This window comes from Anopheles merus, chromosome 3R (genome assembly GCF_017562075.2).
Source record: "Anopheles merus strain MAF chromosome 3R, AmerM5.1, whole genome shotgun sequence".
Classification (NCBI taxonomy): Eukaryota; Metazoa; Arthropoda; class Insecta; order Diptera; family Culicidae; genus Anopheles; species Anopheles merus.
Genome location: NC_054084.1, coordinates 46480024 through 46619959, shown reverse-complemented (window position 1 = coordinate 46619959; position 139936 = coordinate 46480024). Strand labels below are relative to the sequence as shown.

The following is a 139936-nucleotide window of genomic DNA, read 5'->3' as shown; positions in this document are numbered from 1 at the left end:
GATACATAGCTCAAAAGTTTTGGCTGTGGCGCATGTTTGGGTTATCCCACGATAATTAGAAACAATGCTACGGCATCCCTTTTTGTGTACCGGAAAAAGCCAACAGGATTTCCAAAGAGCAGGAAAACCCCCAAGAGAAAGTGAAAGGTTGAAAATTTTAGCAAGGTGTGGAGCAAGCACGTCCTTACAGTTTATTAAAACAGAGGCCGGAATGCCATCTGGACCAGGAGTAAAAGAACGTTTCAACCCAAATAACACCTGTACAACTGTTTCAGAGCTAACCGAAATATCGGAGAGATTAATTAAGTTCTCTGGCGTGTAGAGTAGCCCACCCTCAATAAGGTTAGGGTCACTAACCGGTGGCTCAAACATTTGGGAAAAATGTGCAGAGAATAGCTCACAGATCTCAACAGGCGTAGAGGCAGTTCGAGAATCAAGTACCATTTCATTAGGTAACGTATTGCACCCTCTTCGTATCCTAACAAATTGCCAGAAGGATGCTGGATCAGAACGGAAACGCGATTGCAGTCTACTCGAATAGGCTTCAAAACGAGCCCTGTTGTATAGTCGATGCGCAGAGGCAGCGTACTTAAATAAACGAAAGGTGAATGCAGATCGGTTCAGACGATACCTGCTAAGATATTTCATTCTATCCTTTTTCAGGTTGCGTAGAGTACGATTGGACCAGGGAGGATAAGGAAGGGATCGAAAAATAGGTGTACATGAAAGGAGTGCAGAGGTTAACAAAGCATTAAACGATTGGACAGCCTCGTCGACCGATGTACATTGATAAAAAAGACCAGTCGGAACGAGATAGAATTGAATTAAGTTCACGATAGTCTGTGAGCCGAAAATTATAACGAACACTCAATGAATTAGGAGCAGAAGGTAATACATTCTTAACCCTACTAGCCCTAAATAAAGAAGACGGTAACGCAATTTCTAGAGCAAGATGATGGGCATCCTGGGGCAGGAGCAGTGACGAAACAGGATACACAGAACAACAAGCAGCTGCAGCAGAGTTGGAGAACACCAGGTCCAAATAATGATTTAAATGGTTATGCACCCCGTTCAGCTGATAGAGTTCATGCAAGTTTAACATATCCAAAAAGCAGGAACTGGATGTATTCGAAGAAATATGTGGCATATAATGTCTTATAGCTGAAGATGAATCTGGCCTTACTGCGGTAGAAAGCGACCACTCTAACGCAGGTTGATTGAAGTCGCCCAGAAGGATAAGATGATCATTCGGTTTCATTTGCATGTAAGCATCACTGATGAAAGCAGAAAGGGATTCCAAATAGTTGCGGTCGCTGCTCAAATACGGTGGCACATAAACAATCCCCACATAAAGACGAAACTTAGAAAAAGAAACACGTATACATAAAGCTTCAAGCGTGGGTTGATTAATGTTAAGTGCCACAGAAGGATATCGAACGGAACATGCGAGTAGCACACCACCCCACGCGAACGTTCATTGTTTTAACCTGCTTCGATCGCAGCGGTATATGTTGTAGGCATCACTATCAAGGACCATGTTGGATGGAATCGATTCATTTAACCAGGTTTCAGTAAGGGCAAGCATTTCAAACCCTGATTCATTCGCAGAAAGGCGCAATTCATTGTATTTGGTGCGAAGGCCTCGAACATTTTGGTAATATATCACGAATGGGTCTATTAATTGTGAGCTATCTGTTTGGCAAACGGGCTGATCTGTGGTGAGCGGATCTTGTTGCTGAGATTGGATTGTGATTGAAGCTCCACCCCCGGTGATAACTGAGGCGGTGTGGGAGGAAACTCTAGTTGAATAGCCTCTAGGATCTCGGTCATCTGGGATGGTGATAGAATCCCGCGCTGTGGGGGTGGCGATCGATGTTCCAAAAAATGATCCGGATGAGCGGTAGTTTTTGGCACAGCTGAAGAGCAATTATCACTATTTGTACGATGCGAAATAAGCTCAGAAGGGTCAAATCGAGCCCTTTCATGTACACGTTGCTTTGGTAGGCCACGAGCAACAAACTCCCGAACAGTAAGTGAAACTGGCCAAATAGTAAACTGCAGCGCAAGCTCCTTAAGAGATTTAGGAACACTCACTTTGAACGATATGAAGGACATCGAGTCCAGGTTCACACCCTTTTTCGTGAGACGGTAAACATTAATATCGTCCGTTGGTAGCACAGCTTTAAGCCACACACGCATATCATCAGCGGAGACATGCGATTTGATGTTCGTGAAGTATAACCATACTTTCTCGACTATGCCCGTGTTGGTGGTGTTTTGGTTCAAAACAGGATCAGAAGATGCTTGTGTATTTGTTCGGTAGTTTCCAGCACTAACATCACTAGTCGGCTTAGTACGATGATTGTAGTGGTTACAGTTGTCAGAATCTTCCACAGTGTTGGTATCGTTCGCAGCTTGGATATCAACAGTGAGCTCCGTTGCGCTCGCTTATCAACGAGAGCGAGGATCTCAGGAAGCAAATCGCTCTTGATAGCCGATCTAAGAGAAGAGAGAGATGAGTCAAGTGTGGTGAGAATATCTGCTTTCCAGATGATACTAGCATATTCAAGAATAGGCCTTACCAAAGCACAATAAAGGATTCTTAGGATGCTTTGATCTCTAAAAATAGAGGTAAAACGTAAGATAAACCCAAGGGTTCGATTTGCCTTTAGTAGCACCTCATCAAGCTGCAGTTTAAAGTTAAGACGACAGTCAAGTATAATACCAAGGTCACGGATGGACATAACACGAGAGAGGGAAGCGCTAGAGAGAGTATAGTTAAATAAAATAGGAGAAAGAGAGTGAGAGAAAGAAATAACAGAACATTTTTCGGGACACAGGCGAAGTAAATTGGATGAACACCAATGAACAAATGCATTGAGGTAATGCTGAAGTCTCAGACAATCAGAAGAAGAAGACACAGGTAAAAAGATTTTGATATCATCCGCATAAAGGAGATGACCATCAGGAGGTAAAACATTACAAACATCATTGATGAACAAAGAAAACAGAAGTAGACTTAGCACACAACCCTGAGGGACACCTGACGTACAAAAAAACTCCTCAGATAAGTACGACTCGGTTTTAACCCTGCATGATCGATTACTTAAATATGAGGACAGCTAGCTAATAATGCCATCACCAAAACCAAGTTTAGACAATTTAGCTAATAATAAAGAGTGAGGTAAACTATCAAAAGCAGCATGAAAGTCGGTGTATATTGCATCAAGTTGGGTACCGGCCTCAAAAGATCTAAAAATATTGGAAACAAAAGACATGAGATTAGTTGAAGTAGACCTACCAGGCATAAACCCATGCTGTTTAGGGCTAATAGCTGTACTACAACTATGAAGTATGGTTGGAAGGATACATAGCTCAAAAGTTTTGGCTGTGGCGCATGTTTGGGTTATCCCACGATAATTAGAAACAATGCTACGGCATCCCTTTTTGTGTACCGGAAAAAGCCAACAGGATTTCCAAAGAGCAGGAAAACCCCCAAGAGAAAGTGAAAGGTTGAAAAATTTAGCAAGGTGTGGAGCAAGCACGTCCTTACAGTTTATTAAAACAGAGGCAGGAATGCCATCTGGACCAGGAGTAAAAGAACGTTTCAACCCAAATAACACCTGTACAACTGTTTCAGAGCTAACCGAAATATCGGAGAGATTAATTAAGTTCTCTGGCGTGTAGAGTAGCCCACCCTCAATAAGGTTAGGGTCACTAACCGGTGGCTCAAACATTTGGGAAAAATGTGCAGAGAATAGCTCACAGATCTCAACAGGCGTAGAGGCAGTTCGAGAATCAAGTACCATTTCATTAGGTAACGTATTGCACCCTCTTCGTATCCTAACAAATTGCCAGAAGGATGCTGGATCAGAACGGAAACGCGATTGCAGTCTACTCGAATAGGCTTCAAAACGAGCCCTGTTGTATAGTCGATGCGCAGAGGCAGCGTACTTAAATAAACGAAAGGTGAATGCAGATCGGTTCAGACGATACCTGCTAAGATATTTCATTCTATCCTTTTTCAGGTTGCGTAGAGTACGATTGGACCAGGGAGGATAAGGAAGGGATCGAAAAATAGGTGTACATGAAAGGAGTGCAGAGGTTAACAAAGCATTAAACGATTGGACAGCCTCGTCGACCGATGTACATTGATAAAAAAGACCAGTCGGAACGAGATAGAATTGAATTAAGTTCACGATAGTCTGTGAGCCGAAAATTATAACGAACACTCAATGAATTAGGAGCAGAAGGTAATACATTCTTAACCCTACTAGCCCTAAATAAAGAAGACGGTAACGCAATTTCTAGAGCAAGATGATGGGCATCCTGGGGCAGGAGCAGTGACGAAACAGGATACACAGAACAACAAGCAGCTGCAGCAGAGTTGGAGAACACCAGGTCCAAATAATGATTTAAATGGTTATGCACCCCGTTCAGCTGATAGAGTTCATGGAAGTTTAACATATCCAAAAAGCAGGAACTGGATGTATTCGAAGAAATATGTGGCATATAATGTCTTATAGCTGAAGATGAATCTGGCCTTACTGCGGTAGAAAGCGACCACTCTAACGCAGGTTGATTGAAGTCGCCCAGAAGGATAAGATGATCATTCGGTTTCATTTGCATGTAAGCATCACTGATGAAAGCAGAAAGGGATTCCAAATAGTTGCGGTCGCTGCTCAAATACGGTGGCACATAAACAATCCCCACATAAAGACGAAACTTAGAAAAAGAAACACGTATACATAAAGCTTCAAGCGTGGGTTGATTAATGTTAAGTGCCACAGAAGGATATCGAACGGAACATGCGAGTAGCACACCACCCCACGCGAACGTTCATTGTTTTAACCTGCTTCGATCGCAGCGGTATATGTTGTAGGCATCACTATCAAGGACCATGTTGGATGGAATCGATTCATTTAACCAGGTTTCAGTAAGGGCAAGCATTTCAAACCCTGATTCATTCGCAGAAAGGCGCAATTCATTGTATTTGGTGCGAAGGCCTCGAACATTTTGGTAATATATCACGAATGGGTCTATTAATTGTGAGCTATCTGTTTGGCAAACGGGCTGATCTGTGGTGAGCGGATCTTGTTGCTGAGATTGGATTGTGATTGAAGCTCCACCCCCGGTGATAACTGAGGCGGTGTGGGAGGAAACTCTAGTTGAATAGCCTCTAGGATCTCGGTCATCTGGGATGGTGATAGAATCCCGCGCTGTGGGGGTGGCGATCGATGTTCCAAAAAATGATCCGGATGAGCGGTAGTTTTTGGCACAGCTGAAGAGCAATTATCACTATTTGTACGATGCGAAATAAGCTCAGAAGGGTCAAATCGAGCCCTTTCATGTACACGTTGCTTTGGTAGGCCACGAGCAACAAACTCCCGAACAGTAAGTGAAACTGGCCAAATAGTAAACTGCAGCGCAAGCTCCTTAAGAGATTTAGGAACACTCACTTTGAACGATATGAAGGACATCGAGTCCAGGTTCACACCCTTTTTCGTGAGACGGTAAACATTAATATCGTCCGTTGGTAGCACAGCTTTAAGCCACACACGCATATCATCAGCGGAGACATGCGATTTGATGTTCGTGAAGTATAACCATACTTTCTCGACTATGCCCGTGTTGGTGGTGTTTTGGTTCAAAACAGGATCAGAAGATGCTTGTGTATTTGTTCGGTAGTTTCCAGCACTAACATCACTAGTCGGCTTAGTACGATGATTGTAGTGGTTACAGTTGTCAGAATCTTCCACAGTGTTGGTATCGTTCGCAGCTTGGATATCAACAGTGAGCTCCGTTGCGCTCGCTTATCAACGAGAGCGAGGATCTCAGGAAGCAAATCGCTCTTGATAGCCGATCTAAGAGAAGAGAGAGATGAGTCAATTGTGGTGAGAATATCTGCTTTCACCAATTCGAGTAGGGCTGCTATCTCACTTGTGAGAAGTGAATAACATAACACCTGACAGCTGCCAAACGCTTCAGAAAACGCTTCTTTGCTGTGTATCGTCCGGACTAATATCGCCCACTGTGCACTCAACCCGAACCCCAAACGCAGCGGTATATACGCATTATACCTTGACCGCTGGAGCACCCGGTGTGCTAGATGAACTGTCATAGAATAAAGCTGTCTTCTTGGCGCGACATTGAACTGAACACACGTAAGCCACTGACTTCTGTGTATAATTAATTGTGTGCTCTTCCGAATTGTGCTAAATATTATTAAAACGGCCAATTAACCTTCCGCCACCCGTAAAACGCTTGGTCATTACATCTCAGAAGTGGGATAACCAACAAAAAAAAAGTCGCCTACAAACCGCCTGCAAGCCGCTTAACCAGCCGGTATACGTGTGTCTGTGTACGTGTGTGCGTGTGACATAACGCCATTTCACAAAATGGTAGGTAAAGACGAACTTCGCCGGGCGCTCATCGAAGCCGGCGTCGACGTACCGCATACTGCCACCCTCGCACAACTTCAGCAACTTTACGCCTCTCTCGAGCTGGTCGCTCGTTCCCCTCGTGCAGCGCAGCCCACCACCTCGGCCATGGCATCAGCTTCCGCTTATGCAAACCATCCCGAGGCCGCCATTTTGTACCACCCTCATGAAAATGGCGGTGACGCCGTTAATGATGCCGCTTCGACGAACAACACCACCGACGCCAATGCTAATCTGCCCTCCGCCCAAGGTGTAGCTGCCGCCCTTCCCCGCGGTTCCGACGATATGGAGGCTCACATCGAAGCGCTGCGAATGCAGCTACAGTTAGCCGAATTGCGTCAGAAAGTCCATCAACTCGAGGCGCAGCAACCGACCGCCATTTGTGTAAAGGATTTCGAATCCTTCATCGAGCCGCTTGATGCTGAGAAAAATTCCGATGTCATCCGCTGGTTCCGCGATTTGGAACGCCTTTTCTCACTCCACCGAGTATGCGATGCGGACAAATTTTTGTTTACTCTTCGGCTCCTCACAGGCACGGCAGATAACGTCGCCAAAGAATTTGACATCACCACTTACGACGTACTGAAAATGGAGCTGATCGACAACCTTCATTTCGTCGCTACTCCTGAATCTGTGTACCGCCAACTCCGCAATCGTCGGCTGCAGCCCCAAGAATCTGCCCTCCGCTACCTGTTTGATATGCAGCGCATAGCTGGCCAAGCCGACATCCCTGATTCGGAACTGATCCCGATCGTCATCGATGGCTTGGGAAGCCCGTCAATTACTTCAAGCCTGCATTTCATGCCCCTCACGATGGAAGATTTCCGGAAGAAGCTGAAGCTTTTCGAGTCTTGCCGTCATCTTCGAGCCATCAAGCCCCCTTCCGTCGATGTTCGGGCCCCGATGAACAACCGTATGGAACGGCCCCAACCGTCGCAGGAACCTGTCCGCTGCTTCAACTGCTCCCGATTTGGACACCTTCAGAGTGCCTGCTCCAAGCCGAAGCGCCCACCCGGCGGATGTTTCCGCTGTTTCCAGACTGGGCACGTCTACCGCAATTGCCCTGAACGTCGGGCCAACGCCACTGTTGAGGGCGGTATTAGCTCGGAAGATACTCTCGGCACAAACCAAGAGGTGAGTTTGACATTTTTACACCCTTCTACTAAGCGTACCACCCTCAATCGCGTTCGTTCCCTTCTCGATACGGGGAGTCCTGTGAGCTTCATCAGTGACACAGTAGTACCAGCTAGGCTGCTAGGACCTCTTTCAACAACTGAATACTGCACTATGGTTAAGGGACCACTTTATTTACGAGGACCAATTAATTGCACAATCCAGTTTAGGGATCATTCTGTTGGACATTCTTTTATTATATTACCTGGAATTGCGTGGCCTGTCATTATTGGTCGCGATTTACTTAATTCTCTTAACATTTCTCTTACTTATTCATCTTTTTCAAAATCATGTATTACTAAAACCCCGTTGACGGAACTTGAAGAAGTTGATACAACTCTTCCAGAAAAATTAGAAGATGCTATTAGGAGTATTTGCTCGCTCGATGTAATCGAAGCCGGAAATGAACTGGATTTAGGAGATACTCTATCCTTAGAGCAGCGTTCAATTGTTATTTCTATTATTGAGAATTCATACCTCAAATAAATTTCAAACACTAAACCACTCGTACATCCAATGAAAATCAATCTTACCCATGATACACCGATATTCACTAAGCCGCGTAGACTTTCTTATGGCGAAAGACAACAGGTGAAACAGATCGTTGATAAACTCTTAGCGGAAAACATCATCCGCTCTAGCAATTCTCCTTATGCTTCCGCATTAGTTCTCGTTAGGAAAAAGAGCGGCGAAGTCCGTATGTGTGTGGAATACCGGCCCCTTAACAAAATTACCGTTCGGGATAATTACCCCCTACCCCTTATCGAGACTTGTTTGGAGCATCTGTGTGGGAAAAGATTCTTTAGTTTGCTAGACTTAAAAAGCGGTTTCCACCAAGTCCCAATGAGTGATGAATCCATCCCTTACACTTCTTTTGTAACCCCAGACGGTCAGTTTGAATATTTGAAAATGCCCTTCGGTCTCCGCAACGCCCCTTCCGAATTCCAACGTTTTATCAACTCTATTTTAAGAGAATTTATTGATGATGGCAGAGTAGTCGTTTATCTTGATGACATCATCATCGCTTCCACCGATCTCAACTCACATCTTACCACTCTTCGATCTGTCTTAGAAAAGATTAAACAGAACAATTTGGAACTCCGTCTTGATAAATGCAAATTTGCTCACGAGGAAATAGAATGCTTGGGCTACAAAGCTAATTTCAATGGAATTCAACCTAGTGATCGGCATATTCAAGCACTTACTAATTACCCTATGCCCACTAACCTGAAGCAGCTTAGGCGTTGCCTTGGGTTGTTTTCATATTTCCGACGCTTTGTTCCCTCCTTCTCTTGCATAGCCAAACCTATGACAAAGCTACTTCAGAAGGATGAAGCATTTAATTTCGATTCAACTTGCGTACATGCTTTTGAAACCCTACGTGACAAACTTGTTCATTCCCCTGTTCTTTCCATCTTCGACCCAAAGCGGGAAACTGAATTACACTGTGACGCGAGTTCTTTTGGTTTTGGTGCCATACTCCTTCAAAAACAAGACGACAATAAATTACACCCTGTCGCTTACTTTTCCAAAACCACTTCAAAAGATGAGTTCAAGTTACACAGCTATGAACTTGAAACTCTTTCCATCATTTACGCTCTTAAGCGCTTCCACACATATGTTCATGGGCTCCCCATTAAAATAGTTACCGATTGCAACTCCCTAGTTGAAACCCTTAAGAACCGTAATGCTTCCGCTAAGATTGCCAGGTGGTCCTTGTTTCTGGAAAATTATGATTACACCATCTGTCATCGCTCAGGCACCTCTATGCCCCATGTCGATGCCCTGAGTCGCACCGAAGCTGTAGGTGCCATTGGTGAGATTGACCTTGACTTCCAGCTTCAAGTAGCTCAGACACGTGACCCATCTATCGAAGCTCTTAAACATCGGTTAGAATCAGAAGAAGTTGACGGATTCTTACTTCAAGATGGGCTTGTCTATCGCGACATACCTGATGGTCAACCTCAATTGTATGTCCCTTCGGAAATGGTCGACAACGTAATTAGACACACTCACGAGCGAATTGGCCACCTAGGCATTAACAAAACCTTTAGCAAAATTAGTCAGCATTATTGGTTCCCCCATATGAAGCCCACCATCGACAAATTCATTAAGAACTGTCTCAAGTGTATTGTTTATTCTGCACCTCATCATACTAATGCCCGAAATATGTACAGCATCCCTAAAGAACCTTTGCCCTTCGATACAATCCATATCGATCATTTAGGTCCACTGCCTAGTTCCCCTTTACGCAAGAAGTACATACTTGTTGTTATCGATGCTTTCACTAAATTAACCAAACTTTACCCAACCTCTTCCACTAATGCAAAAGAAGTGTGTTCTGCCCTCTCTCAATACATGTCTTACTATAGCTGCCCTAAGCGGATTGTTAGCGATCGTGCTACTTGTTTCACCTCCACCTTGTTTGAGGACTTTTTGGAATCGCATAACCCCGCTGCGCAAAGCGACGGAAGAAATCATGCCGTTCGGAGAATTTTATCATGCCATCTCTTTCCCTCCAACGGCAAATTTGTCAAGCAGCTCGTCGAGCTGCCCGTCCCTGGCTCCGCCTCATACCCCTCGCCTGAGCACGCTGCCGAAGGTTTGGATGTGTTGGTGCGTCAGACGGCCAATCGCTGTCAGCCGTCGTCCGTGCTTTTTCCCTCCATAGCGCCATCTCTTTCTCGCGTGTGGTCAATGCTCGCGAGCTGTTGTGGCGCCTAAAAATGCCGTTAACAAACATTGCGGCGATGAAGTTACATTTTCACAAATCAAACCAAAAAATCGCAATGAGTTCAAACACTGCAATATTAAAATGACTAAGGAATCGCTAGCACGATAGAGGGTTTGCTGTGCAACGCGCAGAACCCTAATTCGCATTAACACATTCAGCCCGGCGCTGATTTTCATGAGCTTACCGTTCCCCCGGCATCTAGAACGCAAGCTGATTGTGAAACCGGTATACTGGAAAGTTCACTGGCAGTCCCTGGAGCCTGCCATCGAACTTAACGAGTTAAGCATTAAGCATAACTTTGTTACACTAAGCTTTTTTGCTTTCGTATGGTGGAGATTACACAGATATGCTGAGCCGTCTGCGCAAGGGTGTGAGTGTGCGTGTGTGTGCCAAAACTGTCGCCAAATGTGTTTTCTTCCGGAATGTTATGATCGATCGAAGGAAGGTGTTCATGACAGTGTCGGAGTGGGGGGAATCGGGGGTGCCCTAGGCGGAAAGACGAGTTGAGGCCCCTGTAAATGGTAGCTGATGACCGGGAGGAGGGGGTACTGGCATACGGCTGTTATGAGATTGAACATTATACTTAAATTGCCGGCGGGGGGGGGGATTGGCGATGGAACCCCTACGATCATCGGTCACATGTCCTAAAATTGTTGCCGGTGGGGGGGGGGGAGTGCAGAAGGTTCTCCAGCGACGGGGCCCCAACGACCATCTTTCCGGCGGCCCTTGTCGCTAATACTCTGTCCACTTGTAGACATACGGCATACTACAGACTAGCGATATTCGGCGACCGCCTAGTCCGTCTACCGTTAGATCCGCCGCTGGTTCATGACGGTGTTTTTTTGTTGTGGAGGTGCATCCTTCCTCCTGCCTGCAGCGTATGCATCGGGAAGCAGACAATGTGGCAGTATGCAAGTTACCCGCTGGATAGGAGCGGTCCCGCGGCACCGCCGTCATTCCTCACATCTGCATGCCCGTCGTAGGTTCTAACCGCGTATGAACCGTCCGCCGTAGCAAGGGCTGAATATCCGGCTACGTGCTACTCAAGACTTGAAAAGGCCGGCATGATCGCGTTTGCTATTACGCCAATAATAATAATAAGAAGAAGAAGAAGAACTTAGCATAGCAGTCCACACTCGGGGAAGTTTTTTGTTTTGACTTTGGTGCTGCCGGGTCTACCGCTCTGGCGCGACAAATGCACGGAATTCACTCGACTAAAACATGAACCTACCGATCCGAACCCATTCCAAGGCAATGCCGGTCAATCGGCGTCATGATAACTTCTCCAAACCAACAAGCCGCCAGATTCTGGACGGGCAGGTGCAGCACCATATGCGCGAAAGAAATTTGCTACATATCACATGCACGTTTGCTTCGATCGTGTGCCTTTTTAACACCCCCAACAGCAGAACCGATCGCAAAGATTGTGGTGCCAATCCGATAGTTGTGTTGTCTCTCAGGTAGCGAAATCAAAAATGCATGGACTTTGTAGCCGCAGCGGATGAAATGTACGCCTCAGAATCAAATAGTTTTGGGGTTTCCACACGCACGCACACACACACAAACACACACACACGCACGCGAGCACGAACGCACGCACACACACACGCACACATGCACGTACGCGTGTACGCGGGCAGGCTCCCGCGAAAGCGCAAACGCAAGCACGCACCCACGAAAGCGCGAACGCAAGCACGCACCCCCCCCCCCCCACCAGACCACCCCTCCCCCCCCCCACGACGCATGATTGATTACGGCTACCGTATCGGTAGAACGGCTGGTTCAGCTTTCTTGTATCGCATCCTCATCCAAAGCGCCGGGCGGGGTGGGGGATCGCGGCATGATAGAGTGAACGGTCACTTTCCCCGCGCTGTGTGTGTGTGTGTGTGTCGCGACCCAAAAACTGGAGACAGATTTCGGCAAATTAAAAAAAAAATTATAACCACTATCCACTGTGCTACATGATGCATAGAAGGTCGTTGAAGCATCAAACATGTTCAAATTAAAAAATATTAGATTAGTGTTAGACGTTCTCCTACGCTTGTTTTAAATAGCCTTCTTCACCCTCAATTGGCAGGGGCATCGAATGGTCTCATCAGCAACGGCACGAAATAAAATAAACCATCAATACACCGATAACACTTTAAATCCCAATCCAGCTTCTCCCACAGCGTCTCAAGGTCACACACAATTTAATAAATGCCCGATGCGCAAATTCGAGCAGTTTCCAGCGCAGGAAATGTACCAAAATCTGCGCTGGCCAGCGCAGATTTGGCCTGGTCTCCCGCGCTGGACTTCAGCGATTCCTGCGCTGGGTCGAGCAAGTTTAGCGCCATCTGTTGGCGAAATGGACGAACTATTTATGGCGGCGGAGCAAAAAAAACGGTAAAAAAAATTAAAAATATTGGCGCCCATTTTTTCGTCCGCTTCTTCTCCCTCCCTCACCCTGCCTTGCCTTACTTGCGCTTCTGCCCGTGCCTTCCGCCGCCAGCTGATTGGGTGTTGGTGGTGTATGCGTTGATTCATATATGTGCATTGCGGTTGTGTATTGTTGTTATTGGTGGGTGTTAGCATTTATTAATTTGTGTGTGGCCTTGAGACGCTGTGGGAGAAGCTGGATTGGGATTTAAAGTGTTATCGGTGTATTGATGGTTTATTTTATTTCGTGCCGTTGCTGATGAGACCATTCGATGCCCCTGCCAATTGAGGGTGAAGAAGGCTATTTAAAACAAGCGTAGGAGAACGTCTAACACTAATCTAATATTTTTTAATTTGAACATGTTTGATGCTTCAACGACCTTCTATGCATCATGTAGCACAGTGGATAGTGGTTATAATTTTTTTTTTTAATTTGCCGAAATCTGTCTCCAGTTTTTTGGGTCGCGACACACACACACACACACAGCGGGGAAAGTGACCGTTCACTCTATCATGCCGCGATCCCCACCCCGCCCGGCGCTTTGGATGAGGATGCGATACAAGAAAGCTGAACCAGCCGTTCTACCGATACGGTAGCCGTAATCGATCATGCGTCGTGGGGGGGGGAGGGGTGGTCTGGTGGGGGGGGGGGGGGGTGCGTGCTTGCGTTCGCGCTTTCGTGGGTGCGTGCATGCGTTTGCGCTTTCGCGGGAGCCTGCCCGCGTACACGCGTACGTGCATGTGTGCGTGTGTGTGTGCGTGCGTTCGTGCTCGCGTGCGTGTGTGTGTGTTTGTGTGTGTGTGTGCGTGCGTGTGGAAACCCCAAAACTATTTGATTCTGAGGCGTACATTTTCATCCGCTGCGGCTACAAAGTCCATGCATTTTCGATTTCGCTACCTGAGAGACAACACAACTATCGGATTGGCACCACAATCTTTGCGATCGGTTCTGCTGTTGGGGGTGTTAAAAAGGCACACGATCGAAGCAAACGTGCATGTGATATGTAGCAAATTTCTTTCGCGCATATGGTGCTGCACCTGCCCGTCCAGAATCTGGCGGCTTGTTGGTTTGGAGAAGTTATCATGACGCCGATTGACCGGCATTGCCTTGGAATGGGTTCGGATCGGTAGGTTCATGTTTTAGTCGAGTGAATTCCGTGCATTTGTCGCGCCAGAGCGGTAGACCCGGCAGCACCAAAGTCAAAACAAAAAACTTCCCCGAGTGTGGACTGCTATGCTAAGTTCTTCTTCTTATTATTATTATTATTATTGGCGTAATAGCAAACGCGATCATGCCGGCCTTTTCAAGTCTTGAGTAGCACGTAGCCGGATATTCAGCCCTTGCTACGGCGGACGGTTCATACGCGGTTAGAACCTACGACGGGCATGCAGATGTGAGGAATGACGGCGGTGCCGCGGGACCGCTCCTATCCAGCGGGTAACTTGCATACTGCCACATTGTCTGCTTCCCGATGCATACGCTGCAGGCAGGAGGAAGGATGCACCTCCACAACAAAAAAACACCGTCATGAACCAGCGGCGGATCTAACGGTAGACGGACTAGGCGGTCGCCGAATATCGCTAGTCTGTAGTATGCCGTATGTCTACAAGTGGACAGAGTATTAGCGACAAGGGCCGCCGGAAAGATGGTCGTTGGGGCCCCGTCGCTGGAGAACCTTCTGCACCCCCCCCCCCCCCCCCCCCCCCCCCACCGGCAACAATTTTAGGACATGTGACCGATGATCGTAGGGGTTCCATCGCCAATCCCCCCCCCCCCCCCGCCGGCAATTTAAGTATAATGTTCAATCTCATAACAGCCGTATGCCAGTACCCCCTCCTCCCGGTCATCAGCTACCATTTACAGGGGCCTCAACTCGTCTTTCCGCCTAGGGCACCCCCGATTCCCCCCACTCCGACACTGTCATGAACACCTTCCTTCGATCGATCATAACATTCCGGAAGAAAACACATTTGGCGACAGTTTTGGCACACACACGCACACTCACACCCTTGCGCAGACGGCTCAGCATATCTGTGTAATCTCCACCATACGAAAGCAAAAAAGCTTAGTGTAACAAAGTTATGCTTAATGCTTAACTCGTTAAGTTCGATGGCAGGCTCCAGGGACTGCCAGTGAACTTTCCAGTATACCGGTTTCACAATCAGCTTGCGTTCTAGATGCCGGGGGAACGGTAAGCTCATGAAAATCAGCGCCGGGCTGAATGTGTTAATGCGAATTAGGGTTCTGCGCGTTGCACAGCAAACCCTCTATCGTGCTAGCGATTCCTTAGACATTTTAATATTGCAGTGTTTGAAATCATTGCGATTTTTTGGTTTGATTTGTGAAAATGTAACTTCATCGCCGCAATGTTTGTTAACGGCATTTTTAGGCGCCACAACAGCTCGCGAGCATTGACCACACGCGAGAAAGAGATGGCGCTATGGAGGGAAAAAGCACGGGCGACGGCTGACAGCGATTGGCCGTCTGACGCACCAACACATCCAAACCTTCGGCAGCGTGCTCAGGCGAGGGGTATGAGGCGGAGCCAGGGACGGGCAGCTCGACGAGCTACTTGACAAATTTGCCGTTGGAGAGAAAAGGAAGGCATGATAAAGTTCTCAGAACGCCCTAACGCCTTCCGTCGCTTTGCGCAGCGGGTATGTTGCGCTCCGTGTTATGCTGTGTGGAGTCCTGCCGGTAGGTTGGTAGCATTTCAACGAGAAATGAGCGGCCTACTAAGGATATTCAAATCATGGTACCGGCAATAAAGCGTTTTCTAAAGCGTTTGGCAGGTGTCAGTTGTTATGTTGCCCCAAATGATAATCCAGCCTACTCTCACTATGGCGAGCTTAATGACAGCTGCTTCAACCCATACTGAGAGGCTATCATCGTTTCCTCCTGCGTACTGAGCAAGCTTGTTTTTTCCCCTCGGTGAGGCGAGATGATTTTGTTTGTATGGTGAGCAAATCTATCGCCGATGATTGCTCTAATGAGATGATCAAGCAACAGCCGCTCACATGATGAAATCATGACGAGGTCGGATTTTGGAGTGAGTAAAAACATTTTCTCCTCATCGAGCCGCCATTGTGTTGTGGTTTGAGGAGAACATTGGATCATCAACGAATTGTTTACATTTGTAAAACGTGCATTCAGTGTCCGCGGGCTACATTTATCGATTCTTTTGTGGAAATAGCATATCAAATATCCCGAATCCGTTAAATTATAGTGAAATACTGCACATGACACACGATGCGTTGAAGGAAACGTAAAACCATGTGTGGGAAGATGATGAATAACTGCCCGGGCCAATCATTCAAGTACTGCCGCTAGGTAAGTGTGAAATATCAAACGAAGTGTTGTTGACTACAATTGAATAACTGTTATAACACAGAGGACAATAAATGTTCCATTATCGGCAGGTTGAAGTGATAAACAACAAATGAAGCAGCGCTAGAAGATGAAGATGATGATACCCAGTTATGCTAAGGCCAATATCCGCTTGAAGACTCCCATAGTGAAAAGGAAGTGCATACGGATCTTGAATACGTAGATAGACTGCGAATCGAATCGAAGTCGAGCCAAATGCTCACATCATGGTAGCAGATATGAACTGTAATTTAGCAATGCTCGACCTCGCGTGTCCATTGATGATAGAACTTAACTATATTGAAGAAAACAATTCAGGATTACATGTTGGACCATCATCGCTGTTTCTGAGGCACAAATATGTATCAAACGTGAGTATCTCTTATTACACAGTATTACTCAATGATATAGTATTAGGAAACTATAAATACATATTGGTTGGTGTATGTGCACTTGTTATTTATTTGTAGGTCTTGGATGTATGAATACGTGCATCGTGCTATCAGGTCAATGCTCCGCAGAAAAGACTGACTATTCGGCTACGTGATACGGAACAAGTCTCGAAATCTGTGCTGTTCGGCATGTCCGGCTGCGTATTTGACGTTACGCCAAATAGAAGACTCGAGATTAGAACTGGGGACATTACAACGGACGAAGATTTTAGAAAACAATCAGTTGAATGCTACTGGCCGATGTTAATTCATCTAACACATATGACCCTCCTGATACTATTACAAAATTATAGGAAATATGCTATAAGGCTTATATTAATAAAGCATCTGTTATTACATAATATTAAATAACTGTTCTTAATTTTATTTAAAAGTTTAGCACATTCTTTTATCTCTTCGTTCACGGTACTTTGTACTTTCAAAATGCACGAATAATTGTGGAAAATTCCTATAAATCACAGGAAGGAAACTAACATTAAGTGCCTGTTCGCGTTGAAAAATCTACGCGAATAATAATAAAAAAATCTATTTTTAGTTCAGTTTGTTTGGTGGAAGGATATAGTACACTCGTTTTCCACTGCACTGCAAGCCACATTAAATTTGGAGAATTTTTATGTTCTGCATTCGAAAAGTTCCTCTTATTATAATACATTGGTCCTTTCTTCTGCAGCTTACAAATAAAAAAAACAATGTTGTTTCCATAATCTAAAAACTAAAAAAACTACGACTTGCACCCCGTTCGTTCTTTATCATCCATTGATGTTTCTCAAACTCCATGCAATCATCCAAGGTAACACGATATCATCGTCAATAATTTCACTGGTGCGTTGATCTATTTCTTCTATACGTTTGGATGTGTCTACTTCTTCTTCTTCTTCTTTGGCTCAACAACCGATGCCGGTCAAGGCCTGCCAACACACTTGTGGGGTTGGCTCTCAGTGACTTATTGATTTCCCCCCATAGCAGGATAGTCAGTCCTACATATGGCGGCACGGTCTATTTGGGGCTTGAACCCATGACGGGCATGTTGTTAAGTCGTACGAGTTGACGACTGTACCATGAGACCGGCTAACTAGTGCCTTTTAAACGACCTAAATTTCGAAGCCTTCAATGGTTTACAAGTTTAATTGAGCTGTTCTGACTTGATGTACTGCGGATCAAATCCAACCACGGCAGTACAACAAGTCAACAGATGAACTGAATAGAAAGGAAGAGTCAGAGTGTACTAGGGATGTAAAGGTGGAAAAAAGTGAAAGAGGGGAATACCTTTTTTTTTTCGCCATGACTACCATGACGATGATTGCACTGATTTTCCCCTTACTTTTTTCTCACAGCACGCTGCTCATAGTGAGATCGCTTTCGTCTGAAAAGCGGAACGAAAAGCGACATGCATCATATGTCAACTCGATTTTCCGTGCTGAAATTGTCATCCGGAGCGCTCCGTGTTATGCTGTGTGGAGTCCTGCGGTCATGAGTTCAAGAAGGCGGCCTACGTATTCATGAATGGTTCGTCACCTCGTAGCAAGGTCTGACTATCCGGCTGCGTGGTAATACATTTACCCCCCACAACCGGGCGCTTAGATTGCGTGCTGCTTATTCCACCCTTGATAAAGGGTAAAATACGTGCAAAACATCTGTATTTTCTCATTATAAAACTTTTAGCGTCCAGTATTATTAAAAAAAAACCTTCCTTAACACTTAGTACAATAATCCAAATTACGAAGCGGTACAACATATACATGCTACACATAGAGCGCATGCTTCCGACAGCCCCTGTCAAGTGTAGTTTGAATCTCTTCAACAAAATGCCTACAACAAAAATCGTGCCAACAATTTATCAATTATTCCACAAAGATTGCAAAATATTCCTCGAGAGAAACACATAACGGCGCTTGTTCTAAAAACATATTTCCTCGCCACTGCTTGACTGGATGACAGTCGGTGTAACACTGTTCAAAGACTGTCAAAAGGGCGATGCTTTGTCTGCAATGCTCGTGGAAAAGTACGAACCGTGTACCAACCTGTTCGAACATCACTTCAAGTTGCAAAAAACGAATATGGCTGCCGTGAGGAAAATTTTTGCTGTCGATTTTGTCAATATTAAACGAGTTTCTCAAATCGCACAACAGGAACGACTGTTTTAAATAAGTACTATTCGACCGCATTGTGTTATCGTTCGTTTCATTCCCCTTCCGGTTTGTACGAGTGCGTGTGACGGCCAATCGTGATGGGATATTATTAGGCAATTGACTATCGCGGTGACGAACACCACGAACGACGTGCGACATTGGTCGAATAAGACGAAAAACAAACTGGGCAGGATAAATCTTCCATTCTTACCAGGGTCAGTAGTTTAAAAGCGAGACTCCAAAAGATCTATTCAAGTGGAACAAATTCGGCCCGTGTTTGGTGTGGAAAACCAGAAATGGCGTGGTTTGTTTCGTTCGCCGTTGCACTGCCAATGACCTAGAGTATTTGCATTTGATGATTAAATGCCATCAGCTGCCGAGGCGCCTCTCTGTTCCTCGCCCCTTCCCACTTTAAGCGCTCTATCGTTCATCGAGATAGGTCCGTCGGCAGAGAGTGCGGAGGCTTTGAAGTGCATCCAGCATATGGCTGGAGAGAAGAAAGTTTGGCATGATTTTTGTTCCACTGCTTTTCTCCCCAAAAGGGTAGTTTGAGGTGGTTTTCGAATTGCATGGTGAGCTCGTTCGTAATTGTCGACGCATAGACTGGGTCTATGCGTATGTGTGACTGTGTCTGTGTGTGTAGTATAGTAGGGTGCGTGCGTCGTGCAATAGTGTGTGTGTGTAGGATGAATGAAAAACGTCAGTGCATTTGACAGAAGAAGCTGACGAGAAAGGTAGAGAAATCGGGAAAGGAAAAGCAAGGCAAAGAATGCACGCAGCAGTAGGAAAGGATTATTGATCTTCGCCCTGTTTCTACTTCTGTTTTAATAAGTGTTGTTGTTGTTGTTGTTGTTGCTTAGTTTTCCATCGTCTAGTGCCAGCAGAGGAGCAATCGGGTCTGTATGCAAAGACGAAGCAAGCTGGTGTGTGATATCCAGGTTGGCAAAACATTGTGAAAGTGGATACTGTGTACGTTGCAATTGCTTGCAAGGGTAGAATGCAACCAAAGTGTATTAGCTCCGAATTAGCAGGAGCGGTCACCACCACCACCACGTTGCTTTTTCCCCACAAATCGTGTTGCCGATGTCCCGATCCTGTGTTATAAACCCGTTCCCGTTTTGTAGGTGTCGCCTATTTCAACAACAACAACAACAACAGAAGTACCAACAACAAAATTTTGGTTGATAAATGTCTGAACAAATGGTGATTCGGTGGTAGTCAGGACGAGTCGTAGGTTTTCCCTTTGTCATATGTGTTAGGGCGTGTTTTAGATACAAATTACTAAACGCAGGCCAATCCTTCATTCCAGCCTCAGTCGAAATCGGATAGCCGTGGTCCAAAGTGTCCCAAACAGGAAACCAGCACTGCAATGGAATAATCGATCCCTGGGTGACGACACACACACGGAACAGATTCTCCAACTGTCACAAGAAAAAAGTGTTTACGAGATTGCTGTGTAGCGAAGAGAAGCAGAACCGCCGCGTAATACACACGCACATAACATACCGTCGGAGCCACTGGTACTGCAACCCCCTTGTCCATAGTGTGGCTACTGTCAAAACACCTCCCGATCGACAAAACACGTTTTTGCTCGGGGGTCGTGACACGAAGAATCGGACACAGTTTGCTGCGTATTAGTATTTGTGCGTGTGTGTATCAGTAGTGCTTTAGACGGACAGCGCGTGTGTGTGTGTGGGTGTTTTTTCTGCATCAAATATTGTAAAACTTCTTCGTGCGTGTTGCATTGCGTGCAACTGAACGCGATCGTAATTGTGGGCGCCGCAGATTATAATTGGTGAAACAAACATTTCCAGTCCGGCTTCCCATTCCCGCACCGCAAGGGTTCCGAAGCGACGGATAGGCGAGCAGATGAGCAGGAGTGGCAGTATGGCCGAAAAGACGGTCTCCAACAGTCTACCGCCGTCGTCGGCCCAATCAAAGGTCACGGTCGGGGGCAGCAGTAGTGTCGCTGCCGGCGTTACGGGAGGAATACACCATCATCACCATCATCACCATCATCATCACCACAATCACCATAAATCGATGGATATGGGCGGCACGGGCAAGATGGGAGTTGGAAGTAAACATCACACTAATGTAATTCAGCGGACTACGAGTGAAAGTTTACGATTGGGCGGAGGTGGCGCTGGGAGCGGCTCCCCAATGAACAACAGCGTTAGCGGCAGTGGCGGAGGAACATCGATGACTAGTACTGGCGGTGGCGGGGGAAACGGGAATATCGGAAGTAATGAAAACTCCAGCAGCAGTATGCTAAATTCGTCCTCATCGGCGAACAGTATTTCACGCAAGAGTACCAGCTCGTCGGCAAGCATGGGCGGCGGCGTTGGCAGTGCCGGTGGCGGTAGTGGTGGCGTTGGCGGTGGCGCTGGCGGTGGCACTGGCGGTGGCGCTGGTGGTAGTGCTGGCGGTGGCGCTGGCGGTGGCGCTGGCGGTGGCGCTGGAGGTGGCGCTGGCGGTGGCGGTGGAGCTGTGATCGGTATTGGCGGTCCTGCTGGAACCGGTGCCAAGACCTCTTCGTTTACGATCACTTCGGTGATCGTTGGTCCAGGAAGGCACAGCGCAGACAATGGCGATGATTCGGCGGACGATCTGGACGAGTCACACACGGACGACAATAGCCGGATAACGGATTTCGAAAACGAAACGCCTAGTTTCTCGGAGGATACATTTAGCAAAGAGGATGTGTTTTTCGGTACGAGCGCGATTGGAAGTGTGCCGGTCATTCCGACGAGCTCGCAGTACGGGTTGGCGATCGTGGCACCCAATGATAGAACGAACGGTGGCGAAGTGCTCACGGATGCAATGAACGTCACTGTCACGGACAGTGGCATTAACATAATGGGACACGGCAAGAGTGAGGTAAACGAAGGGAAGGAGGTGCATCATCGAAACGAGCGGTTTAAGGTGGTCAAAATAGAAAGTACCGAACCGTTCAAGCGTGGCCGTTGGGTGTGTATGGATTATCTCGATCACACCACGTTGCAGCAGCCGAAAGAAATCTCTGGTGGTGGGGAGAGTAGCGAAGTCAGCAGCACCCCTAATGCCACCGTTACCACGCAGGACAGTGGCGTCGGTAAGAACGACAAAGCTAGCTACGCACCTTCGGAAGGGAAGACCGTCGGAGAATTTCCCGGAATGGACTACTACCAGAATGCGGTCAGTTCGTCATCGATTGTGTTGGGTGGGCCGATGACGGCGGCGACGTCCATCGCGTCGAATAGGAGTAACATGATGCTCGGGATGTTAAACAACGAATCTCCCGGACAGAGTCTAAATCTTTCGCTCGTTGGTGGAATTTCAGGTGGAGGAGTGGCTCCCGGAACCGTGGGCAATGCGACTAGTCACATTCAGTCCGGCACTACTGGCCTGGTCAAGGGCCCTATGGTTGGGACTGGAATGCCGCACAGTTTACCTCAGTCACAGCTCCAGAATGCTCTGGCGGGCCAGCCACCGATGCAACAGCACATAACGTACACGCAAGGACATCCAGGACAATACTATCCCCATACGATGACGAATTTGGCCGAACTGAACCAGCAGTCTGTATCGAATCTACAGGCACAACACCACCACCTCCTCCACCACCACCACCAACACGGTGCTACCCTTCCAAGCAACATGCAAATACACATGCAATTACATCATCCCCATCAGCAGCAGCCCGGCCACCCACTCCTCTCTTCCAGCAACATGCTTCCACCACTGGTCGTGCCCATCCCAACATCACAGGAGATGAACATTATGATGAACAATCCGTCGATCCAATCGAGCTTCCCATCGCCCCACCAACAGTTTAAGCCCCAGAAGCCACAGCAGACTGCCTCCCAGACCAACTCGCCCATTGTCGTCCCAACGTCCCTGATCGACAACACGGTCGTCGCAGGCATGCCTGGCGAAAATGTGCCTCTGAACGGTGTCAGCGCGGGAGCAAAAATATTATCCCCATCTGCCGGGGCCGGAGGCGTCGTATCAAATGTTTCTACTGGGGGCGTTAGTGCTCACGATACAGCTGGTTCTGTATCGATCGGCACGGATTCACTGATGAATTCTGCACCATCGGCCACCTCCTCGCCGGTGACGTCGTCTGTTCAGTTAATTCCACAATCCACTACGGTCCCGACCCAACCAGCTCCTGGTGCTTCGATCGGTTCGTACGGTGATGCTACGACCATTGCTGCTGCCGCCGCAGCACAGGTGAAGCAGAACACGCACGTCCCAACTTCCGTCATTAACAGCGTCATCGGTGGCAACGCTGTTGCGAATGGGGCAAACTGCGTCGTTGCTGTCGGATCCCCGTCATCTAGTGGTGCGATCAATGCAGCGAATTCGATCTCTGTTGGGACGATCCCCGGTACCTCGGCCGCAGACCAGCAATCATCAGAAGCGAAGCAGCTGTCCACTGTGTCCGGTGCCACGACTGCAGCTGCCACCGGTGATGGTGAGGAAACGGATAAAGCGAACGCCGAAGAAGGTGAAAGGTAAGTGATCTTCGAATTGATTGGGTTAAAAAAGGGAACAATGTGATTGTCTTTTTCGATTGCTTATGTTTCTGCTTTGATTGCTTGTTTTTTTTTTTAATTATTTAGTAGTAGTAGTAATATTCAATCAGTTCATATCATTTCAAATATTGTGTTAGTCGAGATTCAATCTCTTATCATATTATCTTATTATCTTAACTATTTTATCATAACGTTCAAAATGATTAAGTTTGCAAGCGCAACGCTTACATACAACGTGTTAGTTATTTAGATGTCCATTTTGATGTACGAATTGACTAAAGGCTTGTGTTTTTGTTTAGCCTTTCCATTATTGAAATTGTTTTCGTTTGTAAAGCTTCATATTTAATGTGTATTGTCGATATATGAATTGAATTAATTGTAATGTGATGTGGACAAATAATATCTCATTAAAATGTATTTTAATTTGTTGAACGTTGTCATTACATTTCGATTTCTTCATGTTCGATGTAATATATAGAAATATTTGGCACTTTGCCAAAGTGAACTTATAAATATTATCAGGAGATATTATGCTTATTTCTATGAAAAAAGCTTAAATTTTACTTGTTTTATATAATTTATAACACTACACTACTAACAATTGTATCATTAATCATATCGTATTAATCAAATATTATAATAGACGTTAATGGGAAGATTCCCGTATTTACAGTAACATAGACACAATGCTGGCTGATGTGTTATCTTTTGTAAATATTTTAAATTTTAAATTTCTTATTTGAAGGGTTTGTTTTATTATCACTACTCTCTAACATAATACTGACATTTGGATCGTGAAGAATCTGTAATACAAGAAATGGAATGGATTAAGGTGTATTTGATATCGAACGTAATCCTTACCACAAACCATTGCATCTTTCACAAGGACGTTATGCTCTGTTTGTACAAAGTTAAATTTTCCAATGATTAATCTGTTTTTAATGCTCGGGAAGGCAATTTGTTCGTCATCACCTTGAATTAACTCCTCATATGGAAGATAATTCTAACACATTAACTATTTTTCTTCTTATTGATGTGTCTTGTTTGTTTCCGAATTGAACTATCATACGAAATAATGAAACTGTTTCTGGCCAGGCTTGCGGACGGTACTAAATTTTTGCGAGCGTCCTTTTGCCAATTCCTAATATTTATTACACTTGAGGCTGCAAAATTCAACGGGTACTTGTATGTGGGAAAGCAAACCTCAGCAGCGAAGGCCATGGACGCTGTGACCGGATGTGGTGTACGAAAAAGTCAAGGTAATCACAAAACCAAAGCCGAACGGATGTTTCGGACCTCCCAATGCTCATTTGGTAGTAGTGTGTCTATGGTAGTGTTGTAATATCCTGTCGCTTGGACCTAAAATATGCCTCTTCGAGCACGACAGTACACCGGATGGCACATGCTAACGCTGGAAAACGGGTCCATTGCGCGGCACTATCACATTCCTATTATAGTAATATGAGCACACCTTTGTCAAGCAGCACGGAATATCGACTGACGTTAGACCGCCGACGAAAGATGAACATTCCTTTTTCGCAAGGTACTTTTCCGCTTGGGAAATGGAATCCAGCGCTAAAGCGTTTGGCACTTAGTTCGTTAGTCCCATGGTTTTGTTTAGTTTTATTTGTTTTGGTGTGTATTTTCATCATTTAGGGCCGGAGTGCAGGGACTTGTTGAATCGATATTTACAGGGTTTTTTTTCTCTTGATATACGGCGGTGTGCGTGTTGTTTCGTTGATGATGCTCAATTATACCGTGCATTAAAGCGGGATCATAAACTGTATTGACATATTTGCCACATTATAAACTGAATGCAATTTGATTTGCTGGTCCCACATTTTTAAAATGTACATAACGTGTTCAATCAATTGCATTGAAAGTCAACTTGATCAGATATATTTGTTAACAAATACAAGATAAGGGCGTTCTAGTCGTCTTTGCGCATGATGAGACTACAAAGAAAATCGATTGGGCAATTTTCTTCAACCATCAACATAAAAAGCTTTTTTAGCATCTTACCGTGTTTAAAGTTTCGCCGGCTTCTAACACGAGCCGCTCCAACTTACTACGTACATGAAACTCATCCAACAAAGAACATAAGTGTGTGATGTACAGTACTGCGTTCCGTTCTACTTCCTCAAGCATGACGAATGACGATCACTGCGGATCGCGTTAGAGTATCCTTTCCCACCGGAAATACTCAACTACCACCGGGCTCTGTGCTGCATGCTTTGAAAGACGGAGGCAGAGCTCTAGCTGTTCAGTTTAGTGTTGCTTTGCGGTGTACCCAGCCCATTCCCAGCCTGGGAGCAAAGTATCGATATCAAACACAACGCGAAACACATCTGTAAATTGGGTGCGACGAACAGCTTGCATCACAGAAGGATCGATCAGGTCGAACTGTATTTGTTGATGTGTTGAAGCCTGTGAACGAAACGAATCATTTGTTGTTAATAATCATTGAGGCGTTCTGTTGTGCGTTTTGTTTAAAAGTGGGAAAAACGTATAACCGCGGTAGAAAAAATTAGAAAAAATTCACGGATATTTTTCCTGATTCCAAAGCATTTGCCTTCCGCCATCCGATGATACGCTCGTTCGCAAGCTAAGCCCAAGAGCTTCTTCTGCAAGCATATTGATAGATAGCGGAAAGGAGGTGCGTAAGATCAGTTGTGTGTGTGTGGGCTGCTGTATATCTTTTGTTTAATCGTGCCTCGATCATTGTGAGTAAACAAACAAAACCTCGTGCACTTCTTCGACCTTGGCCTTGCGAACATACACACCGTAGGCAAACGCCGTGACGCGTACGCAGCAGTCGTCGGGTCAATCTGAGTGTGCAGTCCAAAGCTCCCAGACTCCGTTAACCGTCTCGGAAGCAAGATCAGTTTACATGATTCGGTCGTGCCGTGCACATATGGGAGAGGAGCCATACATATATAAATAAACGTGTCCATGTTCCTTGCTGTGCCAGTGATAGCGCTATGATGCACGAATAAGTGCCGTTGTGATCAGTGGAATAAAATTTAACAAAAAAGCAAGCAATCATGTTTGGAAGCAATCTTACCGTTGGTACGACGTACTACCGCAGCTCTAACTTTTACATTCTACGAAGAAACTCGATGATTCCGCGATGGTGAGTAATGACGGTTTAGTGAGTGGCGTGCTGCAGACGCAAACAGCGTGGAAGCAAAATATATTCTCAAAATATTCTTTGGACGATTTTCTAAATACATTTACCAAATCGGAATTATTAACAGTGAATTAGCCACAGTGCCAATAGACGCCAATATCGTACCAAATTGGACGATTTTGGATTGCGTTCTACTTGAGCTGATTTTAAAACGTTGTTATAATTAGATTCATTTTGCTGGTCCGCCGCCGGACACAATCGCAGATGATTAACGAAGCGAACATATTGCTCAATACAGTAGCATGTGTGTAATATGAAAAAAGACCTTCTTTGGAAACGTAAACGCAATTCCCATAATATACGTTCGTCTTGTAGATGTTCCAAATAGCAGAATGGCGTTTCAGACAGAATAGACTGCTGTTTATTTGTCGAAGAAAATGCAACCAGGAAAACAACACGCGAACGAACCGCTGGGGGAAACTAAAGCAATTCCTGTTTACTTTATCGCTCCTCCGTTGGTATTGTTTGGGACTGCATCGCTTTCCAAGTAGTGGTATTTGGGGTAACACAATTGTAGAAACATTCCAAAAATATCTGGCGGTCACAATTTTTAAACGTGTTCCGTACGGGTTTGTCGAGCAGGGGTAACAATTAACACGAAAACGTCACATGATTGCATTGAAACGGGGAATGATAATTCGGATTGAATGATTTGAAGTCAAGGGGTTAATCTGCAGCGACATCTATCGGGCGATAGTGCAAACAAGTGAGATAGTGTTGAATGAGATTCACTATTTTGCGGTTAGACGTATTTTTTCAAGCTAGAAATCCAGGTACGTCAATATAACCAATGCCCGGTTTTAAAGGACAATACTTTTGGAGCATCCAGGAATAGTAAGGAATGCATATACTTAAGGGACTGGGGGTGGTTATTCTATAGACAATGCAGTATGGGTTCGATTACATAATTCAAAAATAAACCCCCCACCCCTCCCGTTGCAACGATTGTGACAATCCGATTTCGACCCGGCACTATTAAGTATCGGAAACTAATGCAGGCCAGCATGTCGTGTATATCAATATGTCAAAAGAAGTATACTACGCAGAATGCGACTCACCTATTAGTTTATAACCGAAAACGTGTTTTGTTTTGGTTCGACTTAAAGATTCCAATACTGCATTATTCACAATACACCATGAATAATCGTCTTCCAGAATCGCCGAGTCTTAATGGTCGGCGCGTCGAGCACAATCTATCTTATCACATTGTAGCTTCCTCTGTTCCACCTTAATCTACCAATAAGACTGTCATCTTTTCGTTTTACGCTGGCATCGCTAACTTGGCATAGGCACACACTGGCATGGCACACCATCACAAATTTACAACAGGGTGATCGTGAATGCTACTGCAACATAGAGAGGTATGCACTATTGCTTCTCCTATTGCTAACTTGCCACCCAGCAGTAATTTCATGTCCCAGTGTGTGTGTGTGTGTGTGTGTGTGTGTGTGTGTGTGTGTGTGTGTGTGTGTGTGTGTGTGTGTGTGTGTGTGTGTGTGTGTGTGCGGATGTGGGAATGTGTGATGAAATACGTGTGAAGTAGTGTGGTATATCGCCTGCACTTATGGCAGGTTCTCCCAGGGGCGGCATCAGCTCATTAATACCCTTAGGTGAATTGAATCATCAACGGGCAAGCTAGTGCAGCATTTCACGCGTGCCGCGTACACAGGGTGGTGGGAAGGATATGCTAATCTGTAGCAAGTCGGCCGCCTCCATACCTTATATTTCAGTACAATCCATCACTAAACGTACTTGGAATGGGATGCATTTTAGAATATATTTTTTTCAATTGTTTCTATTTTGTTAGCTGAAGTTTAAAGTTTGAAAATCCGGTCTACAAAATAATTTGTTTTGTTTTTTTTTAAGGATGCCATCAGCATGTTTTCCCTGTATATTGCAGAACCCAAGTGACGTTTCATTGAATCCTAATCCAAGTACAAAACTACTGTACTGCTTTGAAATATTTTGATACGATTCAATATACTGTAGTTTCTTTTAGGAATCAGGAACACATAATCCAAACACACCCATACAGCATTTTGTTTGCGATTGCTGAAGTTCTCAAGTTTTCTACACACATGCTTATCACCCTGTAACCGACAAGTACTGTTGTTAGTATGTGAATGGAATGTTTTTGCCGCTCGGGCAGGGCGGTCGACGGTCAGCTTTGTTTATATTTCTGCTCCATCTCCGTAGTAATAGTGGTGGCATAGGCGAGATAGTACACATTATGATCTCTATGTGATCGACGATGACGCGGCCCGTGTGTCCGTGTAGGGTGGAAGAAGGCGTCAAGAGCAAAGCGCAACAAATCGTAAATGCACCAGCGTACCGCTTCATTCAGACAATTTCCCTGTGCCGATGTTGTCGTGTTCTGGCCCTTGGTGTAACGTAAATCGCGCGCGCACTCGCTGTCCGACCATCGTTGGTGCAGTTTTTGGGTGTATAACACAGCGTATTTTCATTGTGACGCATGTCAGTGGAACTAAGTTAGCTCAACGGTGGTGTAAAGTGGACCCTTTCGCTTGCGTGTTACAGTGATCGTTGTTGTTTATTGATTATTGTGAATAAAAAGGCCTTTTAATCCATCCATCGCAGACAGCAGCGGCATTGTTTGGTTTTTATGCCCAGCATCCATCCATCGTGGGCAGTGTGCTGTATCGTTTAATTGCAACGCAAATAGCATTGATGAAGTTCACGGACACTCCTGCACATGGTAAAGATCAGTTAGTCTTTGTATATCTGCACGGTTGATACTGCAGCTAGAATCGAGTGAATAATACGCATCTCGCTGTGCATGATAACACGTGCGTAGGTGATAACCGTGTGTAGGCAGCCATAATTTATGACAAGTGCATTGCTGGGCAAGTGGCCTGCGAGAAGACTTAGCCAACTCACGGTAAAAAATTGAGTGCCCGCAGCTCCTCCAATCACCACCAACTGCAAGCGAAGTACCGGTACAAACAGTACTCGATGTTACTTGGTCTTAGATACGACGAGAAACGCTTATTGTTATCGTGGTTGTGTGCGTATAGTCTGGAAAGCGTAAGCATGTCTACTCCACCGGTCCGTAGAATAACCATCGGTGGCGTTCCATCGAAAATCGTCAGCATCCCAAGGCGCATCTCATTAAGGTAAATAGCAATAAACAATCACCGCATGTACTGGTGACCGCTCTAGAAAGGATCAAAACGTCTTTTTTGAAAGATAGAATGCTCTGCAGATTTTTAGCGAATTAAACGTACTCAATCGTATCTACGCTTATGGACTTATGCAGCAATGCAGACATACTGAATAGAAAAACACGTCTAAAATGCCCTGAATGTGAGATTTGCAAGGTGAAACTGCTACGAAAACAGGATTTCTGACTTGAGTGACTCATGGGAAGGGGAATTTCGATCGTTCAGTATGAATCCTCAAGTTTATTTATTTTCGTCGAAGTGCATGATGTAGAAATTTGCAACCCACATTCCTGCAGCAGCGGTTTGGTGGAAGATTAATCATTGTTCTGTTTTGGATGCTTTTTTATGACGAGGTCTAATGATCATTGGGGTTTTTTTTCTACGGTACTCTCCTCTGCATTGGCACTGGGGGATGTGTGAAATCTTTAAACTTTCGTTGATAAAGTTCCCACCAGCGTTGGTGCCGTGTGGTACAGCGTTATCTATGGTTCTTACGAAAGATATTCTTCATGTGTGTCAGAATAAGCAGTTTAGTGTTCGGCACTACAACTTTCAGAAGAACCTCATGCCTCAAAACGTTCAATTTAATTCAATCATCTTTCACTGTGTCCACTGGCCCGGTGTACAGCGTGATGATGAGGCCTCATTGTCCATCGTCTAATTTGCCCGTAGGTAGGACGGCGACAGAGAACGAGCGGCACGATTTTTACCCTGTTCTCGGGCAAACGAGACATGCAGGAGGAAGAAAGGCAACCACCGTACATGTTGACGCGGTGCCCGACCTAACTGCCAGAAGATGATAACAAGTCGGCTAAAAATAGTGTATAATCCGTTGATGTGTTGGTCCACCACTTATTGCACTAACGAGCTAAAAGCAGTGTGTTTCCTCTCGATCTCTCGAACACTGGCTCGCGAACGGACAAACGGTTGGTGGGCATCTTCGCGCTCTTCTTCGCGCTCTTTGAACCGAATATAAATCCTCAATCACGTTTCCCTCCCATCTCATTCCACCCGATCTACCGGTATGAAGGCATTTCGTTGTTGACAAGCGCGGCACTGCTCCTCCAGGGAACGGTTCTCTCGATTTTTCGCTCTTGCCTGCCTGCTTAGTGATAGATCGTGCCCCTTGAGACGAGAGGAAGAGAGAGAAATAGAGAGAGAGAAAGAGAGAGAGAGAGAGAGAGAGAGAGAGAGAGAGAGAGAGGGAGAGAGAGAGGGAGGGAGGGATACAGCCATGACCAGCGAGAAAGAAGGAAATATCTTGAGGAACGTAGCGTTGGCGGTTTACTGTTTGTTACAAAAGCGATCGAATGATCATCGGCTGGCAATGATGTGCCGTTCGTCAACGTCGTCATCAGTGAGACTCTCAGTGCAAAGAGAGTTCCTCATTTAGCCCTAAGAACGGCGTTGGTCATCGTCATGTGGTTCGAAGGAAGTGGAAAGGCGCGGAGAAGGGTTGAAGATCGTCTAGGATCGCTAGCTTTTGGCGGGTTGATATGTGTGGCGGATGCATGACGACGGTACGAAACTGGTATTTGTGCACTTGTCGATACGACATGCGAAACGACACGACGACGCAAGCATTTACAGCAGTCGCGCACCAATCAGACGTTGGGTAAAGAGGCACCCAACAGTGTGTCGTTGGTGCCGTTTGCATGCACGCGAGATATTCCTCACAACAGGTTGCCGTTATTGTTGTGCACAGAAAAGGAATGGCACTTGAGAAAGGCGCAACAAATCAGTAAAACAGAACAACAAATTAAAGCAAACTCGCGAGTTTTTGTACGCGCGACACTACGGGGTGTGACTAAAGAGGTGCTGCCGATGCCGCCCGGCCGATACGTCCGACCGCTCGCGTCCATATGTTGTTCGTTTGATGATCTATCCGTCCGCCACGCAAAAACTGCTGGACAGAAGTTGCAAGTGCACGTGCTTGAAAACATCAGCGTTAGTGTGCGACGGCTCCACACCCACCTAAGCCAACGCACACTCACACACAGAAAGTGGTGACACCTTTACCAGTACCCGTCCCATCCCTCCGTCCTATTCGATATAGTGAATCCTTGTTTGGCGCTATCGCCCCATCGCTCTCCCCCCAAAGCTTCCTTTACTCTCTGCCCTCAAAAATTTTGCTTTACGTAACGTCGTCCGTTTGCAACGACGCATTTTGCGGTGTAGAACAGTATCTTGCTGTGTGTAAATATCTGCCTTGTGATTGTGTTCTATCGATTTGGCATCATTTTGTTGCCGCTTTCATGGTGTCGTATATTTCACCAAAATGGCACACGTATGGAGCAAGTCTAGCAGAAGAAATCAACTCAACACGTGTGCAGATGAGCAGACGACAACGCTCAGCCTTGGGTAGGTGTGACTCTGAAAACACTGCATGATCTCGCTGTTGCATGTACCATGTTTGAATTTGATTTGTTCTTCCTCTTTGTAAATCTCGCTCACCCAATATAAGTCCGCTCAACTCACGAACGAGCAGTAACTGTGTCATTTCACATCATACAGAAAACAAATCGCATAGCTGAACGGTGTCAAGCTGAATTTTGTTGCCCATTTTCCGTTGCTTAGAGTTTTGGCAAACAAGCCAGACAGCTGGCACAGTGTTTCACCGTGCTATGGTGCTAAAATTGGCTACGGAATCTCGCAAGTGTATAACAGCAGTAGCATAGACAAACTGTCTTGCGACCCATGTTCGACGAATGTGTATAACAGATGTGATAGCGCCAAAAGATGGCGCTAACTGCGCTCGAGAGACAGAAATGGTTCGCTCTTTGCGTTCGGCGTTGGATTAAATGTTTGCCAAACTAATAATGGTGTAATGTTTTGTGCAAACGTCGACGATGTTAACTTTAATTATTTAAGCATATTCTACTCTAATTTCGCTTATATTCGAACCGAGAAAATAACCTATAAAGTGTACTTTTCCATATAAATTACCACAACAAATTCATCAACTATCGACGTCAAGATGACTCGATTACATGATAAGAATATACCTTGCTTTTTATTCGTGCGCACAGGTATCCGTCGCAACCACACATGCCACCACCCTGTTAGCATCATAATAATGACATAACCGTATCTCGCATGAGATCACCTGGATTCAATTTGGTCATTTTCTACGCTTTTGACAAACAAGCCGAAAAGGGGATATGACCGCAGCCCAAAATTGTGGTATTATGCTAACAACATGAGAGTTTGTTTACTGTCTTCATGGAATATCGAACCGAACAACAAACGCGTCATGAAATCAACAAATGCGTAAACATTCTTATATAGAGTCTAGCCTTCATGATACAGATGTCCTTACAGGAAATTTTAATTTTATTTCTCGCCCCATATCAGTTATTCAACGAATTTGTGCTTTAATTAATTTATATGCATTTATCAAAAAGATCACCAATCAGCCAAGTATAACAGTAGCTATCCAACCAATATTAAACCCTTAAATGCACCAATACCCGTTGTGCATCGTTAAATCTAATGTTTGCAATGAATCACTGAATTCATGAGATTGCAAAAACCATATTGTCATACACGTGCATGTAACATGTGTTGCTGGATGTGCTATTAGCAAAACAAGCACCTACTAACCATCGACCCCACTACTATTGCTGCTGTTTATCCGCGGCAGTAGTAAAGCTCATGAACTGTTGCCGATCGTGACTGATTTGTACGAAGTGATAAGCTAGCGTGCAAACTTGTGGTTCGGGGTTTAGAATTGCTCTGTTATACAAGAGAGTTTGGCTCTGCTAGCAGCAGATAGGTTTCTAGTCACGTAGCTCATTAAACGTCTATAGAAAGTGACTGGTGTATTTGTTCACGGGACGCAAGCTCACTATTACACTAAACAAATCCTCCACTAGCATCGGTGTAAACCTGCAGTCAGTCAACATTGTTTCTAATCGCTTACGGCTTCCGAATGACAACGTTGTTATGTGTTTGTATGTTTTTTATGGAATGCTTTCTTCATCGCACATTTGAAAGAATTATTGAATGCTGTTCGCTTCTTTGATTTATGCTGAATGGGTTATATATTGCTGCTTTGTTGTAGATGCATTCCTGAATGGAGCATGGTTTGCGGTATCTAGTTAGACATATTGTGCTTTGCTGACTGCTTCATGGCGCATATCATCGTTGCATTCATACACATATACTCGTGCTCGGTGTTTGGTTGCATTCTTGTGCTTGTTCCTGCTTTAATAATGGGGCGTACCAGATGTTGTATGTCCGTTGCTGCAGATTTGTAACTCGCCGCTCTTTGACTTCACGATTCGCGCGCTCCGCACACCATTCACAGCGTTCACTTACCGTTTGTTTTGTCGTCCAACTCGTACGACTGTGCTGACACCATCATCAAACTGCATGTACGTCCATGCGGCTCGAGGAAACAAATCATCGCAAAATCGCCTACCTTCCCACTTTTGATAGTTGCGATGCGTTTTTGGCGATGTTGTTTTGAATGTTTCTTGAATGATTATTTCGTTGTCTATAGCAGCAGCGGACTGCAGGCGCAACAGCAGTCGTACCAACTGCAGCCTATGCCATCTGCGCAGCAACTGCAGCAGCCGCAGCAGCAGCAGCAGCAGCAGCTACAGCAGCAGCAACAGTTCATTGTTAATCCTTTTCCCGATGCAAACTTATGGAATGAAAGCTTCCAGTATGCTTCACCAGACAGGGGTATCATGTTGCCCAAATTATACCCACAAATCGCTCAGCAGCCGCATCAGATGCAGCAGCAGCAACCGTTCCAACCGTATCATGCCCCGCTGTATCACGATAATGCAGAGAAGCTGTCGAAAGCGTACTCGCTGCCACCGTCCAAGGGTGCCGCGGCGAAGGAATCGCTTCGAAAGGATCTTGCTCAAAGTCGCCTAGAACAGCAGCAACAGCAGCATGCACGAAAATTTCAACCTGTTGCACGCGCTTTTAATGTCCCGAGCAGCACGGCAGGAACCACTAACAACGCTCCGAGTATGACGAACATAGCAAATCAAGGAAATGGAAGTAATATCTACACCGACATTGCACTGGGGAAAACAATTCAAACACTCATGAAACCTACGCCAATACTGGCGACGGCAGTGGCTAATCGCTTGACCGGCGGTTCGTTGACCCGTTCGATCGGTGCCCTTGGGCCATGCCGAGAGCTGCCAGAAGGAGGCACTGCTGGAGCACAGGAAGCGGCTGGCTACTGTCGAGCCGCCAGCAATCTGCTGGGAAATTTCACCGGCAGCAACAGCGTGAGCGCGTGCACGGTAACGCATCCGCATCGGTGTGTGCAAGACTTGATCAAGGAGGAACTCGGTGCCAATCGTCTGAGTAAAGCGGGTAGCATGATAAATATGAGCACCGATTCGGAACTGTTTGCTGCTAGCGGTTCGCTGTCACATCCTGCATCGGGACGCTCGAGTCCGGCATTCATGCATGGATCAACGCCGGTCGGTAGTCCGCCACGATTTGTAAATACCCTAGGTCCTGCGTACGGTGCCGGTGGAGGAAGTGCCCGTGTTAGCAGAGCTGCCTCACCCTCTGTTCTTCATGCAAGCCCTGGCGGAGAACACGCAAGGTTTGAACATTTTTCGAGTGTCTCTCTAAATTTATCTCTAAAACCAACAGACATAATTCAATCCGGCCTTGCCATTGTCCTAACGATTCATTCGTTCCCGGCGAATCTTTCAATCGATTTGGTTTGGAAAGATTGTGCCACAAATATCCCCTTATCGAAACGTGCCGGCTAATATGTCCTCTGCTTTGTTTTTCGACAGATTTCGAAAACTTATTGTGATATCGTTTAATCTCACGTGAAATCGCGTGTGCACCCAGAAAACGTTCTTCTATTGTAACACCAACTGTCCGCTTACCGACATTATAGTTAACCGTTGTACCCCATCGTATTGGAGCTACTAATTTGTGTTTCTATTATTTGTTTTTCCTTCGCAAACTACTAACACCTTGCAAACACGCCATTATATATACAAGTTATATTTTGCACACACGGATGCACATAGTGATGCCAGAACCATGTTACGAGCGTACAAGTCTTACCTTGAATCTAATTGTACCCTTCTTAAATAGTTTTTTTTCTGTAGCTAATTTGATCGTTATGGCTGTTATTGTTGTTGAATATCATTTCAGTTATTATGTTTTTATTTTCTCGTTTTGTTTCGAATGCAACGCAAAAGTTTATTTCTTTCCTAAAAGAAAGATGACGTTGCTCTCTAAGATGAAATGGGAAAGTGGGCCTCAACATGATAAAACATCTTCAATTCCTCGAAACAATTGTTAATTTTATTTCCTTTTCTCTCGTTGCAGGTCAGTATCGGTTTTATTGTTGTAATGTCTTAAAAATACGTAACGCCATGTGTATTAATACGTAGGTATTAAGGTAACAACAGGTATGCTCAAATGTAGTTACACTGTCATACATTAAAATAATCCGCCACCGTAAGTGTAAGTATATTACAACACATCCTAAGCGCCAAACAGCTGGCTCCTGCGAAAGAGTTACAAGATGTTGTGCTGCTCTATTTTCGAGAATGTTCAGCTCAATACTTTTCTCTCTTCTATAACCTTCTTATTTTGACGTTGACATGCGAACACTTTCGTACTCAACTTTAAACATACCATCCACAAATCGCCATGCTAATATAATTAGTACTAATCAAATTATCAGCTACCGAACTTGACTGATTGAAGTGTGAATGCGGTGTGTCGGAATCGGTTTAGAGAAACCTACCGCAACAGCAGACAGTTTGTCGCCAATGTTTGGTTTACTGACCTTACGGTTTTGCGCACTTTTTAGCACATATCACGATCAATTTTGAAGGGCCATAATGGTCGGATGATCAAAGTCAATCACGTTTTAATTAACATCTCTGTTAGCAAAGATGTTGTCTTCACACACGCGTGTGAGGTTTGCTTCACATTTGTTTGACAAAACCAAGCTGTACGCGGAAAGCCATTTAGGTTCACCATATGTATATATTATTTGAATATCATTTACTTTTTATATATAACGATTATATCGCGCTTCATTTGCGAGATGACCATTCAACGCCATGTGTCATTTAATATTTTGAACACAATATTGTTACTATAAGAAAACGATAAAGTCTTCATAAAAAAGCTTACAGATTCGCTTGAACACATGAAACTTTGTTCAACATGCATTCTCAAAATGCAACAACATGTGTTTGCAAAAAAAAAGAAAGAAAAAAACAACATTTTCAGCCGTTGCATGTCTAATACAATAATAACTGATCTACAAAAAACGCAATTCAGTTCACGACTGCCGATATCAGATCACAAACCGATATTGAAAGGTCATATCGTACCAGGTGATGATGTGTATTGATTTCATACCACTGCAACTCCAAATGTTGCATAACATCCTGCCAAGAAGCCTGTGGGGATGTCTCTCGATCTAGCCACAATGAGTCGTAAGCATATCTAAATGACAACCGTATATACACCATCATCATCTGCTGGGGTATGGCCGGGTAACGCGGTTGAATAGGAAAAATGCACACGTTTTGTGCCAGCGAGGTTGCTTTCTCGGCTAGCAGAACTAATCGCGCCTCTGCTGCAGCACGTCCAGCAGCTGGTGCGAATGACGCAAACGCAAAATGCTCAACTGCACAAATGAGACGAAAGCGATTGCACAGCATGCGATTATAAGTGGTACTGGTGCTGCAGGTGAAATAGCAATAGGTACTTTTTTTACCTAACGTAAGCACTCGATGATGGAACCGGCGTTTAGCAACAAATTAGTCGAAACCACTCGTCGTTGTACATACATATACCGTCCGTACGTCCGTAGTGGAACCCCAGTAGAAATGGACTTTGGGGGGAGGGGAATCAGGGAAACCAGATTGCAATCAGGCTGAAAGTGAATACAGGCCAATCTGAACAAGTGCACAAGAAAAAATAACAAAAACAAGGTTCGCAAATAATGTCGGTCGCAGTGATTGCATTGAATAAAAAATCAATCAATTACGCTTATCAAACCGGGTTGACAGTTGACGGCAACCACAATAACCTGATTGGTGTTGGTTTGTGATTTTTAAGGAATGTTTTTGTTCTACGTACGTGTTGTGTATGGGGATGAGTGGGATTTGCGTTTGCCTCTTTATCAAAGCGGGGCGTGATGTCAGTAATTAATTTAATGCTAAACCCGCACCTGACTACTGTATCAGCATAGGTACATACAAAAATCTCAACAAACTCCCTCAAGGTAGAACAAGGTTTCCTAATTTGCAACTCGCGCTACTAAACCTCACTGATTGTGTGCCGTTTGCATAAATGCTCTAGCTGCACAAAGGCGAGGCATTTTCCCAACATTGACACATGTTGAAGCATACGTATGTTTCATGCAGTCTGTTAGTGCTGCTGCTAACGAAACGGTCGAGTAAATGAAAATTAGTCTTGACCAAACGTAGCACCTCTCGCTAATGTTACTGCGAGTGTGGTACGTTTCGTATGCGGCTACCTCCACAGGTCGTACCATGGCTGCTTGCTTTCATGAGTTGCAAAAAACAAACTCCTCACAAAAGAAGTTTTAAATGAGCCAAAAAAGTAGAACGACACAGTGAAGGCGACGGAGCGCGCTAATGCTGCAAAATTTGACAAACGGCCTTCGTAATTATTGGAACCATTTGGTATGTCGAAATCTGCCGCTGGCAACGCCGAGTGATGATTTTGAACCCCAAAACCTTCACCATGTTTCGTGCAGAAATCGCAAAATCCAAATTACAAAAAAAAAAACACCCATGGCTGTCCTTTGGTTTCTTTTAGATCTTTGTGTGTGTTAGCTCGTGTGGAGGCCAGCACAGACCGCCATAGGGCAGACGTATGACGTGAAGATTTGCGAAGGTCGCGTTAGGAAACGATTGATAATTTGCTATTAATATCATTTATCTAATCTACTCTCCCCTCATAGATAGCAGTTGTTGTTTACATGGTCAAATTGCTCTCATGGGCAATATTTCATAGTAGTAGCGCCACTTAAGCACTGGCAATCTTCAAAAAGCTGACAAAATCCCTACCCCGAACTGATCCGGGAACTCACACGCGATTTCGTGCTCTCTTTCTAGCCCTAGGTCATGGGTTTCGGTTCTAATGTGCGAAACTTGTATGGTGGTGAGTGCCTCCAGAATGCGTTGGTGCGCAGGCCCAGATGGCAGCAGCAAATCAATAGTGATACAACGGCCAACGACAAGTCACTACTTCTTGTTTTTGGTATTTTGTGTGTAAATGCGTCACAAACCGATGCTAGCAGTTTTTTGTTTGTGGTCTTCCCTCGCTCGCTCGCTAGTGCTTAATGTTTTGGGCGCAAAAACAGTTTTTAAATAAGAAAAAGGAGCCAAAACACAAATCTGTGAAGGAGAGGACGAAGGAAAATTGTGATCGCCTACATGGTGGTATTGTGTGGTGGAATAAAATTTGCTGTACCAAGGCCGCTAAACGAGTGCCTACAAACATCCTACTTTGCCCGCCAATTTCGCCCTATTGCTGGACAATTTTTCATATCAGCAACAAAAGACAAAAACACAATATGTAACTAAAGCCAGCAGCAAACCGCCACCATTAAAATACGGTTCCACTTTATTGGTTGTGAAATTGTTTTCTTCTACCTCTCCGCATAGTGGCGAAAGTTGACGCATGAAAAACAGGTTCATTGACTTTTCGGAAAAAGGACACAAACTAACCCCGAGCGTTCTAATGAAATCCAACTAACCTATCATGGGTCTGGTCGGTAGAAGAATGTGCACGTAGAATGAATTATTGAGTGCGATCGTTCACTAGGGCATCGAACGTTAGCTACCTTTCAACGACTTTGTTCGGCACCAGTGATAATCGGTCGAGATGTAAATATTGCAAAGAAAACACTGAAAACGGTGCTCGGTTGTGCCATAGAATTTTTAGTTATCTCGAAAAGTACAACAGAACCTACATCAACTATTTGCATCCTCTCCAACACTGCCATTGTGTAACCAGTGCCATAATTTTGTATGCCTGCATTTCTACAGTAAATGCATTCTATTTAGGGTAGGTTTCATGCCGTAGTAATCATTGCAAAGAGTATTTTGCAAATATATGTCTCGTCTATTACTGAAATAATTGTTATTAACATTAAATAACATTGCGTATATGTTTAAAGCTCACAAATAATATATCTTTTTTTTAATACACTGTTATCTGCCACATTAGATAAGTCTCTGTTCAGCTGCTTCTTCCATTTTTTTGTACTTTACATTATTGTAATTTGTATCGTGATATCGTGCGAAATTATTTAATCTTTTTTGTTATTGGGTTTCAAATTTTATTTTGTATTATTAAGTAAACATTATTTGTTGCGAGCCTAGCGTTCAAACTCAACTGAAACAATGCAATAACTGCAAAAGCTGTTTAAACATATACTAATTCTACAGTATTACTGTTATGTTACGCCTGTACTGAGTAAACATGTTTTATCTTTTCGTGCATGTGAATACACGTAATTTAGACAATATTTAAAATAGTGATGTTCATAATTACAGACTAAAATGTCTAACGTTAGTTTTCTTGAACAAAACGCAAAAAAGTTTGATTTAAATTTCCCATTGGCTAGTACTTTAGCGTTTGTCGATTCCAACGAACGGTAGAAAGAGGAAAGCTTTCGATTAAAAATGTGTGAAAATGGTACACTGGCCTGCTGCCTAGAGTACGTACCTTATACGGCACGGATGGCGCAACTAACCCGATCGGCGCAGTCGATCGGCTGTTGCTAACACACTTACGCCACCACCGCCACAAGCAGGGTGCGTAAGTATTTGTGTGAGCATACGCACTTTTTTCCCTTCCTTTGCGGGTTTGATCGACGAGATGAAATTTAATGTGTTCACATCCGTCCTGTAGCCGCCGTGAAAGACCGGCGGGAGGAAGCACGGGGACATTGAGAAGAAGTGTGGCAAGAAGTATCGGATTTAGGTCAGCAGCAACAGCAGACGTGTACACCGTGTTTGGCTGTCTCTCCACTTCGCAACGGAATCCACCACGCTCAGCACAATTTGGCGTAGACGTTCCTTGTTGCCTTTGCCGTTTTTGCTATCGTCTTAATTTTCATACATCTTCTCTTTCCCAAGCTCGAAGATGAAACCGGCATGGTAAACGAGCACTGCGCTAGTGTATGTGCTCGAGAGCGCGCGGTGTTGAAGGGTTTAAACTTTTACTTCTTACTTCGCTTGGTTGGCCTTTAACCGTCGAGCTAATGCCATCTCGGACGGCGTTCATGGTGCAGCACAATTTAACCGGCTTAAGATCGCACATTAGTATTCGTTCGTGCATCGATGAGAAGCCGTCTCACTGACTCTCTTTCTCTCTTTTTCTCTTAACCGCTCTTTTTCTTTTGCAAGACTGCTCACACTTTATCCTTGTGGGCACGTCCCATTGCTGTAGTTTGCCTCGTCATCAGCTTACGCATATCCCCCCCGGTCGACATCTGAGTTATTCAGCATGTTTGCATGATCTTGAATGAGATCAAGTTTGGTTAGCATTGTACCGTCGTCCTTGAGAACTAAAATAAAACGCCATGCTCATTTCGCAGGGATACTGTTTTGTGCAAAACGTTCCGTTTCAAGTTAGTTCTGTTAGTTAGTTAGATCTGTAAACTCATTACACTTTTTAGGAGATATCCATCGCATTAAATTGCATAGTGTAACTATTTACATTTCATTCGTAATATTGCCAAGGAAAAGTTTCAAAACGTGTTCTATTTTGATTACGCATTTACCTAAATTTCAATCGGAATCAGATTAGACACAGGATTATCTTATGCTACAGGATTATGCTGCGTTATGGTGTGCTAACTCCAATCCTCATATGTATTGCAACTTGGTCGAGATAACACAATCATGGCATACGTTTACATTTTCTCACAATACCACTGTAGGAAATTGTGTTTGTTTATGTTTTTCTGAAGCTATGTTTGTGTTTTGAGATATCCTCGGATGCCATAACGCACACCACAAGACGCAGCATTCTCTTTCTCTTGGAGTTCGTTGATTCAACATTCTTTTTTGGTGAGAATTTATAGCGTGTGCTATGAGTGTGGATAACAAATCAAAGAGAATCTCTTGAATTGTGCTGAATTTGGCAAAACGTATGCAAGGAACCAATACGTACAAACTACTTTTACTTTTACATGATACACGTCGCATAAATTATTCATTACAAAGCAGCTGCATGCCATTCATAGAATTGAGATTCAATGCAAGTTCTCTTTTGCTATTGAAATAGAACAATGCATGAAAGGAATGAGCAGTTTTGGTTAAGTAGCTATTAGCTTTTGCTATTTAGCGTGCAATTAATTGATTATGTCCTATGATTTTTTTGGTTGTTCGTTTGTCATACTTTGGTTTATGGACAGATAACTATGATTTTTTTATCGATACATATGGACTGAACCATACCTTACGGGGATTAAAAGGCTCGAACCTATCTCAACATTGCCAATTCATGGGATTGCAGGCTTGCCTGCCATAGTTCCATTTTGGCTGCATTATGCTCTTTTTCCGTATTCTCATGCTCTTATGCTGCCTTACTCGCATAAGCATACAACTACTACTTACACACATATACACACGGTTCGCACTCTCGTTTCTCAATGTCTCTCGCAGTTTTTGGCGGGGTTGATTCTCTTTAGAGGACAACCTCTCGCTCGAACCGATCGGGAAAATGGTCGAACAATATTAAATCCCCAGTTGGAAGACCACTTCGTTTCTACAAAACATACGATACATGCGTTCGTGCTCGCGAGAGATGTCCGCAAATTGGAAGAAATGCAGAAATGAACATAGCTCTCCGGTGTTGTTTGTGCACGAGAGCGCGTATCAATGAGGTGAGAAATACTGCGAGCCCTCGAACTAGCTCCACCACTGTGATCGAGCTCCCCGAGGGTTGCGTTCGCCATGGCGGTGGCATGAATGTCGTGTGTGCCGTAATGCTCTGAGAGCTAACAGAGTTTGCGTTAGTGTGTGTGTGTGTCTGTATGGGGCGATGTTTGGCTCAAAATAACTGCATCGTGTGCCGTACATTCTCGTAGTAAAGTGCGGACTTTTGAAAACACACCATGTCGTCAAGGCATCGGGGAGCGGTTCCAACTGCGTAGTGTAAAAACCAGTTCAATATCACCAAGCGCGCTGTTTCGTGGCCACACCGTCGCTCGTAAAAGTGCGTTCCGTGTGCGACTCGTGAGAAACGTTGAAAAATAGCATAGCCCATAGGCGCCCAAACTACGCCCCAAATATAATCAACTCTCAACCCTCGAAACCGACGCAACCGACGCATATCGACGCATACCTCCGCAGCTGTTTCGTGATCGAAAATTGTACAAACACACCAGAACGGCAACGGGGCATCGAAACGAACACAAAAAAAGTCGCACAAGTCGTGCACAGTTTTAAAAATGTGATCTACACTCTCATCCGTACAGCCGTCACGTTCGGTGTTCGGTTTGTCGCGTTGCTGCTTCTCTTCGGCTGTCTTCGGCGGGAAGATTCGCTGCAGTTTCCTAGCGTTGAGTCGTTCACGCGATGCGAACGTAAAAAAAAATAAAAGGACCAACTTGGCCGTTGCTCTCGGTCCACAATGGCCGCGGTTTGATGTTGTGGCTCTCGAACCATCGAACTGAGCAACTGTGCACCTGTTTTGCACTGGATAAAACTGTTTGCAAGTGTTCAAAAGTTGCTGTGATCTGATCAATCGCAATTCAGCCAAAGTGAAGCGAAAAACAATCCCCTTTTCTGTAGGTGCATGGTTGCTTTCCGCTCGCCAAAGTAGTTCGCTTATCAGAACGACGGCGTTTCCATGTCGGCAAGTTGTGTGCCGTGCCCAGGACAACGACCAGAAAACTCAACCACTACAGTGTCTCACCCGCACCAGTGTGTTTAGTGTGTGTGTGTGTTTTTTTTATAATACTGCTAACGTTTTCTTTGCCCATTCATGGGGGCCACAAACACCTTAACAGCAGCAACACGTGAAGACAAAAATTACAAAGTACAAAAGAAAGTACACTCTGACGAGTGTCTGGCTGGCGCGGTGTCCGTTCCAGGCATGTTAGTAGCGAAAATTTAAACGAAACCAAATACCCTTCAACGACATGGTGGTGTGTGCGATCGGGAATTATTCATCCTGTTCGAGTTTGCCCCCTTTTCTTACTGTTAAAGCCAACTGCCAACCGTTGTTCGCCAAACTGCCCTACCCAGCGGGGCCAAGCAATCGGCCATTTTGGTTTCGTCTGTATTATTGATTGTGCTCGTCGGTTGTGAAGCTGTCGCCGCGCATGGTGGTGGTGTGTGTTTATTTAGCCCGTATACGCGCTCGGCCGTTGTGGTGCATGAATACATATGTGCAGGTGTCTCTTTGGCCGCTGCATCAGCAGGAACCCTGCAATAGCAGTTGCAGCATAGCATGCGAAATGTAAAGTGCATGTTGATAATCTACCACCCTCTAGCAGCGCGGCTGTCCGGTTGCTGAAAAGTTCGGTGAAACAGTGGAGAACACAAAAAAAAAAAATCTGCCTCAAGTTTAGGCAGCGCGTGGCAACGCTCAGGGTGTTTCAATTGTCGCGTTTGTGACGGTGGAATGTGTCGTGCGAGAAATAATTAGAAAAATGTGATTGCCACGAAGGCCGCTACTAGTGATATTTTGTGACGACCATCAGGCGATTTTACGGGGTTTTATGCTTTGAAAACTATTGACGTGAACAGACGGGGGTCGCGCAGTAGCAGCATAGTGCCGCATCGCGGAGGTTGGTGTTGTTTTTCCGTTTTTTTAATGTTTTCTTCCGGAATCGAGCGCGCGTGTTTGTAGTGTGTGTTGTGTTGCAAGTGCAGTCAACTTCGGTCTACTCGACAGTTTTCGTTTGCTAAGAATGATTCGTTGAATCGATTTTTCACCCTATTACAGTGTTATTCTTTCACACTCGTTTGTTCGCTTGCCAGACATTTTGCTATTTGTTTTATTAAAACACCTCGCGCAGTATTCTGTTACCAATTTGTTGGATAGAGGCGATCTAGCAAAATCGCTTCAGCATCATATTCTTTGGCAAACAACATCATACAAAAGCAACCAAAATGAAGAGCGATATTATGGCCATGCACCAGTATTCCGTGTCCGGGAAAAAGGACATCCTGCGGGAGGTCGTAATCAAGTACATCGATCATTTTTATCCAAAGTAAGTGATACATACTCGCTCCGCACTGTGTACCCTTTCCGTCCTTTCCTGATGTCACGTCAAATCGTGAACCGAACCTACCGTGAAACCGTACCGCCTTGCAAAATTAATGCTGCAATCGACGACCGTACCGTATGACCTACTACTCCGTACTGTGTATTCCAGAACAAACCACTCGATGTACCATTTTTACCGACAGTTGCTACCGTAACGTTACCAGCGGGGAACACACAGCTTGTTGTGAGAAAAGGGTAGGGTGTTTGTCCTCTTGGTGTGTCCTCCCTAGTTCGGTTTTATACCGCTCCACATTTGCTCCAACGACAGTGAGAGTGACCCGTCGAGAGAAAAGTGAAAACTGTGCTGTATAGCATACAACGGCACACTGCGCCAATATGATTCCATGATGGTGACGGTGAGGATGGTGATGATCATAACGACGATGGAAGGGAACAAAATGCCCCCCCCCCCTGAAAACAATAATCATACGCTTTCGAAAACTCTGGAAATCCCTCTAACACAGTGTCCTTCGTCAGTGGAAGAAGTGGGGTTTAGAATGGGATTTCTTACGCTCTATTGCAACACGCCTCGCCAGCCTCGTAACCCTACGGTAGGAGAGAACTCAAAGCACTCGCAACACACAGCACAGCAGCGAGGCCTGTTTGCGCAATATCTGTCTGTTTGGTTGGCCGCCTGCTCGCTCGTTTCGTCTCGACGCGGCACATGCATTCATCAATAAAGTGTTACGGTGGAGAGAAACACAATTTGCAAGCCCGCAAAACGGTCGCATACGACGGCGGCAAAGTGCCTGCTAAAAAACTAATATTCATGCATCTATTGGGGGAGTTTAGGGCAAGAAGGGACGAGAGGAATCTTGATTGATGCCTTTAAGCTCTCTGGGGTAGGTCGGACATGTTTAAAGCTATGGCCGAGACCCTTCATCAAACCCGATCAAAATGAGCCTCATTTTCGCGTGGTATTTTACAGCAGCAATAATAAGAATTACGCCACATTTGAGCTGTCGTTCGTTGTGTCGTTTAAAATTGTGGGTTCAAATTGTTGGTTTAAAACGTCCTTGATGGCAATCGAAGGCTTTGTGTAACCAAACTACGCCTGTAAATTTGTATTTTAAGTCATTTAACTAGTTTCAATTGTTCTAACTGCAAATCGTTAAAAAATGCATTAAACTCCTCTGGTATTACAGTTTACGAGTATCATCTTTATTAACATTAACTACAATTGCTAACAACACACAACACTTACCTCGTCTATATCTAGGACTGTTTCGTAATACATGAACTTGTAGGTTCCCAAAAACATGTTGCCAGACTAAACCCTCTAGCATTTAGCATAATGCCTTGCGTTATGTTTACAGGTTTTTACGCTTTTCACACCAACAAATGGGAAAGCACAATTCGTGTGAGGCGGGAATTGAAGTGTTATTTAATTTTTTTTCACTCGCCGGTGTGCGCGACCGAGGCAAAGAGGCAAGCAGGGAATGTTGATGGAGTGAAGTGGAGCATTGATAAAATGAAAACATAACAAACCAATCGAAGCGAATGATGGTGTATAGCATAAGGCAAAAAAACACAACAATAAAAGAAACAAAACATTCAAATGCGCAGATGGTTACTGTTGTTTACTGTTGTTGCTGCTGTGTCGCTGCAGAAAACAGTAGCGTTTGTTTCGCGATCGCGATACAACACATTATCGTTTCGCACGATGCGAATTTAAAACAACCCGGCAAACCTCCTCCCTAAATGGGTGGTATGGTGAGGTGAAGCATAGTCGATATTTTTTTAAGCCAACAAATGACCAATGCGTACGCCATTGCGCTTTTAATTTTGGCACTCCATTTTATGGGTTAGGCGATCTTCTGCGATCCTTTCAATCGATGCTTGCACGATTTGGATTCTACGTGTTACAGCTTTTTCGTGCGATATTTAAATTTTAAATCGTTTCACTTGCGATTGCGATGATCTATTCTGGTTTGGTACATGATTATTTTTGGTAAGCCTCAAATGATGATTTGAGTGTATTTTGTACTGTTACTGCTAATGTCGGACGGCCCATCAACAATGACGGTCTGGAACGGTTGTGGAAATTATTTGCCGCAAGAATATTTACAAGAATTCATTCTTTCTTTGCTACTACGTAAAAGACAGTTGACATTGAACGCTAAAGATGTATACTTTAGTCTGACAGCCATTACAAATAAATAACGCACGCGATTAGAATGTTGTTTAACGAAACGGCAACCAATGAACTCACAAGTTGACAAATGCTACTAGGTACATGAGGGCAAACGGCCATGTTTTTATCAAACAACGACCATCCAATACTGGATTCAATACCATTACAAACCGTCCATCTTGTTTTCACTACAGTCATCTTTTCAGACCGATGACGTAGTGTGCGTACACTGTGCAGTATGGCGGAATACAGTACCGTAGCCGCATACTTCTCACCACACATACAGGAGGCAGGTTGGCGTGGTAGAAATTTGCAACTGAGTGCAAATTAACCTGTTCCAAACACAGTGCGGCAAAAGATAGTAACGATCGTGACGTGATCATCTGGCGAATGATTTGTAAACGAAACCGAACAAAAGGGGAAGATGTTGTGTAGCGCACCTGCGAGCGTGACAATATGTAAACATTGTTGTATCATATGTATCGAACTTTTGCAATGTTCTGATAGTTGAATTATGGCCAGGTTGTCATTATATCAATATTTTCCAAAACAAACATCCGGTCTTGTGTACGTTTAGAGTACACAGTATTTCTTTCTTTTTTTTAGATTAGATATTTTTTTATATATTCATTATTAGTTGTGATAAATGGTGTGATTCCTGCTATATGTTTCATTATACTGTCATTTACGATCTGGTTTCAGTTCGTTGCCACAACCAGAGTCGAAAATATGGACTATAAAGTAGTTATAAGTGTTTAGAGTCACAATGTTTTTTTTTTTCAAATGATGGAAGCAGTCGAATGTGTATAATACTGGCTGTGCTAAAAACTTTGAGCTATGGGTATCTACAAAGGGATTATTGTTGACATGATCCGGCAAACGTTAATAAAACTTTCTCAAAAGTATATCAATTAACTTACTCTTCTTTTTATATCTCTTTCAGTGCTTCGGGAACAAGTGCGGTCGCTATCGATAACAAAATCGAGCAAGCAATGGTAAGTTTAACTAGTGATGTTTGTTTATAAAACGTTATTGCATCGTTCATTGTCGTAACGTTATTAAATAGGTAGATTTTGTGTCTGGCAATTTCTTTTGTAGTGCAGATACAAGCAAGACTGCATGACGTGGATTTGTTGTGTGATAAGATACCTCGAGGATCATATTTTGGTTTATTATTACGCTATTTTTAACAAAAAACCACGTAACGATGTTCAATGTGAGGAAACAAGTTGTTTTTATCTAAAGAGAATGAAAAAGAACATGACTCACATGATGCAACGTTTGTGTTAAAATTGAATACGTTACATGAGTCATTGTTCTTTATTTGGCTTATCAAACATACCATGATTTGAGAGCTCAGTATAAAGAATTGCTGAACTTGAAATTCCAATTAGCTGACTGCAAAAAATGAAACACATGCATAGTATTTATATTATTTAATTTTAAAACATGCTCCACACGCACGCACACACACCGGTTGGATTAATTTACAGTGAGAACATTTTCAAAAGTTTCCTGCCCTGACTCCATGATGTCACGTGGCGAAGAAACGAGCAACTAAACGTTTCAGTAAACAGATCGTCCGTCATGATTTCGAGATCACACACATATATGTATGTAAACGTGCATGCGAAGGCTTATCATCGCTCCCGGTGGTGAGGAACCGACCAAATGTTTACTTGAACTGCTTTTTCTTCCCATATTCCTTGCGCTGCCCAGCCGCAACCTTCACTTCGAACCATCCCGAGCGGCGTAAACATTGCGCAGTGGTTGCCTTTTAAAACGAGTTTTCTGTTAAATTTTCTTTTCGTGCTGTTCAAACCGGTTATGTAAATTCAGCCGGTGAAGATATTCATTCAAGCTCGAAAGTTAGTTCGTTTGTTTTCAATTGCCATTCCGTTACCGTAGCTATTAAATACAATATGTTCTCCCAGACGATGAAAAGTGCGCCAAAAATAATAGAATGCTGCTATACTTACAATTTTTCATATAATAACATTGCTTCGTAGCCTGTTTCGCTTGCATTAGCGTGTACTTGATCGTCAAAGTGATAACAGCATGCATGTTTGTTTGACACCATTCTGCTCTTTTTCGGTAGGAAGATTTTTGTTGATGTCCATGTTCAGGGACGTGTTGATTTGTTGATATGAGTGTAATAACATAACAAACAACAATAATAATACTGTTCACGCTAATGAACAATCGTAACCGCATTTAGTCGGTTCCGTGGTATAGTCGTCAACTCGAGCGACTTAATAACATGCCCGTCATGGGTTCAAGCCCAGAATGGACCGTCCCCCCGTAGCAAGGATTGACTATCCGGCTACGTGGTAATGAATTAAGTCTCGAAAGCCTGTATAGGCCGGCATGTCCGCGTAGGACGTTACGCCAAATAGAAGAAGAAGAAGAACCGCATTTAGGAAATGGTTTCGTTAAATAATTCCATGAAGAAAAAATATATACAATTGAAATTATATTTCACATTAATTTGAGTAACAATCACATTTATAGCTTTTGTTTATTTTTATTGATTGAGTTTTTGATAAGATTTTTCATCTGTTGGCCTTGAACATGCGAGTGTGAGATTATTCCTACGCAAAATGTATGTCTAAATTATCGCCAAACCGCTGTTTATTTATAGCTTATCTACCTGTTTACTATCGCTCAACGGGCGTACCTTGTAAAAGTTTGGACTCTCCCATTCGACCAGCCATTTCTATCATGTTTTGTTTTGCGTTTTGCGTTCTTGTATCTACATGATTACTAACCATGCATGTCGCTTGTCGTATCGTAACCCTGCTGCATCGACCTAAACTTTGGAGACATCTCCTTCTACGGACGGCTCGCTAACCGGTTGGACCGCTGTCTTGTGAATCTGACATGTGCACATAAGAAGCGAAGCAACAACAAACAATCCTACATGCACTTTCTCCATTCACCCTGTGTGGGAAAGATTTGGGGGACGCGTGTGCATGGATTGCTGGTGGTGGTGCTTTATTATTTTTTTGCACACATAAAAAGCAAAATCCCACCTATCTTAAGTAGGTCAATCCAATTAAGGATAGGCACTATGCCACGAGGTTTTCCACGTTCGTTTGTTCTTTGAATGAATATTTTGCAATATTTTCAACTGCCTATGGACAGTGAGTGGCGTTGCACTAGCATGGTTTAAGTATTTTAACCATCGATTTTACCAAATATTATCATACGTAGACGAATTTTTACAACCAAATGAATCGTAACTGAACATTTTCCATACTCCAAATGATTGGTTATTTTACTTCAAACCAGTTAATAATTACAATTTGAATTGTGCAGCTAAAAATGTATTTCATTGTACAAATGGTGTGTGAGTGCGGGGTTTCTTCACTTCTTCCTCTGCAATGCGCGTCCTCGCGCGTCTTCGAGCAACTCTTTGTTACAATCATCCACAACATTTTCTTATCGCACAATCACTGGAGGTGCAAAGCATCGCATCCAAGCATAATCCCAAAAGAAAATATTTAATTGTTACGTAGAATCGTCTTTGTTGCACCCCGGTCCCTTAACCTTCTCCAGGATAGAGGAATACATAACTGGTTCGTCTTGTACTGGCAAACTGTTGACTTCTTTCATTAATGATATCTCGCCATCAGTGTGGTATCTAAGTGTAGATAGTCTAGATGGAAGGAGGTAGGCTGCTCATGTCGATGTAGCGACAATGAAAAATAATACTTGCCTCCCTCATGTAAACAGTGTCAGCTGGATCGAACCAGTTAAAACAGGTGCACGAGCGGATCATCAGCACCTCTTTTATAAACCTTATCAGTGAGACTTGTCGATTGGATTTTTCCTTTGCGATTTAATGAGAAGGGTTGATAGGTGAGTCCACCGAGACTGATGATACGATGTTTACGAATATTTGGCAATGGCTGGAGTTTTTGCTGTTGCTCGTTCAATTTCAGAACATGTAAAAACTATGCTGTATATTAAAAGACTCGTAGTTTTATTTTATACTGAGTACAACAAATGCATTTAATTTTGTAATATTTTTATTTAATATTTTCTCGCCTTTGATTCTTTTCCATTTCTATTTCCTTTCCACATGTACACTTCTACTATCACCGATCACCGAAGAGATTGCGCACTGGTATATGTAGCATGTGACGCTAGGTGCAAGCGTGATATGACCTTCGCATTTTTTCAAGTGAATCGCATATGTTGTGTGTACCCCTTCGTTCATCTTCGTTCACTAGAGCTAGATGCCTTTTCGATTGGAGCATCAGCCACAGTTTTCCAACTGCCAAGACTTCCAACTCTCTCTTATGTCCATATTTAGAATAAGATTCCACCGTACATCGCTAGTCGACGGTGATAAAAATCTACCCACTTTCACACTCGCCGCCCATCGATACTACCCAAAAGGGCCGCCAAGCATTTTCGTGCCTCCGCACACACAGGGAACAACATCGTTTGCACTATCACGCCATGGGTTCGTGTTGGAGCGGTGTACGATTAAAGGGGGGGGGAAGATACCAGCCAAACAGTAAAGGCGTGTAGAACATTCGTTTGGCGTAGAAACGAAAGAGGAAACGCGAAGTGCGAGATTGAGCAAAAGGGAGAGTGAAATGTGTAATGATGCACCGAAGCATTCCGATGAAGGTGTCTTCTCCTTATCGAAGGTGAGCTGCATGTGTGCATATGCTCACCGAATTTTCCGCGATCTCATATTTTCCCAGCAAGACGACGGGCGGCCTTTCGCTTTCAAGCCCAAACGTACTGCGAGAGCCGTGAGACCATGTGCGGAGCGTAAAAATCGCCCGTGAGCAAGCTGTTCGTGAGTTGGTACAGCTAACACGCTAGTTCCCGTCATATCTCCAACACATTAAACGAGCGGAGAGAGAGAGAAAAAGAGAGAGAGAGAGAGAGAGATAAGACTGGTAAAACGGCAAAACAACACCATTAGAGGGAAGGCTGTTTGTGTCACACACTCTGAGGCCTGTGGGAGATGCTTGTTTGTACAAGCTCTGGGGGCCGCCGCCAGACGTGGAGTTGCTGCTGCTGGTTTGCTCTGTTGTAGTTCACCATAAAACTGCTCACTTCCCACCGCCAGACAGTCAGTCGCCGTTTGAATGTCTGTTGGATCGTAGTGGCAATATTGTTATTCATTTCGGTTGCGCTATTCTTGTGCCTCAAGCAGTGCCGGACAACGTGTAACCGGTTCGTGGTGAGCCAAAAACAAGCACTTTTCGTCAAACGATAACGCGGCAGACAGTGAATTGTGAATTGTTGTGTGATTATCAAAAAAAAAAGCTATCGTCCTTGAAACGAGTAGGCCGTCAGTTGTTGGCTGTGAACTTGTTCTACGGTTGAGTTTTAATCACGTCATCTGCCCACTACTCTTGCCAGCTGGTGACGGTGAAGGTGCTAGTTTAAAAAAAAAGATCGTTCAATTGAAACCGAATCTCACCTCACAGGATCACGTGATCCAAGCAAAAGCGAAGTGCAATTTATAAAAATACCTCAGTAGTGCCAACGCGCGTTCATATATAGACTTTCTGGACTGTTAAGCAAGCGGATTGACGCGTTCGCTCGAAGAAATATAAAAATGGAAACGCTTCCGGCCATAAACAATCCCTATCCTGCCCTTTCGACCGTGCTGAGACAGCAGCAGCAACGACAGCAAACGTCGTCGTTGACCGAGAACTTGCTATATGAGATTAAACAGAAGGGCCAGGACAATACCTGCTACGTCATGGTGCCAAATGTGAAAGTAAGTAAGCCGTGAGTCGGGCCGAACCGGACACTCCTTTAATTATCAGCTCGCGCTGCTAACAGCTAGCACATATGCTAGACACACGTGCAAAGCGGTGCCGATATTTGCGATCAAATAGCAAACGGCGTATCATTAAGGGACCCGTGACTTCCCCTCCGTCGTCAAAAGGCTGGCCGTGATTGTGTGTGATTTACCTGCGTTTATTCTACACTCACCTCTTTTGCTGCTACCGTTTGGGTTCTTGGTGGAGTGGGGGGGAGTGTGTAGGGCTCATTAAATTTAAATTGCCGTGGCATGGGTTGGTTCGATTACTATTTCGCTGTTAAATTAAGTCCGATAACCTTCACCCGCTTGGTGGTGGTTGTGTGACAAGAAAGGTAGCAGTGAAGTTTGTTGTAGATGAGTCATTGGTTGTGTGTCGTTTTGGTCGTGGCATTCAATCACCCTTTGCTTTCCAGCAGTTTTAGTTTAGAAAGAAAGAGATATAGCAAAAGAAGCAAACATTCCAAGTTTAACCAAACTGCGGTGTCTCAAAATACATTTCGACAGACAAGAATGTGTGTCGCCTAGTGATAGAGCGTATTGGCGAGAATCTTGGCACATTGGAAGAAAAATGTCATTTCAAAGATCTTCCTCCCTTCCTCATGGCGTTAAAAGCATTTCCTAGGTTGGTTCACCTATTACACCTGCCGTCTGTGTGAGTGTGCTTAATGTGTGTGTGAGGAATGATCCTTGAACTCGGTCGTGAGGGGCGTATAAAGTGAATATTTCATACAAACTGTGACAAAGTTCAGCCTCCTTATTTTGTTTCCTTGGTCAGGAGGACACATCCAGCCTACCAGCCTTCCTCTCGCGTCGCAACCAACCCAACAACATTCTCTTTGAATGTCTATGCGCAAACCGTTTAATTTTCGTATACGAGTTTTGAATGCTGTTTCTCTCTTCGGAGGTGTACCTTGAATAAAATGCTTAGAATAGGTATTTTCCCTTCTGCTTGATATTTGATCAATCAACATGGTAGTAGCACCAACCAGCGGCTAGCGGCGAATAACGCATCTCTCTATTGGGGGCACAGAATATTCTTGAGACGCTAAATAGCGCTTATATTCGAGCACATGGTGCAGCACCGCACGCGATGCGGACGCGCTGCGGCTGTTGACGACGACTATCTGGAATTGATTTTAATTGAACAGCCGGCCAATCACGCCCCGCTCTTACGCTCCGCAAATGTATATTTTGCTAGTTTTAAAAGCGCTACACACACACATGCCCTGCAAGGCAACCGATTTTGGTCGATGGCGTGAATGAAGCAACAACACAGCGCCCAAGATATAAATAGAATATGTTAATCTGTGTGTTTTCGTTCCCGCAATCAATCGGCTCGAAAATAGTTCACGCTTTTTTGCCCTCCCTGAGTGCCACCATCGACCATCGGCGACGATCGGGATTGGTCCAGGGTGAAATATTTGTTTTTGATGTTTTCTGCTGTGGAAGAAACGATAACTATTTCGGACGAGACGCGGGCAGCGCACCACGTTTGACGCACAACGGATGGGAGGGCTTTTTCATTGGCGAAAAATCTTCATCCCCAATTGATTGGTGCGTCTATTTGATTGACAAAAGACGAAGTCACGGTTTTATCGGTATGACGATCGGATAATAAAACTCCTTCCTGATTTCTGTCCGGCTGCTTGTTTGTCACTTGCAAGGCGTACAGATTTCTTATCGCGGTGGAAAAATAACAGAAAAGGTGCACATGTGAAGATAGTAGATGGTGTTGTTTTGCAGCAACCCTCGTATAGCGATCGTATAACATCAAGCGGCGTAAACTCGAATGAAACGCACACACGTACAAAGGCCGTGTTGTTTATCTTATCGGCAAATCTTTTCATTTCTGTCAACCATGGTCCCATGTTTCCGCGGGCGGTTGTTTCTTGTTGTTGGCAATTCTAGATCTTTATGGTTTGCGAACCGGTTTTTGGTGAGTTGATGACGTTTCACACCATATTTGGGCGTGAGATGTGTTTGATGCAAATCGTACCAAAACTTGAATCGATTTCCCTTCACTACGCACACTGCTTGCTCCTATCATTATCCAGTAAAGCCTTTCCGGCACGAATAAAGCTTCGCATTTGATCGCTCTTCCGACGTGAAGTGATGCTAAATATAGATCTGCCATTGATCGGATGCAGTTCAGCTCGCAGCGGACAACGGGTTCTCTACTCCCGCCATTTAGTATCAATTAGCATCACAAGACAAAGCGGCAACCCGTGACCGAACCCAGGCACTATTAAGTTTGTGTCGCGTGTGTGGTGCTGGTACCTTGACTGTGTGATTCGTTTTTCCGCAATGTTGTCATGGTTTTGCGTCGCTAACGCGATCGATCGCTTATATTTGCCAGAAACAAAAGACGATCGCCGCTGCTGGTGTGGTAATGGTTTCAAGTGGTGAGCGCCAAGTAAGATGACGCCATCAAACGACTTTTTCTCTTTCTCTCTGTGGAGGATCAATCTGTTCGTAATGTGGTATGATCGATTCTACAAAGACCGGAAGTGTTGATGATTCAAACAATTACTAAACATTATTCGTCGTTGACATTCACGTCATTATATGGGACGTAACGAAAACGTTTTCATTCTGAGATTCCTTGATGTTGCTTGCAGTGCTTGTTTCCTCCAAGAACACTTTGACCTATGGCATATTCAACATCGTAGTTTTCTTCAACAAAATATAATGTATAGTTTGAATAGACAAGGTATAACGGCGAGGCATTGCGATATATTAATGCTTGCTTTGTGATATCGATAAACAACGCCTTTATCTCTTATTTATTCAAATAAGTATGCACATACAGAATGTGAAGCTAAAAGTAAACATCTAAAAACTAAAATAAAACATCGATAATTATGATTATGTTTTACTTTTCCAATAGCTTTACTGTAATAGCTACATTGCTATACCAATCGATTGAAACAACTTACTAACATCTACATTTAAACTCAATCTTGTTTCAGGATCTGGTCAAATCGCACCTTATGTTTGCTGTACGTGAAGAAGTTGAAGTACTAAAAGAAAGGATATCTGAACTGATGGACCGTATCAACCAACTCGAGTACGAAAACAACATTCTCAAAGCGAACGCATCACAGGAAACGCTGGCACAGCTGACCACCGGTGGTAGTACAGTAGCAGCAGCGGCGGCAGTCGCAGCAGCTGCCGCAGCAGTGGCACAGCAGCAGCTCACGGCGATGCCAAACGTCCATGTTGGCTCCACCAAAGTACCAACCTCCTCGGCAAACCCTGCCAACGGTTCCGTTTCCTAAGCTTAATGTTCCAAAACAGCCGTTAGACGTACACTTGACATAAAGACTATTATAATTACTAGTACTACTAACCGAAGCAAGCAACATCATCACCGAGAGCATCGAGTGCGCGTAGAGAAGACGCAAACATTTCGCAAATATAGAGGGCCGGTGCTCTAGACCACTCGTAAAAAAAATTGAGCAGACTAGGACGCCGTTCATCCTGTGTTGTTTGCAATACTGCCTCCTAGTTCGAGTCCGAGTGACTGGCGCGCTCTGTGATTGATGACGCGCGCGGACAATAGTGTTCCAACTCAGGCACTGGTTGTCTCAAGGGAGGAGTGAATCGTGGGTTGATGCTGCTCGACACTCATGCTTCTCAACTTCTATTCCAAGTCCCTGTTAGTATTAACGTTTTTGCACACCAGACCCACTGATCTTGTTCACACATTTCCTCGAAAACAGCAGTTCCGAATATTATCCGTGTTTGCGGAACGGCACTACAATAAAATGGTTGAAATTTTGGAGCGTAAGCAGCATGGGAACACAACCGAAGGATGGGATGTATGCTAGAATCAATTAGGTCCAGAGTAAGCGAAACACTAGGGAAATCGGGAATTCCATTACGCATGTAGCTAAAGCGAACGACAGCGTGTGAAGTACGCAAACCACACTAAAAATAAAAGGAATTCTCGAAGGAAGCAACACATACACATGCTAGTGGTGGTCATCGCAAACGTAAAGATGAATCACGAACAGTAAAGGAAAATAAGATAATGTTGCCAATGGTAGTTGAAACGTATCTAATCATTCTGAAACCCGTATGAACCGTAGTATCACTTCGTAGAAGTAGTCGGTAAGGTAATGTGTATTGGTTTAAAAAGCCGGAACCATTGACCACCTTAACAAAACAGGCATCGAGTTAAAACCGGCGATGCTACTGGCCAAAGTACCGGCCTATCTTGTTCGAACAGTAGCAGAGTAATATGCACAGTGGTCTAAATTACATACACGATACAGCTTTAGCACGATGCAACTGCTTCCAGAATTGTGCAGGGAGTGTGAGTCGTGGTGAAGACAAAGGGTTAGCGCAACGTTGCAGAACACGGAAAGAAGCCAACAAACGGAACTGAGATACACGAAAATGTGATTTAATGATAGGAAGTGACTAGTGACAAGCGAAAGTGTCAGATGGAAAGGCAGAGATTGCATCATACATTTAGCCAACTTCCAAAGCAAGTATAGGTTATGAATTGCACCGGAGAGTAATAAACAAACGCCCTAACACATGCTGATCATAACACAGCATTATCCAAACTATTTGCTTTTATTTCAAAGTATTCATATATACTGTGTTTTAGTCGTTGGATTTTTGTGTCTACATACGTTGCATCCATTGTCAAGCTGGTCATCACTGGAACAAAGCAGTGTCAAGTTATTATTGGCTTTCTACTTTTCGCTGACAACTCTACACCTCAAACCGAACGCTCTGTCCTTTTTTACTGTTCCGCGCGTGCAATGTAGCACCGAAGTATGGTCCAGAAACGGGTTAACAAAATAGAAGTGGGCGAGGGACGACATAATCCTATCTTACCGCCCATGGATGTAGTAGTAGTACTGGTGGAAGCAATATTTTGTTAAATTATTTCATTTTTTAGTGTTTGCTTTTGAGCTACCGTTGCGTTGATTTTAGTATAAACCCGATCAATCATAGGAAAAGTATCACAAGAAAAAGCAGGTCTTTGTGTGAGTTTACGAGTACGAACGATCAGCAAAAAATAATAGAAAAGGGCTGGTAAAAAGGCAAATACATGTGATCCGTTTGTACATAATGATGATAGGAGGGAATGTTTAGGAAAAAAGCAAGAGATTTATCGAGCTAGAAAGCACGAGAGCAGATTGTACCACACACATGTGCGCGCGTTCATGCCATGGGCGTTTGAAATAGGTATAAAATACATGTAAACTAATCACAAAACTGGTCCGTGAAGCGATGGTAGTTTGAACATTGTTGAGTGAACGTCACCCAGACAGCTGCAGCAAGTGATCGTGATATGATATGAAGCGAGAGAAAGATAGGCGATGTTTGCGGCTCGTGCTTTTTTACTGTTTGTGTTTTAATGCCGTGCCCGTGTAGACTCTTTGGTACCAAGTACCAGGCGCATGCCAGGCGGATTTGCGCAAAATGAAATGAAAGTAAACCACTGTTATCACTATTGCTTTACACTGCATGCACACAACACAACAGATAGCAGAACACAAAAGAAGCAAAAGATTTAACCGATCAACGACATGGAGACGAGCTGATTGATTGTGAGCTGAATCTTATTACACCATATAATTACCAACACGGAACAATTGGGTCACGCGTATATGAGAATGCAATACATTTAAACACCGCCCAGCTGTACCAATCTATACACCGGAAAAAATCCATACCAACACACGAGAAAGGGGAAAATATGTTAAAGATGCACAGCAGTCGGTCATCTTTATGAGGAGCATATGGTTTATATTTTTATTAAAGAATGCTACAAAATACATGAATCGATGAAAATGTTGATGGCTAACACACCAGCATCAAACTAACTTGTGTGGAGTGAAGACCGGGCAAAACGAAACAAGTCATGAAAGCATAAATAATAGATAACCCTAACTGCTTGTCATCCGCGTCTAGCGATTAAGTTTAATAGGGCAAGCTGTTTAATCGAACAATTCCTACTCGCGGAAAGCAGAAGCAAACATAGTAAAGCGCGTAGGAAATTGAACAGTCTATTTGGTAAGAAAGCAGATGAATATGTATGTGCCCCTACAAGGAAGCGTTTGGTTTCTCTTTTGGTTTTCGCAGAATCTGAAGAAATCTTGTTTCCGATCACTATCGCTTTAATTTCCTCCGCGAGTAAACAGGTCACGTTTATTTACATTTATTACTTTTTTATTTATTGCAACACAAGATCCTATCAAATAATCCTACTAGAATGCAAATCAAAAAAAAAATAAAAAAAATAACAAAACATGAATCGAAATTACTGTAAATGATGTGTGTGTGTGTGTTGATGAACGCGGTGCACTTAACCGTGCATTGTAATGATGCGGAAAAAGAAAGTACTGACGAAAACGAAAACAGATTGTAATAAATCTAAACACGGAATTAATGACCAGTTTTTGAAAAGTGAAGCTTTTGAATCCGAAAAATAGCACACATGCTACCAAAAAAAGGTATAATTAAACCAAATTCGGCCTAAATTATCTACTAACATGTTAATACTATCTTCTCATTTATGTGCTGTTTCTATTTTCCGTCACTGAACATAGACCAGCGTGTAATACTAAAAATCCGTCTCAGGACTCATCGGTCGGCTCGAGACATTTCTCGAACGCAACGGGAGCTCGCCTCTACCCGCTACTGGGCTTTCGGGCGATGTGGCTCTAGGAGAGAAGAGACCGTCTCGCGCATAATCTCGTCTCAATGTGGGATCAACTCTCGGATTGCTATGCTGCTGCGGCACTCGTCCTACCACGCCGGAACGATAATCACTGTCATCATCGCTGTCCGTTTGGCCGCGAGGTAAACTGGTCGCCGACCGGAAGTCCAGTTGTTCATCTATTTCGCTCGACGTTTCTCTCTTTGGCAGCTGGCGCACAACCTGGGCGTAGTTGGCCGAATTCGCTGCAAGTGGCGAGACGGACCGAACCGTCGGATAGGACGGTTGCGTGTTTTGGATGGTTTGTAACGACGGTGGTACGCCTTCGTCGGCGATCAGTGTTGCTGATTGTACGGCCGCCTCCGAAGTTGTGGAACGATCAACCGTGTCTGAAACGCTGTTATTCAAGGGCATCAATTCCGTCATGGTTTGTGTCCTCGCTGGTGATATGAATCGCATCTCGATCGGATTGCTGAGGCAGAGAGTAAATAATTCACTGTGGTGATTAGTGAGATGTGTGACATTTGTGACAACGATAGCTTACCGAAGCAAAGTGTCGTCATTTTCACCGTACAAAGCGGTATCCTTCACGAAGTAAAACACCACCACCTCGAAGATTAGACCGATGATGATTAAGGCTGCTGTTATCATGTTAAGAATATTTCCAAACGTTGGCGTCTCATGCAGAAAGCAGTGCCGCTCGTTCGATGACCAAAACTGACACGTGTGTGCTGTGAAGGAGCAAGCAAGTTACCGTTTTACCTTAACACCTTTATCAAGGGCCGTGCGAACCACCTGCGTGCCATTTGTTCAACGAACAAAGAAGCTAGCAAAGTGCCCACGCTGGAAACGTATTAACTTACTTGCCACCACCTGATAGATGGCTGTTCCAGGCAAATAAACCACCAGCCCGACCAAAGTCAGCTCCACCGCTAGCGCCATCGCCTTGTCTTGCGTCAGCACCGAGCGCAGGCTGATGATCACTTTACCAGTCAGGCCCGAGGCCAGTAACATCGCCACTATCACCGTCAACACCTGAAACACGATCCAGTACGGTTGACAGTCGTCAATCCCACAGGCACCCTCAGTTGCATCGCCACCGTTCTCCAACACGATGTCCACATCAACACCACAAGAGCAATTTCGGTAGATCACGATATTGTTGATTTCCTCCCGATCCAGACAACCAGCATGGCACGGAGAAAAGTATGTAAACCGACTGTCGATAGGGCAAACCGGCGTAAATGGTACGTTCTCCTCGCACACACAGTTGGATGCGCAGAACGGTTTGATAAGCTTACGGCCTCGGTAGGCGCCCGCTATTTGTTCTTCACCGCACGAGATGAAAATGTACGCTGCACATAATGTAATTTTGGGAAAGAAATCATTAAGGCCGGGCTACATTGATCGTACTCCGTACTGTAATTTTGATTTTCACTAGCGCATCTGGCGGCGGCTGGTGGAAGCTTTTTTTGGTCATCGAGGGAATGGTCGTGCCGGATCTCAAAATTAAGTAGTTTTTTCATCGTTTTTTGACGCGAAAACGGCTGAAATACTTGCACAACATGTTTATGTATCAATTACAAAGCTTTCTCAGTCCAGTTAAAGTGAAAAACATGGAAAAATAACATATTTTCTGGAACGGCTCCAAATTGTTTGGGAAAATGCTTCGGTCAGCCGCCGCCAGATGCGCTAGTGAATATAAAAATTACACCTCGGAGTACGATCAATGTAGCCCGGCCTTTATGTATGTTCATATTTTAGTTCTTGTTGCTATTGCTATTGCTATTTCGCAGCCGAACAGCCCTTGCCGTAATTTTGAACGATTAAGGCCGGGCTACATTGATCGTACTCCGTAGTATAATTTTTGTGAACGCGTACGCCATCTAGCGGTGACGGGTGGAAGCTAAATGCTGGCATAATTTATCTGTCAAAAAACGTTTTGGGTCGAGGAGGCTATAATTTTACCCAATGAAGGATAGATATTCGAAGATGCGGAGAAATGTTGCTTAGCGCTTTGTATGAATGACGATTTGTCCAACAACAACAAATAACGGCCTACTTTGTTGCATTTTATGGACGTTTATCAACATTTCAAACGGCATACAAGTAGCCTGGTCGAAACTTGATGAGACACCAAGTATGAATAATTTTGACACATAAATTATACCGACATCTAGCTTGCGCTGGTCGTCGCCAGATGCGCTAGTGAAAATAAAAATTACACTACGGAGTACGATCAATGTAGCCCGGCCTTTATGTTTCTCGTAGTTTCGCTATTCTCTAATAGATGGCGCCACGTTTTCAGCATATTGAAAAATGTGTTTTGTATACTTTTTTTGGTTGCAGGATTAGGGAAGTATACTCTTTGCATATGTTTGCGTTACGTTACACATTAAAACAATAGAACAACATAAGCAATGTTTTTGGCATTAAATATCTATAATATATATTTTAATGCAAGTAATAATTGTTATTTTATCGTACAACCAGCACTAAAGTTACGCGATAGTATTGCATCTATGCAGCTAATCTAAAATAATAGTGAAAACTTGATGGCGTTATTAGCCCAATTGGACTAACAAATAATTGAAGCCTGGTTGAGCCCTTTAATCTTTCTCCATTTTGTTTCTGAATATAGCAAAAATTCAACAATCTGGGATTCATCCTTCTATCACTTCCACCCAATATCAATTCATTATCCTACAATCCGAAAATGGGTTGTGGTTTTTTGATGAATGGAATTAGGAATATAAAAATCATTTCCTTTTAATTAGGCTTTAAATTCGTGGTGATTGGCCGTTACGGCACAGATTGCTCTTGCTTATAATTTTGTTTCAAGATAGCTTTATCAAAGATTGCATTTTCGCATTTGAACACATACTTTTGTTTTGTTGCAACTTGGAAATTAAACTCTTGCAAAATGCACGGAAAAAAATAATATCCTTTAAAATACGTTGAACGACAAACTTACCAATAAACAATCCTGTAGCCACCACCCCAACAATAATGTTCCATCCAGCTAATTTTCTGCGAATAATTAAAAATAAATTGAATATTAACGAAAATAATAGTAATGCAAAACATACAGAATACTCGATTGCACACGGAAGCAACCTAGCCTGCCCAAGTTACTCTGCATTCAAAACACTACACTAACCACAAGGATTAAATAATCAAGCCCTGCTTGTTCTGGAGGTCAAATTACAACAATTTTACTATTGGTATTAAATATCGAGCGGTGTTATTGTGTGCACTTTAATCACTGTGCACCCGCAAGCACTTGCGTCTTGCGACCGAGCGTTGTTTGACAAGGCTATGGATTATATTGATTAGCGACAGTTGTCCCCGTTTAAACGGTCAAACTGCCGCCAATGCCTTACGACAATTGTGCTCACAAAGCCGACTTCGCAGACCTAACCACGTTTAATTACATTTATTTTGCACGCTTGTAGCAGGCAAATTGAAAATTCACAGACACTGAATTGCGCCTAGAGCAAATGACATGCACATATGCAAAAGACACTAGCAACATAAATTCGTTTTAAATTATTAAATGAAGAATGATTTCATCAAAATTCGCTTCTTTTAAAAAAAAATCCTATCCAGCGTTTTAATAATATTCTATTGCTTTGCTATGATCACAATTAGGTGAAATCTCAACACATATTCCTAATAGTCAAGTTTAAACGTACCTGGCCGAAGGATTCGTGCTGGCAATGACGAGTGCCGCCACAATCACGCCCATAGCAGCGGCAAACGGTCGTATCAGGTTGGTAATCAACCGGGACGCCCATTCATCGTTTATACCGTCCGCATGCGACGTGGGCAAAAAGAAGCGCGACTGCAGATAGGACTGTTCGTGCGAGTGGAAGTTCACGATGCCGGTCTGGATGAACACCAGCGCTAGCACGTTGCACACGAGCACCTTGTTGGAAAAGACGCGCCTTAGCGTGGCCCAGAGCGTTATATCGGCCAGCCACTTGTCGGCGGTGGCGATCGATTGCATGCTGTTGTTGGTGGCCGTTTCGACGATATCGTTGGCCGCCTGGCGTACCATCGTGGCGAGCAATCGCTTCGGGAACAGTGAGATGACGAAACCCAACAGGAAGGTAAGCGGCCCTATGATGGCCCATCCAAGCCACCAGCCCAGTGTGGTGGCACCCACGGCTAAGCCGATTCCAAGTCCTAGCTGAGCTCCCCAAATGCGCGCCGCTATAACGCATCCTGTTGTTGAGGTGAATTGTTAAGTGCTGCTGGTGGTAGGGTTTCGCCCGTGTCGTTGCAAATACGTACCGATCAATCCGGGACTGTGGTGCGTGCGTACGTTATCGTCGATATAGCTGATGCCCAGCGCGTAAATTGCCACATTGGCGAGGCCAATCAGAACCTGCGCGATAAACATCAGTACCAGTGTTGTAATAGCGTACGGTCGATCCATAACCAGCCGTCCAGATTGTTCTAGCGTACAGGTTTTGTCCATGTTCAGCGCCTCGATAGTATTGCTTTCTTCCGAGCTGGGTAGTAAGTAGTGAACACACACACGTCATATTAGTCCGATATCACTTCACGCAACATCTTATTTTGTCTTATTTTGTAAAGCTAGTCTCACTTCATCGCTGTGCACTAACTCTACAATACTCGATACTCTCACCCTCATTGTTCACGCAGAGGTTCACTCACTGCTCACCATACTCACTTGTGCGTTAGCGTCGGTATGATCAGCACTATCAAGCTGATTGCCTGCAGCATGAATATTCCGCCCAGCCATGATATCCGATGGAACCGATTGCCCCAATAGCTCACCAGCAACGCGAACAGGCCCTGCGCAACACCGGCCGTCACTAGCAACCAGTCCAGCACGATCGGATCGAAGCTCAGCTCGCTGGCGGCTTGGTGTGCTGCCAGTCGGAAGTAGCTCTCGATGCCACCGCTAACGAAAGCCACCAACGATAGGCATACGACGAAGGACGTAGCAGTGCCCAACCGTATACATCCTGGCCCATTACAACAGCTGCATGCCGTCACACCGCAGTCGATGGAATCTGTTCCAAAGAAACATAAAAAAAGGGCCACAACCCGTACATTGGCACGCGTTAATTCGGGGTAAGCATTGGACTGATAACAACAAAAAAACCCGTTTGCGCTATCTTTCGCACGATGGGTGCGGACCTGGCTACGCAATCCTGTGTAAAGGTGAGTAATGGTTCGCCGTCTGCCAGAGACCACTCACCCTGCTTTATGTTGTTTGCGTTCGCTTCGATGCGCGGGTATCGTTCGTGGTTGCTTAGCAATGATTCTTGGCGCATCATTTTGTTGATCTACAAGCGAAATTCTGTTCCACAATCAAAACATCCTGCACTGTAGGCACTATAACGACTTGGAAAATGTTGCACAATTAAACACACTCTGCGATCCGGCAAGGTGCTGGATCCTGTACCTCTAGCTGGTGGATTGTTTCATGGACAAACTCTTACTACTACAGCGGACGGTACGGTAGGGCCAACGGTGAACTGTTATCTGCAGCATTACTAGTAGGTGCTATCTTATCTTATCGTAAAGGTTTTATTTTAACATAGTGACACCGGGTGGTTCGAAAAGTTAGAGCAAGTGCTACGATAGCTACTAAAGATTTGTTTAATGTTAATAAATGTATAAATTGTGCACATTATTTTTAAATATGAGGATGTACTGTTGTTTTTTAATATACTCGTATAAAGTCACCCATTTTTTGCAGAAGTATCAAGATCAGGATCCTACTTTAGTTTAGAAAACAAGTCAAGCAAGTCTACAGACCAGATGTAGTTCATTTACCAAAGAATGGAATAAAAAAACTAATGAAAATTTATTTTGATTGAAAACATACAATTCTTAATCTAAATTAGTTTACTGTACACGGTATAAACCATTACTGATACATCTTCGGTTTATTAAAATAATAATAATAATAATAATACAGGGTTTCCCACGATTTATTGGTTGGATCCCATCAATTTTTAGTGAGTTCCCATATTTTTTTGGTGCGTTCCCACGATTTTTTGGCCGTTTCCCAGAAATTTTTGTTCCCATTGTATTGATATCGAAGCGGAAAATACCAATTTATTATGGGAACGAACCAAAAATCTATGGGATACGACCAAAATATCGTGGGAACGCACCAAAAAATCATGGGATCTGACCAATAAATCGTGGGAAACCCTGTAATAAATGTTTAATGTAAATGTTATATTTGCCTTGTCAGTCTAATTGAATGTAAACTTAAATTTACAACTTAATTTAAGCAATTTAAAGAGAGCTTTGCAGTCCCTTGATTAATAAACATAAACATTGAACATATAACACATTTCAAAAACTTCATTGAGATTAGATAAAATATGGGATTTATCTCACTATGAAAAAAGCATCAGATTCCTACAAAATGATGTAGTCTTCACACTCCAATTTTAATCGCAATTAATTTAATCTGATTCTAACAACCCTTACTAACAATACGATGTAAAGCTGAACATAATAAACCTGTTTGTGGACGCCTAACATCATCCAGGTAACTATACATTTATCAGAGAAGCAATTGTAGTATTTTAATACAAGATTTCCACATTTCAACTCGCCCAACGGTTTCGCCGTTTCACCAGTCATTACTTTAATGGGTCAAATATGTCCGAATAATGTGTTTTGAGTATGTTCAACTATCATTAGAAAATTCAACTAATGTTTTCGTTCCGATCCGGATGCTTTAATGAATCCTTTTTGATGAACCAAAAACATTTGCTGACTATGGTACAAACATATTCATTTCTACCTGGACTGCAGTTCATCATGGTACAATGAATCGTCATCGTAATGTTATCAAACAAAAAGCTACTCGCCTGCATGTACCAGTGCTCTTCAAATGAGAAAAGATGTGTTTTGAAATATAATAGGAAAATAATGTATTATTTGTTAATGACCTAAAGTTGGAAAGATTCATTCAAAATAGCATCAACTGTAACGTAAAATAATTTCCTCATCTTTCCAGGCATAGAAGATGTGTTTCATGCTAAATTTGGTAAAAGTAAAGATTAATATTTCTCTGTTGTCTGATTACATTGGTTTAGAAATTTTTAAACTGTATTTTTTAAACTCTCTTACTTTTGAATTGAAAGATTTAATTACCGAACGATATGCAACGTCGACGTGTAACAATTTTTACTTTTACAGTTACATATTTAATTTTAAAGAATGATCATTAACATTTAACACAGGTTATGTATTTTACATTATGCATTTTAACACAGGTTTTTGTTTTGTCATAAACACCGTCCAATAAGCAGCTGTCCACATGTTTATAACATAAAAGAGCGTTATAAAAAGAAAAAAAATGATAACTATTACTTTTTTTTATTTCAGAATATATTTAATATAACTGTACAAAATTTATTATTAAATAGCTAATTCAAAGTTAGTCAAAACTAATAAGTAAATATTTTATAAATATCTATGATTTTTTAATTGCACACAAACTATCCGAAAAATATTTGCCTCATTCTTTAAAAACAAACTAACGGCCACGTCAATTGAGCACGTTTCACAACGCCACTACTCGATTGTGCACCCCTGGCACAGACTCGCTGTCGCGTTCGTTGGCCATCGAAACACTTCTCGCTTAGTTCGAAATCAAGTCCCGTGCGCACTGCAAGCACATTTCAACAAGTGGTCGGGTAGCTTTCGCGCGCGATGCCCCGCGGTGCCGATCGAGTGAAACTTCCAGATACGGTGACGTTGGCCAGCCAAATTCCGTAACAAACATGGTGGTGTGTACTAAGCTTGCCCTGTCACAGAATCAACCCCTGTTGCTCTTCGATGCTGCTCTCGATGTGCGTTCGTGTTCGTGCAGTGTTTGAGGTGAACGTTTGCCGAGCATAAGCAAACGATCTACCGTTTTGTGTTTTGTGCTAGAATTCAAATACGAGCTCATGCGTGACCTGTGTGCCCAAATCAGATCGTACCTACTTTTTTTTTTCAAGTTTTCAAACGGAATGTGACAAAACCAGCACACAATTAAACACTTAAAATCCCATTCGCAAAATCATTTAAGCAATTGCAGGTTTGCAGGTTTCGCGCGATGATCAAATTACTGTTCCCCGGTTCTATTGTGGTCTTTATATACAGCTCCGCAAATCTCACCACCCTCCAGTTTCTCTTCCATGCACGGCGGTGATCGCGCAGCATATCGCCGCAACGGCTACAGCTGCTGCTGCTGCTCCGAAACGCAGATGCGCTGATGTTATTATGATAATAGTGTGAAATTACTACTGTCCACTGCAGTCGCCGTGGTGTTGTCATGGTGTTGGAAATGGTACCATTTAGTACAGTAGTGTTGTTGTTTTTTTTTATTCATTTCAAACTATTTTTTTAACAGCATGCCATGCTCACATGAACGCATTCACACTGTAGAACGTTCCACGTGTGCTCACTATCAAGGAAGGCAGCGTGAACGCAAAATAATGTTTCCCTTCCGTGCGGTGTTGCTCGTGTAGTGGTGGATAAAGCCTCTCTAACCTAATGATCACCTGTAGTGCTGTACCGCTGCCCGATTGTTGCTGACGCGGATGAGTGGAGAATATTTTGAACAACAACAACAATGACAACGAAAAAACTAACATCAACAAATCAGACAACGACTGCAAAATCAGACAGCAACAGCATGAATTAGACGTTATCCAAAACGATCAAATCACCAAACACACAACAGGAAGGTGAAAAAAGGCATGATGATCATGACAGTTTCCAGAACATCCGCTAATTTGTGCACGCATATCGCCGTGTTTGTGGAGCTATTTTTTTTGGTCGTTGAGAGTTGGAAAAAAACAATTAGCTGTCTTTTTGTTGTATTGTATGCATTTGATTTTTAAAACATTGATTTATGACAATGTTTAAAACAACTATTCGAAGATGTTCTGTTCTCGCTACCCAATGTGTCATCGCTAGGGTTGAACTTTTTACGATCGTTTCCCCTATACATTAAAAATGGACGAGCATTTTACTGTGTGCAGTGTTTTACGACGCTACAGTAAACTTGTACGTTCGTTTGCAGCTTTGCTCTTTGTTGCATAATTTTTGCATGATCGATCGATACAACCGCCTTATAGGTTTGCTCACATCAACCCTTTTTACATCAGCCGTTGCCCTCGATCGAAGCCTACCGCCAGTGGTACATTGACATTTGTTCTCAATTTCTTGAAGTAGTCTTGATCACTTGTGAAGGAAAAAAATAACCACGATAGGAGTGGAGCGGGCATAGAAATTCTAAAACCGGTTGTATGGCTTAACGCATTATGCCTCGCAACGGCCACACATCATCATCATCGACCGATGGATGGGTTCATAAATGAACAAGTTTTCGATTTGTTTTCTTCCGCATGAGGCAGTCAAAAGTTTGCCAAAGTTCTTGAGACTCATCCGCTGCAGAAGATCATGCAGGGGAACTTCGTCGTAAACAACTATACTTCGAATAACACGCAGAATGTTTTTTTTTTATTTAACTTATTCTCCTTGAGATTGTTCACCAGCGTATGTGTTTTGTTTATTGCATGGTGTTTACGGTTCAATTTTATTAAGCTCATAATTTTGTTCAATTTTTTTATGTTTTACTTAAGACTTAATTTTTTAAATTTTGTTTGTCAAGTTGCTTGAAGGAATATTCATTTCGACTTTGAGATGGATTTATCTTGCAGAGACTGATGTTGTTTATTCATATAACACAGATGTGCCAAACTCATTTGTTTGGCGGGCCATTTGTTAACCCGATAAGCCTGTTGCGACAACAATTAACTCAAATATCAATGGTAACGACAAATATGGACTGTATTAATCATTACTCCATAGCGTCGTGGGCCGCATGCAGAACCCTCTGGGGTCGCATGCTGCCCGCAGACCATCATTTTGTTTTAACATAACAGTACGTTCTTAACAATAATTTAGTAACTTAATAAGAAGTTTTAGACTATCGCTTATTTGTCACAATAGCGAGTGTCCTCTACGTCCTTATACACTAATAGGCAGTAACGGATTAAGGATATCGGGTGGCCTGGGTGGTAAGACGAGTTGAGGCCCCCTAAATGATAAATGGTAAGCGGAGGAGAGGGGGGGGGCACGTGCATCCTTCCAGGCTAGTCCATCCTTATCGTTAATACTCTGTCCACTTTTATACATACTTCATACTACAGACTAGCGATCTACTGGGCCCCTAAATCGGCGGGGCCCCAGGCGACCGTATAGCCCTCCTACCGTTAGATCTGCCGCTGACTATGTCAGTATATTTATTAATTTAACCAAAGCAACAGATCACCAGTTCGGCGTATAAGGAGTTTTTTCCATATGAGATTTTAACCTCTGACCCATGTTGTTAAGTTATCCGACGACTACAGCACCAGACTTATCCCAGATCGGATATAGATATCATTCACCTCATTGGTCCTGTTAAAAAATATGGCTTTCTGGCTATATAAGGGATTTGTTGGGAATAATTGGAAGTCTAATGTCTTCCTCGGGTATCAATGATTATCCAGAATCATAGAAAAATGATTACATCATCTTATAGCAAAGCTTTATGATCTTATTAACAACTAAGTCCCTACTTTGATAGAAACAACCGGCCAAAAGAATTTTTCAAGACGTTCCGTTTCCTTTGTTTTTATTCGCCATTAAAATTAGGAATTAATGTAAAAACAATTCGAAAGATATGGTTTTTAGCTATTTATATCCTTTTTTTGTTAGTCTCACGTGACTTTCGTCATTTTGCTTGATCATTTGTCCAATGATCGTCTGATTTCCCTAAAATGTCGAATGAATAATTGATCCTTATTGATCGAAAGAATTCATTCATGTCGTCTATTCATGTTTACGTCACCATCTTTGGACTGTTGACGTGTTAATTCACCCATATGTCCCATATGTATACCCTTCATACACCATGCATATTCTTCTGCAACATTACTACTACATCCTCACATTCCCGATTGCGTTCATCTAACTATCGATCTAGCGATAATGCCCAACGGAACTAACTCCTCAAATGAAGCATTGCCAACCTGCCTCAACTATCGTACACCCACTGGGGCACTGTGTATATTCTAACAGGTCATGTGAAAATAATCAACCGCCGTTTAACTGTCTGCACCTCACCCGACGAGCGGTTAGCAAGGAAAGCAGGAAATGAAACGTACATCCAAAACATCCATTCCGTGTTCGGCCATTCTGCGACTCCTTATCACGTCTAATCCTGCCACTAGCCATCGATAAAATAAGCGAAACCACCCGCCACAGTTTACTTTCCTTGCCAGTTATCTTCCAATTATCTTCTCCACCTGCAACGTGCTGAGCGTGTGTATCAATAAATGTGCATAGACACATACACGCTGCGGTATGGTTACTTAAAAACACCCACACCTATCCCTATTATGTATGTTTGAAATGAGAGTGACAACCCCTTCGTGGGGCATTTGTTTCGGCATTTCATTGTACCCGCATGTCCCTTTTCTCCATAATCGGTACCCAAATCGGACCTTCCTCCGGGTGGCTCCACCCGGAATCTTCTATTGCCTATCAAAAATTGTCTCCCATCAGATCACCAAAAAACCGCCTATTCATCGTCGTCCTCCCCCCCCCCCCCCCCCCCCCCACCCTTCTGCTATACCGATTGTCACTAGTGCCGTGATACCCCGCCAACCATAAACCATTCCCAGTTCTCCACTCTTCTCCGATAAATGATGTGATTATCTGGCACCCACGGCTCGACATGCCTCGGTACGGTACCCCGGTATCAGCACTTGTCCTGTGAAGTGAGGTCCAACGCCGTATATCGCGCCCTCCATCAATCAATCGGGCAACAGTCGTGCGCGGGTTAGGTTGCCAACGACACGGGGACCGCCCGAAACCACGGTAAAAGTCTGCGCCAGCTCCCACCAACTCCGTCCGAACGAATTGTCCATGTACGAATATTCGGGCTATATCAAGTGAACACAGTCCTACACATCGCGCGTGGTGGAAATGTGTAATGGGTCAGCGTGATCATTATCGAATCAAGTGCAGCTTCTAGCGTCTTCTTTTCCAGCCCCGCGCGTCTGACGCACGCAATGATAAGTGATAGTGATTTTCGGGACTTTCACAGCACGCCGACGGATCCCTCGCGGTAAAAGAGGAAGCTCGGGAGTAAACCAAAAGCGTGTGCCCAAGTGTGTGGATTAGCGCCTGTGGACAAAGTGCGACTGTGTGACTGTGTGTTGTTACTGGAGGTTGTGTGTGTGACGATCCCGCCGAACAATGAAATCGAACCAGCTGTGTGGCATATCCTGTTGGCATCCGGCCTGGCTGCAGCGCTTCGCTACGCCCCGATCGTTCATTATGGTGTATGGGTTTCTCGGCACCGTGCAGGCGATGGCATACATCTACTTCGTCATCACGCTTACCACGCTGGAGAAACGGTTCAAAATTCCCTCCTCTACTACGGGTAAGATGCGAAAAGCGGCTTAGACACAGCTGCCACGGTTTGAAATTTAACCCAAACCGTGTGGCATGCTCTTGACTGTTGCGCTCCTTACCAATACTAACCGTCGTTCTGTCTCCATTGCTGTGTGCCTCTATCAGTAAAAGTGTGTCTGAGCTGGGTGCTTTATCATCACGGCACGTTCGTTAGCCGCCTAGACCACCCTCCCTCGGTATTGATATTGCTAATTGCTAATACTACCGTCTGCCATCGAAATTCGTCGAGAGTTTGAGCCATTTTGCCCGATTGGAGAAGCCTGATACTGCCGCCACATGAAGGGCCTTTTTGTTTGTAAATTTTTCCACGCAGTTTGCCCTACAATGGGATCCCGGTAGCTCTATATCTACTACTTAAAAAGTAGCAATAGTAAATAGTGTGTAAAGTAAATAGTAAATGCGCCACGTTGTGAGAGTAGTGGGGTGAGATTAGACCGACAATGTCAATAACCTGACGATCGAATCGGCTGGTGTCTACTGGCTACTAGCTGACCTCGAAGACGCTGAATTCCGTATTGATAAGTAGTTCAAGTAGTTTCTCCGCAGTTATCATCTTCCCCACCAGTTTATCAACTACCTAATCAAATAATAACGCCAAGGAACATCCTTGGCAGCTCAATACACACACAGCACACTGCACACTTCCTACTGTGGGGCATCGTGCGATGACGGAAGGTTTTCGATGTCGTCAAGCCCGTGTTGTTTGGTGGTCAATTCGCACCTCGTTAATCGATGGTCACCCCTGTTCGGTGGGCTTACTTATCGTGACCAGAGCCGCCATGTAAACGACGTCACTTGCAGTGCGTACTCCCCAATATTTCTCCCCTCTCTTTCTCTCTCTCTCTCTCTCTCTCTCTCTCTCTCTCTCTCTCTCTCTCTCTCTCTCTCTCTCTCTCTCTCTCTCTCTCTCTCTCTCTCTCTGTTCATACGCTACTGATACAGTACACAATGTTATCGATCTGTAAACAGCTGTTTCTGCTGCTCACTATCAGATAGTAATATATCTTTCCGTTTTTCCTAAGATTTGAGCTCATCTAGAAAGTTTTGCGTGTGACAGAATAAAAAAAACCCCAGCCGCTAGAATTGCTTGATCGTAGCTTGTTTTGGCGCTGTGTTCACCAGGATCTTCAGGACAGAGCCAAGTGATTTGGCGCCATTTCATTGGATGATTGGTTGATTGATTGATTGGTTGATTGATTGATGAGGTTGCCTGCCGCCCGGTTGCCGGGCCGGAGGCTTTATCGCTTATTTCCCGGGGAAAACAATTCACTACGCCTAAACCTAGACCTAGACACACAACGATGAAATCAAACGATACGCGATACAGATGCTTTCATTGTTGCTCTTCTTTCTCACCCTCCCCACCGCTTGGCAGGTATTATCCTGAGTGGCAATGAAATATCTCAGATCCTACTGTCCCTCATACTGTCGTACGTCGGCGGTCACCGGAACCGACCGCGCTGGATTGCCTGGGGTGTGGTGTTCTGTGCACTGTCCTGCTTCATCCTGGCCATGCCGCACTTCATTTACGGTGCCGGCGATGAAGCCCTGCAGCTGACGAAGGAGTACATCCGGGAGCGGGAAGAAGACGAAGCGCGCATCCGCTCGCACCAGAACTACACGATCATGGTGAAGAGCACGAACCGGCTGTGTTTGGACACCTCCTCGCCGAAGGAATGCCTCGAGACGATATCGGTCGTACCGTTGGTACTGATCTTCATGTCCCAGTTTGTGCTCGGCATCGGCAATACACTGTACTATTCGCTCGGCCAAACGTACCTGGACGATAATACGAAGAAAACCAACACCCCGCTGATGCTGGCCTACGCATCCTCCCTGCGCACGTTTGGGCCGGTGGTTGGATTTGCGCTCGGTAGGTAACGAGTACGAGTGGTCGTTAGTAAATCATCCAAAAATGTACGCTTCCCCCCCCCCCCCCCCCTACAACCCATCCTTTTGCAGGATACTTTGCGCTGAAGATCTACATCGATCCTACCAAGACGCCCATCATTGACAGCTCCGATCCACGGTGGCTTGGAGCATGGTGGCTCGGCTGGATATTGCTCGGTGTGGCGATGATCATCTTCGCTTTTCTGATCGGTATGTTTCCAAAGGAAATACCGAAGAAATCAAAGCAGGCCGATACGAACCAAGCCAAGCGCCCACACTCCTCCGTCCCCGTCATGCTGATGAACGACGCGGAAGCATTCGGCAAGGAGAAGGAAAGTCTCAGCAAACGTCAGCAGCAGGCTGTGACGGAGAATACTGCTGAGTTTGCCGAAAGCATCGTCGAGTTTCCGCAACTGAAAGGTGCGTACATTACATCACTTCTGTGTGTATTGTTACAATTTCATTAAACTGTTTGAAAATGTCCATAATATTTCCAGATTTTCCCATGGCCTTGATGCGACTGCTCAAGAACAAGCTGCTTATGTTTAACATCCTTTCGGGGATCTTTTACATTCTCGGCTCCAGCGGGTACATCACCTTCCTGAGCAAGTACATCGAGGTGCAGTTTCATAAGTCTACCGCGAATGCGACCGTCATCACTGGGCCCATAACGCTCTTCGGCATGGTCGCCGGGTTCCTAATATCCGGCATAATTATATCGAAGAAGAAGCCCTCGCCCAAGAAGCTGCTGTTCTGGAACGTAATCGTCGGTGCGGGATACATGGCAGGGCAGATATCCTACCTCTTCCTGACCTGTCCCGACGGTACGATGCCATTGGTGCAGGGCCGACTAAATCTTACGACCGACTGTAACAGCCACTGCCACTGTGACGGGATACCGTACAGCCCGGTCTGTCAGGAGGATACGGGCATTACCTTCTTTTCCGCCTGTCATGCCGGATGCGATCAGTGGCACACGGCAGAAAAGTATTACGACAGTTGCTCCTGCCAAAATGAAAACTATTCCCCTATCACTAAACAGCCGTGGGAAAAATACACGACCACTTTCTATACAACCCAGCTCAATCCATCTACAACACCACAGAGCATTGCAAATGCAGTCGATCAAAGTAAACCCACAGAGGCTTGGTTGACTTCCGGCACGGGCAGTGGGAGCTCCTCAACGGTCGGACAGTTGGATACAACTACACTGAACGTTGCAGCTGACACGATTAAACTCTTGGCCGGCAATGAACCAGTGGTCAACTACACTCTTTCCCACGATGAGCTGAAGACGGACGACACCAACCTACCCCCGTCAGATAAGCCTGGCGATCAGCTGCCGAACGGTGCCGAACAGTCTGACGAGCCACACCAGGAACAAAGCTCTTTGCCGCCCATTCCGGAAGCTTCGGCCGACGACGGTACCGATCCAACAACAGAATCTTCGCGTCGGATAAGGCGACAAGCGGTGAACAAAACCGACGATGAGCAACACTCAACAAGGACCATACCGAACCAACCGGACAGCATACTTTACACGGCGAAACTAGTCCCTGGTGCATGCCTCAAAGGATGTGCAGTGGGTTTCTATCTCTTTTCCATCATCTCCAGCATTATCAACTGTTTGGGTGCATCTGGTCGAATCGGTAATCTGCTGGTCAACTATCGGTACGTTGTGTATACACCATGATGGTAAAGCAACGATCGTGACATGATCGTTAACCCATGTTTTATTATTGTTTGCAGATGCGTCTCGAAGCAGGACAAATCTTTCACCCAAGGATTGATACTGATGATGATTAGTTTGTTCGCATTAATTCCTGGTCCGATTATCTACGGAAGAATTATCGACAGTACTTGTCTAGTGTGGACGGAAGAATGTGGCAAACGGGGCAACTGTCAACTGTACGACCAGAAGCTGTTCCGATATTACATTAACATTACAGCATTGTGTAAGTTTCCTCCAGCTGTAAATTATAAGAATCAGTTAAAGGATCTTTTTCGCTTTGTTTCTACAGGTCTTACGTCGGTAGGAGTGTTTTTCGATGGTTTGGTATGGTGGTATGGCAAAACGTTAGATTTGTACGGTGAGCGGGAAATGGCGGAACAGCAACAGAGACAACAGCAGCAGCAGCAGCAGCAGCAGCAGCAACACAACCAGCACAAAGTTCATCCAGAACCGATCAGTAATCATGCGTTCAAACATGATTCGTGATACACGCTCATCGGTGTATCGGTTTAAGCTGTGTGTAAATGTATTACTGTTAACCGTATGTTTGGTGTGCCGTGTTACGGTCAATAAGCGATAAGGGATAATTTACAATAAACGGTATTCATCTTAATGGCGATTGACGTGCTGACGTTTTTGCTCAGAGAGCAACACAGACATACCGCGACAGAGAAAGAGAGAGATGATTAATTGATAGGTGAAATTGGGCAAACATTAAACAAGTCCGATGACCTTTCCCAATTTAGGTCAAGCAAATGAGTCACCGTTTTTAATTATTCACATGAGGAAGCATCTCAAAGGTTGATGACATTAATAACATAACATACATTGATAACACAGCAACAGTCTTTTAAATATGCCTTCCAAACATGCCTCTTCCCAACCAAATGCCCATGTAAGTATGGAGAGCAGAGCAAACATTCAACTAATTAATTCATATTTCCAAAGTACGACATAGCGGTAGTGTCTTCATTTTTTCATAAAATAAGTTAAGTAAATTCTAAAATCCGAATGTGCAAAAATCACTATCCCTATGGAGGCGCCCAATCTTTGCTAACTACTTCACTCGAATAGTTTGTGCAACTCGTACTTCTTCCACTTCACAACAACACAAAACTCAACACACAAATCACATCTGTAATGACATTTTTACTTTATTTCCTACTGAAAATTGTACGTTTTTCCTACAGGTTTAAAATTTTCACAGCTAAGAAATTTTCTTTGTATTTTTTCTTCTTAACATAATCACGAGATTAAAAATTGTTTAAAAATCTCATATAACGATCCCGCTTGGAACGTAGCAAACTATCTAGCTGAGTTTGATAACAGTTAAAATATATTAGCAGCATAAAGGGTGTATAAAATTGCTTTCAACAATCCTATAAACATATTCAACAATATAACGCACAATTAAACGATGTGCCGTTGGTAGACGATCGCGCATACTTACAAAACTAAATATAAATGTATCAAAGAAAACTATCGCATCGTATTGTAGCATGCACATGCACATGCTATACTGTTTTCAATCAGTTCACACACATTTCTTATTACACTTAATAAACACAAAATTGTCAACACAACACAACACACAAAAAGACCAAATTCCAACCACTCAAGATACCAACACAACCCAAACCACATAAATAACCTTACGTCAGGAATTGTAAGTCAGCAGAAAAACCCTTATCCAAAAACACTTAAAACACACAAGCGACACACAACCCCGGAGGTGCGAAAAAAACCTTACCCAGCACAAAACGCTTCAAGTGGGTAAAGCGTAAATACACAGCATTGCATAATAGCAACCAACAGTTAATAAATAATGAAATAGGAGACACCGTACCTCGTGTGTACAAACAGAACCGTAAGCGTAGGAAACAAAACACCGCGTAAGCGTCAGAACCCAGAACTGACCTTACATAATAAGCACAACCATATGTAAACTCAAAACTTGACATTCAGCATAATTGACACAAAATAGAAAGTAAAGTAAAACCAAATCTAACTAAAAGGAAATGAATCGTATAAATAAAGATGTAAGATGAGACCGAGTACTGCTCAGTTACACACAGTACGCACAGTGACACGGATCAGTGGAGCCGTTTAAGTCTTATCGTAATTTGCACAAACAACACAAATATGTTAAATTAATTCATTGTGTCCACTCGTTACCTGGAGCCCTGATGGCTCCCAGTGATCATCCGAAACTAATGCTTTGTTTTTGACGAATTGACCTCGCGAGTGATGTTTAATCCTTCTGCACCGCTGCTCTAACAATTGCAACCTGTTCCGAATAGTACAGTATGAGTAAGACTCGCACAGCATTGCGCTGTACACTTTCTATGCACACATTGATTCGAATAAAATATATTTTATTTCGATTCGCCATTGTATCGAAAGGTATGATTGGACAGAAAATCGGTTCAGAATGAATTGTTTTCCGTATGCAGATTAATAAAACGACATGTAAATTTTTATGTTTACTTGTTTCATTTACAAACGTAAGACACGGAATATTCTAAGGGAAATGTGACAACTGTTACATTGCCGCAAACCAAACCAAAAACAAAACAAAGAGACAAGAATAACAATCTTATGACGTACGTATCATTCCTTGCAAAGGCCTAAACGAACGATCGCATGCAATGCTGATGCTGCTGCTGTGGTGGCGGCGGTGGTCGGTTGCTTTTCTGTTTACGAAACTCGGACGCTCGGTTAACGATTGGTATGCCCAGCTTTTTTGCTTTCGAAAGCGATCGCCAAATCTGTGAATGAGTGAATCGTGGATCGTTTGTATTGCTTTCATCAGCTGCATAAACCCACACGCTGTGCAGGGCTCTTACCCTTATTTCGTAGTCGTCACTGGTAGTCACTAGCATCTCGTTGTCCCGCGGATTGAAGGCAACGCTGTTCACTACGTCTGCGTGCTGATACTTGGCCAAACACACGCCATAGTAACGATCCCAAAGGTATGCATGCATGTCTTCCGCACCGCTACAGTTGATTAATAAAAAAAAAGAGAAAGAAACCATCATGCGAGTGATCAATCGATCCCTAAGAGTTGTGGAAACCCATACCTGGCAACATAATTATCACAGACGTCCAGAAAGATGAAGAAACACTCCGTATTGGGTGTATAGGCTTTGTGGGCACGCAGCATCTTGCCCACCTTCTTCAGCGTCATCAAGTCTATCACGTGTATATCGATCTCCTGTGCGATCGCGGGCGGATCGAGCGGGTTACGAATCACACAGTTCTTCGGCCACGGTCGGCTGTTCACGTACAGATAGCGGTGGTCCGGACTCAGCCCCATCCCTATGATGTGCCCGTGCAGATCGATCAGTTTGTCGACCTTGTCGAATCGTCCCGCCACCGCCTCATAGTTCGCCCAGTTCGGTTCCGTCGGAGGCTCTTCATTCTGTAAGATATACTGCAGGCGGATTTCTTCCGGTGACATCTCGGCCATAATTACCTGTAACTCACGCTGACGATCGCGCAGCGCTATGCGTTCACGCAGCGATGGACCCGGATCGATACGTCGCGGAAAGTTGACGCTCGTGATGCGCTTGAACCCGATCTGATGCGGTGTGTACGTCTTTGAGCCGGTGGAAAATATCAGATACTTTGGACACATGTTTTCTAAATCGTCCTCCCCTTCGGACAGCTCCTCATCGTCACCGTCGTCCTCGTCGTCCTCGAGACAGTCGTCCGAGGATTCGTAGTAAGATTCCTCATACTCCTGGCGAAATTCTTGCAGATACTGTATCGGGCTAGCGTAATCGACCTGGTCGCCAACGAGCAGCTGGTACGGCACATCTTCTGCTGCCCTGGGATCCTGGCCTGCAAACAAAAGGAGACGGTATAGAAATAGTGTTTTAGCACCGAAACCACCACATCCAGATGGTATGATACTAGGATAAACACGTGCCATCATCAACGCCTTCGTCCTGTTCCTCATCCGAGTCGACGTCCTGGCTCAACTGGTAGTGTGACAGAGGGTTTCCGGCCCGACGATCGCCACTACTGGTTCCTGGTTCGTCGTCCGATGATTTCTGCTCTGCATCACTGGTGCCCTTTTCTTTTTCGCCTTCTTTTTTCACTTCCGCTTCATCGCTTAACCATGGACAGTTCGCGACCATGATCGCACGTATGGAGCTAGCATTGCGATTGTAGAATTTGTACATCTGGCTACGTACTGGCGTATGCTCTGAGTCAACCTCCTGGTTCGCTTTGTTCAGCCACAGTATTGAGGAGCTGACCAAATGTGCCAACCAGCTCAGATCGCCCGAGAGCAAATGCTGATCACTGAACCACGTTCCAAATATGTCGTAGGGGCGATTCGTTACGCGGCATTTCAGCTTAAACCCATCTAAAATTGGAAAATCAAATGTTAGTTAATTGTGAAACTATGCTTAGCGATTAGGGGGTAAGGTTCGAATGTGGAATGATTTTTCTCATTTTAAGTCGAAGTCTATGTAATGAATACTTTTCATCGCTAGTTTAAAATGGTTCTCACACAGCAAAACCATTTAGTAAATGCAGAATTTGAAGTAAAACAATTTAAAACCTTTATAAAACATATTCAACCCTTTGAATGAGCAATAGGGTATTCGCTCACTGTTTTGGTTGGATGGTTCCATAAAAAAGTACATCAAAGCACGTGACATCGCTACGCACGTTAACTTTCCGTTACAATAAAACAACCCAAATCGAACCTACTTACAGGCAGGCATCCGGACTCCGCTTATCAAAAACTTACTTTGTACAGTGAACACCGCAATCTCGCCGGAAGTGCTATGCGGGGAGCCAAAATGGACCCCGGACACAAGCAACAGCGTGTCACTTTGATTAAACTGTGAAAACTGGGTATACTTCCAGCTTAGCTTGCGCATATCGTAAGAATCCCGTATCGTCGTTGGATAGGCTGAATTCCATACCTACAGGAGAGAGAAGTAAATTGCATTCTAGTCAATGATGTCTTCAACTGCACCCACACGTAATCCACTGGTTGCGTATACTCACGATTACAAACCCATCTTTGGAGCAAGTGGCAAACATTTTCCCATTGTGTGAAAAGCTAACGTGCAGTACTTGATGTGAATGGAAGGTCAGCACATCCGTCATTACCATCGGCACATTGTTGGTCAAGCGTCGGTACTCGGCCCGCCAGCTTTCCGCACCTGCGAAAGGGGTTTAATGTTGGAGAATGTAAATAAATGATTCACCGCACTGCACCGCACAGCATTCGCTCCTTCTCCCCCTCGCCTTACGCCTTGCTGCGCAGTTTCAAAACAACGTTTGGTTTGTGCATTATGTCACCAACCCAGTACGTCAGATGAGCGACATAAAATGTTTGGTTTTTTGCTTTCAGTTACTCTGTCCATGATCCTAACCACTCGACGGATGCTGGTCATTCGTCCCTTTCCGTACCAGCGCTCACCTCGTTTCAACTGGATCGATGGGTCTACGTTAAACTCCTGGCGGAAGTACTTTCGCCAGATGTAATCATCTTTGGACAGTTTGTACCAACGTTTGCAGCATTGGCCAGCGTTCAGGACATCGCGCGCTCGTAGTTGAAGAAAGATTTTTATAAACAGCGGCTCGGGCATAAACACCCACGGACTGTTGTCCATGTACGTTCCCCCGTCCTCTTCTTCCTGCTCGCTGCTACCGGAGCTTGACGTACTGTTTGACTCCACACTTTCGCGAGCACCGCGCTGATGCACGGTCTTGCCGCGGATCCTATCGGCCAACGGCACATCATCGCCAATTTCCGCCATGGCTTTCTTAGATGATTGTGAGTACGCCCCCGCTGCAGCTTTTCACGCACGGTGGAGGAAGTTGCGTCGTGCACTTTCACTATCGTTTTTCTGTCTGCTACACTGCTGCGTTTCTTTTCTTTCCTCTCCGCTTCTCTCTTTCTATGCGAAGTACGGTAAACGAAGCGTACGCATGATACAATTGATTTGAACTAATGGCAATCAAACGCAACGCAAAATAGTTTCTGCGCTGGGTAGCACGAAAGGATATATATTCATGTACGAATCACCACTTGACGAAAAATATTCACTTCCTTCCGAAAATTGTACCATTCGCACGACAGAGCAGCGAGGAAAAAAAACAAATAATCGTTGTGCAAATAAAAATAATCTCTGACAGCTGGGCTACCCAAGTAGCATTTTTTCCATTTCAAATGTTTCGTCGATTGTTGCGAGAATTAATCGATGAACCGGTTGTGCTGCAAATTGCTGTTAAAAATAGCTGTTTAGTAAAATAATGTTTATTGAACAAATAAAATGCTTTATTTTTTTATTTCAATAATTTGGAACACATTGTCATAATAAAACACGCTACAGTAGAACGTCGATTATCCGGGGGTGGATTAACCGGCGATCGGCTTAATCGTGCGCATAAGTTTGACAGCTGGCAGACAGTGGACAGTGACAGTGGCGAACAGTTGCAGCGATCGTGAAGTTGTTAAACAATATTTTTATGCAGCTACCTAGTGGTCTAGTGATATCCGAGCTTCATTTTTGTTCATGAACAGTTGTGAAACCTTCTTCTTCTTCTATTTGGTGTAACGTCCTACGCAGATGTGCTCCCGGTCTATACAGGCTTTTGAGACTTAATTCATCACCACACAGCCGGATATAGTCAAATCCTTGCTACGGTGAGGCAGTCCATTCTAGGTTTGAACCCAGGACGGGCAAGTTATTGAGTAATACGAGGTATAAGAGTTGACGACTGTACTACGGGACCGCCCAAGTTGTGAAACCTATACAGGCGTCCCCCGAGTTACGACCCCCTCGAGTTGCGACGATTCGCAGATACGACGATTTTGATTTTGACAGTGAAAAGTTGTCATCGAGAAGAAATTGATGTATATTTTTGAATTTCTGAGCTGATAACCGTTACACACACATTTCCAAAGATTCCACTACTACCCGTTATTGTATATCTATATCGTGTAAACGATTTTTTGTGTAAAATTAATACATTATCGAACATTGTTTCAAATAAAAACACGATATGATAGATTTCGACTCTTCAACTTCGGTTATAAACTTAAAATTGACAGATATTCGACATACGACCTTTTCGACTTACGCCTTGCGTTGGGCCTTTTTTTCGGTCCCAAATACAGTCGTATCTCGGGGGACACCTGTAGTTTTTGATAAAAAATATTTTATAAATGATGAATCGTTTGATTCAAAGCGAATTGTGAATAAAACCAGCGAAATTTATAATTTTTAAATGAATTTTACATTTCTTGGACCATTATTTGTGGAAATTAACCAGCAAACGTCCGGTCCCAATTTGCCCGGATAATCGACGTTCTACTGTATAATTCATGGCACATTTCAAATATTCTCATTGGAAAAACATTAAGTTAATAAAAACTGGCTAACTAAAACTAAATTTAAAAAATATAATAAAAACTTTATGATACAATACATGCTTTGATTCATTACTCTATGTATACGTGTTTTTCGCAAGGTCTGACAAGGTCGAGTCCCGATGAGCCCGAATAAACGGCGCTCCACTGTATTAAAAAAAAGACCTACAATTCAATGTAAATTATCTTAAAATGTCTAATTTATTAACATCCGATTTATGTACATATTTGGTTCGAAAATATTTATATTACAACTATTTTTAAAGTTTACATAATTGCTTAAAAGGTTTGTAGGTAGAAACTTCGCTGCCCATTCTTCAGTTGATCGTTATGTTTTCTTTTGAATACAGAACCAAAAAACAAGCATTCACTCCACTTCACTACTCTCCGCCCGATGCTGTCGGTGGTTCCGACGGAGTACCGCCGTTTGACGAACCCAGGGAGTTTCCGCCAATACCGTCAGCATTATGTGGTTCCCCGTCGTCGTTATCCCCGTCATCACGTTTCACTGGCATCGGGGGAACCTTTTGGTTCTTTTTCTTCAACTCAACATGGCCAAAGCAATGTTCACACTCATCTTCACTTTCGGATGAGCTTTCGCCGAAGGCTCGCGGTTTCACGTAGATGCAACAACATTTGGACTTTTTCTTGTTCATATGCTCGTTGTCGACGGTTCCGTTTGTCCATTGTACTTTTTTGCCGTTGCGTGGCTTTTGCAACCGTAACCGTAGTACAGGTGGTTCCTGAAATGCATTTAAAAACACATTAAGCTTCTTTTTCAATGATGATCATTTATTATAAGGATTTAAATGCTGTTAGCGGCGGATTAAGGATTAACATTGTCAACTTCGAGCCGATGTTTATTGTATTATTTTCTCGTTTCGCAAACGTTGCAATTCGGAATCTCCGTAGCCTAGTAAGCCTCGCAAGACCTCATCTGTATGCTGCCCCAGCTGTGGTGGAACGGAAGTAATTTCATTCTTCGCTTCCCCATACACTACCGGTGGGCCAACAAGCTTTACTTCTCCCGCTAACGGATGCGGAAGCGTCTTAACCATTCCAATGGCCTGCAAATGGCGATCCTCAAAAACCTCTTTCATGCTATTTATTGGACCGACGGGAAATGATGCGCCTTCAAAAATGCGCATCCAATCCGATGACGATTTGCTTTTCAGAATGTCCGAAAGGAACGCAATCAGTTCCTTCCGGTGTGAGACGCGCGTCCGGTTGCTAGCGAAACGTTCATCCTGAGCTAACTCTGCCACGCCTAGCAAACGGCAGAGCGACACAAACTGCGCATCACTTCCACAGCCAAGCGTAATGTAACCCGTTTTTGTTTCGAACGCCTCATATGGAACAATGCTTTCGTGTGCCGTTCCCCAGCGTTTCGCCTCCTTGCCGGCGTTGAGATAGTTGCTGGCAACGTTTATCAAACATGCAACCTGCGTGGAAAACAGATTTACGTCAATCTTTTGTCCCCGACCGGTTCGATGCCGCTGCAATAGCGCGGCTAGTATTGCACCGTGTGCATACAGTCCCGTGGCAATGTCCGTGATCGCTATGCCAACCTTGGCCGGTGGTCCGTCCTCGCTTCCGGTAATGTGTAGCAGTCCACCCATGGATGCGGCGATAACGTCGTAGCCTGGTTTTGGCTTGTACGGGCCCTCCGACCCGAAACCTGTAATGGAACAGTACACAAGCGATGGAGCGATCGATTTGAGCCTTTCGTAGCCCAGCCCTAGCGAGTCCAGCTTCCCGGGCACATAGTTCTCTACAAAGACGTCGCACTTCTTGGCCAGCTCGTAGATCACCTCTCGACCCGTCTTCAAGTTCACGCAAACACTCTTCTTGTTCCTATTCGCCGCCATGAAGTACACGGAGTCGGTCGAGTTGCGCATGAACGGTGGGCCCCATTTGCGCGATTCGTCACCCTCATATGGTCGCTCGATCTTGTACACTTCCGCACCGAGATCGCCAAGCACCATGGTACAATACGGCCCGGCAACGATGCGCGTTAGATCAAGGATGCGGATTCCTTCCAGAGGAAATTGTTTTCCCCCCGTCTCAGTGGCAATGTGTGCACGCCGGATGCCATTGATGATCACGGAAACAGGTGGCAGTAAGCGCTTTAGCAACATGCCGTCGATGAGAATGGTGTACGCAAATGAACTGTCTCGAACAAAAGATAACGCAAGCACATGTGGGGAAGCAGGTGGAGCGCAACTCTCGCTACGCAGCAACAGCAGCGTATTGGAGGATTTATGAATGTTTACCCACACATCCCGATAAAACCCCACTCTAGTGTGTGCACAACAATCCTGCCATGACACTGCTACTACTTGCCTGCTGGCCGCTGCTGCTCGTGCCGGGAACCGATTCATCCTGAAGGATTGTTTCGGTAACGGTTCGGCTAATACCAGTTGGAGTTTCGGCGCTCATGTTTCTATCAGATGCACGCTCAGCAAATAATTCAGCACTGCAGCAGCTGATGCGTCGTTTTGGTCACCAAATTTATACAATTTTTCAAGCTGCTTCTTCTATTTTCACTGAATGACACTTCGCTCGTTATGTTGTGTTGTGCATGTTTGGTTGTGTTGGTGGTGTAAATGACCCAAATATCAATTTAAAAACACATGTCAAATGAGCTGCCAAAAATCATGCAAGATTGTAAACTTGTTACACCTTTCTGTACATTAAAACATTATTTTCAATGCAAAATCAACGTCGATAGCATTAATCAAGATTTTTAGGGATTCTACAACTCTTTATCATTATTCTTCCATAGAAAAGAGCGCTTCACGTGGTGTGTGAATTTCTGGTGCCAAATTGTTGCTTGGGAAATGTCAACCGAGAAATGACGTACGAATAAACACACTTACAAAATATCGTAAAAACAACAAAAGTTCACACTCTCCTGTTTCGGTTATTTCTTTCTTATTGGCTGGTCCTGTAAAACCCTGAGGTGAGCAAGTATACGCAAGTTGTGGTATTTTGCGAAGAAAAGATTACACCACTTCCCCGCAAAGGGAACGTCTTGCCAAGCGTCCGCTTGGAGCAGTGAAGTGTTCTTCGCGTGTCGTGGGGGAAGGTGGGAAAAAGAAAGTGGCCGTGTAAAGGTTTGCCTGCCAGCCCCGATCGAAACTCGACGTCCATTGGTGCGGCCTGCGAGACGCCATCGACCATTTTGCGGCAGCCCCCTCTAGATCAAAAGCACTCAAGACGCCGATCGTAGCCGAGAAACTGCCCCGCAGACGAGGTCAAGCTTTTGGCTCAAAAATTGCTCTTCGGTCGAAAAGGCAGCAGCCACCTCGTCGGAAGCTGGTCCATCCTCCATTTATGGAGCTTCCGAGGAACCTGCACGATTGCTACTTCTTTTACTATTCGACATGTAAAAAGGGGACAAACTGCGAGTACCGCCATGAGCCAGCGGCACTTGGGCATGAGAAGACCTGCAAGCTGTGGGCAGAGGGCAAATGCTACAACCGCACCTGCACGATGCGCCACATGAAGATCGAAAAGCCGCGCTCGGCCACGCCGTGCTTCTGGGAGGATCAGCCGGGCGGATGCCGCAAGCCGCATTGTGTGTTCCAGCACAAGATACCGAAGCCCGCGCAGCCGACGACGAGCAATGTGGGCGTTCCGGTGCAGCCGGCAGCTGCGGCCGCCGCAGCCAACGCAGCAGCCGCCCATCTTATGCACTCGACTTCGGCCGCAGTCGTCCTGGACTATAACTATGCAACCTTGCTGCCGAGAATCATCTAAGCCCGGTGCACAGGGACACACAGCTGGATGAACCGATCGGCAATGCCCGTCAGCCGCAGTAGTGGCAGTCACACATACACTTTGCGGAAAAGATTAAATTGTAACTCTCTTGTTTCTCTCTCTACGCTAATGGTGGGAGTGCGCGCCGAATTGCTTACATCTGGATAGATACAATGGGCAGCGGACTAATGCTGCCTGAAAACGTTATTCTTCTCCCTTCTGCGCATTGCATAGCGCATTATACATTATTCTTAAATGGTTTTCGGCAATAATCAGCTACAAGTTTGTATTTATTATATTTATTATTTTTTCCTTGCTTATCATATCATGTTGTTATTATCGCAAACGAAATTCACATTTACAGATCAGTAAATAGTGTATATCCAACGGTTTACTCAATAACAAAAATAGTGAAATCTGTTAATCGATCAATCGGTTTTCCGTTAAAGAAACGCAAATTATGAGTTGGGTTGAAAATTGGACAGTTAAGAGAGGATTAATTCATGCATTTGTAGAGGAAATTACGTACATGCAAATTGCGAAACAAATAGGGATGCTTTTGATTGGAAGAAAGCGAAGTTAAACAAGCTGCAACCAATTTAGCGAAGGGAACGATAGCGATCATCGTACCGACACGAAGAAACAACTAGCCAAAAGCATTTGAAACTCAAAGTCACAGTTATGCATGTGTTTTCGCTGCTATCTAAGACTCATTTGCAATGTTTTTTTTTTTTTGTATCATGTAAATCAAAGCATAAAGGATAGATGATTGTTCTTGCAATAGATAGTTCACAACCGCTGATCATTCGGATACACACATGGTTCGTTATTTTTCGGTGAAGGTTTGTGATTGAAAGTTCCTTAAGCGATAAAAACAACAAAAATCCTGAAAAAAGAAAAACAATAAAAATAGAATCAATGCAAGTTAGTAAAACAATTACAGAGAGAATAGAAAAATCACAGATGAAGGAGCAGAAAAAGAAAAATAGAGCATTACAGTATGGAATTTGGAGTCAAGTAATACATCAAGAGTATAGAAATATAATCGTTTCATTGAATACTGGTCGTACATTGCAGGCAGCGTAAAAATAAATACAAAACGAATCATGATATATGAAGCATGTTCTGCTATGAACGAAGGAGAACACGAGCAAAACTCTGTAACCATGCTATACATATGTGTACTACGGTGAGTGTGTCGTACAGTCATGCGTATGTAATTGAGAATGCAAATAGGAACAAAAAGGAAGTCGTCTGCTACACATGGAAATATTCCAAATTATGATCGTCACATGAAATGGCATACAGATCCAACAGAGATAGCTTAGCCCGATACACAATTACTAGCCCGATTATCCCGAGGTACTCCTTTAAGTATGGAACACACAAGCAAAGGATTCTCATTTTAATAGGTCATTTGAGTGTATTTACACAGTTTGGAATTGCATGCTGTTGGCTTGGTTTAGAGTTCTTTTGAGTGGCATTCGATAGACTTCATTGAAGCTGTACGACGTGTAATGGCAAAAGATATCTCGATTTACCGTAAGCAAACTATAGGTAATAAAACTTGCACTCACTCACACATACACACACACAAACCATATGATCTAGCAAAGGTTTCGTTCGGATTTGCATTCTAAATTGAATGACTACCACGGATAAGAGTTAAAAGGTATTGGGCGTAACATAAAGTGGTCTATAATCGCAAAATTTAAACGTAATAAACAAGTAATCAATGGATTGAATGCACTGTTTAATTGAACTATTTTGTTGTCCGATGTGAGTGAATTTGTATAGTTTCTCGCAATATGGAATTGAACGGTACTAACAGAGATGAAAAAAATCATTCCTGTTGGTAGCAACACATGTGGCAACGTTTTATTTGAAATGGAACATTTAATGAAAATTTAACGAATGCTGGCAGTTTCTTTTTTGATGAAGCTATTGCACGGTTCATGCAGATAAGATAAGCGCTTGTCGATGTCAAGGTGTCAGATGCCTTCTGACGTATTGTATTTAGACATCTTGGTCTTTATTTTCATTCATAATATCGCGAAATTGTTCCTCGTCGCAGAAAAGGATCAGATCTTCTCGAAAAACGCAGAAGGGTCACGCGTAGTGAAACAATAAACAATGGCAAACGCACTAGTGCGTATTAATTGCATGCCAAAGCAGCAATTGGGTAAGTAAATATCAAGCTACTAACGTACGTAGTATTTTCGCGTTTGTTTTACATTCCCACACGGCACAAGCAAATTATGTAATTTCGGGAAATATACAAACTTTTCTGGACTTTCTTTCCTTGCAGTGGCCCTTGTTCCGGCTGCCCTACGCAATTCGGCTGTTGTTGTGGCCAGCAGCAACAACAAGCAGCAAGTTCGTCTGCAGTCGGCTCAAGCATCCGCACCACCACCGCAAACGAAGACCAAGTTCGGTCCATTGGCCGACCAGGACCGTATTTTCACCAATCTGTACGGTCGGCATGATTGGCGCTTGAAGGGCGCTCTCAAGCGCGGAGATTGGTACAAGACGAAGGAGATCCTGCTGAAGGGCACGGACTGGATTTTGAGTGAGTGCAGCAGTGTGCCAGTGGCATGTGTTCCCAATGCTAATCTATTACTAAACCATATTTTACCTGTGTAGATGAAATGAAAGTATCGGGCTTGCGTGGACGTGGAGGTGCCGGTTTCCCAACTGGCATGAAATGGTCGTTCATGAACAAACCATCCGATGGCCGTCCGAAGTATTTGGTGGTGAATGCTGACGAGGGTGAACCGGGCACTTGCAAGGACCGGGAGATCATGCGCCACGATCCGCACAAGCTGATCGAAGGTTGCCTGATCGCAGGTCGTGCAATGGGCGCACGCGCCGCTTACATTTATATTCGAGGTGAATTTTACAACGAAGCTTCCAACATGCAGTTGGCCATCGCTGAAGCTTACCAAGCCGGCTTGATTGGAAAGAACGCTTGTGGTTCTGGTTACGACTTCGATGTGTTCATGCATCGCGGTGCAGGAGCATACATTTGTGGCGAGGAAACGGCGCTGATTGAATCCCTTGAGGGAAAGCAGGGAAAGCCGCGTCTAAAGCCCCCATTCCCGGCTGACGTCGGTGTGTTCGGTTGTCCGACGACGGTCTCGAACGTGGAAACCGTGGCTGTCGCTCCGACCATTTGTCGCCGTGGTGGCACTTGGTTTGCCAGCTTCGGACGCACCCGTAACTCTGGTACTAAGCTGTTCAATATCTCCGGCCACGTTAACACTCCGTGCACGGTCGAAGAAGAGATGTCGATTCCGCTGAAGGAGCTTATCGAGCGCCACGCGGGTGGCATTCGCGGAGGATGGGACAATCTGCTGGGAATCATCCCTGGTGGCTCTTCGACGCCGGTCATTCCGAAATCGGTGTGCGAGGACGTGCTGATGGACTTTGACGGTTTGGTACAGGCGCAGACCTCTCTGGGAACGGCGGCCATCATCGTGATGGATAAGTCGACCGACATCATCAAGGCCATCTCGCGGCTGATCATGTTCTACAAGCACGAAAGCTGTGGCCAATGCACGCCGTGCCGTGAGGGAATCGCGTGGATGAACAAGATTATGCATCGTTTCGTAACCGGTAACGCTCGTCCGGCGGAGATCGATATGTTGTGGGAAATTTCCAAACAGATCGAAGGGCACACCATTTGTGCGTTGGGCGATGGTGCCGCTTGGCCAGTGCAGGGTAAGTTGCATAATTTCCATACAGCTATGTAGTTAATTGTATCTCACATTCAATTCATATCCCTTTTAGGCCTTATCCGACACTTCCGCCCGGAAATTGAGTCCAGGATGAAGCAGTACGAGCAAAAGCAAGCCGCCGGTAAGAATTAGTAACGATAAATTATCTCCCTCATGTCGATATTCTGCCAGGAATGCTGCTGTAGTGTTTGATTGGATGTAACACAAATGCTAAAAGGGAACTACAGATCGTACGAATACATACAACATTCGTGTCAGTTTCAACATTTGTGTTAAATAAAATTGTTTGCTCTAATGGTATCACAAGGTGAATAAATTCCATACTGTTTAAGACAAAACAGAAACTGAGTCGTCTGAAGCGTGGTTTCAGTTTCTAGGCAAAATCATTACAATAACAAATCACACGCTTGATCTATTGTCAAAAAATCCTATAAGATGGAATGATAATGTTGAGCACATTAAATGACGCATAGTGAAATACACAACAGTACGCAAAAGATAATCTTTTGAGCTTATAGTTTTTTTCTGTAGCTTCTGCTAATGCTTGTTTTGCATTGTTTGACCTAGCTGAATGCGTTTAGTCTCATACGTATCGCTACGATGGCATGATAATAGGTTCCAATTTTACTTAATTTGTAAACGTTTATTGAATTAAGTATCAGTATTATTTTTAGATAAGATATCACAAACACGAACCGAATCAGACTAAGGCCTTGCAATTGGGAAACATGTTTTTCGTTTTACTCTCTTTTACTTGAAACAAAAAAATCCTTTTTTATATTACTCTGTTGAAACCTCACATTCCGCTCTATATGAACGAGGGAAATCAAATTCATGCGAAATAGAATGCTAAATACCAAGTAAATAAGAAAAAAATCGGGTTTGTTCATGTTGTGCCGTATCGGGTTCATCCAATTTTAAACTCCCTAAATTTGACTCCTGAGCAGTCTCCGTCTAATGTATGTTGCTTCGAAGAAACAAGTGATAGGAACGCGTACGCGTGCAACGTTGCACTTGGCTTGTATTTATGTTTTCCATAGAGTCTAATATGAAATAGGCGCGTCCCAATAAGAAAATAATGTTGAAAATTACAATGTCTACAAGTTTTCGCAGCCGTTGCAGAAGAACCATGCGTCAGTTCGTAAGATTCTACTCGTAAAAATGCCTCTTGCACTCGAATTTTGTGCTTTGCTTATTAATACTGTTAATTCAGTAAATTAAAACATGTCTGCAAATTGAGGTGGTAAAACGGTTAGGCTCTATCCACGTTGAAACACATTGAAATCTAACGAAAATATTTTATTTTGCGTCGAGATGTGTGTTTCATACTTGATCTTGCCATGTTTACCGACTAACATGCTTTGTGTTGAGGTTTTGTTCGTCTTATTACTTTGGCATGATCAGCTTCCTACAGATTCATAGAGAAGCAAACATGTAAAATAGTACAAAACAACGCGATGAAAAATTCGAACAAAATTTATGAGATATATCACATTTTTTCACAACTATCAATATTTACAAAGTACCAATCATGGTAAGTATTGGTTTAATTGGTACATTATTTCGCTTTTTTCGTTACCCACTTAAATCATTGTTCAAAAAATGCAAGACGCAAGACCCAAAAACCTGGTCTACCCAAAACGAAGCACAACAAAGGTATTAAAACATTGGACATTTTTTGTTGAATTTATATGCGCATCCATTTCCACCACAAGCGCATCGGCTTTGAAATACTTAATGTTGTGGGCAGCCGTGCCGACCCCTGGACTTGCCGTGGCAGTTGCGCTGCCACCGGTCAACGTCCAGGAGGACGACAGTGTGTCACACACACTGTCGCACACACTAAGCAGCGCAAGGCTTAGTGTGTGCCGAGCGCACAGTTAGAGTGTGTTAGCGAGCCGATCGAGCAGGAGCTCTCGGCAGGGGCGCTCGGTGCGGCTGGTGCGCGGCCACCGTACTATTATATTTTAAAGTATATTGTTTGTTTCGTTTATGTTTTATTTATTATGTACGTTATAAGTGTTTTAATAAAAGTAAAAGTGCAAAACACAACAGTGGCGACGAGGATGGGATCCTCCTGCGTAAGGGGGATCCAACAAGAACCCGCGGACGCCATCGCGATCGGGCCCATCTCGTTTTTGCTGCATTATCGCAGCGGCCATCGCGTTGGCACCGGTCCCCGTGCTTGCGGGACACCGCGAACGGTTTGGGTCGCCACCGCCGCCAACACCGAGGCCCCCGGCTGCCGTCCCATCATTGGCGACCACATGGGCAGCCGAGCACACACTCTCGGCGACAAGGAAGGTCGTCGGGCTGCAGCCCCAGCAACGCCAGCAGCACCAGAGGTGAGGCACCTTTCCGCCTTGCTGCTGGAACATCGGATGGGCGTCACATTCGCCCATGCTGCAGCCCCAGCTTCATCGGGCGAGGACGCATTCCGCCCAGCTGCAGCAGCAGCAGTGCAAGGATCCATCGGCGACGAGCAATACCGCCCCGGCTCGAGCTCAGCACATCATCGGCGAGGCAGCAATTCCGCCGCGGCTCGAGCCCTGCCTCTCACCACGGCGACGTACCATTCCGCCTCGGCAGCACAACAAGGATCGGCAACGCACAAGTTGCATCGGCTGCAACACAGCAGCACACATCGGCGCGAACGCTTTCACCCTGGCTGTAGTTGAACAGGCGTCGCCAATTGCGCCTCGGCTACAGCCACAGTGTCCAGAGGGAACGAGGTAGCATGCCGTCCCGGCTGCAGTCGAACGGGCGTCGTCAATTGCGCCCCGACTGCAGCCACAGCAAAAAGAAGGGCAATGAGCCAACGCATCGTAGGAGGGCGAGGAACAATGCCGCCCGAGTATTTTCATCTCTGCCGCCCGTCATCGAAAAAAAAAAAATACATCGCTGCTGCCCTGGGGCAAGGATCATCATCATCATCGTCATCATTATCGCGGCATCATCATCATCGCGGCACCTTCATCATCGCGGCATCATCATCATCATCGTTATCATCATCGTCATCATCATCGCCGTCACACCATCGCCGCCGTCCCAGGGAGCGGCACAGCAGCAGCATTACCGCCGCGTTATCGCCATCGCGGTGTGGGTCGAGAGCAGCAGCAAGCTGCTCAGCGCGACAACATCGGGGTCCCCACATCTTGGCAGCATCGGCCGGAAGGGTGTCACCACGCCGGTATTCCCTTAGTGGAATACCCCCGCGTCGGTTCGAGCCCTTCGGTATTAAAAGGGGGAGATGTTGTGGGCAGCCGTGCCGACCCCTGGACTTGCCGTGGCAGTTGCGCTGCCACCGGTCAACGTCCAGGAGGACGACAGTGTGTCACACACACTGTCGCACACACTAAGCAGCGCAAGGCTTAGTGTGTGCCGAGCGCACAGTTAGAGTGTGTTAGCGAGCCGATCGAGCAGGAGCTCTCGGCAGGGGCGCTCGGTGCGGCTGGTGCGCGGCCACCGTACTATTATATTTTAAAGTATATTGTTTGTTTCGTTTATGTTTTATTTATTATGTACGTTATAAGTGTTTTAATAAAAGTAAAAGTGCAAAACACAACACTTAACAATAAATCTAAACAAACACAATGTGCATGCTTGGCAAACGAACTGTTTTAATTTGATCGGGCAACAATTACTCAATCGACAAAATACTCTGTTGCTGATATCATATATGTGTTATCCATATGATGTTATCCATAATCGTCCATAATCCATAATAAATGTAAAAAACATGTTAATGTGCTTTGTAACAGGATATATTTTAAATTAATTTCATTTTCTTTTTTCTTATCGATCGTATGAAACATTATTGTAGTGAAGCAGCTTATTTTGTTATGAAAACGAGTATTTATTGAAATTTATAAGTTTTTGTAGCATTTGGCGAAGCCAGTTTTGGTTGGATGTTTGAAATAAAATGACAGATTTTAACGATTGCGATCTATTTTGACAAACAAACAGCACTCTGTGTAGGCGACCCTTTATGGCTTTCGCATCGAAAAGAATCGCACCCGATCGTGTAAACACAAGCCGCAGGCCAAAATCCGGCTTTTCGAGTGCTCGCCAACGCTCCAAATCGATGCGATTTTCCCTCGCTGGCGATTGTTTTTGTAAGTCGTTGTACTTACTATTTTTTCATTGCGTCGACTGCTTCCTGCTTGTTCCATGGCTAGAAATACAATATGTATGTTAAATTACCACATATTTTCAAAAAAACATACACAACAAAATATCAAACATACTCACCGAGCTGTTTGTTTACTGGTTTGTGATCAAAATTATAGGCTCCTCGACCCAAAACGCTTTTTGACAGATAAATTATACCAGCCTCTAGCTTCGACCCGCCGCCGCTAGATGGCGTACGCGTTCACAAAAATTACACTCAGGAGTACGATCAATGTAGCCCGGCCTTAAATGGTTTTTGATTTTTCGAGCGAGAGTTTTTGGGGTTTTAAGACCCACGGGTCATGCCAATCGGAAACGAATCAGACCCGTGGATGCAGCAGGTGCGCTAGGTCAGAGACGAGTTCGTATTGACCCGAATGATTGCACCCTACCAGGTCATCCGAACTACTCCGGGTTGCTAACGGATGGCTCTTACCCGGTGGGTTCGGATCGACCTGTTTAGACGACGCCGAACCATCATCCGAACCATCTTTATGGCGTGCTACTTTTTGGATTTTTGCAGAGCTATGTGGCCCCGGATCATCTTGCAAAGCTATGTAAAGCCAATAGGATGCAATAGCCGGCACATTTGCTTGAGAGCGAACTATCTGTCGTACGGCACTACGCACAGGACCGCCCAGCAACCTAGAGGGCTGGAGCAGGAGGAGCAGCACTTATCGCAGATCAGGAGCAGATGAGGATGAAGGAATACAAGCTTGGGCCGAACGACTAGGACAACTATTGGCATCCTGACCATGCTAGCACGACGTGGTTAACTGAGAGCAGTCCTAAAAAGATGAGGCGAACATGTAATTTAACTAATGCACACTTCAGCATAAGTTTTCACCTGGCAGCACACACAAAAAAACTACGGGACGTATTGGCCATGGTTCTTCCCTGATCAGTAGTTTAGCTGCTTTCGGTTGATCTGTATCGGCGCAGTGTCGCAGTCCCGTTTTCCATTGCCACACCCCTATCCATACTGGTGGATGGTTGTTAACACGAAAAGGAAAATCACACAAAAAGATTAACTCAATTAGGAACATTACCGAACAAATGATGTCATACCTGCCCAAATTGCCCACTGTAACTTCACGCACTTGTGAACGCACGCATCTCATTTAAATAATCTGCAAGGTGAAGAAGAGCACACTTTGTTCATTTAATGCTTAAAATCAAGCATTTTTTAGCAAACTCACCTGTCGCCTGATGTTTTTCCACATCACTTTTCGCTCAGCTGCGGGCGTGCGAGCACTTTGAACGGCGATCCTATGCGTTGCACATTAATGTAAAACCTTCCTGCTATTAATAAAATAACACGTGTACCCATTATCTGTTGATTTTCATTCAAAATAATTAACTAATTGAGCACTTCTATTTTGCACCAACCACCAAGTTGTATTCTTTTTTCACGCATCCATGTGCGCGAAAGAGACGGTACGACAAATCGATCGAGAACATACACACCTTGGTATATGATTGTCGCGTAGATTGTCACCAACACAACCAAAAGCTTATGGACAAATGTTGTCGAAGTGTTTGGAGTGAAGTGGGAGAAGGGGCACAGAAGCTCACCTCGAAACGAGCACTGTACGCGAGTAAAGGATGGCTAGACAAAATGAGCGAGATGCAGCTATTTTTGAACGTCAAAAACCCTCGCCTTGTCCAACGGGGCCCCGGATGAACGAGAATCGGCTGTGTTTGTATGATTTTTTTTATTCTGCGTGTAATAGCCAGCGAGAGTGGAGCGTATGCTGTGCGTTGCGAACTAGTTCCGAGGTTTCGATTATTAAAAGAAGAGTTTTGTGTCCCGAGATGTATATTTGAAGCCTTTGCGTCGGCCTTGCGTGCTAGTACCATACGGGGTAATGTTGTGAAACTGGCTATCTGTTGTAGCCACAGGAATATGTGTTTGTAAATAGCGTTGCATATCAGTAGCTTGTGCCATAGTATGGGTGTTGTGAAATGTAGTGGGTATTTTTAATGAATGATTTTCGTACAATATGGAACAGAACGACAATTGTGAAATACACTTACCTGCTACTGCATGAGGAATCTGTTGTGTCCCCTTTCCGCGAAGTGTTTCGAAGAGTGTTTGTGAAAGAATCAAAACGCTTTTTTTGCGCGAGGGGTGACTTGTGCTGCTGGTCGAAGCGCGTCTTTCATTGTTTAGCACGGACGCTTTTTCTTTCTTTCTGGTGAAGCTCTTGTAAATGTATAGAAACAAGGGCGAAACAAATTCAACATAAAAAAATGTTTTCAATACGTGTTCCGAATGGCGTGCGGTGTGTGTGAGTGTGTATAAAACCAGGAAATATTTGCTTCGTGTCTTTTTAATACACATTTAAGGGTACTGTAAAGCTATTTCTAGTGACGCAAATTGTCGTGCTCTAATGTATGGAGAACATATTCCGATACATTGCAGTTCAACGCAAAAGTGGCAAATAACTGTGCTGCTAGGTGAATGTACCAGTGTAGAAAGATTGACCAGAGAGAAAGATTGAGTGAAAGCAACGAAAAATAGCGGCAGTCGTGACACAGCCGTTGATTCATAAGTTCCGTTGGATGACCTGTTTCGTGGCGTTGCCATAGTTACAGAGTGCACCCTTCCATAGGAATCGCTGGGTTGAGCGAAGGCAACCGGATCTTTCTGCGATTTAGATCAGCCTCCGAGTGCCCGCAAATGTGTGTACACGTTAGTGCAGTGTAGCAGTAATTTCGTAAGTTTTCCATTGCAATTGAAGGTTGCGAAAACCATTCGGGTTTGAAGATTTGATAAAATAAGATAGTCATTGAAAAAACCGTACAAATCGGGAAAATGTGAAGTGTGAAAAATTTCACCATTCTTCTCTAGTGTACCTGGTTGCGATAAAACCCCATTTCGATCAGAGACAATCCTGTGCCTGAGTTGCAAGAAAATGAATATAATGGTGATAAGATAAGGGGTCGTGTTTGTTGCGGTTTTTTTTTCACTCGCTTTGTATCCCCCGTCCATCGGTATCAGCAGAAGAACCACCAACCGTCGTCATACCATTATCGAAAAGGGGATTGCGCCATGGCCATTGAACAGCACGTACAAACGGACACGGATACATCTTCGGCCGTTCCGCAAACGTAGTAGTGTGTTGTGAAATTCAGGAATTCCGGGATTGCAATCAAGCGATACTTGTGAATCGTCACGTTCCTGCAGTGGCACCACAAGACAAGAGGCCATTGTAGGAATTGAGACTACTTGATCGGTTGTCTGCATTTAATATCGCATCAACAGAGTGTTGGTTGGCTGAACCATGCTTGTTCTAACCTTTGTTCTCTTTTCCCTAGCTCCATGAGCCAACGTTCTGGAATCATTCATCGCACCGAGTCTGTGACCATCGGCTTCAACTAAAGTTCCTTCGGCTGTTTTTTTCCCTAATCCGGAAATTTAATCGTAATGCCGCTTCCAAAGGATCAACAAAGTGCGTAACCAAGGAGATAATCGTGAAACAACGTGTTTACAATAACGTATGACGTGTCCTCTCTGTATCTGTTGTAGCGTCAGCCTGATAGTGAAGGTAAAGCGCGTGCGGCAGTTTGTTGTGTGTACCCTTCGTTTTCCTTGCGATTAGATTTCGCGTTGGAAGTTAGTGTGCGCGTATTTGCAGCCGCGAAAATGTGTGTATAAAGTTCGTTTAGCTGGCTGTGTGTATCGCCGTCATACAAACGTGTTCGTCGTGCAGTGAATGCATAGAATTAGCTAGTACAGAACGGTTTTAAAATTCAGTTAAAAATATGTTTCGCCAAGAAATGCTGTGCATAGCAATGGATCTATGAGCCGGAAAAGATAAAATCACCCAAAGATTGCAAATCACATATACAGTGAGCTGCATGTGATGGATCTTTTGTGTAAATAGCACAAGCCTTAGCACGTTCCTGATTGTGTGTAAAGAGTAGTGTTTAAGTGTTGATTACTGTGTTAGAATTTGAGTTGTTATTAAGTTTTGTTGAGATTCTTAAATCTAAGTGCGTGTTATCACGGATAAATATCGACGGTTCCACAAGTGTTATATTAAGCGCAGTTTTTAGTTGTTTTTATCGCGCCACCGTGTACGGTGCGGAAAATGAATACACATAATACGACCACGGTTAACGTCGCACCATCGGCCCCGGTGGTGCACATCAATGAGCTACTACCCCTTCTGCACAAACCGGATGAGCAGGTGGGTGGATCTGTTGGATTCACCCCCTTGGTGGCAAATGTGGTCGGTTCCGATGGAGCAGCAATTTTAACTGGTGCTTCCAGCGTACCAGATTCGGTTTCCGAGCCAGTTCGTGTGGATCCTGATCCGGGCGTTGGTTCAACCGGTGCATCAGATGTGAATGTGTCCCTTGTAGCCAACTCCAACTTGGCCATATTGAATCGTCTGCTCTCCGCTCATATGGGAGCGAGCGGACAGGGCAGCGAGCAGGGGCGGATTAGCGGTGGCAGTGGGTCCTCCAGCAGCAACGGCGGCAGTTCAAATTCCAGCCACAAAAAGTGTCCCTACCATCGCCAATGTTCGAGCCATCAACATCTGCATCGGCATCTGCAACATCAGCAGCAGGCGGCTTCCGGAAGTTCGTTTGCTCCCGCTTTTTGCCGGTATCGTAATGATGGCTCGAGCTCGTCGAGCAGCAGCAGCAGCAGCAATAGCAGTAGCTGTAGCAGCGGCAGTGGCAATGCTTCGGCAATTTCGTACCCGGTCCGAGATGCCATCTCGACGAACGTTTCGCCGCCGCCGGTAAATGCGGTTATACTTGTCGATCGGTACCTGCTGATGGAGCCGGTCGAAGGAAACAATCTGTACCGGTGTTACGATATAAAGTCGCACGAAGAGCTCGTCTGCAAGGTATGTTAAGTAACTCTCATGTGTTTATTAGTTGTAGAGTGCTACCTGTTATACCAAGGACAATTCTTACGATATCGCATCACGATTGTTCATCTTTGTGCTTGGTGCATACCTGGGAGTAATTGTTTGTCAAATTGTTTTCGTCGTTAAGACTGAAGGCCGTTAAGTTTCATAGGGTCTCCATCAACGTTAAATGCGAAACAGTGAGTATGTTTTAATAGCATTTTAATTAAAACCCAATATGCGGTTTGTATGTTGGTAGAATATACCTGGAAATTATATTACCCTCCAAATGCCCTAGACAAAGAACACACGAAATATTTATAACAAAACATAAACCTGTATTTCCTGTGCACAGCGATGAATCATTCTTTTTTTGCGTCGCATGAAGCTGCGTCACCTTGGTAAATGCGTACACAGCTCAGGCTTATCTTCGCAAGTTTCTAAATTTGGAAAGTAGTCCGATAAGAACCGGGTGTATCGGGTGAAGACAATATGGTTAGCACTCTTAGGGTAGCAGCATTTATTGTACACAACACAGCATGCATTCAAATATCTAAATCCAATTTCAGATTGCAAATAATCCGTGTTCCAACCTGCTAACGGCACATTTCCGCCTGGATGGTCATCGACACGTAAACTCGCTGCACAAGGTCATCCAAGGGAATAATCAAACTTATCTGCTGTACAGTCCGTCCGAGGTAAGTGAAACCTTAGTTTTAACCAGTCTTTAGAAGAGTTTAAAACAATCAAGATCGGAGTCTTAATTTAAATTATTGTCTTTTCTCCTTCTGCCTTGCACCCTCTATAGGGTGATCTACATTCTTACGTACGCGTGCGTAAGCGGCTTCGCGAACCGGAAGCACGGCGACTATGTCGTCAAATGTGCGAAGTAGTCAAAAGCTGTCATGAGCAGGGCATTGTCTTGCGAGATCTCAAGTTGCGGAAGTTTGTATTTGCTGACCGTGAAAGGTAAGTAAAGGACTTAAAAATTTATGCGTTGAAGAAGGTATTTCGTCGTTTCGCCTTCGTTGGTTAAGAAACGCTAGAATATGAAACAACAGTCGAAACCGGATAGGAATGATAACTTTTTGCATCGTTGTCGCGTGCGAAAGGTTGGATTTGTAAAGCATGACGCAGCATGTTTTATTCGTGTCGTAGGAGGATTGTAAATGGAACTGGTCAAACGGGAACTGGAACTAGCCAAATATTCTCAACCAGTTTTATACTAAAGGATTTTAAGTGTTTGTTTAATATGACGCTTGTTACTTTTGTGTAAGTGACAAGAATTATTTTTTCATCATTTGCCATAGTTTGTGCCGACCTGTGAACATTGCGGCAGGAAAAATGTGCTACATTAGGCTGTCGATCGGTATCTTGCCTATAACGTACACCGGAAATGATTCATTGTTGTGTAGTAAGTTGAATTTATGAGCGGTTGCAAACAATTAGACGCGAAAATATGCCTACATTGTGTGCCAAGTGTTCATTCAATAAGACAACATGCGTAGAACACGACCGGTGAAATGTGCTCGCTGGTTTGAAGGCGTTTGCGCCTAAGCACAATATGGAAACAAATACGAGCATGAACAGTTCCCACGTTAGGGAAGTGTGCGCGTTGTTATTCATTTGGTAACTTGCTATGAGATTACCCTTATCAAAGACAAAAACATTTTATCGAGATCAGACTGTTTGGTGCTTGCGGTTGGGACTAATTTCGCCTATTCTTTTCTTGCTACTTTGACGGAACGCCCCCTGCACACAGTACCAGTCAATTGTCCCTCTGCGAAGGTTATGGGAGTCTTTAGGTAGTGATGCAAAATGTATACATCATGCTTCGGAACTTCCTGTGGCCTAAAGTTTGTCAATCACGCGCAAAGTTGCTGTGCACTGATCAGATCATAATTGCTGGGCAACAAAACACAGACAGCTGGGAGTTAATTTCGATGTGCGTGGCCAATGAGTGTATTGTTGGACTGATATGCAATAGCAGTGATCTTGTATGGAGTGACGAAGGAGGTCAGCCAATAAAATAAGCGTATACTAATAGTACTCGTGGGTGCGCAACAATATAAGACAAATAAACATGTCTGATGTGTACATCCCAATATTTTGTTGAAAATAGAATATAATTTTCTAAATATTTTAAATTTTGATGGTACATCATTGTAAAAAGCGATCAGAGCTGCTGATGAGTACGTAACATTGTATACCTAAATGTGATGCAAATATGTTTTTTTTATCGATGTTTGCTCATGCTTAGCAAATATCTCTTGATGCAAATCAATCCCATAATATCTTAAATTCTTCAAGTTGCCCTCGATTGAGCACGCATTCAACCACAACGATCATCGCCCAAGGGTAAGCGAAAGGTTTACACATAGTGGCACATACACGTTCTATGAAAACTTCCACCAAACAAAACCAAACAAATCCATTTTTTTGCACTGACGTCTTTTTGATCAATTAAAAAGCAAAGAGTCGGCTGGGTAGAAACGATGCAAGGGTCAACAAAATTATTTGCTAGGGTTTATGAATATTATTGTGCGAAAGCGTGTCTTTATAAAGCGAATTAAAACCGTGTGTAGAGAATTTCCATATAATTTGCCGCTGCCACGTGTTGCATGTTATATGTATCGGTATGTACGCAATAACTATTGTGCGCGTGTCAGGGAAGAGCAAAGGGCTCGGATGGCGCTGTAGTACAATAAGCAAAAAAGGGGACCGCATTTCTGCTTACCTAGCTCTCACCCCGGTCGAAACCCGGTTCACCGGGCTAGTCTTTCGGTACTTAAACACGCGTTGCTTGGAGTCATGCATTCTAAACGCGTGCTGCGATAATATTCTTCCTTCGTTACCTCACTAGACCGTGAAAGGTCATCATTATTTTGCTCGCCGCTCAAACAGGTCGCTTGCGTGTTCGCACAACATGTAGAAGAAACTAGGCAAAATAAAAAATAAGGCTACTGTTTTGAGGTGAAATCCTACGGTTTTATGAACTCAGATTTTGGGAGAACTGGGTTTCGAGTTTCACAGCAAATTGCAATTGGTCTTTTTCGCTACATAGCTAGCCTTGGTTTGTTCTGAAGAGTGTTTTATGAGGACAGCTCGCTACTATTTTCCACCAGTTGGCAAATTGCAGACCTACACTGCTACTTCTTTGCTGGGTAGTAAACTGGAACAGCGGAACCTTGAAAACTATGGTTCAATGAGTGTGTAGCCTTTATGCGAACAGACCGGCCACCACCAATGAGAGCGTGATGCGGGCTTTTTCTCTCATTCTTTCCCGCGTGGTTGACCGGTTGTGTCCTGTCCTCTTCGCTCCGTTTTTGTCTCGTTAAGCGCTCGCTTGTGCTGTCCAGGTGGGCCTTGGGTGCGGCTTGCTAACGGCGGACATACGGTTCTGTTTTACTCTGGTTTTTTTTATGCTACTTATTTTTCTCACCAAAAGCAAAGCACAATACAGTTGTAGTCTGATGTTGGGGTTTTGGGTGGATTGGCTGAATGCATTGCCTTTGGCCATATGCTCTATGACCTCAATAGCATGGCCCCAGTATAGTGGTAGTGCAGTGAACAGACCATTATAAGCAGGGATGGAAGCGGTAAATGTAAGGGACGGGAAATCGAGAGGAAATAGAGTCGCAATCGTAATGGAAATCATGTTTCATGGCAAGTGGCGGTAATAGAGAGACGTGGCGCGAATAGGAGAGGTGTCTGAAAATCGGAGCACGTGTATGTAGTGTTGTTCAATGAAACGTGGTTTATTGATGGCAAATATACCATAGGTATGTTGCGAAGTTTTACTTTGTCGATTTCTTGTGAATGATTTAGAAAGACATAAGGTAACGTACATACGTACCACACTGGATATAGTTTTATTAAAGTGTAATACTTCAAATTTTAAATGATTTTTTAATAAAATTTGTTCCAAGCAAAATCAAAAGCAAAAATTATGGTGCAATAGAAGAAAAATTAAGCGATGTCATATACAAAGATCGGTACAAGGAGTGAGAAGATAGATCGGAATCGAGTAGAGCTGAACAGGGACAAAAAGAACCGGTTAAAGCAGGCTAGCACGTGTTGCAACGTGACATTGGATGCGCGGTGTAGCGGTTTCGCCGTCGCAAACGATCGTCAAAGTTATCGCAATGCCAATAGAAAGACACCGCGCCGAACCAACGGACAGACTCCGCGCTGCTGCCCGCCTAGACAACAGCAGCTCCAACGCGCACAACCACAAGCAACGAAAATGCCGTTGTTGGTGTGTTGTGGCACGGCGCGAAAACGCGTACACTCGCTTCGGATATGTGAGACCACTACCAAGCTCTGTGGTAGTGAACAAAACGGCGTTCAGTTTCTGAACGTGTGTGCCGATGTGTTGGAGTATACCGAGGTCAATTGCATCGCCTGCGTTCGTTTGAAACAGCAGCATGAAAAGGAGGAGGAAGAAGAGGATGCCGCGGCAGCTAGATTGTCGATTGGGTGGCATTCAGCATAATCTTCTCACCTAATACCACGCTCTGCGCCCCTAGTATGTAGTAGTGTTTGCCTACGCTGTTCGAACGAACGAAGCATAGTGGAAGGGAGACGAAGGATTGAGCAAGGAAGCTCGCCGGCGTACGAAATAAAAAAAAAAAGAGACAGAGAGAGTGGGACGCAATCGCGACACGAAGGTAAACTGACATCTCGCAATTCTTTCAAATAATGGAAGTTGATCTTTACCGTTGAAACATGCGAAACAAAAAGCGCCAGCACACACACCAAAGGGTAGTTCGCAAGACGGACGATGTCGCGATACTCTATGCAACCATCTGTTGTTACATTTTCTGTATTAGGACACGTGGTCTCTTCATTTTGGTAACACAAGAAATAGATTTGTAGGTTTTAGTAGATTGCAAAGTATGTTTGGGTGTTTTTTAAACTCGAATAAAGGAGATTCATTGATCCAGCTATATTGCTGCGGGTGGAGCTGCTACATTCGGTGTGTGTGTTTGTGTGTGTGTGTATTTGGTTCGAGCCATTGCACAACACCCAGAACAGGCCGGTACGATGATGTCGATAACTGACCTTCGCTGCTGCGGTTGTTTCGACGGCGGCTATATTGAGGTGTATAACAAGAGGAGGAGTGCGTTGCCAAGCTGAGTGATGCCAGGTAGTGACCGGAGTGTACTAATTAGTACCCTTGAATAAATTAAGTTTAACAAGCTGGTACTACACTGCGGCGCCCGGAGCAATGACAACGAGTGAGATGGTCAGCAGAGAGGTGAGGATTGGTTAGGACAGACTCTGCATGATGCAATTTTGATGTATTTAAAAATACAAATGAATGTATCATATATAAGCTGTTCAGTGTTTAGTTTTATTATCATCGCGACTGATCGTATTCTATTAATGTTTTAAATACATTTCTAGTAATATTATCAATCCTAATGAGTTAAAATCTATTTGAATAAAGAATATTAATGTATGCAGTCTGCTATACTCATAATTTGATAAATTAATTAATTTCACCACCTCTATGGCTGTTATAGCAACAATCCTACATTGGTTTATTCATTCGTATTCAGAAGTCTCATCTTCCTCTGGATGCCAATTGTATGATCAACAATGTTGGAGCAATTCGGTTTTTCGATTTGAAGGTCTCCTATGAGCTACGACATGATGTAGTGGGGCTTGCAGTCTGCCAAAGAGAGGAGTGCATTTGACCGAGATCAAGACCACCGAAAAGGCCTTTCGTTTGGCATTTGTCCACACCATCCAGTTGGTGTCAATGGTGGGGCGGATATTGAGGCTGTAGTTGCAATCGCTGAGATGCCCTCCGACCACTCTCTGCACACGATACCTCCGAGACATTGAAGAAGAGAACAATTTGAAGACAACAATTGCAGACGTATCAGCTGAAACTGCTAGTAAAAGGGAGGTGGCACAATGCCGTGAAAAGGAAAGAGATATTTGACCATGACCAAGATTGTGTTCAGGCCGCCAAAAGTTGGTGTGCGTGGTTGTGTAGTAATCCAACGAAGAGAAAGAATAAGTCATATAAGTCGAGGTCGCGATCTATATCTAATGCTTGTGGGCTGCTGTTCGTCTTAGTGGAAGATGCATAATTGCTTTTAAACCTTAGATTTCTTTAGTACAATAACCTTCGAGTATCTTTTGGTTTTATATGGACGTTAATGATTAAATAAAAGATTGAATACATGTTGATAAATTATTCTATATTATACTACTTTCATCAGTCCAGTCCAGTCCAGAAAAAAAAACTTTTGTTAGAAGTGTCTCTCACAAACTGATAATGAATGGTTTGCTTGTTATTTGTTGTACTAGACGATGAACTACAATGCGCCACATGCTTTCCGAGTTCTAAGTAGAATGAGTTATATGCCTTCGATTGCTGTTGAAGCTACTCTTCAGCAAACCGATGAGTGTTATTTATTAGATTAACAGCAATTAGTTCGTTCTCATTACCTCATCTACTAAGTAAATAAAGTCTTGTCCATGAATTGCTTAGAAAGGTACGGCGAAATGAGGTGGTACGAGAGTAGGGCTCTTGCAACACGATCGCGAAAGGGCAGTGTCGATTCCAAATTGAATTAAAGTGAGGAAAAAAAGTATGGTGAAATAAAGAAAATTAGATAAGCTTAATTCAATAAGCATAAATTTAATAAGTAGACAACTAACTTCAAAGCATAACACGCAGAACAGAACACGTTAGTGTGTGCGTTTGTGTGTTGATACGTATGTAATTTATATGTACGAAAAACTTGGTTGGTTTGTGGTTCGCCAATCTCGCTGTTAATTGAATCGAAATATAGGCTATCTAAGGTAATTAACTCCCTAAGGCTGTGTATGTGTTCAGCTGCACTTATTCGATTAGAGGTGATAGCGTAACAATGACGGGCTACAAATCGAATATGTGGATTGTTTTGTTTGTTTGTTTTTTTACTAGACAATCCTTATTCATATTATTCTAAAACAATTCATGTGCGCATACCAAAAGCAACTTTGTCCATAAAATTCTTCTTAAAATTAAATGAATTATGGGTAATCGTTTCAAGAAGATTTATAACATGTTTTGGAGTTTAACAAGCGATTCTAATTAATTCAAAAATATAACACACCGTTATCATTTGGTGCACTGAGTGCTTTGAACTCTAGCAGCACTTTTATTATATGCTGTTTCATTTGTCAATATGATAGTATTTTTTTTTCTTCTAAAATCTCTTTCGAGATGCGAGAAGCGAGAAATGCAGATGGCCGAATAGAAAGTAAGTTCGTTCACCACATCACTCTGGATCACAAGAGAAGGAGGAGGAAATAATGGTTAAAGGCAAATAGTGTTTGAAAACAGAACCCGTGGGAAAAAGTTACAAATCCTATTGTTTGAATCCTGGATAGAAATCTTACTGTTGCCGTAATGGTTATATTGCAGCAATAAAAACCACCCACATATGTATGTGTTCGGATCGTTCCCGCACAGACAAACATACATAATGCCGTACTCTGTGGTTCTGATCCGTTCCCGACTGATCGTTTCGATAAACTGAAAGTCTCCTACTCGCTGAGAAGGACCTGGTGGCTGCAGATGTTTAATGCTACTACCTTCTCTACCTTGAAAAAAAGCTTGCAGAGAATGATCACAGTTCGGGTTTCACAGCACAAGCTGCTTGTTTGTAATACTTTACATTGGCGTACTACATGGAATGCACGCACCTGGCGAGAGTCCTGAAAGAAGAAAACTACAAGTCTTGCACAGTGCAACACTGCTGCACTTGGTGTATTCTATTTTATGGGACTACAACTTATGTGCTTCTTCATGCTGTGTACCAAACAGTGGTAAAGAAGGATGAGGTTTCGCTTTTATGAAGCCACGCTTCCGCCTAACCTTACACTGTGCAATGTGCACATTCGATAACCAACTTGAGAAAACGTTTCTTTCATTCTTTCTGCTCATTCGTATGAATGCTACAAACTTTTGCTACCTGGGTCCTTCGAGGTCAGGAATAGCACCTTCATCTTGTTGTTTTTTTTTCAATAAGGGATACCGTATGATGCATCACATCAGTACGGTAACCCAGGAACTACATAGAAATAAAAAAGGTAGGCATTGTTACCATCACATACCGGTGTTTGCTCTGTTTAGCAATAGGACAGTGCGCTTTGAACGTCTGATTCCTCACCGTTGCCATATGTTGCTGGTACGATCATGTGCCTGCGAGGATATGAATGTTGAGGGAGGATTTTTCTCGTTTCCTTTTCCATTCCCTCTTCGTCAATCTTTAGATCCTTTTTTTGAATTCCAGGACACGGTTGACTAAATGATCTAATGGAAGGTTCTTGGTTATTGGGACCCAGAAAAAGGCAAAATGCGCGTGACAAAGGCAGACGTGCCCATGTTTCTTGTCTTGCGGCAGGCATTTCGTCTGCCGTTATATGATGCCCTATTTTGATCGAGAATCATGGACCCGAAGCGAATAAGCGACCTAAGATGTGAGCAGAGTTCCTATTGCTCTACCTGAACGCTGGTAGCTATCGATATAAAAGCGAATGTGAAGAGTTCTTCACACAATGAATTACCTTCAGCTTGTGGAAGCAAGAGATGGAAACAACTCCGGGATCCTATTTTAACATTACTGGAGTTAGTAAACTTTGAACAGATGTGCACAATACGATTGAATGTGTTTATTCTTTGTATAGCGATTACCAGCCACAATGTTGGAAATAGGTCTATAAAATGTTAAAGTAGGTCAATTTAATCATAAAAATTCGGTAGAAGTTGAAAATTGAAAAAAAAATGGAAATCAAACGGTCATAAACTATAGACCTTCTTGATGTAACGATCGGTAGCGGAACTATAGGGACTGATATACACTTACTAGATAATCAATCCTTGATACGGGAGATCGATTTAGATGTGAATTCTACCACTAGCATACTTACCGAATTCATAGTGTCTTATGATCTTATGGACCACTGGAAGACCGTTACAGGTCCCATTTAATGACATGATCAAGCCAGTAAGACAAATAATTACATGGGGATACAACAGTAGGCATTCTCCGATTGTTCTTCAAAATGATCAAAATGGATTCAAAGAATGTGTTCATAGTTTATGAATATGCAAAATACAAAAATAATCTTATTGGTTGTCCAATCACCTAATCCGTAATTAATTATGTTCACGTAAAACTGTTAGTTTGTCAGATGTACACTGGCAAAATATTTAATTGCATAACTGATCGTGGTGTAAAAACTATCATTCAATCCCTCTTTCTTCTACCTGCACTTGCATTTGATTACAATTTACTTTGAGTTCAGTTTTCACCAACCTGGGTTGGTGCAGGGCGTGCTCGGAGATTTAACGAGAGAAAGACGAGAGCCTTTCGCATTGTACGTTCACTTCCCTGTTGTCGTCGCTTAGTGCGTTAGTGTATGCGTGTGTGGTGTGACTGAACGAGAAATAATTCAAAGTGCGTTGCAGATTATGTGGGCTACCAACGTTTTGAAAATATATGTAACGCACTGTGAATGGCAAGAGTGGGCTTTTTCTTCTATCTTCCGTATGTGACTACTTCGTTTCGTATGCCGGTCGGTCGGTCGAGCATTTGATCGGTGTGGGTTTTCCTTTTTGCTCACCTAACCTACTGCCGTTCGTTGATGTATTGCTTAACAAATGCAATTGATTATTAAACTGTGTGTGCAGCAGTCCGAGCGCTCGGTGGGCCCGCGGGCCGTAGTTTGGAGACTACGGACGTTGCAGACCTTATGTGAGCTTGCTTGTTGATCGTAACATCGAAGACTTTCGTATTCGGGCTGGAAAAGACAACAATTATACGATCTAATGCTACTGAATTCGACGTTGGTTACTAGCCACAGCACTAGTACAGGGTGAGAACAGGCACCTAAAGGATTTGGTAACTTTTGAGAGATTCCAGAATTTGCTTTAACTGATACTCACAAATCGCATTCAATAACAATTGATTGCATTTAACCTGTTAGTTCAACTGTTAGTTATACTATAATGTTTTTTAAAACTTCAATTACTTTGTAACTCTGTCAGGGAGAACAGGTCAAGAAATTACTGTTGAGTGAAAACATTGTGTAACGGTTTTATGCTATTCAATGAAAATCCAGCACACAATGCTGCCACCAGGAATTAGACCCAACCATTCAAACCTAAATCCATCTGACTTCACTGAGCCGCTTTCCGCTTTTCACATGCCCTGAGAGAGAAAAGGTGAAACTATCGATAGGCCGCATAGGGCATGGTTGGCTTCAAAGAGAAGAAAACCTCGAGATAGTACCTGCTGATGATGATGACGGTGAAACACAATGTAACTTTCTCAGGTTTTCTTCCGCGTAAAGGCGAAGTTCGCTTTAGGGGGTAGTAATTTGTTAGGCCAAGTGTGCTTCTTCCTCCCAGGTACCAGAGCGCAAGCGTTTTTTGCAATTGCATATTTCTGTGTTGCTTTGAATGTACAAGCTCTGGCAAGATTTTCTGCTTTACGCTTTGCTCTCTTTTCTTCCTATACCGCACGAACCCCACACCAGCAGACGCTGTAAGAGTGCGGAAGCAAAAATAACGTCTCGGTTGGTATGGTCGGGGTAAGGGTGGCATAGCATTGCGGCAGGATGTGAAGTGAAGGCAGGAAATTTTAGATAATGAACAGGAAATCAATGAATTCCGGGATACGTAACATGTTTTCAAGTGCTTACCGAATTGAAAGCCAACAGGAACAGGAACAGAGTCTATCTGATAATAGACGCTATGTCCCGCAACGAAATAGAGAACATAATGCTTGCATCCGATGACAAAAGCAGGAAGAGATGCAATGACCAAATGCACTACACAAGTGTGCGGCTGAGTTCATTTATTGTGATTAAAGTAAAACAGTAAAGCAGCGAAGCGAAGAAACCATTTAGGTTTTAAGATCAGCTCCTGGTTTAGTAGAGCTGTTATGTATTGCACCGTATTTGTACTATACCAAGTGGGTGCAAACATATTTTCAAGTGGCAAATCACACCTATGAGCAATACGACGGTGGTAAGCGCCAACGGCCATAAATAGCTCTAACATTCGCCCATGTGTCAAACTGCGTCGAGACGTGGCCCAGTCGCCAACACCTATCCTTATATCTCCACATGATACTTGTTGGACTGTCAATAACCTCTGCCGACTTGAGCAAGTAAGAGGGCGTTCGTTGCAAAAATGGCATCTCGCTCGTAATGACCACGATCGTGGTTTTTATGCACGGTCGGTGACGTGCACAGATCAGTGTTCACCAGCGCAGTATCATTTACTTACTAAATGCCGACATGGAGTGGAGGGCAGTATTTGCTGGATCTGTTTTCGATACTTTCCTTTGTACCCTTTTGCTTGGGAAGATTGATCGGACACCCGCGACATGAACGTTTCAAAGATTGGTTTGTTTTCTTCTTCTCTGTATTGCCGCAAATAGTTGTTGTATAAAATATAGCAAGAAAATTAAAAAAGTATATTTTTTACAACTCCATAGTTAATTACATATGAAAATGGCTCCAAAACAACATTGGATGGTAAATAAATATTACAACACCACAAACGAGTCAGAAATATCTTGTGAGCTACACGATTCTTTGCATCCCTTCTCATCTCCCGCTTGGCTGTACTATTTTTATTTAAATATACACACAAGATGTTGCACCATGTATACATACAGCTAAGACCATGGGAGAGCGTGTTTGAACTTGAGCGCTCGCGAGATTATTTCGCCAAGTTGGTTGGTTCGCGTGTGCCGACGATCACACACAGCAATAGTGGACGGACCCTCCCAAAGGTGACCGTAGGTGGTATGTACGCAGCCATACTTTAAGCGCACAGAGTTCGCGCTGTTGCACGTTTTGCTAGCGATGTAATGGAATGATGGTATTCGAGCATTTAGCAATATTTAACGTATTGCACCGGAGCGTGTGTAGTCTCGAGCAATGGAGCGCAGCCCCGGATTCGACGAGACACATTCATAGACGACACGCTAGAAATACTTCCATCGTACCAACACATAGCGGCGAAACGTACAGAACTCTTTCTATTTAAAGTAATCGCAGTGGATCCATCTTCGCTTGAGGATTGACTTTCTTCTACATACTCACCACGTTCTAGGAGTGAATGATTGCAACATTCACTGCCCTTTTTGCACTTTGTGCTGGCAAATAGTCGCAGACGAATCATCGTCTTCTCCAAAACCCTGCCAGCTCTTCTGGTGCCCAGGACGGAGGGCGCAAATATAAATCACAACTTAGAAAAGAGTTCGCAGAGCTATACGACGACAACGGTGCTGGCTAGCAAGAAGTGTACTTCATAAGATAGTTGTTGCTCGTACTCGGCGAACGTGCATGGGTCGTGTTCTTTCGGTTGGACCTTTTCACGTGCGCATTGCATTAGCATGATGCAATGCTAATATACGTTGCCGCACTCCACCACTACTCCGATGACGCACTCAGTAACAGAGCCAGCAGAGGCCGAGAGAGAGAGAGAGAGAGAGAGAGAGAGAGAGAGAGAGAGAGAGAGAGAGAGAGAGAGAGAGAGAGAGAGAGAGAGAGAGAGAGAGAGAGAGAGAGAGAGAGAGAGAGAGAAAGAGGAGAGACACGTTGTCATAGTCGACCATGCGGAATAGTGACGGCAGCGGCGGCGACGGCGGCACAGTTGGTGGCGTAGAATTGCGTTACTCGCATTTGGTTGGATGGTACGCGCGAAGAAGTAGCGCGCGCGGATTTGGGAGCTCTCGTTTGTGTACGCTCTGGCGTAAAATGTTTGTGTCCCTTTTGCTAGTGCCCCTTTCGCTCCTGCTTGTATGACGGGACGTTAGTGCGGGTTAAGAAACTTACGAAATGCATCTTACGTGTGTGTACGCTACCACCCCTTTTCGGGTGGTGGCAAAAGAGCAGTCAGCAGTGCCCCATTCGGTGGCGTGCGGCACATGAGAGATCAACATTGACTGGCCGGAGGTGTGTCTGTTGACATTTTTTTGCCGAACATTTGCCAAACAGCCCGATAGATTGTACATTTTTGGCCGAAGGGTTATTTGACTGGTGGATGGTGATTTTGAAACGCTTTACTGTCGTGAGATTTGGTATAAATGTAGAATGTATTTGATTCAAAACATGTTTTATTTAGCATGTTCCCAACCATAATCGTGGGCTAGTGGTAAAATGTTCTTTTAATACGCTTTTTGAGATATGGAAATCGTCGCAGTTTCATAATATAACGCCATAAGGTTGAACGTGTTGCGAAATTCTAAAGATTTCACTAAACGTTAGCCTCGGCTATTCGTCCTTGTATTTTTCATTGTTCCAACCACTATGACTGTTAGGATGCCTAAAGAAGGATACGTGTTGCCGTCCCTCCACGTCTTATCTATCATCCTCTGTCCGTGGTTTACGTATGGTGCATATAGGGCTGCCGTGTGAGTAACAGTTTATTTGATTCATTTCATGATGTTGCGAAACGTGGCGCGCGCTTTTTCGCCTTCGACGTGTATATTACGCTCCCTGCCGCTCGATTCGAAATACCGTAATGCTGCGGCGGTGGTGGTGTCGAGGTTTACGAAGCATTCAGGTTTACAACCCGGTGGTGCGGTGGTGGCAGCAGGATGAAGCAGAAAGAAGGAGCATGGGCACAAAACTCGATCGCGCTTGTTAAAGGACCGCCGTACGCTCGGATGCCGATTGACGACAGCGTTCCGATTTTACAACAACGCCCATGCTAAATCCGTCGTGTCGTGTGGTTGGGCTTGTTGTTGGCTTACTCGCGATTTATAATCATCCCGTATTTTGTCACAACGAGAAGAGATGGGTGGGGCGGAGGTGGAGTGATTTTTTTTGGTTGCAAATTGCGAATGCTTCATTGCTTCATTTGCATTATTTTATTATTGCACGACACTGGATCGCGTTTGTTGCGCACAAAGTGTTGACTTCATTTGATATGCTCCCTGTTGCTATTCATTTATCGTCACGGACGAGGGCGAGGACATTTATAGTAAAACAATCTAATAGAACGCATGGACGCAACTTTCGGTATAACGGATATTGTGGAAGCTAATTTTAACGCAATCGCAGGACGTACAGATTTTTGCGGAAAGTGTTTCCTAAATGCCTTTTTGTGCGAAAAATTAATATTAAAAACGCAACGATACAATGTTCGCTTCCGATGCATGTATGCTATCCCAATTCAGCAAATTAATGGCAAAATATCCGGTTTCCGGTAAGGTGGCGATCTTCCATCAAACAACTATTCAATCTTCTAACGCATGTTTGATGAATTCAATCAGCCAACAAATAGTATATTCTTTTTTATAGAAGAAAAAAAAGAAGAGGACAGCCGCGTATGCATTGCGTTGACCTTTGATTGTTTGATTTCAAGGAAAACCGTGGAAAGGAAGATGGTCCGTCCGGTTGGTAGTCAGTGGCGAGGGCACTTAAGCGTAAAGGTGACGGCGCGTGACGCACCACCTCTGCGAAGAGGTGGTAGAAACCGCGATCAAATAACGCTTGTTCGCTGCTGCTACACTCGGTGGTGGAAGCTCATTTACATGACAACAATCCGGCATGTTTTCACCTTCGGCCAAAGCAGCAGCGGCCGGCAATGGGCACCGGATATAATCGAACGGTGAGGCCGCGTGGCTGCGTGCGCGCAACGGTGGTGGTGTGTTTGGTGCAGTAACAATCGAAGGAAGGCAAGCGGCATTCATCGGCATCGGCGAAAACAGCGAGAAATAAAGCGAGATAGAGCGAGCCTTTTGGATGGCCGATTGGAAACAACTCTCGCAAAAAAAGAGAGAAACGATCTTCTTTTTTATTTGGTAGCTGTGGTAATGAAATTTCAGTGTGAAACAAAAGCTGCGTGGAGGACACACCACTAAACCGCGGAGCAGTGTCGATCTCGCATTAGATGTCGAAATTGGTGATCGTATGATTGTTCAGGGGTAAAGGCACTGTTCAGTTGACGATCAGAGAAACATTAAAAAACAGGCCGAAATGTTTCACATTTGAGAACTTTACGGCTTATGGAATATCAAATATTGGCGGCAGGCATATGTAGACTGATCAGAAGTGCGGTCATGAAATACAGCATAAAAGTAGCCACTTGGAGGGAATTCGCCAAAAACTGAGTAGCTAATAAAAAAGTAAACAAACCAAAAATCGTCACAAAGTGTGATACCAATGACGATGATCGTTGCGCCACGGCTAAGCACGTGAGCGCGCCAGTGAGGCAATCGAGAAACATAGGCGAGGGGGGGGAGGGACCCAGCCAACCCTGAGGGCCAAGGTAGCGGTCGTGAAATTGTTATTTACACAATAACGAGTGTTTTTGCAATAGACTGCAAGGATATATATATATATATATATATATATATATATATATATATATATATATATATATATATATATATATATATATATATATATATATATATATATATATATATATATATATATATATATATATATATATAGCAGACGCTACCTTCGAGTCGACCTTTTTCCAGCATTACATACATTTTCGGTACAACTAAGAAAAAGACACTACAAAGACAATGCGCGGTTGAAAGTTTCATGCACTAATTATAATTTGGCCCTGAGGTGTGGTGGCGAACAATGAGACTAAAAAACCTTATTGTCTCCTCCAAATCATTCTTCTTCAATTTACAACACACGTGATCACGTTAGTCTTGCAGAGACTTATGAGAAACGATCCAAATCCGGCCTTGTAGGAGCTGGACCGTTTATCATTAGAGCTTCTGAACGCGCTTATCTTACCTACATGTTAAATGGCATAGATTTCACATTCAAATAACCTCCAGATTTATTTAATCTTCCACGCTGTCGTATAAAAATCGTTTAATTTATCTTAATCGCTCAAAATAACATATCTTCAACTACATAACGTTTTCTCATGTGTGTAATTGGTTTACCTTTTCGCAGGACGCAATTAAAGCTGGAATCACTGGAAGATGCCGTCGTACTGGACGATCCGGCCGAGGATTTGTTGCAGGATAAACGTGGCTGTCCCGCCTACGTGTCGCCGGAAATCCTGCGCGTCAATACCACGTACTCTGGCAAGGCGGCCGATATGTGGTCACTAGGCGTTATACTGTATACGATGCTGGTCGGCAGGTAGGGCACTTACTACATTTACTTCTAAATGCGGAAGTAACTAATTACAAAGGAACGAACGATTGCGGCCGGAGTCTTTGTGGTGGTCTTGGGAGCGAAGCAGGCGTAATAGTAGATCATTATTTGCGATCAAAGCCAAGATGCCTTCGTAGTTCCGATTAATTCGATCCGATGAATAAGTTCAATGATCTGTTCGAACGAACAAGTAGAAACGGTATTTCTATCTATCGCACCCATTCTCATCGTATAACGCGCTGGATTCTGTCTTTGCGCTCCAACTCCGCTGTAGGTCTGATCAAATATCATAAAATCAAATCAATGGTGTGTTACCAAGTTTTGTTTTGATTTCTATGCCCGGGATTATGTACAATGTACGCAAAATCGAACGGACAGAACGCGTGTTTCATCATGTATTAGCACAGTGATTTGCTCCGTTTCGGCATTGCAATTGTGTTGAGCGAACAAAAGTGATGATAACGCTTTGCAGAGCGATAGTACCTTGCCAGAGCAAGATAACGGACAAGTGTCACGTGTCCATCCTCAGCATTGCCTCTTTACAGCAAGAGACTGATTCCTTTCCACGCTGAGTGCATTTCTCTAATCCGTTCGGCATTCCGTTCATGCAAACCAAATTTACTTTAGGGTGGTGTGTTCGCTTAAGCTTTGATGCGACTGCAATATACATGTCCTAACCTGCCCGAACACGATCGAACGCATTTGCGCGGTGTCACGATGATGACTCCCCAGAGAATTATGCCAGTCGTTGACTTTTGTTACGATCGTTCGTTTCCGTGGTTTTCATTATCATCAACTTAACCGTTTATTGCCACGGGGCGATGGCAGAGAGAAATCACGTTGAAACATGCTTACGACTCTGTTACTCGGCATAAAGGCGCGCTACATCATGCGGTGATTGTGAGCCACTGAATTCCTGAGTCCGAAATCTGCCAAATACCGTAAAATGTTCGTCTGCTTTGGGGTCGGCTGGTATTTTCAGGTATTTCTTTGCCGTTAGGGGAAGGGGGTTTTCCCCCAAAAACATTCTATGACAACGTCATTATGATGTGGGCGTGCTGACATCAGTTCGGAGAAGCGAACGAGCATAATTTGAACGTCGAGAGAAGATTATTTACGGTAGAACGTATCTGCTGCTGTCTTGACTCACTCTTTAGCAATGCAGATGGACAATATAGAGGATGACGCTGTGGTGTATGACTCATTTGCTAAGGGACATTGTTGTCATATATTTTTGTCACATCCACTGAGCTTTCTGTTTTTTTTTTGTTTTTTTTTTCATCCACCATCCCCTATTTTAATAACATGACTATTTTGTAATTAAAATTAAACCAAAGATATATGTTTTAAATAGTGGTTATTTGATTTGATAACTTAAAGGTTGCATTAATGTGTATAATCTTCCGCAAGATTCACTTTTAGTAGCCATGAACCGTTAAAAGCAGCAAAAACAAAACATCGGCCAAAAACGTTTATTTTTGCTACCATTCAGTAAGGGAGTAAGGGAAGAACTGACCAAAGGGCAATAGCCGATGCCAAACGTAGTAAAAGCGAAGGAGATGCACAAAGAAAAAAAGCAAAATACGCGCAACGGGTAAAAGCGAGGAGCCATGTTTTCTTCAAGCACAAGATGTTGTTCACCAAAAGCGTAAGCGAAATGTTAGAGAAGCGTGCGTGGACGCAAAGAAGCGGACGGAAAATAAGCCTTTAGCTGGCAAAGGATAAGAATTACCGAGCGCAGGATACGATCAAGAAAGGAGCGCAGAAAACAACGTCGGGCGGCAGGTGCACACGCGACCACATTTTGTTTTTGGCTTTAATTTACGTGCGTCGCGCACACATTCACACATACCGGCACAGGAACTGCTGTCTTTAGTCGTTCCTAATAATGCCGGACATCCTCTTTTTTATCTTTGTTTTATTGACGCTGTCCAGGCTCGGATTAAGTTGCACTGAACAAAAAAAAAAAAAAAAAAAAAACGAGCGCGCGAATCAAATATGATTCGCGATAGAAGAGGTTGCATCTGCATCTGCCTACGACGCAAAGTTCGTTGAAGAGGTAAAAAAAACCCTAATGAGACTCCAGGAAGCAGACAATTTTACTGACATCAGTGAATATTATACAACTGCCCATTTCTAACTGTTCGATTTAGTATTGTCGTAAACGACAGTGATGAGGGCATTTTTATTACACAAAGATAATATTTACGTAAAAAAATTTTTGGTGATTGGTGTGCAGCTTCTTTACAGCAATATTTAGCTGTAAAGAAGTCGTAAAGTGTCTTCTAATCGCACAAGTTTTTCGTTTTTATGTTGTAATGTTGTATTCCGAGAAAAAACCAGCGCCACACCCACTGTTGTTTGGTTCATTTCAAAGTTGACACTGTTGTGTAGTGATCGTGATCAAATAATCATATCAATGAATGTGACAACATTCCGTTTACGATCGATCGCGATCATATCACAGCTGCCATTGGATGACCCTGAAACTACGTTCAAAACAAGCTGTACAAACCGAATTCGGTCACATTTTCTACATATTGTTGAATAGCTACTGATAAACTGTTTTAAACGGCGGATTGCTAAACCATGTGCAGTTTGTACTGTGTCCCACAAAACCACGCTTTAAATTTAGTTAATTGTTATTTGTAGCATCGCATCTACTTTTTTTTAAATGATCCACACTGCTAGAAAAATGAAAATTATGTTAATACTTTGTTGTAGTTTCAATAAAGAAGCGACTCATTTTTTTTATTTCTCTCGGAAATGAAGCCAAAATGCATGATTTTTGAAACAAAATCCAGCTCAAATCCCTGAACAGCTTAACCCAATCATGCGTGCATGTACGGACAGCCGATAAGCATCTGTGCATTTTTGAGTCCGTGTATGCTTGTATGTATGGGCCCTGGCCTGTACGTCAAACGCCTGGTGACCCGGGTTCGATAGAACGGGCACAAAATATGGAAAGAAATGCACTGATCGAAAAGAAACCGTGTAAAAAAACGGGCAGATGTGTTTCTGTTCTTCAATTCGGCTGTGTGTTTTTTGCCCCTCTCCATTTCTTACCTTCTGATCTTTCCACTGGCCGAACAGTAGGGGTGTAGAAGCGGTGCACCACCAACAGCACACCATAAAACAGACGAAAGGATATTAAACATCACCGTTTTTCTTCGGCTCTTGGTGTGTACTGTGTTGCGTGGCGTCGGGTGATGGCATCCCGATAGAGCCTGTGGGCTCAAAGATAAACGCCTAGGAAGGATGCAAAGCAACGAGGAGAACGATGGCGGCAGTACGTTAGCCAGGAGGAGGAGGAGGGCACATAATGATGAAACACATGTTGCTTGCCAGTTTCCTGTCGCTGGCAAAGGATACGTAGCCGGCTGTGCTGTGTTATCCTCATCGGGACACACTGTTGCACCGTACTACGAAGCGAGTGTAAGGATGTTGAAGAAAAAGAAGAAAATGGCTGGTGTGGCGGGGTGGACCGGACTTTGCAGCAGACGAGAGCAAAGCCGTTTGCATTCAAGCTTGGTTTGGCAGGAGAAGATGCTTCGCTATGATACAGGTTTCGCTCTTTCTCTGCTACCTTCAAAGATCTTACCGAAGGCTAAAAAAGACACAGATGCACGATCCCAGCCACAGATCCAGATCCTTTGCTTATATCCCATTTGAAAAGTGATGCGTTATATTTGAGGCCTGTTCTTTCCGTTCCTCACACACGCTTTTGGCGCGGATGACGTGAAGATGAACGGAGAGAAAATTATGCTTTTCTCTGATTGCCACTTCTTTTGTGTAGGTTTCTCTTCGCCCCGATGCTCATCTGGCGAAGGTTGCAATGGGTGTGCTTTCAGAAACTGCAATTATGTTGGTCCACCTGCCGGCTGTTGAAATTGTTGTGTACCATGCGTATTTTACATTTCATTTTTGCGTATGAATTGGATCTAGCTAAAATTACGCATGTTAGTATTTATCTCGTGCTTAGTTTAGCTTACGCTTTCATTCGATCTTTGAGCTTTGATATAATAACCAACTCTATTGTAGGGATTCGGTGATATACCTGTAACGTATTCTTCATTGTTATTTTTTGTTATATAAAATTGCCACACTCAACCGAGTAGGCCCGGTATAAGGCACGTCGCGAGGAGAAAATACCTTGTTGTAGATCAATGTAAATCAGCATTATTGGGCTGAATATACGTGCCGTAATAATGCAATAAATAAATAAATAAATAAATTGCCAAACTGAAAAACTAATTATGGTTTTACAATTTTCTTTATTGCAGATATCCATTTAACGATTCTGAGCATGCATCACTGTTTGCCAAAATTAGCCGCGGACAGTTTACTGTCCCAGAGTGCCTCTCGTCGAAGGCACGCTGCATGATACGTGCACTGCTCCGAAGGGATCCGGAGGAGCGCATCGCATCAGAGGACGTGCTTCATCATCCATGGTTGCTGCACGATGATAGCAAGGACCACGCATATGGTGGCTTGCACTCCAGCAGCCGTTCCAGCAGTAGTGGCACTGCTTTTGACGATCACTGCGTTCCGGAGTGGTACGATCCAACGGACGAGAGCGACATTGGTGGTGGCAGTTCGTCGTCTTCATCTTCACGGATGCACTATTCGTTCGCTACGGGGGACGCCTTCGACAACTAGGCTGTTGTTGATGCACGGCGATGGGACCCCGGGGCATTAGCGGACGATAAAGACGATCAGTTCTTCCTCTCAAGCACAAAAACGATGAAAACTATTACCAGCCTGGAGCAGATGACTAGTTGTTTCAGGATTTCACGGATAAATGCTGTGATTGTTTGATTTATAAGAACGATAAATAGCAGTCGAGTGGAACTAGTATCCCCGAACGGTCATGCAGTGAACATGCGGTAAAGCGATAAAAGAAAAGCAAGCTGATTGGCATGTAAAGGGCATACACACGCACTATTAAATATTTTTAAAAAATCTAATCCAAACTAAGTAGTATCATCGATCATTGGCAAGCGACTTACGCGGTTGTGTGTAAAGATAAATGCAGAAATTTGAGGAAAAAGTAACAAAATTTTATATTTTAACATTTACAGAACAAGCAAAAATCAAGAAACCCGAGAATTCTAGAGTGGAACGAACGAGCACCACTCGCGACGCTTGAACTAAACTTACTATGTAAATATAGTTCACAATAGCATTCGATTACACTTGAAGATGTTCGTACAAATTACACATAGTAAGTAGCTAGTTTCTGTTTAATCCCAGTCAACGCGCATGATAACACGGGCAGTCCAGAAGCGTACGAGAAGCAGTATTTACTTACTGCTGCTCCTTGTACTTTCAAACAATGCCCATTAAAACGTGATCCGTCGTCAGCAAGCGAAACTATGGAGCAACTTTGAATGATAAATGGTTGATAATGGTGTGTTTCTTTTAAGGTGATTAATAATTTATTGAAAGCTTTACTTTGCTCTTCTTTTAATTTGTCGCACTAGTGCAATTTATGAACAAGGTAATTGAAATGTTAACGTTCGTGTACTACAGCATGAACACGTATTGTACTTTAGCGTTTGCTTTTACGATATTTTTATTTGTCTGCTACCGCTTAGGGAGTGTGTGTTCACATGCTCTGCAATAGTTTATGTCGGTTTTAACAGTTAACAGAAACAGTTTGTTAACAGAAATGTGCATTGCCATTATTAGTAACAGCTCGTAACAGCTAATGTTGCGTCGTAACACGGCAGATGTTTAAAAATATCCCAACCTTATGAATGTTGAAAATCAGTACAGAGAAGGAAAAACAAAAAGCTTAAATGATTGGCATAACGATAGTATGCTTTGTGATAAAATGGAAACAAACAGTTGAAACAAGTTTGTAGAGTAGTAGTTTACTCCCAACAAGAACTTTCTTCAGCATTTGTTCCATTAATCCTCTCCTAACCAATCTTCCTAGCATTGCATTTTGTTGCAAATCAATTGTTATCAGCAAAAGCACTCTCTTAGCGCATACTCAACTTGGTTTGCAAGGCTCCTCATAGAGATGTTAACAGTTTGCACGACATCCACTGCAATTCTATGATTCACTGGCCATACAATTGATGTCTTCACTCAATACTTCACTTTTGGTTATTTGTCTTTTTGCACTAAACCGCTCACCTAATTCAGTGGTACAGGTGTGTGTGTGTGTGTGTGTGTGTGTGTGTGTGTGTGTGTGTGTGTGTGTGTGTGTGTGTGTGTGTGTGTGTGTGTGTGTGTGTGTGTGTGTGGCCATCGACAATTTGCAACATTCGTGTGCAGATTACTCTTTGCTGCACAATCCACAATTATGTGTACAGCAGAACAATGTTCAGAGGTTCAGATGAAAAGATTTATTATACAACAAAGTAGATGCGTGTTTCCCTCCTAGTAGTTAGAGTACGTACGAGATTTTGCAATTTACAAATACTACAAAAATCTTCCAAATGAAGAAAAAATATTTTTTTCTGCCACTATACCTATTAATAAATAAGATACAATAAAAAAATCTTCCCAACAAACGAAGTTAGTGGTAGGGTACGCTAGACAGAGAAATACCGCGTTTCTACCCCATGCGCTAACACTAACACAAGCGTGTTTTGCACTATCCAAACTGTGCTAATTGGCCGTTTGTTCTTCGTTGTTTTGTTTAAAGTTTTAAGTGTACCAGTAGAACTATCAACAATTGTGTACAGCGAAATATATGGAGATACAGGAATTCCGACTTATGTCCAAAGTAGAGTGGATGTTAGGTTTTACGAATAAATTAAATTTGTTAAAAATAAATTTTATATGCATAATTCAATTCCCTAATGAAAGAATACATTTAACTAATAAGTTATTATTTTACATAGATCATCCCGATTAAACAGGTGAAACAACTACTAGTCATGCTTAAAGTACAGTAATTAACGGTTACCACCATAACGGTTTGTTTTGGTGGAAGAGAAGCTATCATTATTTTCCAGCAGTTTTTGTGGGACCATATAGTGGAATGATTCTGTTGAACCAGGACCCGCACCATTCCGATCTCACTGAAAAGACGACGCATAGTTGAACGTGCTAAAAATGTCACTTCTTTCTTTCTACTAGTTCCCCGCACTACTGATTGGCGTACCCAGTGGTCTCCAATCTGTGGTCCGTGGCGTCAACAGAAATGATCCGCGAAAAAAAAAAATTCAGAGAAATCCTTATTACAACCATACATACCGTGCAATTTTTGTTACCCATAATCAAGATAAAATTTCCAACAGCCACGTCTAGAATAAGATTTTAACAGATATGTAATTAAAAACTTTGAACTAATTCTATAGAATGTACAGTGGTGGTCACGTACTTTCGGACCCCTCATATTTTCTCCTTTTATCAGACTTTGCGGCAGCATGGACAGTTCCCTAGACCTTCTTTTTCTTCTTCTATGGCACAACAACCCATGTCGGTCAAGACCTGCCTGTACCCACTAGTGAAGTGAGCTTGGCTTTCAGTGACTTACTGTTACCATAGCAGGATAGTCAGTCCTACAGTATGGGGGCACAGTCTTTTCGGGACTAGAACCCATGACGGGCATGTTGTTAAGTCGTACGAGTTGACGACTGTACTACGAAACCGGCCCTAAACCACTTATCGGAAAAGTTTCTTCACACGTGTTTGAGGACACTCTTCATCTATGCACATGCAAAAATCAGACCGATATCTTTTAAAATCTTGGAACACCATTCATAAAAGTGATAAAAGGTATGAAATTTATGCCGTCCGGTAAAAGTCGGACAATCTGCATTTCATAGTAAAATGGCCACATAGCTTGCCAATATTGGCCAATTTGGTGCTAAAATAATTTGATATCAGTTATTAAAGGTCAGTTGACTAGTTTGGGAGATCATCTACGTATTAATAACCTAGGCCATGTACTCTATGGCCTTGATTGGCCAAATACCGTTTCTGCAAGGGGCCAAAAGAAGTAGTATATTAATTTCAAAGAGAATGGTAATGTTTTCTTCATAATTTTAGAGTTATTTAATATTTTAGAAGTATCAGGAATGAATAAGTAGTGAATATTTACTGCCTTACCTGCCATCCAATACCTAATTGCCTCAATGCCGTTGTTCATTCCTTCCATAGAATAATTATTGTTTCGATCGAATTGGTTGGCCATTGTTGTTCCTTGCGTGGTCATTGAGCATGCTTGAATATGCTAATAGCATGAATCGTATTTCTCTTTATAAAGGTAACGAATACGGCTTTGTACCATAAGCGCTCATACATCCCCATAATCCCCATTTCTAGATACCCTAACAACTTTCTTTCTTTGTGGTATGGTCCAAAAGCACTACCTAGGAGAGAAAAACTGAGGAACAATAACCCCTTTTTTAGTGTTTTTTTTTTACCGTGAATGAGACTAGTTCACAAGGGAATGCATACTAGAGGGCGGTAGACTAATCAGCCCAAAGCAGACAATCACAAAGGGAATAACTCGCAGGTCATCACAATTCTTCGATAAACTAGCTACATACAACATGGGAGTTTCAGAATCCGGGACATTCAATTCTTCGAATTATCGTTCGGTTTTCCCTCATTGAATGATGACTATCTACGGATGGTATTCTAAATATCACTAATCCGGCGCTACAACCGCGTTGCGGTCTTGGCCTGCCTCAGGAGTGTCCGAAACCGCTCACGGTCTCGCGCCTTCGTCTGCCAGTCCGTTATCCCGGCCTTACAGGGTTTTCCAGGGGTTCTTATAGTTGTGGAATATTTCCTTGACTCTTTCTTATGGGAAGTGAATTTCGTATGATGGAAGCTGGATTCCATGGCACCCTTTTTGGACATGTTCCTTGCAAATTCCTATTGGATTTGTCCAACAAGGTTGCTATAGAGTCCGATTCCTATTACATAAAGTTCATTTCACGTAAGAAAGAGTCAATAAAGTGTACCACAGCTATGAGAACTCCTGCAAAACCCTGTAATAGCGGACGCATCCAAGCCATCTTGTCACCTTAATTTGGGCCTACCATGCCTCTTCTGTCTTTGTGGACGGCCTAAAAAGACTTTACGAACTGGGTCGTTCGTTTCCATACGTAGAACATGACAAATATCCTTCTCTGTGCATCTTCCTCTCGAACGCGACTAAGAGGGTTTCGTTAGATTTATACACGGACGGGCGGTATACACTGCACGGTTATCCTTGGTTTCAATAGAACCAGGAACAAACATTTAATGTTTAAATTTATGGGTGGTCGTCATGAATCTTAATAAAAAAGTATGGCGGAAGTTCATTTTTCCTGCACTGTTTTCCAACATTTTCGTGCTAATAAAGGCGGTTCGATTACAAACGGTACCATTCGGAGAATCTTCGTCTTGATAACGGAGCTCCAGTCCAGTGAGGAAGGTAAGCAGCATAAAACGATGAGATGTTTTGGAACCAAAAGTTCCAGGACAAACGTCTCCAATTTGTAGCACGCTTAGAGATCGATTACTCCCCAGCTGTTCGAGCAACTTATCAGTTCATTTTGAAGAAAATTAAAGGAAGTTCAACATGGTTTCGCTCTTAGGGCCGTAGTGTGCCATGAAACAGAAGATCTCCAGACGAGTCACAGCAGCCCGACACCTAAGCGTAATGGTGTCTGTACAATCGATTCGTTGGTCTATTTTAGCAAAATTTTAATTTAATTATTTAATGCATGCATAACGTTATTAAATTCCATAACTTTACATATGAAAACGAGAATAATTGTACAATTACTACAATACCACATATGTATTGCATGCATACCTACATTTACAAAATTGCATAAAAAAGTGATAAAAACATAATTAAACTTTCGCTTTAAATCATAACTTTTTTTCTTTTTTTTTGTAATTAAAATCATACTATCAGCAACAAAAAGATTGATATAACGCTCTAATGTGAATACCTAATCAATAACTTTATTACCAATTTTATATTACGCATAAAGAAGCAATAATCTTGTGTGACTCGATCAAACCCGCGCTACAAAAACGAAATTATTTTGCTAAATTAAACTAAACTAGAAAGTTTAAAAAGCAACTTGTACGTGCAAATAACCAGTACACAGAGCAAATGGAGCAATCAATTAAAAGATACACAATCATACCTGATAACATGTTTGTACCTATACCTATGTCGAGGATTAGTGACTACTCTAGGAGGCTACTACTACATTGATATGTGTACGTACCATCAGTATAAGCTTAAAATTAATATTGCACGATTTCGGAACAAACAATGTGGTTCGTCGGCTTTCACTGGGTTTTTTGTTTGCAAATTTTCTTGATTTTAATTATGCTTGCATCGTGTTTTGCTTTCTAAGCGAATTTTTATACGTACACTGTTGTGGAAAAAAAGAATAAACATACAATTTACATGGCTAGTATTCAGCAAGCGACTTCAGGAACGAGTGGCTGTCTCTTGTTTAACGCCATCGCGTCTTGTTTATGCGCGCGCGGTTCGCAGAGCATGTCCATTTTTCGGTAAACGGTGTCGGCAGCTCTATCTGAAACAAGATTGTGGATAGATATAAATATTTAAAAAACAAACAACACATTTTACTGCTATTAGATGAACTATTGAGTATGAAGAAAAAACCTGCCCCTTACCTGCAAGTAGCAATGGCTTACGGCGTATTTCATGCATCCGAAAGCAAAACATACGAGCGCAGCAGTAAAGCAATGTTTAGTTTGTTCAGCATCTACGCGATAGCCATCTTCCAACCTTATGGCACTAGCACCGCCGCGGTATTGTCGTTGTAGCCGGCCGCCAGATTGAGTTTGTATTTATGAAATGACAGACAGGAGGCCACACCCTTCCGAGGTGCCATGAATCCTTCGTTGCTGCGGCCCGAGCTAAGCACCACACCGTCCAGCCCGTAGATGACGATCTGGCTGGTTGCACAGGCGAGAATGTCGGCGCTCGTGTGTATCGCCATCGCCGACACGTCCGTCCCAGCGCTCCAGTTCTGTACGGAGGAGTACGCTTTCCTTATATCGTAGAGCCGTACGCTAGCCGACACATCGGCGGTCACTAGCGATTCGCAATCGTCGCGCAGACAGATCGCCAGCACCGGGTTAATGTGTTCCCGTATGGTTGCGCAGCGCGTTTCAGCTGGCGGACAGCGGCGATCGAATATGCGCACACTGCCATCGTAAAACCCGGCCGCAAATATACCGTTCGGCGCGCAGGATAGCTTCAGTACGGCCGTGTCGGAGCCGCTCGGTATATCACAGATACGCATCTCCCGCTCAGCATCCCACAGGCGTATGTATTTTGCTTCGCCCGCCGCCATAATCGTTTGCGTGCGCTGGTGCCATGCGAGCACGAGACCGCCATGGGCGGCCGGTGCCGCCTCGCTACAGCTTACCTTGGCTGCGCTTGATGTATTGAAATCTAGCAAACCGTGCCACGCTGAAAGCAGCTGATTTTCGTCGCTCGTCTCCTTCGGGCGCCACAATCGTATCGTGCTGTCGCTGTACCCGGCCATTATCACACCGACGTCGTGCGCGTTGAGGAACTCCAGCGACGTGACTGCCAGCGCGTGGCTACCAAACCCGTGCGCCGGCAGCGGCTCGTTCGATGGCTTCAGTTGGTGCGGGAACGATGATAACGATGGCTGTTGTGACTGTGAGGGCGTCGGGTGATGCTGCTCTAGGAAGGATTGATTAATTAGACGGTGCGAACCATGGTGCTGCAGACTGTGGTAACCGGAGCTGGTGCTGCTGCTGGACAGGTTGCTGCAGCTGTCGTAAATCGATTGTCGTTGGGGCGTTAGGGTGTGCGTGACTTCCGTGCTCATATTCACTACGATGACTCGATCCCTGGGAAAGCAAGAGCAATGGTTCATATATAGTTCCAACTTGCCAAACAAATTGCTTGGTGTAAAGTATGAAAAAAAAAAAACAAAATGCATTCACTTACTTGTATGCGAAAGCCACCTGTTCGTCGTAAGGATTTAGCTTGATAAATGTCGGTGCATGCTGCGTACGGCAGGACCAACTTTGCACATCTAGCCGCTTAAAGATCGCCTTCATGCGCTGCGTACGCCCCTCCGCTCGTACCTCTTTGTTGCGCAACCAGCGCGATTTGCGGATGAGAAATTCGTACGAATTGTGATCCGTACCGGCCGCTTTCGCTTCGTTCATTCGCTTCGACGGTTGGGCAAAGAAGCTGACCGACCATTCGATGTATTGAGTCCCCACGATCGGCTTCAGCGGAGCCGTCGATGACGACAGGGAGTGTGAGGACGATTGCGAATACGCTAATTTATCCGGACTGTCCGTATAATCAGGTCCGGCCGCTGGACTGTCGTTCACCGCGTGGATACGCTTCTTCATTGCTAGTGGCGTCTGCTGATTTGCCAGACGATGGTGACTGCCCCCGTTGTCACTGGGGCCGTGTATTCCGCCGTGCGTTGGGGGAGACTCGCCCGCTAGATAACCGACACGGGTGTTCGGCGACGGAGGTAAACTGACGCTGGCCGCGCTACCGTAGTGGTGCGAGCTTTTGTCGCATACCGTCACCTCCTTGGCGCTGTCGGCGCGCACATAGTCAACGACTTTCTGCGCCATGGAGGCAACCTCCGGGAAGGGATCTTTCGACAGGGCAATGAATCCGTTCCACAGCTTCTGATAAAACCCAACCATGACGGACGCTTTGCCAACGCCAATAATATTGCTCGTGCTTAGGACGCGCTTCATCGGATTGGTGGTCCGTTCGGGGCTGTCCAGCTGCAAAAACGTGCCGGCAAACTGTGACTCGAAGAACAGCACCATCCACTGAAGCGCAGCAATCAGCTCCATGCGTACCAGCGGGCTCATATCGTTGCTTACCGTGGAGAAAAGGTGCATCGCAGTCGAGCGATCGATGTTGTTCGCATGGTCCGACCGTTGCTTCACCGAGCTTATAAACGTGCCCAGCGCATAGACGGCAGCAGCACGCACCTCCGGATAGGGATCGCTGAGCAGGGGGTACAGTTTTTCGTTCGCATTGTCCCGCACGCCGGACCACCGTGCTTGTTCGTAGTTCTGCCACAGATGTCCCAAGCAAATGGCCAACCACTGCCGCAGCAGGGGATTGCTGTCGTCGTTCAGCTGATCGAGGCAGATAGACACCAGCTGCCCCTGCAGTGCACTCGACTGTCCGTTCGGGAAGTTGTGCACGATGCTAGCGAGCACAAACGCGGCGTACGTTCGATGATTGCCCTTGAACGGTTGCCCGCCGGGATTGGTGTCCTGCAGGGCGATCAGGAAATACTTATGCCCCTGCTCACGGATAAGATCGATCTGGCACGTCCCATCCACTGCAACTATTTTCGCCCAGATGAACACCAGACACGGTCGCAGCTCCTTGGCCGAGCTTTGCAGGAGCTTCAGCACGTACGGAAAGATGCCAACGCTCAGCGCCAGGTTAACCGCCCACGGACCGAGATCAACAAAGTGTCCCAACAACTCCAAGGCACGCAATCGGTGAACCTGCGACAGAAGCACCTGCAGCACGATCGGCAACTGCTCGGGCGGGCTGCGCTGCTCGGTGCTTCCCTCTAGCCACACCTGAAATGCCGTCAGCTGCTCCTCGAAGAAGGGCGAATGCTGGAATGGTTTTCCCTTCTCAAGCATGTCCGGCAGCTGGGCCAGCGCCTGGTCTAGGGCCAAATCCCACGCCGACCACATCGGATGCCGATAGCTGGGGGGCAATGCCGGACTAGAGATGGGCGTGCAATCGTAAGCTCGCAGGATACGCTCGGCCAGCAGAAAGTTGCGAAACAGGCTCGCCACCAGCAGGTCCTGGCGGAACAGCTTCTGGAACAGTTCGGGCCGCAGCGTGTTCCACGCAATCGTGTCCGTAATGGCGGTAAAAATCCAGTTCAGCTCACCCATCATCGTCCTCCTATCGTTGAGCTGGCCGGGAATTTTCTCAATCAGTTCCTCCGTCACCTCCGGCACCAGTTTGGAGGTGGATTGAAGCGTAAACCACCGTAGCGCCATCTTGACCGGCGTGGTAAGGCATGAGGTGAACAGATCCGCTGGCAGGTTGGGATTCATCGGCAGCAACTGATCGGCAGCACAGGCCGCGAGCTGAATACAGTTGCGATACGTCGTCGTTCCAGCGCCCCCAGTCGAAGGGGAGGGTGAGCTGCGACTATCCTCTGCCTGTAGGTCGCTGCCCGTGTGTCCCACCGTGCTGCCGCTTCGATTCCTTATATGCTCCACCTCAAGTTCGTGCTGGTCGGCAAACGTGTGAAAACTGTTCACGATAATGCCGGCATTTGAGCAATCGTACACGTAAATCGATGGAGCGCCCATCCACGTCTGCAGGTCGTATATGGACAGCGGGATGTACTGCGTGAAATTCCGATTGAACACCCAAATTTCGCCATTGGCTGTCGGACGCGGCACACCGTGCCCGTTGTAGTGGAACAGCACACGCTCCTCTTTCGCATTCCGACGCAGCGAGGTGCACAGCTTCTTCACGTCCTCCATCGTTGGGTCGAGTGAGTGCCGATAGCGGGCGCGAGGCTGCCACCGTTCGTACTGCTTCTGTAGCTGGTAACTGATCATCTCTAGCGCTTTCCCGGGCGAGTAGGATGCCGGATTGATCCAGCACTCTACCCGCGCACACTTGTCGATTTTGACCACATCCGGTGGGTCGACACCAATGTTCAGGCACAGCACCAGCGCCACGCTCACCGTTTTCATGCGGTCTCGTACACGCCAACATTGGGTCGTGCAGTTGATGCCAAGGATCTTGCCCCGATGTCGCTCACAGTTGAAGCAGACCGGCAACAAAGCATCATCCTCATCTTCCGCGTCGTTGGAGTCTTTCGATTGTTCTGTTGTTTCAATCATTATTTACATGCCTTTTACGGAACCGACGGAACGCAAATGGAGAGGTTGAACTCGACGGGCTGGACAGAGCTGCAAAGAACAGTAATACTGATATGTTAGCATTGTACATGAAAGCGACCACAACACAGCATGATCAACACCCGATCGAACCTTTCTCCCTGTTTTTACTCCTCTCAAAGATGACGATGATGCTGCTGCTGCTGCTGCTGCTGCTGCTGCCAGGAACTGCTATCAATCTCCTTGTCCTGTTATCAATTCTTTTCCTGATTATACCACCGCTCGTTCTTCGGCTTATCGCTCGAAACCTCACGCTAGTTTTCTAGTTGCACAGCGCTGCCTCCTCCTCAGTGTCGTGCACCACTCGATGGGCCCGATTGTTATGAACGTCCCACGCCACCCAACTTCACTATGCCCTTTTTGCGTTTGTTTTTGTTTTTCTAGCGTGGCGCGAGGAAAATTTCTCACCTCCAGAATAGACAAACCCGTTGCTATGAGCTTGTGTTTGTTTTAGGTTCTGAGCACATCACATGTGGTAGCCAAAAAAACACCTCGACAGGGCACGGTCGATACGTAAAACTATATTCCGCAGTGGTTCTGCACGCAACGCTTAATTTATGCTTTTGTAACACAGCTACCGAAAGGTTGCTGCTAGAAGCTGGTCCACGATCAGTGCAACAATGTTTCGCTCAGCTCAATCACAGCCGACGATCAATCGCACTGTTTAGTTTGCACGCACTACACGGGCAAGAATTACGACAATTCGCACACCAACCTATGGTTCTTTTCGGATAATATGCGAGGTTAGAAATTGAACACTTTTTCGTTTTGCTGCGACTTTTTCTTATCTTCTTCGAGGGAAATTTGACAGCTCATCTGACTTTTTTATGTACGGGCATTAACGTAAATAGGGACCATTTCGGACGGGCTCAATATCCTTCAAAGCGCTTCATAGCTTTGAAACACTGTGCACCAATTGGAAAACATGCAATCAATGCAAATATGTTTTATTAACATTTCGAGATTACCTTTTTGCTTTATTTATACATAAACAAAACTGAAAATGAAATGGCATCCGTGCAAGGTACACCGAACTGGCTAAAACCTCGCGTGTTACGTATAAACGCGTTAGATTGCGAACGTCAGAGGCAACAGAAACGTAAACAGCATTTGCATTTTTCCAAACACATTTTCTCTTTCCAGTTGTCGCAGGTAGAACGCGTAAATATCGATACTAAAACATGAATCCCGGACGATTGGGATTAGCGCCGCTCTTGCAAGAGAATCCTTTGTGGATTTCGTGGCACGACTCGAACTGGATACCGGTGCTCAATCCGGGCAATGTGATGGACTACTTTTCGGAAAAATCCAACCCATTCTACGACCGAACATGCAACAACGAAATCGTCCGAATGCAGCGGCAAAGCCTGGAGCTTCTAAAGTACGGGCTGGAAATGTCCCATTTGATTGTAGTCGTGTAAGTCTAATCGCCCTTTGCTTTTGCTCTATTGCAGCAACATGACTGGCGTAGAATACATTCCCCTCCACGTTCAAGACCCCATACTGTACGTGATCCGCAAACAGCACCGACATTCGCCGACAGAGGCTACCCCGATGGCTGACTACTACATCATTGCTGGTACGGTGTATCAGGCGCCCGATTTGGCCAGCGTTTTCAACTCGCGAATATTGTCCACCGTGCATCACTTGCAGACGGCATTCGATGAGGCCAGCTCATACTCCCGGTACCACCCGAGCAAAGGATATTCGTGGGATTTTTCTTCCAACAAAGCCAGTACGCATGCAATGGCGGAACAAGGTAGCTTGCTATGGAATGTGTTTTAAATGCCAAGCCATTTGCTTTCCGCTGTTACAGTTGCCGAAAAGACCAAAACTCAAACCAAGAAGGAAGCACCGGTGAAAGAGGAGCCGAGCTCAATTTTCCAACGTCAGCGGGTGGATATGTTGCTGGGCGATTTGCTCAGAAAGTTCCCGCTACCCTTGCCCCAGATGACAAACAATCCTACCGGCGGTAACCCGTCCGATGCAGGCAATGCGTCTAATAACCATGGTGGTGCTGCAGGGGACAGCGATCACGTTGGTTCTGATGCTATTTTGATCAAACAAGAGCCAACCGAGGCAGGCGTTGGACGGGGCGGTAATAATGATGTTCCACCGGAAAAGAAAATGAAACTGTAATTCTACTTATAATTAAATGTGTAAGATGGCCCTTCTCGGACCTTGCGTGTATTTTGTAATAAAGAGTTCTGCGAAACGAATCCGTTATCTGCTATAAATCCACAGGAAGTACACTGTTCCCTCAGAACGCACTTCTTGGAGAATGTGAAGATATCGAAGCATTTGTAACTTAGCATAGCTCTTCTTGTCCAATGCTTTGCCAGATTTGTGCAATAGATCGTCCTGCGTGATGAATTTATGATCTTTAGAAAGGAAAAACAGAACAAATACGTTACATTATTTTGCTGTGACAATCATAAATATGTTGGTCAAGCAGTTTCTACTAAATAAAAAAAAGGATGCGGGCAAAGCTGATGCCGCGACATTTGTCGCGAATCAAGACGTTCGACTTACCAGGAAACTTTGCCTGCATGCTATTATAATCTTTCCAAGCACTAAGATCATGCTGGTTGGAAACAGCCTTGCGATGTTTGTACATAAGCGTGTATTTCTCCTCGAAGCATTTAATCACATCCTTTTCAAGGAACTGGATCAGTTCGGACAGTTGCATGCGACCCCGCAAATACTTGGGGATCGTCTCAAATTCTTCTTCCGTTATTTCTGCATCAAAGTCATAAAAATGTATCTCCTTGGACTTGGAACGTGTTGCAAACGGAGATTTAGAATAGTCTGTGAGGTGCATTTTCGAGGGGTTGTCGTTCTGCAGCTGAAAGACGGATCAAGATTCTCGCATGAACTAATATAGCCTTATATCTACTTGGAACATTGTACGAACCTCCTTGAGTGGCATTGATTTCGGTGTGTCTGATTGAGCAGGTTTAGCATTTGCCGCCTCGCTGTGTGGTCCAACTTCCCACAGATGAAGCATAAGTAGTTCGTTGCGTCGCATTTTCTGCATTATTTTGATGAATTGTGAACACACATCCTTTCGGTCCGTTTCGAGGTATTCCCTGGTGCGCGATAATTTCTCCGTCGCTTCACCCGAATCCTCCTTCAATTTGTTTAGATCGGCTGCGACGAACTCTTTACACTTATATATGTCCAGAAACAGTTCGATACGTTGAATGGTATCTAATTGCTTTTGGAGAATAGCATCCAAATTTTGGTCCATTTTTCTTCGCTTGCGTTTTCAAGAGCTTACGTTTGTTGTTGTTTGAAATTGTAACAGTATCTGACCGTCTGACATTTGATTGACATTTCAATTTTTATAGCATCTTGGGAACGTGTGTCGGGATCTTAGTTCTGTTCAAATTGGTTCGATGTATTTAAAATTTTACGTTTTTTTTTTGGGGAAGAGCGATTTTATTTAAGCATATTTACGATTGCCTGTACAATTAGTTCAAACAGTTAATAGATGTGTGAATCGGGAATTTCAACCGTAATCAATAGGGTTTTATCAAATATTATTCTTATAATATACATTATACATAGTTACTGTATTAAGCAATCAAATCAAATATTTTTCCGATGATCTATGATATGGCATAGTACGGGTTTTTTTTTAACGAATATATAATTCTGAATACAAACAATGTAATAGTTTAATTTTCCTAAGCGTGGCTACAGATGGCTACAATGTTTTAACCGCGCGCTGTAGAGATAGCCACACAAACGCTTGCAATGCAGTACGTATACACCTACCGAACCGATTCAGAATGCATTTGTGGCAAACGTGTAGCAATGCAGTCGCATGCATACTTGACGAGTACTATTTTAAAACCTTGTAGTCGCGTGTTACTTATCGACAGCACACGCTTGCAAGGTGCCTCGCGATCGTGCGCATCAGACCATATGCGGGCTTCTGTGTGTTTGTAAAACGGAATTACATATGTATCAAAATACCACAAACAGTACATAATGGAATTGTGATCCATTTAGTAGGCCACTTTGCATACAAACATTGCGTTCTTTTGATGCTGTTTTAAATTGGTTTGTGTAGGTTGAGGTACGCGCACGCTGCACACAAAGTAAAATGTGTCTGTAGTGATCAATCGCGGCAATCATGGCAATGTAGAGTGCTCTCCACAGCCTATTGCGCCGAGAGCAAGGTTTTCATTTTAAGTTGTGCAGTGCAATCGATCGGTACGGAGCCGAGGACCACATTCACGTTTTGGCTCTCGCATAGAAATTTCGGTACATCGTTCAAATCTCTTTTCCGCCCGTTAGAAAAAAATGTCTTCCAAATCCGCTTTTAATTCTTGTTCCTATGCGCAGGACATCGGTCGCACAGAAAGTAGTAAAGTTTTCGAAATTGAACAATGCATGTACAATTTATCAGAGGACTTTTTTCGCCAGACCACTCTACAAGAGACCGTCGCGCCGGTAGAAAGCGATACGGGTGTAGTCTCACCGGAAGTGTTCGACGAGTCGCTCAACAATGCTGCAGCAAGTGCGGCACAGTCCGTGCACCACATAGCGGATATCCTTCAGCGTCCGATTTCCGATGAGCTCATGAGAAAACTGTGCTTCAGCGAACTGCTGCTTGTGTGTGATGGCAGCGAGACCATCGTTGGAGGGGCCGTTATCAACGTTAGCCTGATAGCGGAAGAAGTATTGGCGGCATTTTCCAGCACCAGACTCACAATTCTTGGACATTCTACAGCCGAAAGTGAGCTGATGTCATTTGCGGACCGAAACTGTCGCCCGCTGCAGGAGCGCAAATGCGAAACGCTCATTTCTGGTACAATCAGGCAGGTGGGTGGGTGATGGAGAGGACGCTAGTTTGCAATGCAGTGTGACAATTAGCACATCCCACATTACGGGTGGCAACTACGTCAAGCTTACGTATTATGTTTTTTATCTGTTATATTTCGCAGGAGAAACAAATACAACTCTACTTTGATGAGGCCCACAACGTCACAGCTTACAGGCAGGAGAGCAATGGGTTGCAGACCGAAAGCTTTCACGGTTTGCTCTCGGGCCCGGGAAGGAGTGGGAAAGATTCGCCTGACGACAACAGGCCTACTATTTTGCCCGATGGACTGCAGCTGCTACTCTTGCGGTACTTAGTTCTGTCAAACTTTGTAGGCGAAATTTGCAGCCAAACAATCGACATTCAGGGAAGGGTTGGAAATTGCATTCACCACATTTCCCCCGCTATTCCAGTACCAAAGCATCGACGCGAAGGTACAGCTCAAGCAGTGAAAGAGATCAGAAAATCGACTTGGTATTCTGATGGCACAGAGCCAGAAGAAAGTGTATCGCATTACGACGCCTCCACTGGGCGTTTGCTGCGGCACGGTTGGAATAGTTCAAACTACATCCTCATTGAAAACCCGCTCGGTACGGCATCCCCAATGGCCGTAAAAGAACTCGAGCAAGGTATGAAAGATTACGTGCAAACCTTATCGGGATTGATTAAAAACCGAGCCTCGGTGAAAGAGATGATCGACCATGTGGATTGCACAGTGAAAGAGATGGATCAATGCCACAAAATTGTAAATCCGCTACTGAGAGATATCATTAAGGAAGTATGAAAACCGTATTTAAGAAATAAAAATAAAAAATTAACTAAACAAAGTTCAAATGCGTATAGGCTGAACATATTGAAAGAATAACATGGATACGGTTATAACTAGGTAGATATACCGGTTACCATGGAAACCATCCGCATAGTAACACGTGTTTGTTTTGCGAGACAAGTTTCAACAATCTGAGCAAACCATAATTGAGGCTAGAGATACGTGTACCTAGTTATTTGCAACCAAAATCTGTTTCCAGTGGAAAATGGCTCAGCTCAATTGTCCTCCCTGTACGCCTTGTGCATCCGTGTGCATTGAACATCAACCGATTCAAACGGTAAATTGTAAAGTCCGGTGAGAACCGCAGGAGTATTCAATTAAATCATTCTTTACACTAATTTTGAAGGAAACGTCTGTGGATAATCCATTTCACAAGCCCAGAGAAACAACGACAGCGCACATCAAAGATTATCAAAAAGAGGTAATTTGCATACAGTGTTTGAAAATATGTTCTTTTCTTTACGACACCCATGACAATGGTCTTTTTTAGTTACAAACGAGCCCGGTCGGATTGCCAGCAAGCGATCCGCCTCCGTACCTTCCGCAACGTGCTGGAAACTCGGATGGGTATCCTTTGGCGAAACCAATGGGCCCAATTGGGCCATGGGCGACTGGCCGTGTCGATTGGGGTGCCCTTTCCGGTCAAACCGGCACGCGCCCGGTCGTCAACCAGTACTCCATTACGCGCTATAGTGTCGACGAGTGGCGCCAAAGAAATGCGGACATGATCAATGCTTGCGAGACCACAGTAGACCATAGCGTTCAGGTGGAAAATGCTAGCAAAAATACTATCATACGAACGTACGCAATAGCGGACAAAACGCAAACAGATTGTACGCAGAGTTTGCATGTGCGGGCTAAAAATATCGACGATTTAAAGTGCGAACTGGATCGGGCCATTTCTAGCATGCAGGAGGAAATTGCGGCCCTCGAACGGCAACGCCGACGGTTGAAGCAGTCACTGGCAGTGCTACGTATGCCGGAGGCTATCGGTAAGAATGGCGCTGGCGCTGCTAGCTATCATCATAGATACTAACTGACCCATTTAAACGTTCAGCCAATGAATGTTTGGAACGCCGTACGGGTCGTCCAGATACGGAGCTGATTCGAGATCGTCCAGAGGAAGAGTTGATACAAGAGATTAGTTTGATTTCGGAAATTAAAGCAATATTGCTTCAAACGCTTGCTAACATTGAGCAGCAGCAAAGTGACAACCGGGCGGTGAGGCAACGAATGGAGTTTGACTGGAGCGAGAAAAAGGTAGCTCACGAGAATGATGCGGTCAATTGTAATCTTCGTAATCAGTCAACGAACACGCTGTTTAAGCCAGGAGCCACCAGATGCTCTAATGAGTAAGATATGAGACGTAGTATGAAATTGAACGATTGTTTGAGGTTGTGTTTTTTGAACCTGCAGGCAATCGACAGAAATCTACTGGGAAAAATTTACCCGTGAAACTTTGGACATGTATCACAACTGTCGCCACAAGTCGGAACAATTGCGGAACACACTCGATGCGATACTTACGAACGCGGCAAGAGATTTGCGTACCCAAGCCGATAGCGTCGAGCGGGCGTTAGCATCCCGTATATCGTGCATGGAGGAAATTCGTGAAAAGCTGGAGATTGATCTTCGCACTGTATGATGCCACAGAGGTATCCATCACATCGGGTCTGATTTTCACTCCATATCCTTTTTTTATCTATGGTAGGTCCTACAGCATCTAGCAGACACCGAAATTCAAATCGATAAGCTGAAGGTTGCCATTAGAAACATGGACTACGCGATGATGGTTGTCCAAACGCGTCTGGATAATCGCAATCAACGACCGAGGGTGGAAAATTGTCGGGATCAGCCTCAACATTTGCTGATTGCAGAAGTAAAATCCCTCGAGGTGGGCTCTTCGGCCATGAACGCTCAGCTCAAACAGGAAGAGGATGTCAAGCAGGAGCTTGTCGATCGCCGCAACGAACTCGAACGCGAAATCATGCTCAAGCGGCGCACTATCGCCATTGATCGAGACCGGTGCCAGTTGCTGCGGTCGCATTTTCCTTCCTCTACCGCTTTGAGCGGATATTGAGATGTGTTTGTGGTATTTTGAAGCGTTTGATTTGCACATTTAGCGATCATTCTTTATTAACGCTTTCCTTGGCAACAGGCTGGTTGCAATCAATTGTTGACAAACAACTCCCAGCCCATCCATTGCACGAGTTTGAATGCTAAATACACTGGCACGAGCGTTAGCGAAATGTAGATGTAATAGCCGAGATCTTCATCCATTTGTAGCACATAATGATTATTGGTGTTCTTTACATAAACCCTTTTTGTACGATGTATGTTTCCTGCTTAAATCACATCCAGGGAAACACCTTCTAACGCCGGGAAACTGAAAACACTGGAACAAATAAACACGGTTGAATATGATGGGTAATGTTGAAGTTTAGTCATAATTCTTACAATCTAGAAAGTTGAAGGATTTTGTAATTAACAGCAGCAGTGGCTACACAGCGTAGAGAAGAAATGCCGAATGATTCCCGCAAACAAAATAAACTTTCAGTCAAAACAAAATAAACTTTCTGTCAAAATAAAGACATAGGGATGTAGGGCTATCTACACGTAGGAATAATGCAAGGGACATTGTGTGGATAACACCGCTTTTACACGGTAGTGCGAAAATCACGGTTCGCAGTTCTAACTGTTCACAGTGTTTCTACAGTTTTATGTAAAAAAAACTAAAACACCTAAAAAACACGTTTTAAATGCACTAAAAACTTTTTGATGGAAAAACTATTTGAAAAAAAATGAAAAATTATTTTTAATTATTTTTCTTTGTGTTTATTTTTCCCGGGGATTATTTTTCTTTGTGTTTTATTGTCAAGCAAAGGTCATCGATGAGATAAACAACACAATTTGATTCGTTTAAGTAGTTGTGTATATTTCCTGAATATTCATGAATTATATAAAATGTCACACAATTTACTGTATAATCACAATCACTTCACTCAATATTCCTTCTTCAATGAACTAATCAAACTTGTGCAGCATCAATGAGATGATTGACGGCGTCAGTCTTTGACAATTTGACAAGAGCCACCTTGTACCGATGTCATGCATTAAAAAGCTATAAAGTTCCATCAAGTTCGGTACCCTTTCTTAACAAGCCTTCAAGTTCCATCCTGAACCATACACATCAGGCAAACCAGCCGCAAGGTTCCAAAGAGTACCGAGTGCTAGTTAAAAAGCGCCATAGTTTTACAAAATACAGGTGTCCCCCGAGATACGACTGTATTTGGGACGGAAAAAATGTCCCAAAGCAAGGCGTAAGTCGAAAAAGTCGTATGTCGAATATCTCTGAATACAAAGTTTATAACCGAAGTTGAAGAGTTTGAATTTATGAAATCGTGTATTTTATTTAAAATAATGTTCGATAATGTAATAATTATATTTTAAAAACCGTACACAATAAAGATATGCAAGATTGGGTAATTTTGGAATCTTTGGAAATGTGTGTATAACGTTTATCAGCCCAGATATTCAAAAAAATACATCAATTTCTTGTCAATGACAACTTTTAACTGTCAAAATCAAAATCGTCGTATCTGCGAATCGTCGT

General features: G+C 44.0%; 15 protein-coding genes and 3 long non-coding RNA genes across 33 annotated transcripts; 9 read left to right on the top strand and 9 right to left on the bottom strand.

Moving 5' to 3' along the window:
• The first annotated feature begins 15818 nt into the window (after positions 1–15818).
• Positions 15819–16694, top strand: LOC121596785. The gene is made up of 3 exons (XR_006005325.1): positions 15819–16096; positions 16186–16503; positions 16603–16694. It is a non-coding gene; the product is annotated as an uncharacterized LOC121596785 (long non-coding RNA).
• Positions 16695–18595: 1901 nt separating this feature from the next.
• LOC121595636 (TSC22 domain family protein 1) lies at positions 18596–59229 on the top strand. Of its 10 annotated transcripts, none has more exons than XM_041919753.1 (6): positions 18596–18732; positions 19838–19943; positions 20023–23212; positions 34110–35183; positions 47965–48016; positions 55791–59229. In XM_041919753.1, exons 3-6 carry the CDS (start codon positions 20583–20585, stop codon positions 56097–56099), a joined length of 4065 nt encoding a protein of 1354 aa, XP_041775687.1. In that variant the 5' UTR covers positions 18596–18732; positions 19838–19943; positions 20023–20582; the 3' UTR covers positions 56100–59229. The 10 variants fall into 10 exon arrangements, with proteins under 10 accessions (XP_041775687.1, XP_041775681.1, XP_041775682.1 ...); XM_041919750.1 differs by lacking the exon at positions 18596–18732 and adding an exon at positions 18954–19447 and having other exon boundaries at positions 19574–19943; XM_041919749.1 differs by lacking the exon at positions 18596–18732 and adding an exon at positions 19574–19682.
• Positions 24115–27683, bottom strand: LOC121595640. Its single transcript, XR_006005197.1, has 2 exons — positions 27482–27683; positions 24115–25660 (listed from the first exon to the last, which is right to left on the bottom strand). It is a non-coding gene; the product is annotated as an uncharacterized LOC121595640 (long non-coding RNA).
• Positions 59021–65325, bottom strand: LOC121595638 (solute carrier organic anion transporter family member 4C1). Its single transcript, XM_041919760.1, has 8 exons — positions 64737–65325; positions 64203–64548; positions 63800–64020; positions 63199–63730; positions 62478–62533; positions 60367–60858; positions 60048–60234; positions 59021–59975 (listed from the first exon to the last, which is right to left on the bottom strand). The coding sequence occupies exons 1-8, from the start codon at positions 64813–64815 to the stop codon at positions 59408–59410; spliced, it is 2481 nt and encodes an 826-aa protein (XP_041775694.1). The 5' UTR covers positions 64816–65325; the 3' UTR covers positions 59021–59407.
• A 1839-nt stretch (positions 65326–67164) lies between these two features.
• On the top strand, positions 67165–76260 carry LOC121595637 (solute carrier organic anion transporter family member 74D). 2 transcript variants are annotated; one of them, XM_041919758.1, is made up of 7 exons: positions 67165–67296; positions 71598–71993; positions 73401–73898; positions 73988–74335; positions 74413–75586; positions 75665–75870; positions 75937–76260. In XM_041919758.1, the coding sequence occupies exons 2-7, from the start codon at positions 71807–71809 to the stop codon at positions 76131–76133; spliced, it is 2610 nt and encodes an 869-aa protein (XP_041775692.1). In that variant the 5' UTR covers positions 67165–67296; positions 71598–71806; the 3' UTR covers positions 76134–76260. The 2 variants fall into 2 exon arrangements, with proteins under 2 accessions (XP_041775692.1, XP_041775693.1); XM_041919759.1 differs by having other exon boundaries at positions 71576–71993.
• A 1745-nt stretch (positions 76261–78005) lies between these two features.
• On the bottom strand, positions 78006–81801 carry LOC121595639 (F-box/WD repeat-containing protein 5). 2 transcript variants are annotated; one of them, XM_041919763.1, is made up of 8 exons: positions 81091–81801; positions 80673–80830; positions 80410–80587; positions 79579–80019; positions 79123–79490; positions 78728–79068; positions 78494–78644; positions 78006–78415 (listed from the first exon to the last, which is right to left on the bottom strand). In XM_041919763.1, the coding sequence occupies exons 1-8, from the start codon at positions 81428–81430 to the stop codon at positions 78275–78277; spliced, it is 2118 nt and encodes a 705-aa protein (XP_041775697.1). In that variant the 5' UTR covers positions 81431–81801; the 3' UTR covers positions 78006–78274. The 2 variants fall into 2 exon arrangements, with proteins under 2 accessions (XP_041775697.1, XP_041775696.1); XM_041919762.1 differs by having other exon boundaries at positions 78728–79490; positions 81091–81800.
• Positions 81802–83224: 1423 nt separating this feature from the next.
• Positions 83225–85651, bottom strand: LOC121595778 (E3 ubiquitin-protein ligase PPP1R11-like). Its single transcript, XM_041919989.1, has 2 exons — positions 85390–85651; positions 83225–83789 (listed from the first exon to the last, which is right to left on the bottom strand). Exons 1-2 carry the CDS (start codon positions 85483–85485, stop codon positions 83427–83429), a joined length of 459 nt encoding a protein of 152 aa, XP_041775923.1. The 5' UTR covers positions 85486–85651; the 3' UTR covers positions 83225–83426.
• On the bottom strand, positions 83819–85382 carry LOC121595777 (succinate--hydroxymethylglutarate CoA-transferase). The gene has a single exon (XM_041919988.1). It carries the CDS (start codon positions 85182–85184, stop codon positions 83907–83909), a length of 1278 nt encoding a protein of 425 aa, XP_041775922.1. The 5' UTR covers positions 85185–85382; the 3' UTR covers positions 83819–83906.
• Positions 85652–85896: 245 nt separating the features above from the next.
• On the top strand, positions 85897–88553 carry LOC121595779 (zinc finger CCCH domain-containing protein 11A-like). Its single transcript, XM_041919990.1, has one exon. The coding sequence runs from the start codon at positions 86383–86385 to the stop codon at positions 86806–86808; it is 426 nt and encodes a 141-aa protein (XP_041775924.1). The 5' UTR covers positions 85897–86382; the 3' UTR covers positions 86809–88553.
• Positions 88554–88836: 283 nt separating this feature from the next.
• LOC121595776 (NADH dehydrogenase [ubiquinone] flavoprotein 1, mitochondrial) lies at positions 88837–90893 on the top strand. The gene is made up of 4 exons (XM_041919987.1): positions 88837–88990; positions 89117–89377; positions 89452–90528; positions 90598–90893. The coding sequence occupies exons 1-4, from the start codon at positions 88942–88944 to the stop codon at positions 90675–90677; spliced, it is 1467 nt and encodes a 488-aa protein (XP_041775921.1). The 5' UTR covers positions 88837–88941; the 3' UTR covers positions 90678–90893.
• A 3505-nt stretch (positions 90894–94398) lies between these two features.
• On the bottom strand, positions 94399–96035 carry LOC121596602. Its single transcript, XR_006005294.1, has 5 exons — positions 95915–96035; positions 95784–95845; positions 95563–95697; positions 94797–95503; positions 94399–94719 (listed from the first exon to the last, which is right to left on the bottom strand). It is a non-coding gene; the product is annotated as an uncharacterized LOC121596602 (long non-coding RNA).
• Positions 96036–96425: 390 nt separating this feature from the next.
• Positions 96426–120700, top strand: LOC121596122 (tribbles homolog 2-like). 3 transcript variants are annotated; one of them, XM_041920789.1, is made up of 7 exons: positions 96426–96580; positions 98037–98170; positions 98248–99580; positions 100153–100281; positions 100392–100552; positions 115541–115732; positions 120031–120700. In XM_041920789.1, exons 3-7 carry the CDS (start codon positions 98813–98815, stop codon positions 120404–120406), a joined length of 1626 nt encoding a protein of 541 aa, XP_041776723.1. In that variant the 5' UTR covers positions 96426–96580; positions 98037–98170; positions 98248–98812; the 3' UTR covers positions 120407–120700. The 3 variants fall into 3 exon arrangements, with proteins under 3 accessions (XP_041776723.1, XP_041776722.1, XP_041776721.1); XM_041920788.1 differs by adding an exon at positions 97141–97435 and having other exon boundaries at positions 98037–99580; XM_041920787.1 differs by having other exon boundaries at positions 98037–99580.
• A 4954-nt stretch (positions 120701–125654) lies between these two features.
• LOC121596212 (regulatory-associated protein of mTOR) lies at positions 125655–131479 on the bottom strand. The gene is made up of 4 exons (XM_041920963.1): positions 130757–131479; positions 127680–130675; positions 126365–127579; positions 125655–126261 (listed from the first exon to the last, which is right to left on the bottom strand). Exons 2-3 carry the CDS (start codon positions 130604–130606, stop codon positions 126481–126483), a joined length of 4026 nt encoding a protein of 1341 aa, XP_041776897.1. The 5' UTR covers positions 130607–130675; positions 130757–131479; the 3' UTR covers positions 125655–126261; positions 126365–126480.
• A 219-nt stretch (positions 131480–131698) lies between these two features.
• Positions 131699–132884, top strand: LOC121596889 (mediator of RNA polymerase II transcription subunit 6). Its single transcript, XM_041922255.1, has 3 exons — positions 131699–132044; positions 132118–132398; positions 132480–132884. The coding sequence occupies exons 1-3, from the start codon at positions 131845–131847 to the stop codon at positions 132800–132802; spliced, it is 804 nt and encodes a 267-aa protein (XP_041778189.1). The 5' UTR covers positions 131699–131844; the 3' UTR covers positions 132803–132884.
• LOC121596888 (spindle and kinetochore-associated protein 1-like) lies at positions 132772–134757 on the bottom strand. Its single transcript, XM_041922254.1, has 3 exons — positions 133578–134757; positions 133196–133508; positions 132772–133044 (listed from the first exon to the last, which is right to left on the bottom strand). Exons 1-3 carry the CDS (start codon positions 133911–133913, stop codon positions 132887–132889), a joined length of 807 nt encoding a protein of 268 aa, XP_041778188.1. The 5' UTR covers positions 133914–134757; the 3' UTR covers positions 132772–132886.
• A 95-nt stretch (positions 134758–134852) lies between these two features.
• On the top strand, positions 134853–136338 carry LOC121596887. 3 transcript variants are annotated; one of them, XM_041922253.1, is made up of 3 exons: positions 134853–135496; positions 135619–135803; positions 135908–135995. In XM_041922253.1, exons 1-3 carry the CDS (start codon positions 134975–134977, stop codon positions 135975–135977), a joined length of 777 nt encoding a protein of 258 aa, XP_041778187.1. In that variant the 5' UTR covers positions 134853–134974; the 3' UTR covers positions 135978–135995. The 3 variants fall into 3 exon arrangements, with proteins under 3 accessions (XP_041778187.1, XP_041778184.1, XP_041778185.1); XM_041922251.1 differs by having other exon boundaries at positions 134894–135035; positions 135098–135496; positions 135619–136338; XM_041922250.1 differs by having other exon boundaries at positions 135619–136336.
• A 97-nt stretch (positions 136339–136435) lies between these two features.
• On the top strand, positions 136436–138576 carry LOC121596886 (tektin-4). The gene is made up of 6 exons (XM_041922249.1): positions 136436–136600; positions 136670–136744; positions 136814–137315; positions 137381–137675; positions 137740–137962; positions 138035–138576. Exons 1-6 carry the CDS (start codon positions 136529–136531, stop codon positions 138401–138403), a joined length of 1536 nt encoding a protein of 511 aa, XP_041778183.1. The 5' UTR covers positions 136436–136528; the 3' UTR covers positions 138404–138576.
• Positions 138493–138603, bottom strand: LOC121596890. The gene has a single exon (XM_041922256.1). It carries the CDS (start codon positions 138601–138603, stop codon positions 138493–138495), a length of 111 nt encoding a protein of 36 aa, XP_041778190.1.
• Between the last annotated feature and the right edge of the window lie 1333 nt (positions 138604–139936).

Coding starts and splice junctions, on each gene's coding strand:
- LOC121595636 (XM_041919747.1), top strand. CDS start 20,583: ATGAGCAGGAGTGGCAGTATGGCCGAAAAGACGGTCTCCAACAGTCTA. Junction 23,213..34,109: donor AACGCCGAAGAAGGTGAAAG/GTAAGTGATCTT, acceptor CGTTGTCTATAG/CAGCAGCGGACTGCAGGCGC. Junction 48,017..55,790: donor ACAAAATCGAGCAAGCAATG/GTAAGTTTAACT, acceptor ATCTTGTTTCAG/GATCTGGTCAAATCGCACCT.
- LOC121595638 (XM_041919760.1), bottom strand. CDS start 64,815: ATGATGCGCCAAGAATCATTGCTAAGCAACCACGAACGATACCCGCGC. Junction 63,731..63,799: donor CCACAGTCCCGGATTGATCG/GTACGTATTTGC, acceptor CCTCAACAACAG/GATGCGTTATAGCGGCGCGC. Junction 59,976..60,047: donor AATGACGACACTTTGCTTCG/GTAAGCTATCGT, acceptor TCTCTGCCTCAG/CAATCCGATCGAGATGCGAT.
- LOC121595637 (XM_041919758.1), top strand. CDS start 71,807: ATGAAATCGAACCAGCTGTGTGGCATATCCTGTTGGCATCCGGCCTGG. Junction 73,899..73,987: donor GGTGGTTGGATTTGCGCTCG/GTAGGTAACGAG, acceptor ATCCTTTTGCAG/GATACTTTGCGCTGAAGATC. Junction 74,336..74,412: donor CGAGTTTCCGCAACTGAAAG/GTGCGTACATTA, acceptor TAATATTTCCAG/ATTTTCCCATGGCCTTGATG.
- LOC121595639 (XM_041919762.1), bottom strand. CDS start 81,430: ATGGCGGAAATTGGCGATGATGTGCCGTTGGCCGATAGGATCCGCGGC. Junction 80,020..80,409: donor TGCGGTGTTCACTGTACAAA/GTAAGTTTTTGA, acceptor TTCCAATTTTAG/ATGGGTTTAAGCTGAAATGC. Junction 79,491..79,578: donor GGACGAAGGCGTTGATGATG/GCACGTGTTTAT, acceptor TTTTGTTTGCAG/GCCAGGATCCCAGGGCAGCA.
- LOC121595777 (XM_041919988.1), bottom strand. CDS start 85,184: ATGTTGCTAAAGCGCTTACTGCCACCTGTTTCCGTGATCATCAATGGC.
- LOC121595778 (XM_041919989.1), bottom strand. CDS start 85,485: ATGAGCGCCGAAACTCCAACTGGTATTAGCCGAACCGTTACCGAAACA. Junction 83,790..85,389: donor CGAGCAGCAGCGGCCAGCAG/GCAAGTAGTAGC, acceptor AATGCATTTCAG/GAACCACCTGTACTACGGTT.
- LOC121595779 (XM_041919990.1), top strand. CDS start 86,383: ATGGAGCTTCCGAGGAACCTGCACGATTGCTACTTCTTTTACTATTCG.
- LOC121595776 (XM_041919987.1), top strand. CDS start 88,942: ATGGCAAACGCACTAGTGCGTATTAATTGCATGCCAAAGCAGCAATTG. Junction 88,991..89,116: donor CATGCCAAAGCAGCAATTGG/GTAAGTAAATAT, acceptor CTTTCCTTGCAG/TGGCCCTTGTTCCGGCTGCC. Junction 89,378..89,451: donor GGGCACGGACTGGATTTTGA/GTGAGTGCAGCA, acceptor TTACCTGTGTAG/ATGAAATGAAAGTATCGGGC.
- LOC121596122 (XM_041920789.1), top strand. CDS start 98,813: ATGAATACACATAATACGACCACGGTTAACGTCGCACCATCGGCCCCG. Junction 99,581..100,152: donor ACGAAGAGCTCGTCTGCAAG/GTATGTTAAGTA, acceptor ATCCAATTTCAG/ATTGCAAATAATCCGTGTTC. Junction 100,553..115,540: donor GTATTTGCTGACCGTGAAAG/GTAAGTAAAGGA, acceptor ACCTTTTCGCAG/GACGCAATTAAAGCTGGAAT.
- LOC121596212 (XM_041920963.1), bottom strand. CDS start 130,606: ATGATTGAAACAACAGAACAATCGAAAGACTCCAACGACGCGGAAGAT. Junction 127,580..127,679: donor CAGGTGGCTTTCGCATACAA/GTAAGTGAATGC, acceptor TTGCTTTCCCAG/GGATCGAGTCATCGTAGTGA.
- LOC121596889 (XM_041922255.1), top strand. CDS start 131,845: ATGAATCCCGGACGATTGGGATTAGCGCCGCTCTTGCAAGAGAATCCT. Junction 132,045..132,117: donor CAAAGCCTGGAGCTTCTAAA/GTACGGGCTGGA, acceptor GCTCTATTGCAG/CAACATGACTGGCGTAGAAT. Junction 132,399..132,479: donor TTTTTCTTCCAACAAAGCCA/GTACGCATGCAA, acceptor CCGCTGTTACAG/TTGCCGAAAAGACCAAAACT.
- LOC121596888 (XM_041922254.1), bottom strand. CDS start 133,913: ATGGACCAAAATTTGGATGCTATTCTCCAAAAGCAATTAGATACCATT. Junction 133,509..133,577: donor AATCAATGCCACTCAAGGAG/GTTCGTACAATG, acceptor TCCGTCTTTCAG/CTGCAGAACGACAACCCCTC. Junction 133,045..133,195: donor CATGCAGGCAAAGTTTCCTG/GTAAGTCGAACG, acceptor TCCTTTCTAAAG/ATCATAAATTCATCACGCAG.
- LOC121596887 (XM_041922250.1), top strand. CDS start 134,975: ATGTCTTCCAAATCCGCTTTTAATTCTTGTTCCTATGCGCAGGACATC. Junction 135,497..135,618: donor TTTCTGGTACAATCAGGCAG/GTGGGTGGGTGA, acceptor TATATTTCGCAG/GAGAAACAAATACAACTCTA.
- LOC121596886 (XM_041922249.1), top strand. CDS start 136,529: ATGGCTCAGCTCAATTGTCCTCCCTGTACGCCTTGTGCATCCGTGTGC. Junction 136,745..136,813: donor TCAAAGATTATCAAAAAGAG/GTAATTTGCATA, acceptor GGTCTTTTTTAG/TTACAAACGAGCCCGGTCGG. Junction 137,963..138,034: donor TGGAGATTGATCTTCGCACT/GTATGATGCCAC, acceptor TATCTATGGTAG/GTCCTACAGCATCTAGCAGA.
- LOC121596890 (XM_041922256.1), bottom strand. CDS start 138,603: ATGGATGAAGATCTCGGCTATTACATCTACATTTCGCTAACGCTCGTG.